Source organism: Thunnus maccoyii, chromosome 4 (assembly GCF_910596095.1).
Source record: "Thunnus maccoyii chromosome 4, fThuMac1.1, whole genome shotgun sequence".
Lineage (NCBI taxonomy): Eukaryota > Metazoa > Chordata > Actinopteri > Scombriformes > Scombridae > Thunnus > Thunnus maccoyii.
The window spans coordinates 32,122,134-32,244,029 of NC_056536.1; the positions used below are offsets into that span (position 1 = coordinate 32,122,134).

The 121,896-nt window shown below is 39.1% G+C and overlaps 2 protein-coding genes and 2 long non-coding RNA genes across 6 annotated transcripts in view; 2 read left to right on the forward strand and 2 right to left on the reverse strand.

Annotated features, from left to right (window-relative positions):
- The window catches only part of sypa (synaptophysin a), a 28,124-nt gene extending 3,538 nt beyond the window's left edge, over positions 1 to 24,586 (reverse strand). The window contains exons 1-6 of the mRNA XM_042410215.1: positions 24,514 to 24,586; positions 6,618 to 6,683; positions 4,168 to 4,292; positions 2,635 to 2,833; positions 2,367 to 2,558; positions 1 to 147 (exon numbers count right to left, since the gene is read on the reverse strand). The exon at positions 1 to 147 is cut by the window's left edge and continues 69 nt beyond it. Coding sequence (XP_042266149.1) covers positions 1 to 147; positions 2,367 to 2,558; positions 2,635 to 2,833; positions 4,168 to 4,292; positions 6,618 to 6,683; positions 24,514 to 24,531 — 747 coding nt within the window. The 5' untranslated portion in view covers positions 24,532 to 24,586. The remainder of the gene's footprint in view (positions 148 to 2,366; positions 2,559 to 2,634; positions 2,834 to 4,167; positions 4,293 to 6,617; positions 6,684 to 24,513) is intronic.
- Positions 24,587 to 57,226: 32,640 nt separating this feature from the next.
- On the reverse strand, positions 57,227 to 117,694 carry cacna1fb (calcium channel, voltage-dependent, L type, alpha 1F subunit). 3 transcript variants are annotated; one of them, XM_042408045.1, is made up of 51 exons: positions 117,353 to 117,694; positions 104,006 to 104,262; positions 102,067 to 102,167; positions 101,549 to 101,654; positions 97,178 to 97,317; positions 92,969 to 93,120; positions 92,732 to 92,884; positions 90,357 to 90,553; positions 90,164 to 90,267; positions 89,644 to 89,795; positions 88,368 to 88,442; positions 87,268 to 87,349; positions 86,846 to 86,872; positions 85,820 to 85,980; positions 85,516 to 85,741; positions 85,218 to 85,425; positions 84,999 to 85,119; positions 83,147 to 83,222; positions 82,902 to 82,956; positions 82,764 to 82,821; positions 81,913 to 82,015; positions 80,631 to 80,760; positions 79,354 to 79,413; positions 79,144 to 79,250; positions 78,877 to 78,964; positions 76,601 to 76,708; positions 75,442 to 75,494; positions 75,208 to 75,354; positions 74,215 to 74,416; positions 73,044 to 73,202; positions 72,832 to 72,942; positions 71,565 to 71,648; positions 71,005 to 71,133; positions 70,830 to 70,895; positions 69,960 to 70,051; positions 69,356 to 69,515; positions 68,224 to 68,351; positions 67,087 to 67,183; positions 66,883 to 66,985; positions 65,051 to 65,152; positions 64,113 to 64,243; positions 63,886 to 64,023; positions 62,366 to 62,426; positions 62,038 to 62,260; positions 60,813 to 60,920; positions 60,518 to 60,624; positions 60,078 to 60,190; positions 59,758 to 59,992; positions 59,029 to 59,091; positions 57,802 to 57,902; positions 57,227 to 57,717 (listed from the first exon to the last, which is right to left on the reverse strand). In XM_042408045.1, exons 1-51 carry the CDS (start codon positions 117,372 to 117,374, stop codon positions 57,454 to 57,456), a joined length of 6,246 nt encoding a protein of 2,081 aa, XP_042263979.1. In that variant the 5' UTR covers positions 117,375 to 117,694; the 3' UTR covers positions 57,227 to 57,453. The 3 variants fall into 3 exon arrangements, with proteins under 3 accessions (XP_042263979.1, XP_042263978.1, XP_042263977.1); XM_042408044.1 differs by having other exon boundaries at positions 59,758 to 59,989; positions 60,518 to 60,654; XM_042408043.1 differs by having other exon boundaries at positions 60,518 to 60,654.
- On the forward strand, positions 65,093 to 69,437 carry LOC121895152. Its single transcript, XR_006095699.1, has 4 exons — positions 65,093 to 65,168; positions 67,094 to 67,246; positions 68,246 to 68,378; positions 69,354 to 69,437. It is a non-coding gene; the product is annotated as an uncharacterized LOC121895152 (long non-coding RNA).
- On the forward strand, positions 87,309 to 90,239 carry LOC121895153. Its single transcript, XR_006095700.1, has 3 exons — positions 87,309 to 87,371; positions 88,426 to 88,748; positions 90,153 to 90,239. It is a non-coding gene; the product is annotated as an uncharacterized LOC121895153 (long non-coding RNA).
- Positions 117,695 to 121,896: the final 4,202 nt, after the last annotated feature.

Consider the following 121,896-nt stretch of genomic DNA (forward strand, 5'->3'; position numbering starts at 1 on the left):
ATACGCCCCCTGCTGGCCGTAAGCATCTGGTGCAGCAGGTTTATCCTGAGGAGGTGGAGCTCGCATGAAGGGGGCAATGATTCCTGTCTCCTTAAAGACGAACCAGAGGTTTCCCGCCCACAGGATCAGGTTAATAAAACCAAACGCCTGGAAGAGGAGAAGATGAAGGAAATTCTTATTTGATTTTCAGTTTGGATAGATACAGATACCAAAACAGTCCTTTTTAAAAATATAAACATCATTTGTATGCAAAATACTTTCTGTCATCCAACAAAAGGAGCCATAGTTGTCAAGTGTTAATCGTTCCTAAACACAAGCAGTCATAGAAGAGCCAGAAATATATTCTAAAACCAGCAACATTAAGATTAAAATCAGGAACCATCTGAACACAGAATAAGTAATGAATCTGACCAGATGCTTTCAATGCTTGTTGCCATGGACACTTTATGGTTGGTACCAAAACAATGTTGTGAAGTTTGATAACCAGCCCTACCCCTCAAAAATCACAAAGAGCTGACTAAACCAGATCTCAGATGTACTAATCCACCGTGATTCTGGTTCAGGTCAGTCTTTTTCATACTCAGGCCAATAAAAGAGATTCTTCCAGATTCTTCCTGAAGCCGTTTGGAGAGAGTTCGGTGTGTTTGGTGGAATTGGAAATCAAAATTATGAATCTGGCCAGACATTTGTTTCCCACTTTTGATACTTGACAATTTTTAGTGCTTTATCCTATGGACTGATGTCTGAGGCTGTGGTACTCTGCTAGAAAACTGTGGTTGGAAGCTGCCACATGTGAATGAATTAAAATATCTCTTGGTCCGGAGTGAGGGTAAGACAAAGCATGAGATCGACAGGTGTATAGGAGATCATTGATACAGATGACTAAAATGAGTTTCCTTTTGAAGTGTCTGGGCTCAGCCTTAAAGACTCAGAGCTCAAACATCTGGAAGGACTTCAGAAGACAATTGCTGCTACTTCACATTAAAAGGCGTCAGATGAGGTGGCTCAGGTGTCTGATCAGGATGCTTTCTGGATGCCTCCTTGTTGAGATCTTCTGGGCATGAGTGGCAGACCCTAAACACACTGGAGAGATAATATATCTTGTCTAATTTGGGAACACTTCGGGATCCTTCAGAAGGAGCTGGAAGAACTGGACTGGGAGACAGATGTTTGGGCTACTTTGCCAAGCTGCTGCTATCATGACCTGGACCTAGATAAGCAGCAGAAAATAAATGGATGGTGCTATGGACACATTTCAGTCGCTTTCTGTGGATGTTTTGATCCATTTTCCATCCTCCTCTATTAGCTCTACTAACTGACCTACGAAATTACCCAGAACTGAGGTGGACTAGGAGATGTTGACCTGAGATATGGTATAGGTCATCTCCATGTGTTTTCCAAGGTGTAGTGCTTTGTATTGGACCTCAGTGCTTTTTTGGTACTGTCTGACATGTGTCTGTAACACCATCCATCCATCCTGCCATTATCAATCACTTATCCAGGTTCAGTTCCTGGTGGTGGAAGGCTAAGCAAGATGGCCCACATGTCCTTCTCCCCATCCTCGGTTCATAGTGTAGTATATCAAAAACTATCAAGTAAAAAGAAAAGAAAGGCTCAAAATGTCGGTCAGACTCGTAATCTTGTCACCTTTGATCAGATAGTTCCTGATTTAAATCCCTGTTAAATGACAAAATGCATTGTTTGTAATTGATGTGAAGTCCCAGCAGGACAATTGTTAGCTTCTTCTAAAACTGTCACAAACCACTGTGACAAATTAAACTGTGGTCACGTTTAAGCCCTGGAATGACTGTTAAGATTGGGCAGTGATCACAATTAACCAATGTTGACTGGTGGTAGGAAACAGGAGGTGAACAGCAGTTTCTGTTGTCAAAGTCTGATGCTTTTTCAAGAGTCATAATACCTACAACCGACTGAGGTTTTCGTCATTGGGTGTTTGCTGAAACAATCGATGCTGTCTCCAGAAAGGCTAGGTCGAGAGCAACTTGACTTGATTTAGATTCTTGATTCGTCTCTCATCAGATTGAAATGTCTTCAGGAATCTAAAGTCCCGGATGACTGAGAATCTTCACAAACATATTGATGCTGTTGTTCTTGTACAGCTGCTTGCGTTTAGTCAACATTTTATATTTAAGAACTCTGGCATCTGTTGTGCAGTATCACTAACTTACTTATACCTTATAACTTGTTTTTAGTATCTGTACCTAAACTCAGATATTGGCACTAGTGTCCAAAAATTTTGAATGACACCCAGACTAGTGTGAGGGTCTTGTCTGCTTGATGACTTCTTCAGAGGTCAGAAATGTTGTCCTGACCTGCAGAGGTGTCAGGCCCAGTGAAGGTCTTACCACAGAGGTGTTGAGTCCAGACATGACTGGATCGTGGACTTCACGGCAGCGGTTCTCCTCAACATCGCAGGCAGAGATCAGAGTGATCACTCCGTCCGGATCGGTCGCCGTCTTCACGTCGGACAAACCTTTAGCCCAGGCCGCCGAACTCACCAGCCACATGAAGGCAAACACCCCGGTCACCCCCAGGTCCTAAACACACACAGTTTATGAGTGATATTTCCCAGAGGTCACCTGTCAGCAGCAGTTTTTAGGTCAAAGAACTTACAATCAGTGGGCCCTTGTTGTTCTCCTTGTACTTTTCAAAGAAGAAGATGTAGATGCTGAGAGCTGCTGTGGAGTAGAGGAAGGCAAAGACGCCGATGGTGACAAAGAACTCGGCCGAGGAAGAGTAGTCGCCAACCAGGAAGAGACGCTCCTTGTTCCCGCTACTACAGGTCGGGGCATCGAAATACACCTGGTGGAGTCTGAGAGAGAGGAAGAAGGGAAGAGTGTGAAGTTTTTTTAGCCACATTAGCAGTTTGAGGCTAAGGATGGTGAATTCTCTCAGTCTGTTGGTTCAACTCAAAAATATGTCAACAACTGCTGGACGGATAAACAGAAATTCCTGTTCTTCTCAGGATGAATTCTAATGACTTCAACAGCCCCAAAAAATTTAAACTTGTCCAGAAAATTATATCATGACAGAGAACCTCCAAAACATAGGTAATGTGAGATTAACGGTGATATAGTCTGCTAACATTCATGTAAACACAGCTTAGTTTAAGAACATCTAAAAGCTTTACAGCTGCTGAGCCTGGCAGTTTGAGATGTCCTGAACTCTACTGAGCATGCTCTATTGGTCCAAAAACATGGAAGCATGAGACACATCTGGATATTTTTTATAGCAGAAAGATGATTTTTTTCTGCGCAACTGGGCCACTTTCATAGGAATGAATAGGGCACCATCTTGTAGTGCCGTATTCAGTTCTTTATAATACATCCATCTTAAATGCATTGTCAACATCCATGTTTAGTAGCTTGCAGTCTTCTTCTTTGCTGACTTTGCTGGAACATTTCAGTGTTTCTTGGCATGTTAGAGAAAAAATCCAAAAACTGAAAACAGATTTGTGTATCAGAACTTTGTTTTTTCTTCTTTCCTCTCCCATTAATCATCTCACGACCCCTCAGATTTATCTGCTGACCCTTTGGAGGGGCCCGACCCCTAGGTTGGGAACCACTGGACTAAACTAGCTAACTGTATATAAAGTAGTGTAAACTAGCTCCACCTCCAGCAGCTACAACAGTTACATGCTGCTCTAACACTGATGCTTCACTATTAATAATCTAATGATGTCATATATAATAATATATCAGTCAGAGGGACCAAACCACTACTTTTACTGCAATACTTTAACTACATCAAGCTCATAATACTTATGTACTTTTACTGTAGTAGGATTTTTTTTGCAGGACTTTTACTTGTACTGCAGTTTTTTACATTGCTGTCTTTGTACTTTTACTTTACTCTTTTAAATCTGGATCACCACACATTAAAACTTCATTTTCTCTCCTTGTTTTGCTTCTGCTGTCTGTTTATTCAGTGAGTCGTAAAGTTTAGGACAAATGCAACATTTAACTTAGTATGAATCATTTTCACCTCAACATGTGCTGAACAGAGTGAGTCCTCATCTGCCTCCATTTGTGTCTGTGTTTGTGTTTGTGTTAGTCTGTATTCTGTATTCTGTTCATCATACAGCAGCTTCAGTCTAAAAGTCAGAATCAGTATCAGGGGAGATGGTTTTTTTCTTGTCGTACTGACCTGAATGGATACTCAAACTCCACCTCAATGCTCAGGTCGCTGTCCGTCCGGTTCTTACACTCCACCGCCACCCGGAACATCCCAGAATAACTGCCGCAGGTGGAGAAGGCAAAGATGGCGAAGAACTTGAGGAGAAGAAATAAAAAAAAAGAATTAAGTAATACTGCAGAGACTCTTAAAAAACATCTTATCATAGTTAAAAATATATATTATGAGTCACAGCAGTGTTGTAAAAGGAAACCAAAGGAGGCATAGTAACAAAAAGAGGCACTAAAAAGACTGTAACGTTGAAAGATATTTTTTTTATTTAATTCAGCAGCTATGGAGGCATTTTGTTTAAAACTTAAGCTGCAAAGCGTTTTGAATTCATTATGCTCTGATTCAGACCTCTGACTGACTTCTTCTCCATAGCAACGGCGGCCGAGGCTCATGGGTATTGTAGTATTCTTAGTCGTCCGCCAAAATCAAGGACAAAACTTTTTTTTATTTCTCAAAGTACAAAGTAGAACAGACTTAAATCAGTATCAGAGGAATCAAACTCACAACCCAGTGCCTCGCTCAGCAACACAGCTCTGTTTGCTCCTGCTTTAATGATGATATCATCATCATCATCATCATCATCATCATCACTGCTGAGCAACCAGCTTAGAGAGGTCACGCCCACACACACACACACACACACACACACAGCAGGGATCGGACAGTGAGTCTGACTGTGACCATCTGCTCACTGTGTGTGTTTATTGAGCCTCTAGAGTGAATCATGTTCAGTCTTTTTCAGCTCAGTGTGCCTTGCTCATGGGCAGAGTCGTGTGTGTGTTTGTGAGGGTAAAAGGTACTTCAGCAGTTTTTATGGGGGTTTGAACCAGCATCTCTGATTTCTGTTGTATAGTAGCACATTAAAATTGCTCTCAGTACATTTTGGGGACATCTGAAGAGCAAGTTATGATGACTTTCCTGAAAGATTAGATTTTTGAGAATGTTTTTAGAACATCATCTGAAAATGTTGTTAACAGAAGGATTTCTGTTTTTCACTGTATCACCTTAAAAATGTTCTTAGAAAGGTTTTGATTTGATTTGATTTATTGATTGGGACAGTGTGCAGTTTTAAACATTAAAGATGCACTGCGCCGGCGTTAGCTTGAAGCTAATATCAAAACATACAACAGCACAACAACAAACAGTACAAAGCAAAAAACAAAAAAACAAAAAACAACAACCCCCCCCAAAAAAACAAAACAAAAAAACAAACACGCAGAACACACCATACAAAGCTAAAATGTCAGTGTATTTTGGGAATTTTCAGAGCGTTTTGGGAAAATTTTCAGAACAATTTCTGAAAATATTAAAAATCCTTTTGTGAAAGATTTTTGGGAATTCTTTAAGAACTTTTAGGAATATTTTTAAAGTATTGTCAACATTAGGATTTCTGTTGTTCTGGTCTTCAGAATGTTCTCAGCGTGTTTTGGAAAAAAACTAACATTTTGGGAACATTTCAGAATGTTCTCAGAAGAGTTTTTCCTACAATTTGGAAAACATTTTGGAAATGTAACAGACGGATTTCTGTTTTATATTTTTATCACCTTAAAAATATTCTCAGAAAGGTTTGAACATTTTGGGAACATTTGAGAACATTTTCAGAGCATTTTGGGAATATTTTAAGAATAATTTATTTATATTTTTGAGAATGCTATCAGGTCTTTTAGGAGCATTGTAAACATGCTTACAGAACATTCTAATAGCGTTGTCAACAGAAGGATTTCTGTTATTTGGGAACGTCTTCAGTATGTTTTGGAAAAATTTAGATTTTAAAAACAGCATCTAAAAATATTCTTGACAACAGAAGGATTTCTGATGTTTGGTAACACCTTAAAAATAGAGTTTTCAGAACATTTTCTACAAGATCAGATTTTTGAGAATGCTTTCAGAACCTTTAGTAACTTTGTAAAATTGCTTACAGAACATTTTCTGGACATCCTGATGACATTTTTAGAACAATCTGGGAAAAGTTTTAAGAACATCATTTTGGAAACATTGTCAATAGTGACAATAGGGACACCATAGGGGGGTTTTGGGATAGACGGTGGAACATTTTTTGAGAATGCTTTCAGAACAATTTGGGAACATAATGTGAGGACACTTAAAACATTTTAGACACATTATCAGAGTGTTTTAAGAATATTTTTTACATTCTCAGAACTTTTTTAAGGCTGATAAAAAATACAAAGTTTACAGTGAAAAACACCAGATCTGTCCGGTCATCAAATCTGACGTCAGACTGACAGAAAAATGTTAAAATCACATTCGTGTTCCAACAGTGAAACAAACATTTAGAAAACAAACAGGTTGAAAAACACATTTTTTTAAAGTCAGTATAAAAACAGTGGAGGAAGTACTACTCGTATGTGCTGCAGTCTGCAGAGTTATTTGTGTTTCTCTGATGAACTCACCCATTCTAAGACCTTAATGAAGCCCAGAGGAAGCTTCAGCACCCTGAACTGACCTTGGGCCACCAACTGTAGAGAGACAGACAGCACACATTACAGTTATTTATAGCAGAACAACAGACACGCTGATAACTCCTGTCTCTGTTACCCGAGTTGACACTGAAGGTGAATATTAGAGTCAGCAGAGAGACGAGAGGACACAAAACAGATCAGCGTCAGTTGAGCATGAACACACAATAAAAGCGTCATCTTATTGCATCACAGTAACACATGAACGCGCACGTGTAGAAATCAAAACCCTCGTTCTCAGACGTCGGTTCCCTGATATAGATCGGAGATACGCTGGTGCTTCCTCCTGGAACAAAAGTACTGAAACTGTCAGAGTTGATTATTGTTGGTGGATTTTAAAGGATGCATCTGGTGATTTTCTATGTTTTTCTTATTGTCAACAATTGAAAAATGGGAAGAATTTTGAGAAATATTGGTTTGGTCTCGTCGTCCCTCTGAATGCTTTCATCCACTCTTACAGCCGTCATAACCCAAAATCAATCAACTTTCCAGCAGTTTGTCAAAAAAAATTCTATACTTTTATGTGTAATACAGAATATTTTGTTAATCAAAAATGATGGTTTTCATACCAATATACTTGTGTTTAATGTAAAGTAACAGTGAGCTCATATTACTGCAATTAATTAAAGTTGAACCAACGTTTTATTTGTATTTATCATTTTAGAAGTATTCATATTGTGTTGTTTTACGGCTACTATGATGATTTAAAATACATATATTACAGACTAGAGCCGCAATGATTAATCGATTAATTGATCAGTTGCCAACTACAGATTTTAGGTAATTAATCACTTTGACTCATTTTTAAAGAAGAAAACGTCCAAATTCTCAGATTCCAGCTTCTCAAATCAACAGAATATCTTTGTGTTTGTGGACAAAACAAGACATTTGAGGACGTCATGTTGGGCTTTGGGAGACAGTGATTGATATCTTTCACCATATTTCGACATTTAAATAGACCAAACAACTAATCCATTAATTGAGAAAATGATCGACCAATTGATCAATAATAAAATCATTGTTAGTTGCAGCCCATCCCTCTCAATAACTGCTGTTTGCTTGAGTCAGACACAAAAGAACCATACAGAGATATATAATAGAGACTCGATGCATTTTTTAATACTAAAAACTAATGAAAATGTCCCAATTCAGTTTTAATGATGTTCATATTCTCACACTGTTAACATAAATGACACCTACATGAGTTATATCATCAGTCACACGAAACAAAATCAAAAGCAGCAGGAAAAAGGAAAATGAGTTGTGAGCTGCATGTTTGTGTATGAGAGACATCATTTTATAAAAGAATATTCCAGCCAAACAGGAAATGAGGATCACTGCAGGAACTTACTCGTCAATAAAAAAGACTTTCAAAAAAGTAACCCCCGATGACTTCAGATGTCTTGTTTTGCTCAACCAACTGTCCAAAACCCCCGACGATATTCAGTTTACAGTGATATTAAACCAGAGGTGGAGCTGGACTCTCAGCTCAGAGAGTCATAAAATAGCTGATGTATCCTATCAAGAAAGAGATCAGTGCAATTAGAGAAAGTCTAAAAAGTCTGCTTTATACTTTTTATCATCTTGTGACCCTACACATTTATCAAGGATATCAAGAAATAAGGTAAAAAGTAGGATAACATGTCATGTCAAAAAGTATCACTGCAGGTGTCAAATACACGACTCACTCTTTGTTTTCTATATGCATGAATGAATTCTCACAAGCAACAAGCAGACAGTCAACAGGTGACTGAACCATTATAAATGCAAGAACTGGGGAAAATCTACTTTATTCAAAGCTTCGGCGGGTTTGACAATCCCAGTACAAGATCCAGTACGTGATATAATTTCCATAAATTATGGAAGTCACCTGTTTCACTCAGCCTGTGTTATAGTGTGGTCCTTTACAGTGAGGTCGGATAGTTTGATGCCTCAGACTTGCGAGTTTCATTCACCACAAACATAAAAAGACACAAATAGTATATTTTGGATTAAACTTTCAGCAAAGTTGGTCATTAACTTTGAATAACTACCCCTGCAGTCCTCACTTCCCGAGCAGAAACATGGACAGCGCCACTCTGCCATTACAACCCACATTGTGGTCGGAGGCGGTATTACACTTGTAGTGAAAAGAACCACCGTAGAGAATGAATTGAAAAGATTAAAGGACCAGTGTTTAAGATTTAGTGGCATCTGGTGGTGAGGTTGCAGATTGCAACCATCTGAATACCCCTCCTCTTCCAAAACAGCAGGAGAACCTACGGTGGCTGTACAACTTGCAAAAAAACCCCCCCAAAAAACAAAAGGCCCTCTCTAGAGCCAGTGTTTGGTTTGTCTGTTCTGGGCTACCGTAACAACATGGTGGCCTCCGTGGAAGAGGATCTGCTGCCTCTGTAGATATAAAGGGCTCATTCTAATGTAATGAGAACACAATGATTCTTATTATCAGGTGATTATACACTAATTAAAACATACTTATGAATATTATATTCCATTTCTGCCATGTCTGTTCTACTAGATGCCACTAAATTCTACACACTGCACCTTTAAGAGAGTTCAACTATTCCTGCTGTGCACATGAATCGGGCACGCTATGTCTACCCTACTGAGCGTGGGCCCCCTCTGCCCCCCATGGTCGCTCCGCTTATGTATAAAACACACTGAAGAAAATGGAGCCAGATATTTTTTTGGCATATTTAGTAATATATATATTGTTGCAGGTCTAAAACTCACTCCTCTGAGAATTTAAAGTTGATCTGATTTGATTTTGTTTTTTGTTAAACAAAAGAGTTTTGTTTAATAAGAGGTAGGTAATGTAGGGGAGACCAGGGACGGTTATAACACCTTGAATTCCTCCAAATCAGAAACAAGTTACAGTGATTACACTCACTCTGCACATGCTCAGTTAGATTGTCTTCTTGCTTACAAAAAAGGAGACACAGTTTAAACTCCCAGAGAAAGTTACCAAGCAAAAGTGTTTGTTTTTTTTGAGGTAAAAATTTTTACTTTTCTATCAGATGTATTTTTTGGATACTGTCCTGAGATCAAATGTCTAGAAATCCAAACGAGTATTATTAGAATCACAGCTAGTTCACATGAGGTGAAAACATGGCTGGTGATACTGGGACGGTTGTAACGCCTTGTAATAGCCAAGTTTCATTTATATTTCAAAAACCTAAAGGCCTACATAAACTAGATAGATAGATAGATAGATAGATAGATAGATAGAAAATTAAATGTAAAATGTCATAAATTTACAATGTGTTGTATGTTAAATGTAATGTTAAATAATCTTTTTCATTTTGAGTATTTGATTGATTAATTATATATATTTTTGACATGTTACAACCGTCCCTGTACACTGGGACGGTTGTAACAGTGGGGTGACTGTATTTAAATCAATTTTGCAGCCTGTACATATTTCATAAAACCACTTAAATATATTGTTTCAGTAGGTGACACATTGAAGTTTATAATATAGCAAATGGACTGTTCCAGTGTAAATGGTTTTTGATTTATCAGGAAAATGACTGTCAACTGTCCCCGGTCTCCCCTATAGATATTACGGCCGTTCCTGTGTTCAAACAAACAGATCAATACTTCCTCTCGGATTTCAGTCTGCTGTCTTCAGACTCGACATGACTGATGTGATATTTAATATTCAAATTTCATATCACTCACTACAGAGAGTCTGTTTCTGTAAATGACACCAGAGTCCATTAAAACCACACAGTTAGTCAATAAACTGATTGGTGACCGTCGACTGATTGCAGCTCTGACTGCAGATATACACACAACCAAATGTACAAAATTAAAAATCACAGAAACACTGCAGTTCTTACAGGATTAATTATTGGAATATTATTATAATATTTAATAATAAAAACACATTAAGGTCACAATTGATTATAAAACATCAGAGGAACGTTAAAACAACGAGGAGCTGCCTGTGCAGGAATATTTTTCAGGATATTGTTGATTTAATATTTTATTAAAATAGAATCTAAACAAACTAAATTAAAAAATAATTTATATATCATATAATAGACACATAACATTTACAAATAAATCTGAATCACAAATTGTCTATTATTGAAATATTTTGATCTGAAACTATTAGATGACTAATTGATTAATCAATTAACAGAAAAATAATGAAATTGAGTAATCTCTGGAGTCTTGAGTTCCACCTTCTCCGGTGTCTCAGATCTTCTGAATATTTAACAAGTTTTGGACTTTTGGTCAAATAAAATATGACATTTGATGACGTCAGTTAGAGTTTTTGTGATTTTAGAAACCAAACGATGAATCAAATAATCTAGAAAATAATCTGCAGAATGATCGATAATGAAAACAATCGTTAGTTGCTGCTGTACAAATATTATAGAAATGTAACAGTGACACATGATTCAGTCTGTCAGTTCAGATCTTTGTTGACATTCAAGAAGAAATTCTAGAGACAATAAGAGACGTTTAAGTGTTGAAACCAACTGAATACTGTAAAAATATCATGAAATCTGAAACTGATTGCTGTGCAGAGAACAGAAGGACAGGTTATTGGAATCAGAGTCAATATAATATATATTTATATATAGTATATTTATATCTATTTATTTATATAATATTTACATATATATCACTTACACATTACTGGGTTAAAGCTAGGGTAGATCATATATTTTAGAAGCTTGTTTTGTCATATTTGTTGAAATTCTCTGTACATTCCAACAGCAATCAATAAATCAAATGCTGTCAATAAAAAGAAAAAAAAAATCCAGTATCTCAGCCTGAATGAATATTTAATATTTTTAACTGTTGTACAGTAGTACGAGAGTGGGATTTCCCAGGCTAATTTGTTTATTCTTAATAAACAATTTGTTATAGTAACACAACAAGTTATGATGACTCTGGAGAGGGTTGAATGCTTTTGCAAACCACCGTAAATTAATGCAACCATTACTTATTATAGTCCTGCAGACTTTAATTCACAGAGAGCGAGAGAGAGCGAGAGAGCTTGAGCATGCATGTGTTGAATTTAACCTACAGACTAGTGTGTTCTTGTATATCCTGTACTTTTTTTGCCCTTTTAATGTGGATATTTCATTCTTGTGGTTGCAGGATATTACATTTACAAGTGAGATCTGGCATGTTTGGTTTTTCTTTTTTTTTTAAATTTTCAAAATAAACTTCATGTTGAGGAACAGGTATAGTTACTGGTGACATCTCACATACATATAAGTTTAGCAAGCAACAGACCAAAATAATAATATGTAAATAGACTATACATGTCTAAAGACAAAAAAGAGAAAAAATAAAAAGAAAAAAAACTGTGTATAAAATGTTTTCATGTGGACTGAGTCAGACTATCAGAGTTCTCCACTCTAGTGTCTTTGCACTATAGTTCTGGTAAAAAGAAAACAGGGCACCTGGTTAGCCTGCTATTGCAAGAGGAGGCTTAATTTGAGTAAAAGACAGAATTTCTACGTAGCTTTTACAAATCCACACTCTGAATACAGAGAAGTCATCGCATCATATGGAGGCGCACTATACTGTACCAATGTCCTCTCCTCAAACTGCTTTGTTGTCTGCTAAAGTAAGGGAATTAATGTGCTGGATTGTAATATATACACTGCATATTAGGCCCTTCTTATATGGGTAGAGGTCTAAGATGTAATGTACTGGATCGACTGGGGGAGTACTGGGGAAGGATGGGAAGTGCTTTTTGGGGAAAACCACGAGACTGTTTCTTTGCCATAAGTGAAGCATTGGGTCTGTTTGTAATGCTGAGAAAAAGTGAATAAGTGTGTTATGGAATTGCTGCTAAAACGCTGGACACAAACACAGAAATAAAAGCAAAGACACTGGTTGATCTGAAGATTAATGGAATTATTATTGATCAATAAGGAGATGGAACTCACACAAAGCGAATCATTCCCCTGTCTCACTATGCAAAGCCAAACTAACCTTCTTATAGTCTTCAGAGACAAAGAAATGATCACCGATTGGTCAAATCAAACTTATGGATTACAGCTAATGGCAAACAGCCACAAGGTATACCTTTACATGCCCATGTATACTAGATAAGAGCCACATCTCCCAAGGACACAGGAAGGCAAGAGCCCTAACCTATATGTGGCCTTTGACCCTTTAACCTGTCCTGTTTACTCCAAGACCCAAGATGTTACCTGATCTGGGTCTAAGCCAGAATGAAAAGAGAGGAGTCGGCCTCCTAAAGCACATTCCTTCTCTCAAGGACATTCACACATTAACAGAGCAAATTATCATCCTTGCACAACTCTGCACATTAAAATGATAAGCCAATCCTCTGGTCTTTCATTACCTTTACAAGTGTTATTGGGGAAAAAGTGCTAGCTAGTTTAAAATTCTTCTGAATTGGTTCCAGATTTTAAGGGTTTGTAATGCACCCGCATTTAGAGGTAATGGAGAGGTCAGAAGCAATATAGTGGAAATTGAGAGGCTGGTCTGTATCTCCATGAGTGACCAAGTCAGGCCTTTTCAGTCGGAAAATGTGTTATAGTTAGATATGTTTGCTGCCCAGTAGTAGTGCATGAAATTGGGTAGACCTAGTCCACCTTCTGGATTTGACCTTTGCAGATATACTTTTCACATATGCGGGTTACATTTACTCCAAATGAACGTAGAGATCCAATTGTCCAGTTGTTTAAAAAATGATTTTGGTAGAAAAATGGGGATCATTTGAAACAAGTGTAAGAATTTTTGTAGCACAGTCATTTTAACAGACTTAATGAGCCCAGCTAAAGAAATTGGGAGTTTCAACCACCGTGCTAAATCTTTCTTGATGCCATCTAGAAATGGGGTTAAGTTATGTTTAAGGAGTGCTGTGAATGTACCTGTTACATGTACCCCCAGATATGTAAAGCAGTTCAGCTCTGCTTTGAATGGAAATTGGTCATATCTGCTCTGCTAACGTAGGCTTTTCATGAAATTTAATTGATGACCTGCAAATTTCCCAAACTGTTTGAGTACTTCTAGTAAGTGAGGTATAGAATTTTCTGGGATTGACATATAAAGGAGTAAATCATCTGCATAGAGTGACACCTCATCTGGCATGTTTAAAAGAAGGTCACTACCATTATGACGTGTCAGAGGGCAACTGGGAGGAAGGAGCCTTTTGAGAAACACCTCTGAAAGTGTTCTTCATTATCAAAGCAACATCAGGCTGCAACACCTAATGTAACTGTAGTCAGTGACCCTCCCTCACCAGAAACCAAGATACACACAGAGTGCACCATACCCGAATGCCCTCCCCGTATTCGACACTAAAGACCAGAGAGAGTGACTTGTGTGTACTGTCACATTATTATAATTATCATTATCATTACTGAAGGAACACAGAAGGTGAAAGAAACTTAAATCTCGGTCTTTGAACCTCGAGTAACAACTTTCTCAAAGCTTGGTCGTGTGCTGGTTCACCACAGCCAGCACACCAACACTTTGTCCTTGCATTGCCCTTGCGTAACACCACTTAAGTCGTGTCTTCAAAAGAGCCTGGCAAAATGGCAGCTCTTTCAAGTTAAGCCAGAGCTTTTTAAAATGGACAGTGCTGATGATGTGCATGACACCCTCACCATGGAGTCTGTGGCAGGGGAGGATGTGGTGGAAACAGGACCTGTAAGTGCCATTCCCTTCTATCTCTGTATCCACCCAAGGGGGAGAAACTGCATGGCATGTTGCAATACATAATTTGCCATAAAACTATACCATCAGACCTCCCCGGCAATGTTTTGTGTGCAGAACCTCTTACCCAAACACCTTTTTCCATATGAGACACACTGCATCAAGTGTGAAGAGCGACCTCCTCTTTCAGAACCCATGGTGATAACCACAAAGATGAGGGTTGTTTCCCTCCTTGAAGTTGTGGAGGATGAGCTTTTAATTCAGGTCAAATTATGCATTTGTTAACTATTAATATGCTATGTCAGTTATTGAACATTGCATTGTTAAATAATTCCCTGAGTATCTCAAAATAATACATAAATGCAATTCCATAATCATTATGAGTTGAGTATAATTATATACGATTATTTTTGCAAGATGTGTGACTCTTCATTATGTTTTCCTCTAATTAATTGCAACCAAAATCACATAGCTGTTGGAAGGGCTTTGGATGCTGTAGCAGGCACAAACAATACAAAATATCCAGACCACCACCCCATCCTGCATGCAGTCCTCCATTTTGAGGCGCTCACATCCTTAGATTGCAATTACTGCTGTGTCATTTGTGGACATCATCCTCCTGTTGTAATAATGGACTTACACAAGAGGGAGGCGTTTAGCATGCCTGGTGAGTACTCCTCTATACTATATATGGCTCTAATAATGTGAGTCATTGTTGTAAAGCAGACCATGACTGCATGTGTCTCCTGTAGTGACTGACATCGAAAAACCTCCTGCTGATTTTAATGGGTGGGAGGACTGTGAAGACTGTAAAGACTACTTATCTTGTATGTGTACACTCTTCGGTAGATGCCATTGTGACGGACGGACAACCGACTCATGCACACAAGATATTATCATCAGAAGGTGGCGGTTTGCATCTGATATTATTTTGACATTAATGGAGTGGTACAGTTTACGGTTGAGGAATGGGAATGGATCTGGTGAGGGTGCTTTGATTCGTATGTGGGTGCAGTCTACAGCGCCAATGATATTTTGGAGTCCAGCTATAGCAAAAAAAAAGCTAATTTCTGTCTGTTCATTAGCACTGCACTGAAACAATATGTACTGGGGCATGAATGATACGATAGCTTTCAGTACTCTTGGAAGTGCACAACTCAAAGAAGGCTGTGAAATGCCTGACCTGTCTCCTTTCTCTCTCTGAAAGGATCCTGTGGCTGATTGTGCTAAGTACTTGCAGGTGTGGAGGCCTGAGATTTGACCGGAGTGTGTTTTGCCTGAGTTGAGGCTGTAGAGTATTGCACAAATCTAAAAGCAGTGCTCTTGGCAATCTGAAATGGCTAGGGAACCATTAATCCGTCTCATCAATTAGATCTGTGCAATCTCTAAAAACGCACTCTCTGTGTAAGGCCTGGGTGGCCAAAGCATTTTAGAGAGGTATGTAAGCCGTTCAAAATGCATGCAGTATCACCCAAGGGTTTTTGTAGTCTTAATTGGGATCAATGGACCAACAGTATTTCTTTAGCCCACAAATTTAATAATCCAATTATTCTAATGACTCTAAAACATATAATCTAAATTTAATTATATGATATTCATGCAGGGCTTTTTTTTATGTTTCTCAAATGTGAGGGACTGTGAAAATAAGATGTTTTTTTCTTATCTTGGTAAGAGTGCTCTTGACCACTTGTAAAACACTTTCTCATCTCGTCATGTAACTGCAGGAAAAGGTCTATTCGCAAGATATTTGGTGAACCTGACATTACGCCTTTCTGCCCTTTTGAGGGAAGATTCACAGAGGCTGCACAAGAAAACCTTTTGTTGGCTGGCAAACCAAAACTGGACGTGAACTTGCCATGGCCGCTGACCAAACTGGAATCATCTGAAGTGAATGGCCACCCATTCACAGGATCTGCTGATCCGCCCTCTACGACACCTTTCATGAGGCCAATACTAAAGATCTGCAGGATGTTCACAGAGCAGTTTTTATCAAATATGAGAAAAAAATAATTACTTCATGAACATACTTTCACCAGGAAGCCATTTCTTCATGATGCGATGCCTCGTCCAGCTAAGTAAGCTAGCTGAGTAAGCTAAGTAAACACAGTAGCAACGAATGGCTAGATATCAACACTAGAGTCGTTTCAGAAAGAAAACTAGCGAATCTGGTGACATGTGAACTAAGCACAGAAAATAATGTGGTCAGTAAGATAAATGAAGAGATTACAGCAGAATATATACTGTATATATAAAAGATGTAGCATAATAACTGAATTACAATTTAGCATTTTTTACTCAGATTTCTACCTCTAAAACATTTGAGAGCTGTAAAATTAGAACATAATCAATACCTTTTAAATGTATTTTATCTTACAGTAGCGTGTATGAATGTTACAGTACATTTGTGATGCATTTGTTTACTTTTTTTGTGTCTTGGTTGAACCTCTATAAACGTTTGTTGACCTGCCAAAGGAATTTGATGTGATAGTAATCACAGCTTTAAGTTACAAGGCAGGCTAACTTGTATTGTTTTGTTAAAACAGATAAAGAAAGTTAAATGTTTACATTAAGATGCAAATCAATATATTCTTTTATCACAAAATATATTCTAAACTAAACCATGTTTGCAGAGTTAAATGTTTGCATTATGTTATTCTATTTTTTACGTTTAATAAACTATATTCTAAGTTTAACTAATGAACCCTCTGGTTTCTTCAGGCTTCACTGATTATCAGGATACTCTTCAAACTGGCAGCATTATCCATATATGTATATGATGTGATTAATATCGATCCAGAAATATTGATTGATCAATAACAATTATTGTGATCATATTTTTGGCCATATTACTCAGCTCTAGGGGATGAAATAACCAGTTTTCACCAGCCAGATGCAGCGGTTCGTGAAAACACAACCAGTAGAGTTTTATTTCCTGTTAAAAGTATGACAGGACTATAAATTTGTTCTTTTTGGAGAGATGTTCCATCTTTACTAACACCTGCTATCAGTTATCTATAACCTCCTACTTCCTGTTTTTATACAACAGTTATATAAACTTGTATGACAGTCTAAATTATGGCTTCACATATTATTTTACTTTTTCATGAAAGTAATAATAATAATGGAAACAATAATAGCATAAAAGTATATGGCTGCATGACTGTGTAAATAAAAAGCTTTTGTATAAAATGCTTTCAACAATGCTCTTAAATAAATTAGTTATAATTATTATGGAGTGAGACTGAAGGATACTTAATAACATCAGTGTTTTATGACTCTTGCTCAGCGGGTGAGTGGACTGCAATAAGCTGCGACTTACAGTTAATATTGATTTGTGTTTCAAGTGTTAGAATAGAAAATGTCTGTGTGCTGCAATAATTAATTCATTTACTGTTAAATCAATATTTCCTTCCAGTCTTTAAACAGGGACTTCTTGTACAGTCCTGTGGTGTCTTCATGCCGATGACGAGTTTCATTACAATCACAAACACTAACATGTAACCACAGTTTACACTCAGTTTGCCTGTTACATCATCATGGAGGCACAGTTTGACTATGCATGCCAAGAAATGTTCATGCTTTCTGGTCAGTTTAAGCATCCATACTTACTTACTCTTAACAGGACGACATGTCTGCTCTGCTGGTGTGCCGTCCTCATAGAAAATTAAAAATGTGAATTAAAATGATTTTCTAATTAAAGAGAAAGCCATCACACATGAGTAGAGAGACCATTTTAAAGTGTGTGGTTGCTCAATATACAATTACAGACACGGAAAGAGGTTTGAACATTTCACAGGCAGGAATGCAGAGCAGCTGTCGAAGGCTCTGCACCACCGGTGTTCCTCGGAAAAGAAAGATGGAGGACGTCCAGTCTGTGAGTCAGACGTTGTTTCAGTTCGTACTTTTTTTTTGTTCTTCTGTGGGTAACAACAGTATTGCTGAATGCATGATTTCCTGACTGGTCTTTTACAGGTTCCAGGAGACGACCACATCTAATCCAAGGTGTGGAGAGCCGCCTCTGAGCCCTAACCTCGACCCCCTGTCCCTTCGTTGTTAAGGATATTAAGGCTGTTCCTGTGCTTGAGTGTCTTGTCTGAGGTCGTAACACGACCAACATCTTTTTTGAAAGCTTTTTTTACTTTAGGGACTAACGTTGTTTTCATGTCTGTCACTGGTTGGTATTTGTTAAAGATGTGTTTGGTTTCTTCTGGTTATCTCCTTTTTTAAGCCCATCATTTATTTACAGGGTATCTATGGGTCTTGAAAAGTCTTGAAAAAGGCCTTAGGAGGTATTTAAAAGTCTTAAATTTCATTCATAAATATCTTAAATGTTAGTTATAAAATGTGTTTTGTGTGATTTTAGCAAAACCTGGCTTGAAAATCCCCAGTTCTATTGTTCCAGACCTCTGACCTTAAATTAATTGTTTAATTGTTTAATCTATCCATCAGTTAATCCATTCTTTGTCTGCTGCTTATCCAGGTCATGTTAATGAGTAATTAGTTTTATTATGGAGAATGATTGTTATATACTACCAGGAAGTAATGACAAAAGTGAAATAAATTCACATAAACTGACATTTATTTCCACATTAGACTTGGTAAATAATTCTAGGCCTTATTATCCCTAACAGTTGATATCTTTCATACTTTGACTATTACATAATTGAACATCATCCTGCTATGACTGAACTCAGAGGCGATGAACCCAAACACACTGCGAGGCTGGTAAACAAAGTCTGGTTCAACGTCCAGCTACATTTTGTGAGGAGAGGAGAGGAGGATCTGAGAAAACCTCAACCATGATCTTTTGTAATAAAACGAGATTCGACGGCTGGGTTAATCATCATCAAAGAGGCTAAAATACTTGTATAATAGCATAATAATGACAAAGTAATACTAATAATAGGTGTTATGAAGAAACTTGGTCAAACTCGCCAATTGATTCCTGTTTTATTTCTACCTTAAGGCACCAAACGTGACACTCACCTTCAACGAGGAAACAAAGAACCACAAAAACCATCATGAAAGGATCATCAAAGCAGAAGAGGGTCAATGTTTGATGTTTGAAGGCCTGATGAGTGAACTGTTTCATCATTTCAAACACATCTAAGATGACCTACATAGAGGCTTTTACCTTCATCCAAACAGAGGAGAAAAGTTAGAGGAGGTGTGACACTCTTTGGAGCCAGTGGGTGTCAGTTACTGGGTTCAATGGTATCTCTAAAGAGTCACAGCCTCAGGAGCGCTACCATCCACAAACTGGCTGAGGACAGACTAGAAGCGAGAGAAATCATGTTCTTTACAAAGCTACCGGGCTCCTTCTCTGCATAGTCGAAAACGGTGGAGCAACGCGCTAAACGCCAGCCGTGGAAACGTCAGGCCTTCGGAGGACAAAGCTTCAAACAGCTCGACGGCATCACCGGCTAAACGGCGGAGATGCAGCATGGACTTTATGGACAGCTGGCTCAGCAACTGCTCTTTAATGGCAGTATGCAATTCAATTTCTACAAATAGCCCCAAATGCATCAGCACCCGTAAACAGCTGGCTGCTGCTGCTCTGCAGAGACGTCATGTGACTGACGCTGCTGTACTGTAGGAAGATATATGACTTCACTTTACTGGACACACACACACATGCTGTATTAATATGTTATTATATGTGTTTTCAGAACATCTTCACTTACTGAAAAAAACATTTTGTTTGTCAGTCTGTGGTGCTGAATCTCTCCTACATATTATTTATGTTTGTGTATTAGATTTCAAACACAGCTTAATTAAAAAAATGTATAAAATGAGCTAAAATTTATAAATAAAACTTCTTGTCACAATCCACACCGGAGCACACTGAAAGCCAACATTTAATAAACGATCTGAAACATTTTTCTTTCGTTCTTTATTTCAAAGGTAACTTAATCAATAACTTGAAAAGCTGATTAGCAAAAAGTTAATTGCTTAATTAACTTTTTGCTTAATTAAATTGTATTCTAAGTGGTATTAAAATGTCTTTACAAGTCTTAAATTTAACTTGGCGAAGCCTGCAGAAACCCTGTGTAGCACTTTATGTTTACAATCAGTGTGCACATAGAAATATATTCCTAAATGGGACTGCAATTATAGTAGTTCTTCAATACATGTGTTTGATTATTTTACTGGATTGAATAACATTCAGGAATTTATGCTGCATGCAAGAATCTTCTGTCATTGTTTCTCACATGAACTGATATAAAATAATATTCAGTCAGCTGGTAATAATATTGTTCTATCATCAGTCAGTGTGAGTGAAACAGACAGAAAAATGCAAATTTGGAAATAAGAAATCCACTAAACTTACACATATTCACTGTTCTGGTTCTAAACAATGACACATTTCATTCTAATGTTTATTCACATAATTATTAACGTTAGAGACATAAATTCAGAACGTTGAGTCAGTAGTGAGATTAAAGTGCTTCAGACAGGAGAGTTATTCTTCATGATGAGACTGGCGTAGTCAGCAAGACGACTACTTGACAGATTCTGCTGCCAGACATAAGAAATGGATGCTGCCTAATAAAATAGAAAAGCCGGCTAAAGACCAGACGACAGCTAACGTTAGCCAAACCACCGCCCATGAGGACGGACGTGAAGTCATTCCTGCTGCTGCAGGTTTAACGGCGCAGTCATTGACGAAAAGTCAGCAGAAAAATGAAAAAAACGCATCCTCCTGAGTAACAACACCGGTTTCCTGAAGAATGAATGATGTTTCAGACAACCTTGAGGAGCAGTTTATTTCAAGAAGCAGCAGGGGATTCATCTATGCAGCTCAGTGAGAGCACAGATGTCTCACATAGAACATCTTTTGCCGGTTTGCTTTCCAGAAGTCCCTGAAGACGTGGCTCTTGCACAACTCAGGCGGCAAAAAGCCAAACCGCTACATGTTACAGCATATAAATAACAGCACTGACACAGATTTTAAACATCTGACTGGACTTATTCAGACTGTCATTGTTAACTTTGGTGGCTCTTTCCCAGCAGAGAGTTCTGACATTTTAAGCGACAAAAGTTGGATTCAGAATCCCTTTGAATTGAATTGAATCCATTACTGGAAACGAACTGCTGAAGACACAGAGCTGTTAGAGCTGAGCAGCGATCGCACGCCAAAGAAGAGAAGACATGAATGCACAGCATTATCTTCATTCTGGATCTGCATCTGATCCGAACATCCTGTCCTAAGCGAGGAGAACGTTTTGCCTTCACGACCTCATACGAGCGCAGAGTTTGAGCTTCTGTTTTCACAAAAATAAAGACAAAACACAGAAGAAGTCGACTGAACTCGATATGCGCGTCCTGCACGGCAGGCCACTCATCACATTAGCAAGATGTAAGTGAAACTAATCTGCACAATTGGATAATTGGAGCAGATCATATTCAGGATAAGTAAATATCCCATAATAGACCTGATGTTGTTAACGAACTGACTGTTTGATAAAAACAGCTGCATTTAAACATGAACCCACATGTTCTGATAATATGAACGTTTCAATAAACTTTCAACAACAAGCCTGTTTTTCATAGTAATGAATGTTCATATTGTTCTGATTATTGAACATTGACTCTAATATGAAAAGCTAACGTTCATTCTGCGTCTGTTTAAATGCATGTATTTGGTCTCATTTATAAATATTTAACATGTTTTTAATAAAGTGCATAAAATGAAGTTGTGATTTATCAAACATACTATTTGAAACGGCTGCTTTACCTGCTCAGGATGATATAAGCTGATGTAAAAATGTTCATTTATGCACAAATTTGCTCTTCTCATGATTTATAGATGAGGCCTGATGTGAACTGGTCTCCAGAAGAAAAGTTTGGGAAACACTGATCTACTCTTTCAAAACTTATGTGTCATGGTTTGTTATTGATTATTAATAACTTGTGTATGTTTTGAATGTCATTTGCACATTGTTTTGCATGAGAAACAATAAATTTGTGACGGTTTTTAGCTAAAGTTTGTGTGACAGATTTGAATGGGGAAAGTTAAGCCAGTGTTGCACTGGTGCCATGTTGACCCAAACTGGGTAAAATTTAAACGCAGAGATTTTTATGTGAAGATTAATCGATTAATTTATAGACAGAACATTAATCAGCAAGTATTTAGATGATTGAATAATCATTTTAGTCATTTTTTAAGCAAAAATGTCAAACATTAGCTGAAAAATATTAAAATTTAATACTTTTCTTTGTCAGATATGACAGTAAACTGAATATCTTTGGGTTTTAGACTGTCGGATTGATAAAAGACATTTCAGGTTGTATTCTGGATCATTTCCTGACATTTTATAGACTAAACAACTAATCGACTGATTGAGAAAATAATAGACAGATTAATCTATAATGAAAATTAGTTGCAGCCATAATTAAGACGTCACCTTTGATTCAGAGAAATTACTGCTGAAATTCATGGAAATATTTGTCTGTAAGCCTGCAATCATTTCAATGATATTATAAGAGTATAACAGGAATATCATTAACTGTCATCATACTGTAAACAAAAGGCTTCACATGTTAACAACACAAAATAATATTTTAGGAATATGAACATAAACATACTGTTTCCATAGAGAACCTGCAGCACATGTTGTCTCAGATTATTATAGAAGCGTTGAAGTGAAATACAGATGGGTCATTATTATAACTGATGTTATAGGAAACATGTACAATAAGCCATATTGACCAGAATATTGTAGAAAAATGATAAAGTAAATGTAAGAAAACATGACGTTAGATTCTTCCTGCAGGATAAACCTTTTATAGAAAATGAAAGCTGAAATACATGAAGATATTAAGGCTTCAGTTATATCATAAGAGTATTATGGGAATATTATTAACTGTCATCATGAAGAGGATCCAAAAAAACCATAAAGTGAACAAGAGTCAGAAGATGACTCAACACAAACAAATCTGCTTGACTTAATATGAGAATATTTCATGATTATTACATAATGGACATATTATTCCCATAAAATCACACGAGAATGTTATGAAAATAGTGTAGGATTGTTAGTAAGAGATGAGTAATTATATCAAATCGACCAGAATATTATAGAAAAATTCATGAATGCAGATGTTCATTGCAGAGGACAGAAGGATTAATGTGTCTGTAAGAGTATTACAGCTGGAAGAACTGTTTGTTATAACGGGAATATGAGGAAAATATTACGATAAATTTCACAGGAATATTTTTAGGAATATTCCAGCAGAAACTCGCTGGTCTCCATCTTACAGCAGCTGCTGAGGATGAGGAGGAGCAGGTGACACCGGGTTATAACCCGGTTAAATAACACGGGAGCAGCTCGGGTGGGAAACATGAAGAGTAAAAAAAAAAAAAAACCAGAGCAGAGCAGAGCTGGTTAGAGCCGCAACAACATCAGCATCCCGAGCAGAGAGGAGATCCTCCTCCTCCGGCTGCCATTTTACAACCACACACACACACACACACACACACGCACGCACGCACGCACGCACACACACACATAGACACACACACACGCAGAGGAATGTCATGAATATCATTTCATTTACACGGAGCAGCTGAAATATTGATGTTTATGACGGTTGGTGTTTTATTTCGTTTCTCCTGCAGGCAGCGCGCAGGGCTGAAAAAACCCACAAACCAAACGCTCCTCCCTGTGAAAACCTGCAGCCAAAAACACAGACGGGTTGTAAAAACAGCGAATATCACCCGGACAGCATGAATATATGAATATATAAAGACAGAGTATCATGAAAAATCAGCGACATGTTACACATTCAGTCTCAGCAGAGACACAAACGGACGCAGCGGGGTTTTTTTTCTTTTTGATTCCTATAAAAATAATTCCTGAATAAAAACGGATCAATCAGCCTGATATCTGACATTTGACGCTTATTTCTCATGATTTTTCAGTTATCAATAATAACGATAATATGTCTGATGTCTCCGTGCCGCCGACCGTCCTGCAGCCGTGATGCGGCCCGACACAGAGATGCTTCTCCGGGAGACAAACACAAACATGAAGCCCCGGCGGGCCGCCCCGCACCACGACACGAACACACCCCGACCACCGAGCACACATACATGAGGACATGATGAGAAAAGAGAATAAATGATATATATATATTTTTTAAAAAGATGAATGTTTAGTGTTTGTACCTGATTTACGAGGTCCATCCTGCAGCCTGTCGAGAGGAGAGAGAGGAGATGGAGGGATGAGGATGAGGATGAGGAGGAGGAGGAGGGAGGAGGGAGGAGAGGGAGCAGGATGGAGGAGGAGGGGGTTGTTTCTGTGTTCGCGTCATTTATTATTTTTTTTTCTCTTCATCTGTATTCAGACGCTTCAGCAGCTCAGAGATGAAAGTGTTAATGATCTAAACAAATAAACATCTGATTCAGACTCTTTTTTAATAACAAACATAAACTGAACGGATTAAATATGGGAAAAAAATATTTTGTCAGATCAAATTTTTAAAAACTGAAATATTATACGAGTGATTGCGTCATCTTGGTAGTAGGACGTGTTGACGCGGTCTTATAGATTCCATTGCTTTTCTTATCAAGACCCGCCCTGAGTAACAGGCGCTGTGATTGGCCAGACGTCCATGCTATGTCCTAACTGTATGGCCAGTGGGTGTCTAGTGCTGAGTAATACAGGAAACGTTCATTCTGAAGAACTATGAGTTAACAGTTTGAGACAAAAGAGGCTTTATTGTAAGCAGCTTGGGGGGAAAAAGGCGCTGAATGTGATGAGTTTCCTATTTATCAGACTACAAAGGAACAACACGCTCTGTTCTCCTGCTGGAGATGAACTGACGGAGAGCAGCTGTCAGTTGTTTTCAGTTTCCTTGGTTGTTTTACACCTGGGACACACTGCCTACCTGTTCCTGAGCAGCGCGTGCGTCTCTGAACTGCCGCGCGCGGTGTCGACACAGACACACATCCCTATCTGTCTACGTAGAGTTTGACTTTTGATAATGTTCTTCAAATAATATAATGTTCCATATCATTTCATTATAAGTTTCATTTATATTTAGACAGAAAAAGGTTCAGAAGTGCTCGACTGTGAGGAATAAATACTATGTGAGGTGAAAGTGTTTCTGATGGGCATACACTCACACATACACTCATACATGATGGGGTTTTTATTGGTTATATCGATTATTCCGCCAGTTAAACCCCTGCTGTCACCGCTCCAAGAGAAGAAAATCCCTCCAGGCGACACCAACTTCCCCAAACGAGCCAAACAAACCTCCAAACTAACTGTCAGCAGGGAAACTGACAACAAATAAAGGAAAAAAATAACAACACTGAATCTCCGTTTGGAAGCAGGTGAAACAACAGGCAGGAGTTCCGGTTTGAACTAATATCACAGAAAGCGAGAAGGAGAAAAGAAGCTCCGTGTGTCACCGACTCTCCGCTCTGAAGTTCCCCGCCAGAGAGGCTTCCTGCCCCGGCGTGCACCGCGTAGGCTGACCCGCAGTTTTTTTTTCTGTGACACATTCTACACAAATAGACGTTGAAACTATAGTGAAAGGTGTAATATTGCTGCCATGATGTCAATATGACTATCAATAGATCATCTTCACTGTCTATTTTTTGCTGAGAACCGCGTGCGTCACGCGTAAAAAATAGGCAAGATACTGACGTGTGATGGTGCAGGTGATGATGATGATGATGATGATCAGTGATGGTGATGCCTATAAGGTTTAAAATATATTCAGTTTTATATTTGTACATATCTTTCACATGATGTTGATGACGTTACAGGTGAGTCAGAAAACCACTAGACTCATATTTCACCAGGATTTCTAAATTACTTCATTTCTTTTCTTAAATCAGAAAAATCATATTGTTATATTTAAAAGCACTGTGACAAATCTATCTGTAAAATTACAAAAAAAACAGACAGTAAATTACAAAAAAGCCAGTAAACTACTGGCAGCTGTAGTTACCAGAAGTTTACTGTTTTTTTTTTTGTTTTGTTTGGTTTTTTTTTACAGTTTCTTACTGTAAATGTTACAGTAAACAAAAGTTTTCTTATTCATATCAATAAAAACAACTATAAATTGCAGACATATACTGTAAATAACAACTCAATCTTAATGGTCCATTGTAACAAATCTATCTGTAAAATTACAGATACAGTAGTACAGTAAACTACTGGCAGCTGTAGTTGTCAGTAGTTTATCAGGTTTGTTTTTGTTTTTTGTTTTTTTTACAGTTTCTTACCGTAAATGTTACAGTAAACACAAAAGTTTTCTTATTCATATCAATAAAAACAACTATAAATTGCAGACATATACTGTAAATAACAACTCAATCTTAATGGTCCATTGTAACAAATCTGTAAAATTACAGATACAGTAGTACAGTAAACTACTGGCAGCTGTAGTTGCCAGTAGTTTATCAGGGTTTTTTTTTTACAGTGTCACTACTGTAATTTACTTTAATAGTTAATTGCTGTAAAAATAAAACAGTATTCTGCTGTAGAATGTGATGAACAGTTTCTTACTGTAAATGTTAGAGTAAACAAAAGTTTTCTTCTTATTCATATTAATAAAAACGACTATAAATTGCAGACATATACTGTAAATAACAGCGTGTCTTCAGGCGTAATTGTTCAGTAATGAGATCAGCTCAGTTTTACATGTAAAATCTTAACATCAAGTGGCAGCTTTATGGAACTGAACATTTATTTAAAAGCTTTCAGATATGTCGAGTAGATTCAAGTATGTGTTTGAAAAGAATAATTCTCAAGGTTCAAGCCCTTCATTATAATATCCTGAACTGCCAGCAGAATTTAGTCATGAATCAAAACAGCAACTGCTTTTAAAACTACTGTTTAAAAATATAAAAGCACAAACAAACAGATTGAAGGATATACAGTTTGTAATGCCTTCAAATGTTCTCTGTTATAAACAGCAGAAGGTTGAGCTCCAAGTTCACTGAGTGAGAAAGAAACAAGAATGAAAATCGAGCGCAGAGTGAGAGAAAGAGAAATGAAAGAACTGAATGGGAGAGAGAAACTTTTTACACAAGAAGGAGACTTAAAATTCCTTTTTGAAGTGACGTCAAGTTCTTCAGAAGAGAGATGAGGATTCACTGTGAGCTTTCTTGTCTTCTTAGGAATTTACTTTCCCCAGCTGGCGTCTGTTCTCCTCTCAGAGTGAATCACAATGAAAACATGTAAACATATCAATCAATCTGATATGTTCCAGGTTTTAGTGCAACTTGGCAGGAAACTACAGCTTAGAAACACACTAAAGCTAAAATAACTTATATCTTTATCAACTTGACTACATATCTGAATAACCTTCAATCGTTACGTGCTTTAGATTGAAGGCTATTATTAATTATGAAATACAAGTGGGATAAACAAGGTGAAGTTATAGACTAGGTCTGATGTGTAGTTCAAGAGAAAACAGTCATCCTAAAACAATCTTTAAACTAGACTTGCAAACAGCAGTAAGAATAATGCTTAAATATCAGTAATTCAAACTTCCAACTGAAGAACACAACCTGAAAAACACTCAGTCAGGTGTTTACTGGGATTATACCAGTTTAATGTTAGTAAAAATGTAAACGTTGTCACTATAACTGGGTAACAAGATGCACAAATGTATTTTCTATTTTCTCAGTAAGATGTTACTGAGCTTCTGGTTTGATTCCAAAAGGAGGATGAATGATGTTTATATGATGTTGATGGTTGGTTGTTGCTTCTGTTCTTCCATCGCTGCAGCAGAGAAAATTAAAATACTGTATTTTACCCTCAAATCTTACAGTAGCTGACTGTTAATGTCTGATCTGTCACATCCTGCCTGGACTTTGTTTGGTTTTTGGACTTTTTGTGTTCTTTTGGGGTTTCCAGCATAGACTGTATAAAAACATGCACGTAGTTACCGTGACGTCACCCGTTGGTTTCTGAAGAGCAGTTTTGAAGCTCAAAGTGAGCCGCTCTGGCCGTCGCCATCTTGGCAGTGCGTGACGCTGCCTAACTCCCAGCCAATCAAAAATGGGCAAAGAGGCGGGCCAAATGGCTGAAACAAGCCACCTAGCGGCTGGTGGACCTGTCACTCAAAGCAGCCATGTCCTTCATTATGCAGAACTTTACGGCTTAATAAAACTTAAACGGGTGAGTTATAAAAAAATTCACCCCCCGTACAGTTGTCATGAAAGAGGAAATTAGCTACAGAGACCGAAACCGTTGTTTGTACCAGACTGTAAACATGTTTATTTCTGCTGTAAAGTTGGGCATTTTAACATGGGGGTCTATGGGGAATGACTCGCTTTTGGAGCCTCAAGTGGTCATTCAAGGAACTGCAATTTTTGGCACTTCTGCATTGGCTTCATTTTACAGCCCCGGAGGTTGCTGCTTGGTTTCCAGTAGCTTAGATTATTGTGTTTTTTGGTTTCCTGGTTTCCCTGTGTTTCCTCCTCCTGTGTTCGTGTGCTCTTCCCCTCACCTGCCCTGCTCCCTTTGTTTCCCTCAGCCAATCACTCCCAGCCTACCCTTCCTTGTGTCTTGTCACCTGTTCCCCATTGCCTGATTAGTTTAGTTTGTATTTAAGGTCTGCTTTTCAGTTGAGTCTTTGTTGGATCGTCTGTTTTTGTCCTGTCAAGCCTGTCCCGTCACCTTTTGTTTGTATGCTCGTGTCAAAATAAAACGTTTTTCTTCAGTCCTGCATTTGGGTCCACTCATCCCTCCTACATCCTGACATGATCTTGGTTTTGGCTCCAAAAAGCATCAAAATTTACAGTATTTAGAAAAAACAGTACCTTACTGTTAGAATTTGACTGTATTTTTACAGCAGTTTATCACAGTGAAGAGTTTTCTGTCATTAAGTTGCTTAAAGTTAATAAAATAATCATTTTAACTCATTTCGCTTCCCTCCCTCCTCTTAAACAATCATCCCTAAAGTCTCCAAACTCTGTTTCAGCACGTGAAACAATGTTTAAATTTACAATAAATGTCATTATTATCATGACCGGAGTGTGTAAATGATTTAATGATGATGATTTATGATGATACATGATTTAAAACTTGAACTTTTTTCTACTTTTACTATTAGATTTCCAACAATAAATGCAATAATCATTTTTAAACCAGTTTCTCTCCCTCTTCCTCCTTCCTTCCTCTTCTGTCTGTCTGTTCTTCTTCTGTGGTTGTTCTGTGGATGTCAGTCTTAGATAACGGTGATGTATGTTTGTGAACTATACCAACATGTTGATCTTCTCTCAGTGATCGGAGGGAAACACGCTGCCTACTTTTTGTTTTTAAGGCTTTACTAGACAAGTTCCCCTCCTACCTCCTCACTTCTCTTTTAAAACCTAAATCCATCTGTCATCAAACACACTCACAGTGATATTTTATATCCCTTGAAACTCCTCAGATCAATACTGAGCTTGGAAAATTAGCTTTTATCTTTTTTTTTTTTGCACCAAATAAATGGAACAAATTACAAGAGGTATTGGATTTAAACAGGAATGTGTCAGCGGATCATTTTAAGTGTCTGCTGGGTGATATTATTGTTGCACAGTGTTTCATAGACATGGTTGCTATTTATTGTTTGTTTTTTTATTTTTCTACACTGTATTGTTTTTATTGGTGCTGTATTTCCTTCTCGGCAGATTTGTTTGTTATTTATTTGTTGTTATTTTTTACTGTTTTTATTGCTGTACATTACTCCTGCCACACTGTAAAATAAAATCGTAAAAAAATGGTAAAAAGTCTGGCAGCAAAAGTTGCCAAACACTTACCGTCAAATAACAGTAAAAAACCTTTAGTTATTCTACAGAGATTTATTTTAAAAATACGGATATTTACTTTGGACATTGTCTACATTTTTACAGTCCAACCATAATAAAATAAAAAGAAAATCTCATTATAAAACATTGCTAGAATGTGAAACAAATGTATAAATCTGCACAAAAAATGAAAAAGATCATGTAATAGTTCCAGCATGACAGTGCGGTTTAGCCACTGATCTATATAATGAGTTAGCTAGTGCACACACCTGGTAAACAGACAGTAGGCCTGGGTCATGCAGTGTAGCACCCAGAAGCAGTTCCTTAAACTCCACTTGGCTTTCCCCTGGCTGAGAACGCCCTCCTGCAGGGGGGTGAGGCTGGGTATGACCATGGGGATGTTGAGGCCCAGAACCTTCCAATAACCATGCAGGCCGTATGTGAAGACTGTGCCTGGGAAAACCATGCCAGCGATGCAAAACAACTCAGGAAGAGGCTGGGGGATGCAAAGTTCAAATTATTATCATGATTAAAATATTTATTTTATCAATAAATTTGTGACACATTGATATACTAACATTAAATTAAAACATACATATTTTGAGGTGTTCTATTATTTTCCAAGTGTATTACAAATGTATTTCTAACCACAACTACGGATTGTTTCAGCTTCTGCCGTCTGGTAAACGGTACCACAGCCTCAGAGCCCGGACCAGCAGACAACCAGGCTTATGAAAAATGAACAATAATTGCCTGTCTGCACAGTATACACACACACACTCACACAAACTTACACAGCATACGACACTCATTTCACTACCACACTGTAAATCTTACTGCATTGTGGTGCATTGTGTGTTCTTCACACCAACACTAACTTAGACGGTAGACAGCAGGTTACTGGTAACGTATTTACTAGCAGTAAATAGGAGCAGCTGGGCGGTCTGATGTTTCTTTAACAAATAATATTAGTAACTTATCAAGCTAACTGGCTAAACTTATTAACACTAGCATACTAGCTGTCACTTAAAGTCTTTCTCAGGTCACAACTTGCCACAGCCTTTTATTTAATGTTTGCAGGACAGAACAGGAGCTGAAACATGTAAATGGTCAACTGACAAATGTAATTTATTTAACGTTACTATGACTGATGTGAGATTCTGATTCAAGGCTAATGTTAATAGCTTCATTAGGACTAGCATAACGCTATGTTATCTGACACCACACAGACTTAACGTTACTTAATGCATACAAAAAGCAAATGCTAACATTAGCACTGCTGACTCCACATACATTTTAAAATTCTGGCACTTATGCAACATCAAGGCTTTAGTTATGTCAAGTTGTAGCTAGCGTTGAATGCTACTATCTCACTTTCCCTCTCTGCTGCCCTTGGTGTTAGCTCAACTCATGACAAGTTCAGTTTATATCTCTCTTTATATGAAACTTCATGTTTAGAAGAAAAACAAAATGATTACCTTACCTTTACTGAAAGCTGAATGTGAGTCATCATCTTCAAATCAACAGTCTTGGGAAATGACTTGCGTTACTTTATCCAGAGAAAGTTTCTCTCTGTAGTCTCTGCGCTTCAGGCAGAGATCAACAAAGTGCGCGTAAATGCAAACAATTGAATGTTGCGCAGTCATTGGATGAATCACGCCGGGAGGACCCGCCCCCAGAACTCAAACAATATCATTGGTCGAGATCATCGCCCCACAGCCTGATTCATCCAATGATTGTACAACATTCATTTGAATCTGCTCACATTTTCTTGACCTGTCTGAAGCACAGAGAGTATAGAGACGTTTTCTATGTTTACATTTATATGTTTTTTCAAGTGTTTTAAGGTCTTACATCCCTTCACCCATATTATCAAAGCTCAAGCCAGACGGATATGTTAGATAGTTGCTTGTAATTACTGTCAAATACTATTTATATACAGTAAATATTATACATTAGTTGGAAAAGTCTGTAGACAGTTGCTTGTAATTACTTTCAAATAATGTTTATATGAAGTAATGATTATTGAAATTATGTTTTTGTATGCCATTTTCACATGATCCTATTTTTTGTACAGTATAAAACCAGTATTTACCAGGAATTTACTGTAAATAGATAAGACAATCACATACAATTAAAGCCTAAAGCTCTCAAGATACCTTTATTGGGTGTTAAAGGAGGATAATTTGAATATAATTTTACGTAATTTTTTTGTGTTTTATATCTGGAAATCTGTGCTTTGATTGGGCGGCCTTAAGCATAAACTGGATAATTCTATGAATTTACAAAAGAATACTGTACAAAACAAGCCTTTATCTAAATTAGGTCATTTAAAAGTATTTCCTCAATGTTTTTCATTTTTTTGTGCAGATTTATACATTTATTTAACATTCTAGCAATATTTTATGGCGCAAGGCCCGAAGGGGCCACAGCTGGGGCACCTGGACAGGGGCCACGATGGGTGCCAGGAGGAGGAGGAGGAGGAGGAGGAGGAGGAGGAAGAGGAGGAGTTACTGAAGAATTATCTTTCTGAAAAAGTGGAATCATCAAACAAAATCCAGACTGGGCGCAGACAGACAGACAGATAATCAGCTCAGAGGGTTGGAACATAATTACAAGCACAATAGACAAGAGGCTGGTATAAATGCTAGGTAGCTAATGAGGAAATACATTACACTAATACAGTTTTATTTCTAAAAGACAACAACAACAACAGTGTCTCTCTGTCCCTCTTTCTCTCAACCCAACAGGTCGAGGCAGATGGCGTCCACCTAGAGTCCAGTTCTGCTTAAGGTTTCTTCCCATTAAAGGGACTTTTTACTTGCTGCTGTCACCAAGTGCAGCTCATGGAGGGATGTTGGGTCTCTGTAAATTAAAGACTACGGTCTAGACCTGCTCTATTTAACATGAATTTGAGAAGACACTGGGCCTTTTTTCTTTTTACTTAGATCCTATAGTTGTTCTTATATTGTTTATTTTGGTAAAACTGGTTCATGTTGAAGATGTTAATCTTTGGCTCTGAAAGTTATAAAAGTAGTGTTATAAAATAAAAGTATACAAACATTCAGTATGTACTTGAGCATTCATTCTGAAACAAAATATAAGCTATTGCATACATTACTACAGCTATACAGAATAGCCAATAAACTATTTTATGAATTATTCATAATGTAACTAACCTTTTCTTTTATTCATTTTGCCAAGGCATTTTTAGAAGGTAATGAGACAGAAAATGTTCCATAAACATATTCACAAGTGAACCACTTTATTGTCCTATTGAAACTATATTTGTGGATAATGAAAACCAGTGTAGTCATTGGATGGATCAGGAAACTTCTGCCTTATTCTCAGCACCACACATGATGATATTACCACCCAGACATGTTTATACATGTTGTTGTGCCTCCAGTTCACCATAGTCCTGCCTGTAGCTGTTGGACGCAGCCTGCAGGACCCATGGATGGAGGCACACTCCATCTAGTCCAGTGTGGACTGTCATGCATTGTGTCTCTTCCTCCAACTCTACACACTCAGTCATGACCTCATTTACACCAAAGTAGAGACACACTGACCAATAACTGCCTTGAGAAGACATGTTATTTGATAAAACAATAGACAGTTTTATAACTTAAAACCGTTGTAACTTTAAACACTCTGTCCCAGTATCTTTTAAAATGTCTTGGAAAAATGTACCTGATTGACGTCCCTACAGCACACACTCTCCAAGCTTCTGGCATGGAGGCTCAGTGACAACAAATGCACCTGTTTATACAGACTCAGGTTTACTACAACACAAGTCAGGTTTGTAGCAGTTGTATTCATTTCAATAATATACCTGGTCTTATAAGTAGTAATGTCTTATAACTGATTTGAATATGGGATTATCATAACGTTAACGTCACCCTATCGTCCACTCCCAGACTGGTGGCATCACAGACTGGTATATCATTTTGAGTTTGAGACCTTCTACTATAATCCACACCTCCATTGTTTTATGGACTATGATTATCTGGACATGCCATACACTATCATCAGTGTTTCACTATTGCTGTTGCTATTTTCTTTCATTTACTTTCTCCTCTTTTATTCGCTCCATTATTGAAACTCTAAATTCAGCATACGTATGAATGAATGCTACCATATAATGTTTTTTGTTTTTTTTCCTTTGGCATGTACCTCCCATTGAATCTACAGGCAGCCAGGGATCTAGCATATTTACAAAGACACTTTTAATTAATGTGCAGTATTCAATGTGCCACCGATATAGTTACTTTATACTTGTTATATTTGCATAATGGATATTTATCCCTCTGCTTTAACACTATTATAACTACTAATAACGTTGCTACTACTGTACTACTATAGTTTTGCAATGATTTCTCTGGCTCTCAGTTTGCATCATATGTGTTCCCCCCTTATTTGACAGCCTTCCTAAAACATGTTCATTACTTGACCACCAGAGGGCAATGTAAGCTCAAATGATCTCTGTTTGGCTGTTACTGCATCCAATCCTGCCCACAAACATCCGGGTCAGTTCAGTTGAGCAAATCAACATTAAACTTGCCTATAACTGGTTGAGATGTGTAGGGGGTAGAATATGAATAACTTGCATACTGTCAGTTCAGTCTTGCATAAATTGTTTGACAAGCAATTGTGGCTACAAGACTCTAAACCAGTTAGAGAACTGATCTTTAACATGTATATTTTGCTTGTTCATTTTCATATTATAAATCTGTGCACTTTGTCTACTTTAGCTATGTTCACAGTGCTCTCAAGGACAGGTGTTCCCTTGAGAATGTTTTTTTCCATGTGGGTGACAGCACTGTCAGGTAGGGCTGGGCGATATGACCAAGATCTCATATCCTGATAACGATCCCTATCCCGACATAACACATTTTAATTCAATGTATAAATAGATGGTCGGCATAAAGCCGCCTCCATATGTGCTTTTACAGCAGGCTGGCGGAGGTCCGACTGCTTAGAGCTGTAAACTCTGTCATGAGGGAGGACAAAGACGTTACTAGGACGAGGGGAGGACATTTCTCCTCTTTGATAACATGAAAAGTTAAGTTAGACTTTTCTGTTGGCTTCCTGACTCATTTAAAAAAAAGATGAGAGAAAAAGAGAGAGCAGCTGTGGACAAGTGAGCTAGAGAGTGAATGAAGAGAGGGAGGGCTGGTAGTGAGAAAGCCGGTGAATCAGATCAATAAAACATTATTTTCTGATTGTTTCACAGCTGTTACTCTAAATCACAAACACACCCACACCGACACACACCTCCGCTCAACCCTGCAGCTGTAGCAGAGACTCTCACACACTGAGCTGAAATTAAAAGAGTGCACATACATTTGATAAATAACATCAATAAATACAGTGTCTATTGCGTTTTGCCGTCATTTATGGTTGCCGTCTCGCTGCTTCTCTCCTCTTCCTCAGCGCGGGCGGGGCTCAGCCCTCCGCATATGTGCAGCTCAGCAGAAGAGACAGACAGCGGTGAAGAGTTGACAACAACTAAACTCATTATGTTACTGTCATTGTAATAAAGGCTTTTTCTCTCTCGTCACACGATGTATATCGTCACATCGCATATCTTTTCTATTATTTTTATTTCTGTTGGCTGGACTGCACTGCGCTTTCCAAATGAATCGGCGCGAGATGATGGAAGCGGAGGACAGCAGCGACGCAGAGCGACTGTGTTTCTGCTCTGAGCTCTGACGCTCTCAGCTCCGGTGTTAAATGTTGTGAAGTAATTGAACTCCTGTTGAAACAGACATGTACCAGCGTCTCTGCGTCTCCTCCTCTACCGTCCAGTGTGATCAACTCTCCGGCTGGCAGCGCTGTCAGCAGCCTGCAGGAGAGACGCTTCACATCAACAACAGCATTAAAACACGAGTCTTGCAGGTAAAACATGCGACTCATGCAGCTGATGATGATCAGTTCTCCAGATCCTCTGTGTTGCAAAGCTGCTGTGTTGATCCAGTTTGACCTGCTGTGTGTCTGTGGTCACCCGCCTTCCTGCTTCACTGCCTTGAGTTGAGATTGTCAACTAGAAGTCTGTTTATTGAATTTAAAAGTAAAACTGTCTTTCATTCAACCAGCCTGTCTGAGGGTTCTGCTTCCTGTTGTCTAAACTGGTTTGTTACAGTACAAACTGGCCAAATGGGGACTATCAGCACGTCTACCATGAAAATGGAGATATGAAACCTCATATTAATTGTATGATTTAAGATTATCAGAGGAGGTTTTCTGAATAAATAGACTGGGTTCCTGAAGCTCCACGCTGTCAGCCAAAGAAACTGAGTCCTTTAAGTGAATTTAGGAAGAGCTTCATAACGACCAAGTGAAGTAGTTTTGATAAAGCTCATTAAAAGCTTCTCATAAATATCACATTATAAAGTGACACTTGATGATTACAGGCCAGAAAATATATGATGCAACATGTGATGTCAAACAGGAAAAGGTGCAAAGATGAGCAGCTCAGATTAAAAAGCTGCAGCGTTCAAAACAATTTGAATCAAATATTAAAGCTCTCTGTGTGTTAAGTGTCTTTACGACCACTAGGAGGCACCAGAGTCAAACACTTTTAAATTTTACACATGCTGGCTGTAAAATGACTCACTGAGGTGGACAGAATGAACTCATCCTGTTCCTCACCTATTATGTTAGGGAATAACCCCTCTAGCTGTCTTACTAGCACCTTGCTAAGAGTTTTTGTGCCTGAGTTCAGGAGACTGATTGGATGCATATTCTCACATCTGGTATTTGGTTTTCCAGGTTTTGGTAGGAGAGTTTTTAGGACCTCTCTTAATGAGGTAGGAAGAATTTCAATAACAAAAAGCACTATAATAATATAATATAATAACAAATGAAATGATGGTGGAATTACTGTGCTGATGAACTGAGTGAAGTGTTTCAAAGATATTTCAGTTCTCTTTAGACTCTGAGGTTGTTCCTGATCTCTGGAAGAATTCTAACATCATTCCAATTCTGAAGACCAGTGCACCTGAAATCCTAAATAACTATAATATTAACATCACTAGAAATGAAAGATGAGCCTGGGAGAGGTGTTGATGATGCAAAGTTATTTATTTTGAACTCTCTACATGAACATTTAGAACAAACAAGCACATATGTAAGATTATTTTGTGTAGATTTTTCATCAATCTTTAATACAATGCAGCCTCACATACTAATAAAAAAAGCTCAAATCTTATTTCCATTTAAATCATCAACTCATCAGATTGATTATCAGTTTTCTCACTAACAGAACTCAGACAGTGGATATAAATGGTCGAATATCTGAATCGGTTTCAATCATATTGTAAAATAAACAAACACTTTCATAGTGCTGGAGTTTCTACCAGCTGATATTTTACTGCAAAATCAGATATTTTGGTGGAAAATACAACAACCAGGTACGTTGTCTCTGAACATTTCACCCATATGTTCAGTATCAACATTTTTGCAATGTAATTACATTAATTAACCACAGAAACTGTAGTCAGTAGGCCATTGTAGAAGATGTGATGAAGCCTTGTTTTGATCAGAAAAATTAAAAGTATGTTTCACACATCTAAACATGAAAACCAGTTAAATTTGACCCTAACACAATAGGAGGGTTAAATGATTTTAACATTAAGCTGCAACATAACAAAATGTGAAAAAAGCAGAGTCTGAATACTTTCTGAATGCACTGTAATATGCAATTGAGTTGAATATGAACATAATTTCTAGGAGATAGAGTTGGCTCAAAGTGTAGAAGAACAATATCAAACAACATCTACATTTATGAAGACAGAATGAACATTTCAGAACACGCAAGTAAGAAGAAACATGATCAGTTGTGTATCATTAGCATAGAGGTGAAAAATAGCATGTTTATAGATAATATCTGCCGATTAAACAAAAAAAACATGTTAACCTGCACAGTACAGAATCCAGATCCAAATCCAAACATCATCATTTGTTTGCTGTGAGTGCAGAGTAGGTTTGGTCCGGATCCCTGCTGTCTGGATCCAGGCTCTGGTAGACGGAGTCTTCATACATGGAGACTGGAGGACAGTTCTCATAGCTGACAGATAACTGAAAATAAAACAGGAACAACATCAAACCTAATATAGCAGTAACCATGGTAACAGCCCAGATATTGTGTTCTTCAATTGTTTGCTGATATTTTAGTGATAACGACTGGACAGGCCAGAGGTCTATTAACAATAATTATGATTTTATTTAATTATAGTTTTGTTCATATTAGTGAAGAAGTTGCAGACATGAGATTGTTTATTCCTAACTGCAAAAATAAAATGTATAAATGCCAACAGTAAGAGTTAACATGAGACATATAGAGTTAAAGGAAGTCACCTCCATGTTTCTGCTGTCTGAGGTTCCTCTGGTGTTCAAACCAGAGTTCCTCCTCTTCTTCAGCTTGTAGAGGAGCAGCAGAACAACAGCCAACAGCACAACAATCACAAGTGGGAATACAACCAGAGACCAGAAGTAACCTGGGGGAGAGACATCAGAGACGGCTGGGAAGGAAGAGAGAGAGAGACATGTAGTAGTTTAAAAGACTGGGATCTTTTGTCTTGAATTAGAAGCTTAAAGGTTCCCTGTGGTGCTTTTGACCACAAGTAGCTTGGTTTTACATCACATGTTAATAATTATCTTACATCATTAGAAACATAGGATGTGTTTAAACATTAGACGTGAAGATAACAAGGAAATTTATTGTAAAATTGAATGTGAAATGTTTTCTTCTAGGTGCTGAACTGTCTTATGTGCTGAAACACATGTTGGACCATCTTGTTATTCTTATTAGACAACGTTGTTATGCTGAATTTGACTGTTTTAAGAGGACGTTTTGTTGCAGAGAGACAGTGATGGACAGATGGACAGACATGAACTGTCCTGTACCTGTAAACTGCTCTGTGGTTTCAGGGAAAGATGATGAAGGTGTGAAGCTACCTGAACTGGAGATCAAACTCTGTGTTGTTGTTGGTGTGGAGGCTGATGGGACTGATGTTGGAAAATGTAGGAGAGTCCAGATTGGTTTTGAAGTGGTTGGAGCTGTGAACAATGAAAACACATTGAAACAATCAGATACTGAATCAATAATGCAGAGAAATGAGATGCTGCTCTAGACAGAAAGATCATATTGACAGCATCCATCACATACACAAGAAATACGCAGCATTAAATATGTTAATGAAGTAAATGATTAAGAATATTTGAAGTGGGTTTGTTCTATTAATCACAAGAAATTATTGTTATTTGTTTTCTGATTACAGAAGAGTAAGAAAATAACATCCACAGGTTGGTTTTCTGACATTAAACATAAAAGCAGAAATGTCTGAAAAGGTTTTTAAAAATCGTACAAACTGATTGTTGTAAATTTGAAAACTAACATTATAAAGGCAACACATTTTACATCAGATTACTTTGTGACTCTACAAATGAGTTTCATCTTTAGAAACATTTTAGAGTATGATGCTTTGAACATTAAGGAACCGTTCTTCTCTATGTTACCTAATATTAATAGAAATATAGAAAAGGTTCCAGGTTGGACAACTACTATGATTCTGCCAACCTCAGCACCCCTCTTGTTGTCACAAATCAACTGCTGACTGTAACCCGAAAAATAAGATATTTGTTTCTGTCATGTCATTTCCATCCACTCTTTAAATTTTGTATTCCAAATTCTTTTTTTAAGATAATTTTTGGACATTTTATGGCTCTATTTGATAGTGATAGTGGAGAGAGACAGGACATGTGGGGAAAGAGAGTAGGAGGATGTGTTTCTGACCACAAGTAGCTTGTTTTTATGTGTGGATCTACTTTGTGCACACGTGGTTGACGTGATACACAATCCTGCCAGTGGTTTCACATCATCCCACTGATCTACAAAATGCAGGAACCTGCCCAGAAACACAGCAATGCACCAACAAAAGCAGGAGAGAAGAAGACGAACCACAAGCAATGCAAGATTTAAAATACTTTAATAATCAGCTTTGCAAATATTTTATGACTGAGGAAACATATTCAACACTTATGTTGGACCTAAAGGATACACTCAGCATGTTTTGGTGAGTAACACTGAATATAAACATAACCTTGTTTACAAGAAAACTACACAGGAAACCTTTATCATAAATGAGATCTTCCTGTTGAAAAAGTCTTTGGTCTGAATGTTTCTTGACTTGTCATGTGCTGACATCACATGTTAATAATTATCTTACATCATTAGAAACGTAGGATGTGTTTAAACATTAGACGTGAAGATAACAAGGAAATTTATTGTAAAATTAAATGTGAAATGTTTTCTTCTAGGTGCTGAACTGTCTTATGTGCTGAAACACATGTTGGACCATCTTGTTATTCTTATTAGACAACGTTGTTATGCTGAATTTGACTGTTTTAAGAGGAGGTTTTGTTGCAGAGAGACAGTGATGGACAGATGGACAGACATGAACTGTCCTGTACCTGTAAACTGCTCTGTGGTTTCAGGGAAAGATGATGAAGGTGTGAAGCTTCCTGAACTGGAGACCAAACTCTGTGTTGTTGTTGGTGTGGAGGCTGATGGGACTGATGTTGGAAAAGGTTGAAGAGTCTGGTTTGGTTTTGAAGTGATTGGAGCTGTGAACAATGAAAACACATTGAAACAATCAGATACTGAATCAATAATGCAGAGAAATGAGATGCTGCTCTAGACAGAAAGATCATATTGACAGCATCCATCACATACACAAGAAATACGCAGCATTAAATATGTTAATGTAGTAAATGATTAAGAATATTTGAAGTGGGTTTGTTCTGTTAATCACAAGAAATTATTGTTATTTGATTTTTGATTACAGAAGAGTAAGAAAATAACATCCACAGGTTGGTTTTCTGACATTAAACATAAAAGCAGAAATGTCTGAAAAGGTTTTTAAAAATCGGACAATAAAGTCAATTAATCAATCAATATGTTTTGTTAAATTACAAGATTAGATTATCGAGATGTTGTAATTAGTAACAGAATATTTTAGAGAACGACAGGAAAACTAATTAACATGACAGCGACATGAAAACTTGTGTGATACAAATCTGACATTTGTTCAAATGAACACAATGAATATCCAGAAGCAGTTTGTGCGGCAGCTTTACAGACACAGTCAGGTAATCAGTCCTCACCTGATAAGAAGCAGAAGAACAGATTATGGTGGATATTCATTCTGAGTTTGATCCTGATGCAGAAAATCATCAAACTGTCAGAGAACTGCCTCTATATGTCTGTCTGATCAATCAGGAAGCTGACGATGCTTTAAGTTAACACTCCTCTCTCTCTCTCTCTTTCTCTCTCTCTCTCTCTCTCTCTCTCTCTCTCTCTCTCTCTCTGCAACATGAGTGATCTAGAGGAAGCATACATGTCTGACAAGTACAGTATTCAGGTGCTAGTCCACTGAGCAGTGTTTTAATCGAGTCACTAAGTCTCGAGTCCTCAGTGTTTGAGGTCGAGTCATCAAGGTTGAGTCTGAGTGGAGTTCCAGGATGGGCTCCGGTGCTCCACTCTGGCACAGTCAAAGAGCTGACATACAGATAAAAAAGTTCTATATTAAACATATTCATGATGCACTGATTGCAATTTTCTTGGCCGATTCTGATTTTCTTTCTTTCTTTCTTTCTTTCTTTTTTTTTGGACTTAAAGGTATTACAAATTGCGAGCTTTGTGTCTTCTTCACTCACGCTAAAGAACTTCCATACCAACGACATGTGTGGTTGTTGCTGTCTGTGCCGCAGCTGCTGCTGTGTGCGTGACGTGAACCATAGTGTGGCTATGTGCGGAATATTTGACGGCAAAAAATCAGATATATATTACTTCTTTATCAATTAACAAGTTCAAGTTCCTCGTCTTCAACTTCCGAGTCCGAATGCAGTCAATGCTCGAGTTCAAGTCCGAGTCGAGTCACGAGTCCTGAAAATCAGAACTAGAATCCAACTCAAGTCCTGGACTCGAGTACTACAACACTGTCACTGAATGATTTCAACACCAATAAAAGGATCTTAAAATTGACTCTAAAACTGACAACCAATGAAGGGACTTTAGGACGGGTGAGATGTGTGCTGTCCTTCAGGTCTTAGTCAGTACACATGCTGCTGCAATCTGAATGATCTGCAGTTTATTTATAACTTTCTTAGGTAGACCAGAAACGAGAGCATTGCAGTAATCAAGCCAGCTAGTGATAAAAGCTTAGATAAGTGTCTCAGTATCTGCCTGGGAGAGAAACAGTTTCACTTGAACAATATGGGGATAAAAGGCAGTTTTAAAAGGCAGTTCAAAACAGTCTCAGCCGGACAGATGAGTCCTAAACCAATCTAAAGCTGAGCCAGAGAGGCCAACACACTTCTGTAGACTGTTAATAAGGATTTCATGATCACCTGTATCAAAAGCAGCGCTTAAGTCTAAAAGAACTAATATTGAAAGTTTCTTGTCATCCATGTTCATTCTCGGGTCATTTAAATCATTAACTAGTGCTGTCTCAGTGCTGTGTGGTGAGGATGAAAGCCAGATTATAGCTTCTCAAATATACAGCTGAAATTTATGTAATCATTTAGCTGTTTAAATACTAATTTCTCAAGAATTTTACTTAAAAAAGAAAGATTTGAAATTGTTAAGCTGAACTTTAGCTGAACTCTCGCTATCTGTTTTGTGCATCAGCAGTTTCATGATGAAGCTGCTTTGACTCTGTAACTGTGATGAAACTCTAAAATGAATTTGACTGATGTCAGGTTTAAATCTTAACTCTTTTATTTTAAGCTAAAGAAAGTAAAGTTAAAAATAAAGTGAATGTTCACAGCCCCAGTTAGTTTTAATTTAATGTTGATTTGGTGTTGAGAAAATGATTCAGATCAGTTGAAGACATGTTCTCTTAAAGTAGTGTTATAGCTTCCTTTCGTTAGTATTTTATACACTGATAACACATATTCAAACCACTGTGGCTTTACTCTGTGTTTTAAGATCATCAGATAAACATGAACAGCACATTCAGCAGCGTTTCACAGGCTGTTTCCGCAAAGAGAACATGGTCAAACTTCACTAGATTCAAATCATTCATTAGTACCGGCTCAAGGGTCTGTATCATGAAGAAAGATCAGATCAAACATGTCAGCAGCACAAATACTGAAGAATTAGCTTGATGAAAAAGTGGAATCATCAAACAAAATCCAGACTGGGAGCAGACAGACAGGCAGATAATCAGCTCAGAAGCACAATAGACAAGAGGCTGGTATAAATGCTAGGTAGCTAATGAGGAAATACATTACACTAATACAGTTTTATTTCTAAAAGACAACAACAACAACAGTGTCTCTCTGTCCCTCTTTCTCTCAACCCAACAGGTCGAGGCGGATGGCGTCCACCTAGAGTCCAGTTCTGCTTAAGGTTTCTTCCCATTAAAGGGACTTTTTACTTGCTGCTGTCACCAAGTGCAGCTCATGGAGGGATGCTGGGTCTCTGTAAATTAAAGACTACGGTCTAGACCTGCTCTATTTAACATGAATTTGAGAAGACACTGGGCCTTTTTTCTTTTTACTTAGATCCTATAGTTGTTCTTATATTGTTTATTTTGGTAAAACTGGTTCATGTTGAAGATGTTAATCTTTGGCCCTGAAAGTTATAAAAGTAGTGTTATAAAATAAAAGTATACAAACATTCAGTATGTACTTGAGCATTCATTCTGAAACAAAATATAAGCTATTGCATACATTACTACAGCTATACAGAATAGCCAATAAACTATTTTATGAATTATTCATAATGTAACTAACCTTTTCTTTTATTCATTTTGCCAAGGCATTTTTAGAAGGTAATGAGACAGAAAATGTTCCATAAACATATTCACAAGTGAACCACTTTATTGTCCTATTGAAACTATATTTGTGGATAATGAAAACCAGTGTAGTCATGGGATGGATCAGGAAACTTCTGCCTTATTCTCAGCACCACACATGATGATATTACCACCCAGACATGTTTATACATGTTGTTGTGCCTCCAGTTCACCATAGTCCTGCCTGTAGCTGTTGGACGCAGCCTGCAGGACCCATGGATGGAGGCACACTCCATCTAGTCCAGTGTGGACTGTCATGCATAGTATCTCTTCCTCCAACTCTGCACACTTGGTCATGACCTCATTTACACCAAAGTAGAGACACACTGACCAATAACTGCCTTGAGAAGACATGTTATCTGATAAAACAATAGACAGTTTTATAACTTAAAACCGTTGTAACTTTAAACACTCTGTCCCAGTATCTTTTAAAATGTCTTGGAAAAATGTACCTGATTGACGTCCCTACAGCACACACTCTCCAAGCTTCTGGCATGGAGGCTCAGTGACAACAAATGCACCTGTTTATACAGACTCAGGTTTACTACAACACAAGTCAGGTTTGTAGCAGTTGTATCCATTTCAGTAATATACCTGGTCTTATTTGACAGCCTTCTGTCAAAATAAGGGGGGGACTGTCAGAGAACTGCCTCTATATGTCTGTCTGATCAATCAGGAAGCTGACGATGCTTTATGTTAACACTCCTCTCTCTCTCTCTCTCTCTCTCTCTCTCTCTCTCTCTCTCTCTCTCTCTCTCTCTCTCTCTCTCTCTCTCTGCAACATGAGTGATCTAGAGGAAGCATACATGTCTGACAAGTACAGTATTCAGGTGCTAGTCCACTGAGCAGTGTTTTAATCGAGTCACTAAGTCTCGAGTCCTCAGTGTTCGAGGTCGAGTCATCAAGGTTGAGTCTGAGTGGAGTTCCAGGATGGGCTCCGGTGCTCCACTCTGGCAGTCAAAGAGCTGACATACAGATAAAAAAGTTCTATATTAAACATATTCATGATGCACTGATTGCAATTTTCTTGGCCGATTCTGATTTTCTTTCTTTCTTTCTTTCTTTTTTTTTGGACTTAAAGGTATTACAAATTGCGAGCTTTGTGTCTTCTTCACTCACGCTAAAGAACTTCCATACCAACGACATGTGTGGTTGTTGCTGTCTGTGCCGCAGCTGCTGCTGTGTGCGTGACGTGAACCATAGTGTGGCTATGTGCGGAATATTTGACGGCAAAAAATCAGATATATATTACTTCTTTATCAATTAACAAGTTCAAGTTCCTCGTCTTCAACTTCCGAGTCCGAATGCAGTCAATGCTCGAGTTCAAGTCCGAGTCGAGTCACGAGTCCTGAAAATCAGAACTCGAATCCAACTCAAGTCTGAGTCCTGGACTCGAGTACTACAACACTGTCACTGAATGATTTCAACACCAATAAAAGGATCTTAAAATTGATTCTAAAACTGACCAATGAAGGGACTTTAGGACGGGTGAGATGTGTGCTGTCCTTCAGGTCTTAGTCAGTACACATGCTGCTGCATTCTGAATGATCTGCAGTTTATTTATAACTTTCTTAGGTAGACCAGAAAGGAGAGCATTGCAGTAATCAAGCCAGCTAGTGATAAGAGCTTAGATAAGTGTCTCAGTATCTGCCTGGGAGAGAAACAGTTTCACTTGAACAATATGGGGATAAAAGGCAGTTTTAAAAGGCAGTTCAAAACAGTCTCAGCCGGACAGATGAGTCCTAAACCAATCTAAAGCTGAGCCAGAGAGGCCAACACACTTCTGTAGACTGTTAATAAGGATTTCATGATCACCTGTATCAAAAGCAGCGCTTAAGTCTAAAAGAACTAATATTGAAAGTTTCTTGTCATCCATGTTCATTCTCGGGTCATTTAAATCATTAACTAGTGCTGTCTCAGTGCTGTGTGGTGAGGATGAAAGCCAGATTATAGCTTCTCAAATATACAGCTGAAATTTATGTAATCATTTAGCTGTTTAAATACTAATTTCTCAAGAATTTTACTTAAAAAAGAAAGATTTGAAATTGTTAAGCTGAACTTTAGCTGAACTCTCGCTATCTGTTTTGTGCATCAGCAGTTTCATGATGAAGCTGCTTTGACTCTGTAACTGTGATGAAACTCTAAAATGAATTTGACTGATGTCAGGTTTAAATCTTAACTCTTTTATTTTAAGCTAAAGAAAGTAAAGTTAAAAATAAAGTGAATGTTCACAGCCCCAGTTAGTTTTAATTTAATGTTGATTTGGTGTTGAGAAAATGATTCAGATCAGTTGAAGACATGTTCTCTTAAAGTAGTGTTATAGCTTCCTTTCGTTAGTATTTTATACACTGATAACACATATTCAAACCACTGTGGCTTTACTCTGTGTTTTAAGATCATCAGATAAACATGAACAGCACATTCAGCAGCGTTTCACAGGCTGTTTCCGCAAAGAGAACATGGTCAAACTTCACTAGATTCAAATCATTCATTAGTACCGGCTCAAGGGTCTGTATCATGAAGAAAGATCAGATCAAACATGTCAGCAGCACAAATACTGAAGAATTAGCTTGATGAAAAAGTGGAATCATCAAACAAAATCCAGACTGGGAGCAGACAGACAGGCAGATAATCAGCTCAGAAGCACAATAGACAAGAGGCTGGTATAAATGCTAGGTAGCTAATGAGGAAATACATTACACTAATACAGTTTTATTTCTAAAAGACAACAACAACAGTGTCTCTCTGTCCCTCTTTCTCTCAACCCAACAGGTCGAGGCGGATGGCGTCCACCTAGAGTCCAGTTCTGCTTAAGGTTTCTTCCCATTAAAGGGACTTTTTACTTGCTGCTGTCACCAAGTGCAGCTCATGGAGGGATGTTGGGTCTCTGTAAATTAAAGACTACGGTCTAGACCTGCTCTATTGAACATGAATTTGATAAGACACTGGGCCTTTTTTCTTTTTACTTAGATCCTATAGTTGTTCTTATATTGTTTATTTTGGTAAAACTGGTTCATGTTGAAGATGTTAATCTTTGGCCCTGAAAGTTATAAAAGTAGTGTTATAAAATAAAAGTTTACAAACATTCAGTATGTACTTGAGCATTCATTCTGAAACAAAATATAAGCTATTGCATACATTACTACAGCTATACAGAATAGCCAATAAACTATTTTATGAATTATTCATAATGTAACTAACCTTTTCTTTTATTCATTTTGCCAAGGCATTTTGAGAAGGTAATGAGACAGAAAATGTTCCATAAACATATTCACAAGTGAACCACTTTATTGTCCTATTGAAACTATATTTGTGGATAATGAAAACCAGTGTAGTCATTGGATGGATCAGGAAACTTCTGCCTTATTCTCAGCACCACACATGATGATATTACCACCCAGACATGTTTATACATGTTGTTGTGCCTCCAGTTCACCATAGTCCTGCCTGTAGCTGTTGGACACAGCCTGCAGGACCCATGGATGGAGGCACACTCCATCTAGTCCAGTGTGGACTGTCATGCATTGTATCTCTTCCTCCAACTCTACACACTCAGTCATGACCTCATTTACACCAAAGTAGAGACACACTGACCAATAACTGCCTTGAGAAGACATGTTATCTGATAAAACAATAGACAGTTTTATAACTTAAACCGTTGTAACTTTAAACACTCTGTCCCAGTATCTTTTAAAATGTCTTGGAAAAATGTACCTGATTGACGTCCCTACAGCACACACTCTCCAAGCTTCTGGCATGGAGGCTCAGTGACAACAAATGCACCTGTTTATACAGACTCAGGTTTACTACAACACAAGTCAGGTTTGTAGCAGTTGTATCCATTTCAGTAATATACCTGGTCTTATTTGACAGCCTTCTGTCAAAATAAGGGGGGAACTGTCAGAGAACTGCCTCTATATGTCTGTCTGATCAATCAGGAAGCTGACGATGCTTTATGTTAACACTCCTCTCTCTCTCTCTCTTTCTCTCTCTCTCTCTCTCTCTCTCTCTCTCTCTCTCTCTCTCTCTCTCTCTCTCTCTTTCTCTCTCTCTCTCTCTCTCTCTCTCTCTCTCTCTCTCTCTCTCTCTCTCTCTCTCTCTCTCTCTCTCTGCAACATGAGTGATCTAGAGGAAGCATACATGTCTGACAAGTACAGTATTCAGGTGCTAGTCCACTGAGCAGTGTTTTAATCGAGTCACTAAGTCTCGAGTCCTCAGTGTTCGAGGTCGAGTCATCAAGGTTGAGTCTGAGTGGAGTTCCAGGATGGGCTCCGGTGCTCCACTCTGGCAGTCAAAGAGCTGACATACAGATAAAAAAGTTCTATATTAAACATATTCATGATGCACTGATTGCAATTTTCTTGGCCGATTCTGATTTTCTTTCTTTCTTTCTTTCTTTTTTTTTGGACTTAAAGGTATTACAAATTGCGAGCTTTGTGTCTTCTTCACTCACGCTAAAGAACTTCCATACCAACAACATGTGTGGTTGTTGCTGTCTGTGCCGCAGCTGCTGCTGTGTGCGTGACGTGGACCATAGTGTGGCTATGTGCGGAATATTTGACAGCGAAAAATCGGATATATATTACTTCTTTATCAATTAACAAGTTCAAGTCCTCGTCTTCAACTTCCGAGTCCGAATGCAGTCAATGCTCGAGTTCAAGTCCGAGTCGAGTCACGAGTCCTGAAAATCAAAACTAGAATCCAACTCAAGTCTGAGTCCTGGACTTGAGTACTACAACACTGTCACTGAATAATTTCAACACCAATAAAAGGATCTTAAAATTGATTCTAAAACTGACCAATGAAGGGACTTTAGGATGGGTGAGATGTGTGCTGTCCTTCAGGTCTTAGTCAGTACACATGCTGCTGCATTCTGAATGATCTGCAGTTTATTTATAACTTTTTTAGGTAGACCAGAAAGGAGAGCATTGCAGTAATCAAGCCAGCTAGTGATAAAAGCTTAGATAAGTGTCTCAGTATCTGCCTGGGAGAGAAACAGTTTCACTTGAACAATATGGGGATAAAAGGCAGTTTTAAAAGGCAGTTCAAAACAGTCTCAGCTGGACAGATGAGTCCTAAACCAATCTAAAGCTGAGCCAGAGAGGCCAACACACTTCTGTAGACTGTTAATAAGGATTTCATGATCAACTGTATCAAAAGCGGTGCAAAGTGCTGTGTGGTGAGGATGAAAGCCAGATTATAACTTCTCAAATATACAGCTGAAATTTATGTAATCATTTAGCTGTTTAAATACTATTTTCTCAAGAATTTTACTTAAAAAAGAAAGATTTGAAATTGGCCTGAACTCATTTAGCACTGAAGGATCCAGGTTACTATCAGTTTTCAGTGGCAGGGGGAAACTACCAGTCACCAGGGAGCGATTTACAATCACCAGCACTTCATCCTCCAGACCAGAGGTTGTCAACGTGGGAGGTGGGCCTCATTCTGTATTACATAGTTTATATCAAATCTGATTTAGATTCATGATCAAAACTGCTGTGAAGGCTCTTATATAATGATATATAATAATTAATAATATAATATTTCATAATAATAAAATAATAAATTATCATTTCAACTCTGGCTGAAGATAAGGACACTTTACTTTAATCAGCTCCATTTAGGATCTATGAGCACCATATAAACATTTAGTAAATATTTCATACTTTCTAATATCAAACACATTAAATGCATTCTTCCTCTCATTCTCGCTATCTGTTTTGTACATCAGCAGTTTCATGATGAAGCTGCTTTGACTCTGTAACTGTGATGAAACTCTAAAATGAATTTGACTGATGTCAGGTTTAAATCTTAACTCTTTTATTTTAAGCTAAAGAAAGTAAAGTTAAAAATAAAGTGAATGTTCAGTTTCAGTCAGTTTTAATTTAATGTTGATTTGGTGTTGAGAGAATGATTCAGATCAGTTGAAGACATGTTGTCTTAAAGTAGTGTTTTAGCTTCCTTTCATTAGTATTTTACACACTGATAACACATATTCAAACCACTGTGGCTTCACTCTGTGTTTTAAGATCATCAGATAAACATCAACAGCACATTCAGCAGCGTTTCACAGGCTGTTTCCGCAAAGAGAACATGGTCAAACTTCACTAGATTCAAATCATTCATTAGTACCGGCTCAAGGGTCTGTATCATGAAGAGAGATCAGATCAAACATGTCAGCAGCACAAATACTGAAGAATTAGCTTGATGAAAAAGTGGAATCATCAAACAATATCCAGACTGGGAGCAGACAGACAGGCAGACAATCAGCTCAGAAGCACAATAGACAAGAGGCTGGTCTAAATGCTAGGTAGCTAATGAGGAAATACATTACACTAATACAGTTTTATTTCTAAAAGACAACAACAACAGTGTCTCTCTCTGTCCCTCTTTCTCTCAACCCAACAGGTCGAGGCAGATGGCGTCCACCTAGAGTCCAGTTCAGCTTAAGGTTTCTTCCCATTAAAGGGACTTTTTACTTGCTGCTGTCACCAAGTGCAGCTCATGGAGGGATGTTGGGTCTCTGTAAATTAAAGACTACGGTCTAGACCTGCTCTATTGAACATGAATTTGAGAAGACACTGGGCCTTTTTTCTTTTTACTTAGATCCTATAGTTGTTCTTATATTGTTTATTTTGGTAAAACTGGTTCATGTTGAAGATGTTAATCTTTGGCCCTGAAAGTTATAAAAGTAGTGTTATAAAATAAAAGTTTACAAACATTCAGTATGTACTTGAGCATTCATTCTGAAACAAAATATAAGCTATTGCATACATTACTACAGATATACATAATAGCCAATAAACTATTTTATGAATTATTCATTATGTAACTAACCTTTTCTTTTATTCATTTTGCCAAGGCATTTTTAGAAGGTAATGAGACAGAAAATGTTCCATAAACATATTCACAAGTGAACCACTTTATTGTCCTATTGAAACTATATTTGTGGATAATGAAAACCAGTGTAGTCATTGGATGGATCAGGAAACTTCTGCCTTATTCTCAGCACCACACATGATGATATTACCACCCAGACATGTTTATACATGTTGTTGTGCCTCCAGTTCACCATAGTCCTGCCTGTAGCTGTTGGACGCAGCCTGCAGGACCCATGGATGGAGGCACACTCCATCTAGTCCAGTGTGGACTGTCATGCATAGTATCTCTTCCTCCAACTCTGCACACTTGGTCATGACCTCATTTACACCAAAGTAGAGACACACTGACCAATAACTGCCTTGAGAAGACATGTTATCTGATAAAACAATAGACAGTTTTATAACTTAAAACCGTTGTAACTTTAAACACTCTGTCCCAGTATCTTTTAAAATGTCTTGGAAAAATGTACCTGATTGACGTCCCTACAGCACACACTCTCCAAGCTTCTGGCATGGAGGCTCAGTGACAACAAATGCACCTGTTTATACAGACTCAGGTTTACTCTCAGCTCTGCTGTTAAATGTTGTGAAGTCATTCAACTCCTGTTGAAACAGACATGTACCAGCGTCTCTGCGTCTCCTCCTCTACCGTCCAGTGTGATCAACTCTCCGGCTGGCAGCGCTGTCAGCAGCCTGCAGGAGAGACGCTCCGTGGTGCTTTTGGATGTTATAACTGAACTAATACCAGGATACAAGCTTTTTATTTCTCTGATGTTTTCACATCACAAACGATGAACAACAGCATTAAAACACGAGTCTTGCAGGTAAAACATGCGACTCATGTAGCCGATGATGATCAGTTCTCCAGATCTTCTGTGTTGCAAAGCTGCTGTGCTGATCCAGTTTGACCTGCTGTGTGTCTGTGGTCGCCCGCCTTCCTGCTTCACTGCCTTGAGTTGAGATTGTCAACTAGAAGTCCGTTTATTGAATTTAAAAGTAAAACTGTTTTTCACTCAACCAGCCTGTCTGAGTGTCTGCATGAGGGTTCTGCTTCCTGTTGTCTAAACTGGTTTGTTACAGTACAAACTGGTTATAGCTTAGCTAGCATTAGAGCTAACAAGCTTCTCCACTGGCTCTTATTACCATCTTACAGGTTAAGTAACGTTGGTGTAGTCAGCACAGCTAGACAAGGATGCATTCGGCTGTCTTCTTCGGTCACATTACCCTCACCTGGTATGTCATAACAGAACCTCAAGAGTATCACGCATCTCTTTCCTTGACTTAAAGCCACCTCTAGACTGTGCGACAACAACGATTGTATAAGTTTATTGCATTGCATCACATTGTGCGAGATACCTATGATAAAATCTTGGTCACAATCTGTGTCAGACTGTAGATATCAATATGAGGCTGTCAGATTGTGAGATGAATGTGTGGTGAATTGTAGCACTAGGATCTAGGACGCCGTTTGGACTGACATCAAAAGATTTCACCACATTTCTCTCACAATTGTCAACCTTCGTCTCAGACAGTCTTGTGTGGGCCTGTATAGACTGTCTTTGATTGACATCTCCCCTAAAGCACATTTCCAATCCACTGGAGATAGAAATATGAACGTATATTCAGACTATACAATATATATCTAAAAAAACACAGCAGTAGAGTGGACAAAAGAGTCATTAAGTTTCATTCAGTGTATTCTGCTCATTCGTCATTCACCACAGTTGGATCACTCATTCAGTATACAGCAGGTTTAAATGTTTAGTGTGTTCATAATGGAAAAGTGACAAAATTGACTTTTGATTTATTTTTGTGTGATTTATTGATGGATAATATTCTCCCACAACGCAATGCACAAAACAAATTGAGGGAGCTACAAAAAATATCCCTCTGGAGAAGAGTGTCAGATGGATATATTGGATAGTTGCTTGTAATTGCTGTCAAATACTATTTATATACAGTAAATCTCATACATTAATTGGAAAAGTCTGTAGATCTATTGGATAGTTGCTTGTAATTACTTTCAGATAATGTTTATATAAGGTAATGATTATTAAAATTATGTTTTTGTAAGCCATTTTCGCATGATCCTATTTTTTTGTACAGTATCAAACCAATATTTTTACCAGGAATTTACTGTAAATAGATGAGATAATCACATACAATTAAAGCCTAAAGCTCTCAAGATGCCATTAATGGGTGTTAGAGGAGGATGATTTGAATATAATTTCACATCATTTTTTTGTGTTTTACATCCAGAAATGTGTGCTTTGATGGGGCAGTCTTAAGGATAAATTGGATAATTCTATGAATTTACAAAAGAATACTGTATAAAACAAGCCATTATTTAAATAGGTCACTTTAAGGTATTTCTGCAATGTTTTTCATTTTTTTGTGCACATTTATACATTTATTTTGCATTCCGGCAATATTTTCTATATTTTTTGTTTTTATTTTACAACAGTTGGACTGTAAAAATGCAAATAATGTCTACAGTAAATATCTGTATTTAAAAAGAAAAATCTTTGTAGAATAACTAAAGGTTTTTTTTACCAACATTTGATGGTAAGTGTTTTTTTTTTACTTTTTTTTTTAAAAACTTTTTTTAACGTAAAAAGACAGAAAGTTGCCTTAATTTTACATTCAGTAATAGGATGTACATTATTTGTATTTTTACATAGAATTCAATGTAACGTAACATTCAAGACCATTAAGTAATTGAAAAATCCTGTTAAAAAACTATAATATTCCATTATATTAATTTACAGATTACAGCCTTTATTTTATGGTGAGTATTTTTAATAAAAAATTTACACTTAATGTAGAAAAAACAAAAAAACTGTAAAATAATACAGTAAATTTCTGTGAAATAACTTCTTTTTTACAGCGCAGACATGTCTGATAGTTATTTGCTTTATGTGATATTTTATTGTTATTACTGTGGTTGTTATCATATATCATATATACTGTATCTCCTTCTAGCCTGTATGAATGTGAACTCAGGACACTGCTGTAAAAGAGCTTAATGCTCAATTTTCCCTGAATAAACAATGGTTATAAATCAAACCTCAGACAGCAGAAACATGGAGGTGACTTTCTTTAAGTCTTTCTGTCCGTGTTTAGTCTTTTTTATTGGTTTCGCTGAAGGATACGACTCAACTGTAAATCAGATGAAAATGATCACATGGTAGTTTAAAGTTGCATTAATGTATTTTTGGCTGAATTCCCAATTAAAGTTCAGATATGTTAAAGTGAGATCAGGAGCAGCTGCTACAGCGCCCTCTGCTGCCACAGCTGGTAACTACAGGACGCTGGGCATTTAAAGGACGAGTTCACAGTTTTTCAAGTTTTTCCTAAAACAACAGTCAGGAGTCCAAATGAACATTGAAACATGTTTTTCGCTTCTTCAGTGACACATCTGTATTCCACCTGTTTCACATAAGATGAACAATCGTCTTTTATTATGTCATATAATCATCTTTTTCCTTTTGTAAAACAACTATGTACATAGTGACACATGCTACAGATAATGATAATGATGCTGTTGATGATGATGATGATGATGCTGTCGATGATGATGATGATGATGAAGTAGCCATGTGAAACAAATGTTTTCTAACATGTCAGTTTAATTTCTATTGGTACATGCAAAATATTTGATCTGTTCGTGTATATTTGATAAAAGTCAGTGAATAAGAAGTTTTTATGTTGATGTAACATGTTTAAATATAAACAAGCTACCTGCAGGGAATAATGTGCCATCTTCTATTGATCTTCTATTGATCTTCTATTGATCTTCTATTGATCTTCTGTTGATCCTCTATTGATCTTCTATTGATCTTCTATTCTGATCATGTTGAACTTCTGAGTTACATTTTTCCAGACACATAATGAATTAAACAAGATACAGAAAGTTGTGCTTTTCAATCATTGATTATAAGTGTTTTGCTTTTTTAGTGCTTGACATACAGAATAGAATAGAACAGAACAGAATAGAATAGAACAGAATGAAATAGAATAGAACAGAATGAAATAGAATAGAATAGAATAGAATAGAATAGAACAATGAGTTACTGATTTCTACTAAACATGTGACATCTGTTCAGATAGTTTCTGTTTGTTATCCACAGTAACATTCACACTTTCTGGACACACAGCTGTTTAATTTTAAAATGTGATTTTTAAACACTTTAAGTACCAAAAATTAAATCTCATTAGAGTTCAGGTGGCAGCAGAAATATTACAGAAACATTTCTAAAAAAACTGGGCAAATAAAACCAAACTAATCTGCATGGCTCCATGTTCTAAGAGGTTTTGGTTGGATTGATCCTCTAACAAACAGATGCTCTGTTCATTTTGCACTTAACTATTATTATTCATGATTTGCAGAAAATGAAAGGCTATCCTTTATTTCAGCACTGATTCACCATTTAAAGAGCACATAGTGAATAGCAGAGAAGTGATACGATGCTGCCACATGAGGGCACAAGTGTCAAATCTACACTGTGTCTGATCTAAACTGCTGCAGCTTCTCAGATAGAAAATCAAGACTCATATTCCAGAGAGTGTCTGAACTCAGAGGCGGCAAACTCTAATTCATATATTAATGACTCCTGTCTGCGTTTAGATTCAGCAGGATGACGATATATTTAAAACATCCAACTGTTGAAGGATTAATGTTTGTCCTGCGGAGCTCGTTAAACATCATTACTGATAACTCAGCAGCTGAGTCGACTCCTGTGTAAATACACTTATCTCATGTGCACAAATCAACCAAAGCGTGGGGATGAATTGTAGTTCGATTTAGTAAAATGTGGCCTCGATGTATTTTGGCCACTCTGGAGCTCCTTAAAAACGCTTTATTAATGCAGCCGTTTACATACTGTTTACTGTCTACATACCTATTTACTCACATACATATCTATGTACAGTTCATACATACAAATAAAACAAAACAAACTACTTCACAGTGCTGCTAGAGGTCAGAAACTCCATAATGTTGCTACTTAAACACTATTCAGGACATTCAGATAAAGACATTGTGGGATTGTACAGTAATTAAATAAGTAATTATTACAACATCTAAATAAGCTGCAGACATGTTTATGTTTGTGAGACATGAAGAATATCAGCAAAACAACTTAAACTATATTAGAAACGTGTCTGAAACGTTTCCTGTGGATATAAAAAAGGCAACGTGAGGCGTTAGTGTCCAGTTTTTTTTTTTTTTAAACTGAAACTTATACTTGTGAGGAGGCAAAGAAAACAGAACTGAGATGTGAAATAACATCGAGGCAAAACAGCAGCTTGTTTTCAGTCTTTATTTGAGGTAAATGAGGGTTCAGACAGAGCTGTTTCTCACTTCTGAACGTCTGAGGAGGATTTTGAGGGAATCCAGGTGGGGAATTAAAAAGCCCTTAACTGCTGGGAAACTGTCCGAACAGTTGGAAAGAAAAAAAACAAAACAAAAAAAAGATGACGGAAACACAAAAAAATTCAGACGAGACATAAACACACCGGACTGTCGGCGGTCGAGAATCAAACAAACAAACAAACTTTTTTCTCCCGTTTCTCTCTTTTTTTAGAATGAATAAAAAATATCAAACATTTAAAAAAAACAAAACAAAACAGAAGAGCTGAACACAGTGAACGAACAAACAGTTTCTCCTTTCAAATAAAAAACAAAACAAAAAAAAAGTCTTTTCAGTTCATCGTCTGATTGGATCTCAGCCAACACAGAATAATAAAAATACACGTTAATAAAATCTTCCAAACGGCTCCAGAAAGCTGCAGAGCAGGAAGTTCAACACAGCGTCAAAAAAAACATCCTGATATATAAAACTCAAACTCTCAGTCGTGACCTTTGACCTTTAAAAACACATTAAATCCAAAGACAGGAGCTCAACTTCCTGTATTTCTGAAGAACGTTCACCGCTGACTTTCATCTTATTATTCTAATATCAGAAAGACAGTAATGCGTGATTCTATTAGCTAATACCTCGTTCTTTTATTTAATACTTAAATCTTCTTCTATCCTTCCTTCCTTTTGTCTTTCTTCTTTGTCTCTTTCCTTCCCTCTTCTTCACCTTCTTCCTTAAATTTGTATCCGTTGTCTCTCAGCCCTCTTCCCTTCCTTTCCTCTTCGTCTCCTTCCTTTCTTCCTCCATTTTTTTCCTCTTTATCCTGTTTCAACCACCATCCCGCTCTTCTTCCCTTTACTCTTCCTTCCTTTCCTTCTTCCTAACCTCTTTCCTTAAATGTTTATCCTTTCTCTCTTCTTCCCTCTTTTTGTCTTCTTCTTCTTTCCTTTTTATCGTTTCTTTCTCTGTTCTTTCCTTATTATTGTTTCTTCTTCTTCCCTCTTAAACTCCTCCTCTCTCATTTAAATTCTGTCCATAAAATGACAACATTTACATCAACAGTGACCTTTAACCTTTACTCTCTCTGTTTCCTCCTATTGGTCAAAAATCTTAAACTTTGAGTAACTCCAACGCTTCTCTGTCTTGTCAGCTGATTGGTCAAATGTCCTGTCAATCACTGATGCCCCGCCTCTCTCAGGTCCTCTCTCTCTCTCTTATCATTGATTGGTCCAGAGCGTCAGCCCGTCAGAACGATGTCACGCAGGTCATCTCGTCCGCCAGCTCGTCCTCGTCGCGGCCCGTCCTGATCGGCTCCTCGTCGCTGTAGAGCGCGGCGGGGTCGGCGCCGGCGTTGCCGAGGAAAGTGTGGCTCCCGGAGCCGAGCAGGTCGTTGGCGGCCGACTCCATCTCATCCACCGTCATGTGACACGCGTCGGCGATCTCCCGCTTCGCAAACGCCACAAACTTCGGATCCCGTGCGTAAAGGCCGAGACCCTCAGAGATCAGAACCTGCAGAGAGAAGAACCGACAGTCAGCGGCTTCAGTTTAACACACCTACTGATCAATATCTGATCGATCAATATCGATGCTCACCGCCTCCACCAGACTGTCAGCTGATCCTCGTTTCTCTGTGAACTGAGCGCCGAGCTGAGAGGGAACTCTGAGGGTGGTGTATGCTCTGTACGGAGGAGGAGCTACAAGAAAACAAAACACAGTCACATGACCGCTTCAAACAGGAACACAGCTGCAACCATCAATCAATTAGTAATCAATTAGTAATCAATTAGTGAATTGAAAGAAAATTAATCGGCAGCTACCGTATTGGCCTGAATATAAGACCATATTTAATTTTGGAAATTATGTTTGAAAGAGTGTGTAGTCACATGTTCACAACATCAGATATTATTTTTGAGTGTTCTGGTGTAAAATGACTACAGGGAATGTTGCATTATGGGTTGTTTGTAGCATTAATGTTGCTAGGCTAGCGAGTTTCTCCCAGTTTGTTTATCAGTCAGCAGTAAAAGTGTTTGTTAGCTCAGTTTGAGCTGCAGGAGTTTCTGAAGGTTCTTGTGACGTGTTTTTCCACTGCGAAGGAAATAAATTCATGACGGGTGAAAACGACGCTTTTACTGCAGAAACAGACTAAAACGGCGTTTTTCTCCCCTGAAAACGAAGCTTTTCCAAAACGTCCTCCAGAGTGTGTAAACGTGAAACGCCGGCTTGGTGTTGTTGTTTGTTCGGGGGAGAACGGAGCTTTGTAGACACGCTGTCATATCAGTGACAGAACAGATGGTGGCAGTAGCGCGGCGCTTCATTGGCAGAAGAAGAAGAAACACAACAATGGCGGATGACTTCATGCGGGTGTTGTTCTATTTTCTACCTTGACAGCTTGTTCAGAGTTAATCATAGTTATCTACCGCCTTTCTCTGCTCAAACTGTTGGAATCCACTGCAAATGTCAGGAAACCGATGCAGAAACGGAAACAGCATCCTGGTTCTTCTTCGCTGGTTTTCTGTGGCTAACTTGCTTGTCTGCCCTCTACACATGCCCAGTAGGAGGAGCATTTGGCATTTTTATGTAGACGGAGGTATTTGCAGAAACAAGCATTTGTCACTATTTTCTGACATTGACATGATAATGATTAGTTGCAGCTGTAGTCACGTTCATGTCACATGCAGGATGAATATGAAAGGAAATTTTAAAAACATTCATATTTATAATCTGTGCTCATCAGACCCTCGATCAGACAGGATTAAAATCACAGGAGGACGTCGGTAATAAAATATACAGTTTAACCTTTGTGTTGTTCATTCTTCCTACCTGATGTCCCTGCAGGGCCACCGTACCAGGCCGGTCTGGGCGCTGCACCGGTCACACTGACACCTGATGGACAAAATACAGCAACATGTTTTCACTCAGAGGCCACCAGTTTAATCAGATATGATCCAATACAACAGAACTGGTTTTATATATTTATATTTTCTACCTTAACGCAGCTTTATAATGTTATTAACTGTCAGAGAGACATTCAGTCAACTACATGTTTATTACTGAGTTTGTAGTTAAAGGACACGTTCACAGTTTTTCAAGTGTATCTTACAACAACAGTCAGGTGTCCGTATGAACAGTGAAAGAGGTTTTCCTCGCTGTAATCATTCCTCCTGTTCATACTGGATATTAAAAGATCCATCAAATGTGTTTTCAATGTAAGTGATGGAGGATAAAATCCACAGTGTGTCCACACAGTCATTTAAAAGTCTGTGTGAAGCTTCTATTTAGCTTCATCAGTCTGAGTTAGTCATATCAAGTGGATATCTGACACATTTACAGTCTTTTTAGCATCAAATTCCCTCTTTGTGTTTCCTCGGACAGTGTTTCCCTGTTGAGCTGCAGGTGGAAGTATAGTAACAAAAAGAGGAACTTTGGCACTAAAAAGACTGTAACGTTGAAAGATATCTACTTGATTTGACTCATTTGGACGCTTAAATACATTTTTGTGACTACGATTAGCAGTGAAGGTAATAATGTACGAATGCTAACAGTCCTCACCTCGTCCTGCTACTCCCTTCTTGCCCTCTCCTCCTGCTCCTCCTCCTACTCCACCTCCTCCTCCTCCTCCTCCTCCCCCTCTTCCCCATGAAGGGCTGCCTTCCTCCTCCACCAGGATGAGAGGAGCATAAAGTAGGCGACCGCGGCGAGGACAAGGATTCGCCCAGGACGCCGAGGAGGCCGCAGATGAGCGACCGGATGAGAGACGAGACTCATAACTGCCATACGTCTGCTGCTGCAGAGAGAAGACGAGTGTGTGTTAATGTCTGTGTGTGTGTGTGTGTTTTTGTATAACTGTGTGTGTGTGTGTGTGTGTGTACCTGTGTGCGTGTGCGGCGTGGAGGGGAGGTGGGGTGGTACGTTCCGGGGATCGGCAGGTCGTCGCTGCTGCCCTGACGTCTCAGACACTGGATGTTAAATGAAGGCTTCCGACCTGACACACGACAACGAAACAAACGCTCAGCTGTCACTGATGATGTCACACTGACAGTGATGATGTCACACTGATAATGATAATAGCAATCTTTATTTATATAGCACTTTTAAAAAATATATAATTTATTTGGATATTTATTTGCCCACTTTTTAAATTAATTTAGAGAAGTATATTTTCATCATTTATTATTATTTATTTTTTTTACACTTTTTAAAATATATTTCATCACTTACTTATTCATTTTATTGTCAATTATTTAATGAATAAATCTATTTAATTGTCTATGTTATTAATATAATCATGATCTGTCTGAAGTCATCTCACCTGTGGGCGTGGCAGGAAGCAGGCGTCTCCGGGTCGTCCTTCTGCCCTCGTTGTAGCCGTTACCATAGTTACTGTTGGTGTAGGAGGCGTGGCCATTGTAGTGGTCTCTGTACAGAGGAAGCTCGTCAGGATAATGCCTGGAAACACACACACACACACACGTTTTAACACACAGAATAAGACACACATTTACCTGTCTGTCTGTGTGTGTGTGTATGTGTACCCGTCTGTGTGTGCGTACCTGTCTGTGTGTGTGTACCTGTCTGTGTGTGTGTACCCGTCTGTGTGTGCGTACCTGTCTCTGGAGGTGATGCTGTCATTGTCTTCTTCTCTGCTGTAGTAACCCTGCTCTCCGTACGCCTCCATGTCTTCGTTCCTCCAGTACCTTTCCCTCGAGTCTCTCCTGCAGAAGAAGAAGACAGCGTGATGGGCTGAGACACGTCAGTCAAAGCACACGGCTCCCCGGCAACACGTTTCAACCTGAATATCTTCTTAATTGACTTTATGTGACCCGCAAATTTGAAAGCCCTACCTTCAATGTTTGTGGTATGACAGCCTACCTTCTATATTTGTGATACAAATAACTACCTTCCATATTTGTACAGTGGCCAGCCTTCTGTGTTCATAGTATGGTGGCCTACCTTCAGTGTTTGTAGTGTCACAGCCTACCTTCAGTGTTTGTAGTACCACAGCCTACCTTTCGATGTTTGTAGTACCACAGCCTACCTTTCGATGTTTGTAGTACCACAGCCTACCTTTCATAATTGTAGTACCACAGCCTACCTTTCAGTGTTTGTAGTACCACAGCCTACCTTCAGTGTTTGTAGTGCCACAGCCTACCTTTCATAATTGTAGTACCACAGCCTACCTTTCAGTGTTTGTAGTACCACAGCCTACCTTTCAGTGTTTGTAGTACCACAGCCTACCTTTCAGTGTTTGTAGTACCACAGCCTACCTTTCGATGTTTGTAGTACCACAGCCTACCTTTCAGTGTTTGCAGTACCACAGCCTACCTTCAGTGTTTGTAGTACCACAGCCTATTTTTCAGTGTTTGCAGTACCACAGCCTACCTTTCGATGTTTGTAGTACCACAGCCTACCTTTCATAATTGTAGTACCACAGCCTACCTTTCATAATTGTAGTACCACAGCCTACCTTTCAGTGTTTGTAGTACCACAGCCTACCTTCAGTGTTTGTAGTACCACAGCCTACCTTTCATAATTGTAGTACCACAGCCTACCTTCAGTGTTTGTAGAATAGTGGCCAACCTTCTTTGTTTGTAGTTGGAGGCCTACTTTCTGTGATTGTAGTACAACAAGCTACCTTCAGTGTTAGTAGTATGATGGCCTATTTTCCATATTTGTAGTACAACAGCCTACCTTCAGTGTTTGTAATGGGATGACCTACCTTTCAGTGTTTGTAGTACAACAGCTTACCTTACATATTTTTTGTATGGCCGTCTACCTTCCATATTAGTAGTATGATGGTCTACCTTCCATGTTAGTGGTAAGATGACCTACCTTCCATGTTTGTAGTAGGACGGCCTCTTGTGGACGTGGTCCAGCACGCTGTTCTTCACTGAGGCCCGTCGGTGATGGTGATGATTGACAGATGACCTCATGTTTTCTCCGCGGCGGATGTGTTCGTCGTGCTCGCTGCCGTTTGGCATCTTGGTGAGCGAACCAACCCGGTGGATCAGACCACCATTAGACACACCACCATCACCTACAACGCCACCAGGCCCTGCAGACAGAGGAGGGATGTCAAGTTACACACTATGCACGGATGCAAAAGAGATTTCCAGTTTTCATTTAAATACAGGTCACATTTAAAAATATTGATATTTACCTGTGGGAGAGGTCAGTGTGGAGCCTCGTCGATCTTTTTCTGGTCCAAAACCATTTTCACCCTGCAGACACACAGAGAGCATCAGCTGAAGTTTAATCAGAGAGACGAAAAAACCTTAAAGGACGACTTCACCAATGTCTACCATGTTACCTCACTGATAGGGAAAAGCAGACACCAAAATATCATACTACTAAACACAGGCCGAATATCATGTTGTGGAATCAGACACAACAGAATATGGAGTAGAAAGAACCACCGGAGCTACACTACAGTCACAGCTGACACACAAACTTCAGCTGCTGAGTTTCTTTGTGATTCCACTGATGACAAATCAGAGAATTTTGATCCTCAAGTGGACAGAAAAACTGAATGAAACAAAAAAAAAACCCCAACTAGCTTTATAATATAACGTCAGAGCAGAGGTGTGTTGCTACTATTTCCAGATAGCATACGGAGGTGGGCCACTTCAGGCAATGACTGCTGGTCTTCTTCTGGCCTTCACAAAATGGATGTGAGCCTGAAATGGCCACAATTTAAAATAGAAAATATGACCCAAATATCCCAAATGAAATCTGGGCCTTTTTTGGTAAAGATGTGGTGCTCTCAGGTATGTGTATTCTAGATGTGGGCCAGTTCTGGTTTATCTGGTTTGTTCTTGGTTGACATACAGCTCGCTTGTGGCCCAGATCTGGGAAACAGATCAGTATGTGGGGCGGATGAAAAGTGCTGAAAGTGTCGAGTGTGGGTCTGTGGATCTGGGCCACATTAATTTTGCTATCTGGGTTACAACTTATAAGGCTGAGTATCGTGATGTGGAATCAGACACAACTGAATGTGGAGGAGAGAGCGACCACCGGGGCTACAGCCTGCCTGGTGAGGATCGGCAGACAGAATGGAGACAGAACTGAAGGTTCTGTGGTGCTTTGGTAAACCTGACTTTGTTTCCTCGCAGATTATTATATTATTATATATATTATAGAACAGCACAACAGCGACTGTGTGTTACCTGTAACTTTTGCGGCTGCATTCAGCTTGAGCATTTAGTTCCCAGTTTCTTGTCGTCCATAATGATAAACAAAACAGCGTTTGGTTGCAGTTTTTCACAACTTTGACCAGGATTATTTCCCAAACCAAGCTGAAATGAAGAGGGTGTTTTTGGCTGTCCACTGGCAGCATTCTGGCTTGTGTACAACTCTCAGTAAGTTTGCAATGATACACATGACTAACTCCAGCACGCTGTTTGTTTAATGCACACCAGTATAATATATCCAGACTCAATGAGGAAAAATGTTGGTAACCCACCTGCTTTCTGTAAACACACCATCAGTAGCGGACTGTACGGGACAGTTTGCAATGCATTCTGGTTGTTTTAGGATTCCCCCTTAAGAGCGATACGGGGAATCTACAGCCTTCGTCTCAGTATTCTCTAATCATAGGGCACCAATTTAAAAAATACTACATAAGTGACCTAGTTTTAACCTGTGTGTGACCTGTGTGTGTGTGTAAGATAAAATAATGACCTTATATCCACCGTTCTCCTCCATCTCTTCATCCTCCATCATCACCTCCTCCTCCTCTTCCTCCTCCAGGTCCTCATTCAGAGCCAGACGCATCTCTGGACCCAGATCCTGCAGAGTCTTCAGACCGGCTTTACACAGCTACACACACACACACACAAACATACATGTAAATACACACATTATGAACTACACACTGTTTAATATACAGTACACGTGGACAGACAGACCTGTATGGCAGACGGGTTGGTGGTGTCGGCTTCTCCCTCTAGATCTCCCTTCTCCTTCCTCTTTCTGAACTTCCTGAAGTAATCCTGGATCAGGAAGGTGGCGTAAAACTTCCCAACTGTCACTTCTTCCTCTGCAGGAGGAAACAGGAGAGAGAGGTCAGTCAGCAGTAGCCTACTTGTGGTAGCAGTTATCAATACACAGTAAAATGTGCCAAAAGTGTAGTAGTGACCATTCCTGGAAGCCCAGTATTCATGTTAAAAGATGACTCGGCCTTATATGTACACTGTATCTGCTCAGGCTGACCTACACTGGCTTGATAGGCAGCTTCATCTGACTGTAGCCACTAATTAGATTAATTGATTAGTCGATTGCAGAAAACTTGCCAAGTATTTTGTTAATCTATTAATCGTTTTGCCAAATATTCTCTGGTTTCAACTTCTCAAATGAAAGGATTTGCTGCTTTTCTAATCGTTTTGAGTCATTTTTTAAGAACAAAATGTCCAAATTCTCTGATTCTAGCTTCTTAAATGTGAATATTTTCTGGTTTCTTTAGTTGTCTGTGACAGTAAACTGAATATCTTTGAGTTGTGGACAATACAAGACATTAGTGGACGTCACCTTCGTCTTTTGGAAACAGTGATCGACATTTTTTCAACACCTGAGCCGCCAAAGCAACACACAGTATGTTAAGCCAACTAGCATGTTAAGCTAACTTGCATGCTAACAACATGCTATGCTAACTAGCGTGCCACCTGAGCTACCAAATAGCCAGAAAGTCAACTTCAGCTGTCTCACCTTAGCAAGCAATAAAACATTCACTACCATTAACCAACAACATGCCAGCTAACAGCTAACATCTTGTTAAGCTAACATGTTAGGCTATTTAGCATCACTCCAGTAGTATTATTGGTATCAGTAGTATTTGTAGTACTTGTACCTTCATGTGGTGGTATGACCTCGTCTAGCAGTTTTGGTTTCATTCTCTTCCAGATCTTCTTGATGATCCCCCTCAGCTCCTCGTTCTCCTGATCCGGGTTACCTAGCAACAGCACATAGTGAGTGTAGCTCAAATTTTAACTGAATTTCCAGCTAAAATGATGGAAAACCAGGTGGAAAACGTGATGGAGATATGACATTTCTGTTTGTTTTCATGTTTTAAAGGTGCAGTGTGTAGAATTTAGTGGCATCTAGCAGAACGGACTTGGCAGAAAGGGAATATAATATTCCGGACTAAAAATGGCGCCCATTCAGTCCTATAGGAACTGCTCGGCTGGTGCGTTCGCCAAAAAAAGTTTCTAGCTTCCGGGTTTGCTTCCGCGTTGTGTGGCCCACTGAATGCTTGGTTTGTGCTGCCTACTTTATGTTTGCTTTTGATTTTGTGTGGTTGCTTGTTTGTTTATTTTTGTAGATCACATGACTTTTGTATCTGTTTATAATGTGTAATGAGATGAGATTACTCCCATTAGCCTCTAGGGGTTTTCTAAATCTCACCTGCACAATTTGTTTCTTCTCTTTTGTTGTGTTGTTTTATGCTGTTTTGCTTTTACTGTGCAAATAAATAAAAAAAAATAAAAAAAGAATATGTGCTGTAGTGTTTCTCCCGCTGGCCCTGCCCGCGAGTTCCTGCTCGGCCCATAGACTTTACGTTGTGGTGACATCACGGACCTTTCAATCGCTTTTCTCGGCTCGATGAAAGTTTTACCAATATAAAACCTCCAAATGGATAATAAGTTCATAATAAAAAGAGTCATAATTGACGTTGTTTGCAGTTCGAGGTGTCTTGTCAACAGTTTTACAGATATCTCTTTTACAATGGTGGTCTATGGGGAAAATGCTTTATGGCTGAGCGGCGGTGCCCTATCCAGCTCTTGTTGCACTGCCATGTTTCTAAAGGAAGCCCAGGATGGACGAACAAAACTCTGGCTCTAGAGAGGACCTTTCACATTTTTCGCGAGTTTCGTAGCCACTGTAGGTTCTCCTACACGCTTGGACGGGGAGGGTGACAGGTATTTAGCTTGTTGCAATCTGCAACCTCACCACTAGATGCCACTAAATCCTACAGACTGCTCCTTTAATGTGATGAACATTACAGTCTCCTTACAGAGCCGCCAAAGGGTTACAACAAGACTTTTTTTCTTATGTGTTCCCTTGCAATAATTTTGCATTCCCATGTTTCCTCAGTGTAACCCCTCTGGGATCCAGCTCTTTCATAATCAAGCGGACATTCCCTTTTCTTACTCGTAGGCTGTACTCTCTACAGTTAGAATACATCCATCTGTTTCCTTGCAGTTGTCCTGAGTACAGTAACCGGTCACGATTTAAACCGACAGCATCCTGCGGATCACTGTACTGCTTTCTCCTGGAGAGACCTCTTGAGAATTCATCACTTTCACTAATTACATAACCATGCCTATTGAGCAGTCGTACTATATCAGCATACTTAATGTCCAGTAAAATTCACTGAGCTGACCCTTACTGGGGGGGTTGTACTGGGAGCAGCTGAGCGGAAACAGACATATGGCCGATCTGATGTTTTTGTCTATTCAGTGACAGTCACATGCTTCATTTACATCATCATCTATTCACTAAGTCCATTTACATTTGCTTTTTATCCACACACCAACTTTTACACCTCAGATAAGAACAAACACTTTTTAACATATTTTAACCTTTTTTTTTTTTAAATTAAATTTCCACTCAGGTGTTTTTTAAAAACACAAATTGAAAATCCAAGTAAAAATGTAGATGGAAACAAATGTAGTCAGATACCTTCAGTCTTGATCTTCAGCGCCGTGCGAACCAGAGCAAAGAGCGTCGCGTTATACGTCACCATCCCGTCAGCGTTCAGAGGCATGTTCATCGCTACCAGACGCTGAGGAGGAGGAGGAGGAGGAGGAGGAGACTGTAAGACTGTAGCAACAAATCCCCCAGTATACTGAACTTTTTATTACTGAGATGTGATATTTTCTTTACCTTACAGGCTACTCTGTGAGGACAGAGCTTCCCAAAACCCAGAGGAGGCTGAATCCTCCTGAGCAGAGCGACAACGTCCAGGTGTTTAATACGACCCCTGAGAGAGAAGAGAACACAATACGATAAAATACGACACAATACAGATATTCTACTATCTTCTGTAAGTCTGTGATGATGTATATTCATGTTTTTTCTTTGCTGATATACGTCAGTTTTACTTTGTTAGAATTACTTCTATTTATATTCTGCTTTTTTTGCACACACAGTTTTTATCAATGTCAATGAAAGCACATAGTTCACCCACACTACACACAATCTCTAAAATAATTAAATTACTGGACTGTTTGTGTTTATGTTTATTGTTTCATGTTCATATTTATTGCTTTTCTGTTGACATCTGGACCGAATTGAATTCCTTGTACTTGCTACGCGGCGAATAAATCTGATTCTAAGTGATGGTTACGTTTTGGCCTCATGTTGGATGAGAACAAAATGTCAGAAATCTTTTTCTGAAACAATTATTCATCATACATCCGTATAATCCTGCTGCTTGGCAGCGTCCTGGAGCCGAGTCAGTGGGTTCTTGAGATGTAAACTGTCTTGTCACCATCTTTTATTCACTCGTTCATGCATCTTAAGCAGAACAGATCGCTATCAAATATTAGAAAAGGACTGGAGGCTGTTGGCCGAGAAAACCGAGACAGATTGTGATCAGATTTATGATCTGTAAATGAAAGAGTTTTAAATATCTGGATTTTATCTGAACTGGAGAGACAACTGAAATTACGAGTAGAAATGGTTGCCAGCTCTGGAATAAATGTCACGTCTGTCCTCCGTCCAGCAGGAAGAGATGAAACCATCGACCTTCATACTGTCAGAATTCATTTAAATAAAAACATTTATGACAATGTTACGTCAGAAAATAATGAACTCACTCCAGCCAGTAAACAGTTGCTCCTGATTTCAGTTTTTGCGTTAAAGAGTGCTAATAATTGTGTTTGTCTGTGTGTGTGTGTGTGTGTGTGTATTTGTGTGTGTGTGTGTGTGTGTGTGTGTGTGTGTGTGTGTGTGTATTTGTGTGTATGTGTGTGTGTGTGTGTGTGTGTGTGTGTATTTGTGTGTGTGTGTGTGTCATACTTGGCTTCTGGATCGTATTCAGACCAGATCCTCTTGAACTCGTCCAGGTGATGCGGCCCAAGAATCGACCAATCACGTGTCAGATAGTCAAAGTTGTCCATGATGACGGCGACGAACAAGTTGATGATCTGAAGGAGACAAAAGGTCCAAAAAAAGTGAGGACATTTAGTCAAAGATACGTAGTTTTGTTTTAAAGGAGTCCTGCTCAGATCTTTTAATTCACTCCTGTAACACATAACAAAAATTATTAATGTTTTTAAGAGGATGAAAATTGACTCAGCAGAACCAGAAATATCTTCCCTTGTCTTTTTTTATTCCACACATTCTTCTTCCTTGTCAAAACCTGCGCCTACATTACCCACAATGCAACTGGAGCTCTGACAGTTAAGTGGGAGATTCAGTCAGGTATTAAACTTCCGCAATCAGAGATTTTATTTATCAAACTTCACCAGAATTGTAAAACAGGGAATTAAGATGCTGTTTTGAGCACAAAAGCTAACAATAAACGTATCAAGGACGAAATCCAGAGGAATAATTTGTATATTTTTACTCTGACAAAACTGAGACAACTGCAACTTCCCGACACCGTCTACCGTCACCACCCGAGCAAACTTCTGATGAAAAAATCTCATATTCATCTTCAACTTTACCCAGCATTTCTTCTGTTTTACTATAAGATGCAAGAAGTCTCTGAAAATATTGCACGTGTGTTTAATTAAGTTATTATAAAATAAAAGTTAAGTATTGACCCTAATTCACAGATGAAACTGTAACTCATCGTTTTTAAGACTGAACCTTTACTCAAAGTCTTTTGGTCTCATTTTAATCACTTTTTAAACAAAAAAATCAAATACTAAACTCAAATTTAAAATGAATTTATTTTATTTGGTATTTCTGCTGATTCAATGTCTGTCAAGAAAATGTGTCTTTATTAGCAAAAATCAGTATATTATGAAAACTAGAGCCTAATTTGATGAATATGATCATTTATTTTTAATTTATTCATTGTTGCTTTTGTTTTTTATTTCTGTATTGATGTATTATTTGTATACTACCTCGAGCATGAAATGTGTGTATATATATACAGTATATATATTCATATATGTGTGTGTGTGTGTGTGTTTGTTCAGACCAGGAAAGCACACAGCATGAAGAAGCTGATGAAATAAACGATGGCGAAGTTGCTGCCGCAGGTGAACTCTTCTCCTGGTTCGTAGTCTGACTCGGGATCACAGCGTTTCCCCGGCAGACTGGCCAACATGATCTCCTGCCACGCCTCACCTGTAGCACACCTGCAGCGACACACACACACACACACACACACACACACACACACACACACACAAAGAGCACAGTTAAAAAAAAACAAAAAACAGAACACAACCAAACAGATATCCTGCACAAGAACATTTCATATCTGTTTCACTGAGTTCTGGAGATTCAGTCGCAGATATTTTACGTTATTTAGCTTTCCTAAAATTAACCTGACACTAAGTTCTGTTCCCTTCCTGACTTTCATGTTATAATTTTATGATCATTACATTAATTTACAACAGCTGATATGTGTTTAAGATTGAGTTTAGTTGCCTAATAGGACGAAAAGACAAAGAATGAAAAATGAAAAAAAATTAAGCAGCAGAGGACCCAGAGCGGAGCCCTGTGGGACACCAGGAGTGATAAAGTGATGTTAGTGCATGGAGGGAGGAAGAGGAGGCGCAACAGGAAGAAGATCTGACCTGAAGAGGAGGAGAACGGCCTGAGGAAAAGTCTGGAAGTTGTTGTTCCTGTTGATCTGAGTGTGAGACTGCATCGCTACCTTCCCGAACGTCTGACAGAGAGAAAAACAGAAAGAAAGAGAGAGTGGAAGTTCAACCTGTGTTTTTAATTACATCTTTAAAATGTATTTCCGCAGTTTTTTTGTATCTGTCTGTATTTCTAAAGTCTTCGGCAGATAAAACATTTCTTTAGTTTTATTTCTTTGACTCTTTATGGGTTTTTTTTTTGCTTGTTTTTAATTTAATTTATAGTCTTACGACAGAGTCACTGTATGTCACCCAGACTGCTGTATATTGTTTTCTTCAGGACAAGTTAGGCTATTCAGAAATGTACTATATACACTGTAGGAGACTTAAAACAAAAAACCAATTTAAATCTTGTAATTTTTTTTGTCTTATGTGCAGAAGTTTTCAATACAGCACAAATCACCATGTTTGGGAGATTAGAGGAGATTGTCTGGGTTTCAGGGATATAAAAACCATGTTGATGGCACATTTTAAGCCGTAGTAAAGGTTTCATTAATTTGATGACTCTAATTGATTTGCTGGTTGTAATTGTTCTGTATGAGTGAGCAGAAGGTCAAACAAACCCCGGGCCTCGTCATTGACCGAAGGGAAACACCTGAATCTCCTTCCTGTTATTGAAATAACACGACAGAGTGATGCATCTTTCTCTAAAAAACATCTTTCTGTGAGTTGGCTGCACTGTGCTGAAGTAACCAAAAAAAATCAGCACCTCAGAGCAGATTTACAGCAACATCAACACAAAGGGGGCAGCTATCAGAACAAACAGATTGTTAACTTCCTGCAGGATCACCTGTTCAAACTCACCTGCATGCCGATGACGGCGTAGATGAAGAAGATCATGGCGATGAGCAGAGCGACGTAAGGCAGAGCCTGCAGGAGAGACAGAGAGAGAGAGAGAGGAGGAGGAGAAGGAGGTTAGACTCTGCCGCTGTGCTCCGAAGCAATGCAGCAGCCGCCTGGTTAGCCCCGCCCCTCTGACCTGCAGCGATTTGATGAACGTCCACAGCAGCGTACGAATCCCCTCCCCTTTGCTCAGCAGCTTGACCAATCGCATCACTCGAAACAGACGGAAGAAGGTGATGGACACTCGAGAGCTGTCCTCTCCGCTCTGAGACAAACGTTTACAGTGACGTCAGCAGCAGTGCTCACAAATACAAATATTACAATTTAATTAATGAAGAAAAATGTAGAAAATGAAAATTACAAAGAATTTTGTGGGTGCAGCAGGTAAAAAAATATTTTAAAAATTATGCAAAAACATGAAAAGTTAAATTAAGAGGATATTTCTGATCAAAATTATATTATATTAATCTAAAAACACTGAAATCAATTTATAATAATATACAGTATATAATATAATACACTGCAGTATAACATTTTGAAATATGGTACATCCACTACTGATAATAATACTAATAATAGAAATAATAATCCAGTATATAAGGTGCAGTCGTATTGTTTTAAAAGACCAGCAGCTGAATAAAACATAATAATACTAAAGAAGACAACATGAACAGTATTTATAGTGTTTTTACTCACACTGAACTCAGTGACCACGATGTCGACCACGCTGCCGACCACGATCAGAGCATCGAACGAGTTCCAGGCGTCTATGAAATAATGCTGGAAAAAAAAAAAACGAGACATAAAGGTGTTAAACACTCATTCAGACTGTCCACTGGGTTTCCTCACAGGTCAAATATCAGTATCTGAACAGACAGAGGAGAGTGTCAGTGCTCTAAAATATAAAAAACATGTTGATAAGATATTCTGAGCCTCAGTAATATCAAAAAAAAGATCATATTAATGGATTATGTTATTTCTTTTGTTATTCTGTCTGGAATCATCTTGTTCTATATTTTTGGAACTACAGATTTATATCTGTGATCGGCACATCTGAGATATTTATAGCTCCAAAATGTACAGACTCAAACCAACAATGTGTTAGTCCTCTAGTCTCTCAGTACTTTCCTTCTTCCCTACTCTATCTGTGTCTCTCAGCTCCAAGCTCATTGGTTCCTACTGATGATCTTTAAAAATACTTTTAAACTAGACCTGCAAGCAGATATACACAACTCAGAACCAAAGACTCCCTGACTGGGTCCAATGTGATGCTGGGAGGGTTTGTTGCTTTGGGACGTTCTTATATAAACAAGCTCCATTCCTGCTGCTTTAAATAATTACTGCATATAAAGTTTAGTTGGGAGATGATTTTAAAATTCTTTCCTCCTTCCCAACTCTGTCTGTGGCTCTGAGCTACAAGCCCATTGATTCCTTCTGAAGATCTTTAAATATAACTCACAAATATACAGTGAAGTTTCATATTTAAACTATTTAAACAACTCAGAACCGAATGCTGGAAGTATTTGTCATTTTGGGACTTCATTTTATATAATTAAGCTCCAAGCTCATTGGTTCCTACTGAAGATCATAAAAAAAAACTCCTCATAAATATATAGTTTCATGTTTTAAAGAGTCTCAGAAAAACAGGAGGAAATATTGCATTTGTTCAGGACTATTTTCAGTGGCGGATGAATCCACATTTGATGCTCTAGTGAGTATTTCTGGCTGCAGGACAGCGTGTGTTGGATTGAGTCAAACGAAACTACAGCGTGTGTTCATGGTGATGAAGAAACATGTCATCAAAGCGCAACTGTGTGGCTCACTGATGTGTTTTTCATCGTTTTTGGACACAGTGAGGAAGAAGATAAATCACAATACTTGTTGGTAGATCAGAACATGAACACACAGACTGAATATCACCAGTTATTTGTATTTTTTTTGTAGGTGTGTTTGGTGTTCTCACTCTGAGTCGGAGAGCGAGCAGCTTCAGCACCATCTCCACAGTGAAGAGTCCAGTGAACACCATGTTGAGGATGTCCATGACGTAGCTGAAGTCTTTCGACTGCTCGTAGTGCTGCAGGACAGGAAACACACACACACGTCACACACAGGGATTCATGTCAGTCAGTACGAGTCAGAGTTTGAGTGACAGGTTGGAGAGAGAGAGAGATTAACCTGAATAGCCAGCGTGACGGTGTTGAGCAGGATGAGGACGAACATGACGTATTCGAAGCCGGTCGAGTTGATGATGGACCAGAATTTATACTGAACCGGATTCTTTGGGATGTAAAGTTTCAGCGGCTGAGCTTTCAGAGCATATTCTACACACTGACGCTGCAGAGGAGACAGAAAGACAAAATATTCACAACTAGAGTCTGAGAGGTAATGTTTCCATGGTGAGATTTTGTTTTGTTTTTGCTGAAAGAAGCAAAGTTTTTTATTGTTTGTCTATTTTGATTCTTTTATTCTATAAACACATTTATCTCTGTGCACTCATCATGATACAGTATATCGTTAAATACAGATTCACATGATTCAATATCATGTGAATCTCCTTTCTGATTGAAAGCTGGGAAATGCATCACCGTCCACTGGAGATGTAATAATTTGACAGTTCTTTCACAAAGGTGGATTGAAATTTGATACTTGTCTAGTTAAAGGAAAACTAAAAATGTACATTTCTAGAAACACTCCTGTAAGTTGGGTATTTAAGTCACTGTGCACCTTGTGAAATTTGCCACAAAAAATGTTTTTTTATGCTTTACACCTGCATTTGCCACCTTATAGGTCAGTAATATATGGAAGTCACTTTATGCCAGCAAAATGAAAAAACTTTTTAAAAACTTTGTCATGATGATTAAAAAAATATTCATTTTGATTTATTAAGTCAAAATTATGAGATAAAAGTCAAAATTGTGAGACAAATGTAAATATTATGAGACAAAAAGTAAAAATAATAAGATAAAAGTTAAAATTATGAGATATAAAAGTCAAAATTATGAGTTGAATCCAAATTGTGACTCTTCATCCCATATTTTTTTATAATCTTGTTATGGGCTTCCATAGTAAGAAGATTCATCCAGTTAGTTCATATTTTCATTATTCATTCTGCAATGATTTTAAGAGCTACTCAGTGACTGAGTTTGATCAGGACGAGGAAACACAGGAACTAGTTCATGTTCTGTGTGCTTTTGTTTGGATGACTCAGTGACTGTTGATGTAATTCATTAACAAGTTTAAAAGCATTGAGGATGTATTAGTTCTACATGTGATATTAAACATCCATAATAAAGATAAAAGTAACCAAAACTGTATGTACCACAGACAGGTGGACAGGTGAGTTTACCTGGTTCTTGTCCAGCTCGCAGTTCTTGTACTCTTGCTCTCCCTGTTCTCTGAAGGTGATGATGACAAAACCCACAAAGATGTTCATCATGAAGAAGGCGATGATGATGATGTAGACGATGAAGAAGATGGAGATCTCCACTCGGTAGTTGTAGATGGGACCAGAGTTCTCCCCGTTAGCGTCGATGGCCTTATACAGCAGACTGGAGAGGGAGGGGTTAAATATGCAGTTATCAACCTGCTCTGTTTGTTTGTTTGTTTGTTTGTTTCTTGTCAGCGGTGCAACTCGTCAATCACAGTCTGAGTGTCTCACTTCTCTATGAGCGAGGTAGACAGTTGTAGAGATTTTCTTATCTTACTGTGTATCTGAGCAGAAAAAAATGAAGTACGGAGTTCCTCAGGGCTCAATCCTCGGGCCTCTGTTATTTAAAGAGGCCATATTTAGCACATTTCCAGATCTATATATTCATTTTCTGGGGCTCTACTGGAATATCTTTGCATGATTTCCAGTTAAAAACTCCTTATTTATCTTCGACTGGTCCTTTATGCAGCCCCTCAGTTCAGCCTCTGTCTGAAACAGGCTGTTTTAGCTACTGTCTCTTTAAGGCCCCGCCTCCTGATGAGCTCCACTCTGTTCTGATTGGTCAGCTTCAGGAAGTTACGTCATGATTGACTTCCAGCCATTCCGGAGGCTACATCGACAAGCCATGAAGCAAACTATAGTAGTAAGATTTCACTACTTTTTCTTGTTCTACACTCTAAATATCAACTTCTCAAATACATCTGTACATATTCAAGACGAAATCTGATCTAAAAATACATGAGTGGACAACCTTAGCAACCAAAGCTACGGAAACCAAATAGCCAAATCACCAAATAGTGATTTTTCCCTCTAAACTTGTCACATGCATAAATCAAGCTGCATCTACATCTGAATACTTCTTCCACCACTAAACACACACACACACACATATACACACTCTCAGATACTCACGCCGGCCAGCCTTCGAACGTGGACACGGTGAAGAGCGCCATCATCCCCATCAACACGTTATCAAAGTTGAAGTCGCTGTTCTGCCAGAGTCTCTCTCTCACCATTGGTTGGTTCACGTCTCCGTCTTTATACACCACAAAGGTCCCTCTGAACACACACACACAGGATGTCATGTGTCAGTATTTAAAGGAAATGTCTGGTGATTTTCTATATTTTTCTTAAGTAAAAACTTACTTGCACTGTTCAGGAGTGTGTTTGGCTTCGTCAGTGCAGCGATAAAATTTACCCTGAAACACAAAAAAAACACGTCCGACAGTGAAACATACATCTCTTTAAAACAGTTAAAATATTCTATAAATACAGATAAGTCTGTTAAATCAATATATTGTAATAAGTTGGACTAAATATTAGGAACAGTTTTCAATATAATGCACCACCAGCACCCACTACAACCTCAATAATAAACATAAAGTAGTAAAATCACCTTTCTGACAATGTCAACAAAACTAAAAATGTATAAACTTCATAAAAGTAGAATTTATGACAGAGCTGTTGTACTGGACTGCTCAGGTGTTCCTAATAAAGTGCTCGGTGAGTGTAAACTGTAGTGGTTTTATCAGATTCATTGGTCTTATTGTGTGTTTTGGTTTTTGTTTACTTGTTTGTAAGTATGTAAGTATCTTATCTTATCTTAAAGCAATGCATGAAGGAAATGGAGGCACTGCTCACAGCTGGAAAATGTACCATTAGTAGTTTTATATACGGTATTAAAAAAATCTATGGAGGGAATCTGGAATTAAATAAATAGTTAAATAAATACTTATTATAAAATCATTTTGTTTCTCTTTGTGATGATCTAATCATCTAATCGTTGAATTCCAAAGTCACAATTTAATTGGTGCACAAACTGCATCATTTCTTGTTACTACAAATCACAAATCTCCAGTATGTAATAGGAGTGTGCCCGAATACAAATACATTATTCGGCAAAGCACAAATAGTGGGGTTTTTTTTTACGAATATTTGTTTCATATAAATATTTTTTAAAAAGTTAGTTAGAGGTCTGTCTGCAAAGTCAGTACAGTCGTCTGTCATCTGGGAGACTCCAGTTCGAGACCCAGTGTGGGGACCTACTTCGCAAGGTAGTTTATTCATAAAAACTTATTGTAACACTTTAATTTACTAAAATTAAAAGCATAATAAAAGCAAAAACAGGATTTGTAAACCTCTTTCCACTTTTATTCAAATACAAATGATTTTGCTGCCTCAACAAATACAAATACTGGACTCTCTGCACATCACTAGTATGTAATAAATACTGTATACAGTTAGTATGTAGTGTATGTAATTAGTATGTAGTATGTAGGTGGGACGCAGTATGTTACCGTCTCACCTTGAACAGCTGGACTCCGATGCAGGCGAACATGAACTGCAGCAGAGTTGTGACGATCATGATGTTTCCGATGGTCCTGATGGCCACAAACACACACTGGACCACATGCTGCACACACACACACACACACACACACACACACACACACACCCACAGAAACACAGAGACTAAATCCAGTGTTTACAGGAGTGTGAGTGACGTATCAACACATTCCTTCAGTCTTGAACATGTTCAACACTGAGTCCTCATCTTGTAAAACTCTTCACACTGTCAGCTTTACCAACACGCCGCTGAGCTCAGCAGGTCGTCCTTTAATCTGGTGAAACACTTTTTCCTTCAGAGATACAGAATCGGTCTTCACCAAATAACAGAACTGGATGTCGGACTCATATTTATAACCAACCCCGTCTCCTAGAAATTACCTTCATATACGACTAAATTACACTAAACAAATATGTTTGGTAGAAACATAACGCTGGTTGAGTCACGTTTTCTCTCAACATGATGAGAAAATGTTGTTAATTAACATATTTGGCAAGTTACAAAAATGTTGATACTAGACATATCGTAATGTTTTTTTTCCCCACCAGAATACATGGGATTGTAGCACAATATCCATCAGTAAAAACTACATCAATATTAAACATTTTACGTTTGTATTCAGACTCTGGCAGCACTTTGTTAAGGTCAGAGAAAGGTCATGGTCTCTGTTTAATACAGAGAAAAGTCTGCAGCGACTTGAAGCTCAAGATTAATTATTAACATTTAAACAAAACAACAATCTTTCAGAAACCTGAACCAGACCTAGACCTAAAAACACGCAGGACTCAGGATGTGAATCTGGATCTCTGCTGTCAGAGTCCTGCATCCACCCCGACCTCCTCCCTCCGACTTCAGAGCCAAATATATGGAGATAAATTGGTTTCATAATGATTTGTGTGAACAGATCGACAATCTGTGTGTAAATGTAAACTTTGCAAATACACAAACAAATTCCACAAATAAAAAAAATATCTGTGAATACATTAAACGTACAATATGTCATTTCAGCCGCTAGGCGTCTCAATCAAAACAATAACAAAAGACGGAGTGTGATGACGGTGTGAAGTAGCAAGGGATCATGGGAGTCGTTGTCTTCCTCATTAAATAACCAGCTTCACCGGGATAGGATTACTCCAGTGTTCATCATTCAGGATGTTTTTACCCGCAGAGGTCTCCTCCTCTCCAAAAACAAACGTACACGCAGATTAAAATCGTTAAAAATACTAATTAAAGCTGTTTCACCTAAAAAAATCAATATTTCTCCAACAATGTTCGGTGACCACCGGACTTCCTGGAGGGGCTGTTAGCCGAGCTGCTGCTAACGTTTGTCCAGTTTATTTCTCTGATAATTTAAGATCCAGACGTCCAATGACTAAAATCCTTCTTCCAGCTAAAAGATATAGTTAAAAACGACCTAAATTTATCATGAAAATTTGGCTTAAAACTGAATAAAAGTCAATTTATAACAGTTTGTGTGGAACAACCACAACGCCGATGTATTATCTTGTATATGTGTAAGTTACTCTTTGGTAGACGCCATTGTAGCGGACAAACACAGCGCCGCCGTATGCATCTTGTGCGTGTTTACTCTTTGGTAGAGGAGGTATGACGCCATCGACAGGCGACCAAATGAAACGGTCCGTTACTTTGATTAAATTACAAATTTCTCTGGGTTTGAAAATTGTTGGAAACATTTGGGATAAACAAAATATATAACATAGTTGTTTTTATACATTTTAATGTGGAATAATTACATATTATACCTTTAAATTAATTCACAAATAAATGAAAAGCATTTGTGAACTCAGTTTTTATTTGTGAATCGTAAAAACATTAGTGGATCTCAGTTCTACGCGTGTGGATTTGCTTTTTACACACACGGAGTTTTGAAACTAATTTTCCTCCAGTCCAAACGAAAATCCACACGTATCACTCGGCCATTTTCGGATAGCACGTGATCGCCTGCTGACGACGTCATTTCCGCATTTCAAATTAAGAGCATGCAGTCTTTCTATGAGCTGTTTCTTAATAAGTAGCGTGCGTTCATTGTTTTGTGTTAATGTCATACAGTGAGTACTAGTGTGTGTTTATTTGTTCTATGTATATTATCTAGCTCACATGTACGAGTATTATTTCGACCTTCTCTCTTTGTCTAACGCGGGTCTGGTCTGATCCAGGTCCTGGTCCAGCTCTGAGCTCTGCTACATGTGAGGGACACATCAACGTGTTGTTACCTTGAGTCCTTTGGCTCTGTTGATGGCTCTCAGAGGTCTGAGCACCCTAAGGACTCGGAGGATCTTCACTACAGAGATCGCGCTGGAGCTGCAGAGAGAGACAAAGACACACACAGTGTTTAAATGAAGAGCTGAAGCTGTGATCTTCTCCCAGCAGAGGGCAGCACAAACACACATCTGTTTCACATTCCTAAAAACGTTTCTTCATATTCGTCCACTTATCGATCTGATCATAAAAAGGAAAATCAATGGGATCTCGATACTGACTGCAGGAAGAAGGAGACCAGTGAGACGCTGACGACCAGCAGATCCAACAAGTTAAACCAGTTTCTGCAGAAGGAGCCCTGATGGAGGAACGCTCCGTGGACGGTCATCTGATACAGAGAGACACGAAGGTAGCATCAAATACAAAGAAGAAGAAAAAACAACTCATTCTAACTAACTTATTTCATCCGAACTGGAGGTGATTTTTTTTACCTTCAACAGGATCTCCACGGTGAAGATGGAGGTGAAGGCGTAATCTGCATAACCCAGAATCTGCTCCCAGACAAAGACAATCAGTTAAACAGATACACTCAGTCCCAGAATTATGACTACAACTACATTTTCATGGGCAGTTTAACTTCAGCATGACACAAGTTTTCATCCTCTGAGGGGCAGGAATGACATCATGGAAACCAGTACAGTAAATATTGAAAGACGCGTCTCTGGAAGGATGAGCATCACCTCCTTTTGTCTCTAGTTCAGTATTTATATTGCAAATATTTGTTTTACATGTAAGTCTCAAGTCTCTGCTATTAGGATGTAAGTCAAGTCCCAAGTGTGGACACACTGTGGATTTTATCCTCCATCACTTACATTGAAAGCACGTTTGAAGGATCTTTAAATATCCAGTATGAACAGGAGGAATGATTACAGCGAGGAAAACCTCTTTCACTGTTCATATGGACACCTGACTGTTGGTTTACCACACACTGGAAAAAATGTGGACCCGTCCTTTAAGTTGTAGATGAAAATTGAGAAAAATCATCTTTGTAAATCTTTGTTTTTAGTGAAAACGCAGATTTTTATCCAGAACAGAGGTGGATAATATAGAGTTAACATCTGTGTGTGTGTGTGTGTGTGTGTGTGTGTGTACATACAGTATATATGTGTGTGTTGATTGTATGTTGGAAGTCATTTCTTCCTCCAGCTGCTGCTAATTGCTACGTCTTGCATGAAGACAGCTGCTGCACTGTGTGTGTGTGTGTGTGTGTGTGTGTGTGTGTGTGTGTGTGTGTGTGTGTGTGTGTGTGTGTATAGTCAGTTTTCAGAATCAGACAGTAAACTGGTGATTTTCTCTCCCTCCATGTGTTTCCCTCTTTAACCCGGTTAGTCACTGACCCACTTATGCCGTGTAATCTGCTGAAGCCCCGCCCCCCCCAGCTCAAACCACAGAGGTGTGTCGACGACATCATCAGCGACAGAGCGATCAGGAGACCTCGCTGAGCGCCCGCTCGGCTCCGATTGGCTCTGAGTTTGAAACCTCTGACATCACGGTTTGGACCTCCTGTTTCCATCATTAGCTGTAGCTACGATGCTAGTTGCTTTGTCAAGTGACTTTAAATCTAACTGCAGTGATGTCATCTGATTACATCACTAGCGTGTTAGCAGACTGCAGCTACACGTTGCTCCGACAGCATCCAACATCTGTACATGTTTCATACACAACACCACACGTATCCGCTTGCTGGTTTGAATGTTTCCGGACTCACGTTGTTCCTGAAGGAGTGGGCTCTGATCGGATCCTCAGCGGCCAATGAGCAGCTGCTGAGGATGATGAAGACGAGAATGAGGTTGGTGAAGATGTGGTGGTGGATCAGAGTGTGACAGCCAACACGGATACTGGAGACAGAGAGAGAGAACAACCGTTAGAGGTGTTTAGGTGTAAACATGGTTTCTAGTAACAAACACCTGAAACTGTCAACAAAAGCATTTTCCATCAGCTAGAAGATCCTTTACTGCAGTAAAAGTACCAATACATAAATATAAAAATACTTCATTACAAGTAAAAGTCCTGCATGAAAAATCCTACTACAGTAAAAGTACATAAGTATTATGAGCTTGATGTAGTTAAAGTATTGCAGTAAAAGTACATAAGTATTATGAGCTTAATGTAGTTAAAGTATTGCAGTAAAAGTACATAAGTATTATGAGCTTGATGTAGTTAAAGTATTGCAGTAAAAGTAGTGGTTTGGTCCCTCTGACTGATATATTATTATATATGACATCATTAGATTATTAATAGTGAAGCATCAGTGTTAGAGCAGCATGTTACTGTTGTAGCTGCTGGAGGTGGAGCTAGTTTACACTACTTTATATACAGTTAGCTAGTTTAGTCCACTGGTTCCCAACCTAGGGGTCGGGCCCCTCCAAAGGGTCAGCAGATAAATCTGAGGGGTCGTGAGATGATTAATGGGAGAGGAAAGAAGAAAAAACAAAGTTCTGATACACAAATCTGTTTTCAGTTTTTGGACTTTTTCTCTAATCTTTGATTTTTGCTGAAATATTGGATCATTTGAACATTTATTGAAATGAAAGCATGTGAGAAGTTTAGAGGGAAAAATCACTATTTGGTGGAGCTGTTAACAACTCATAGACATGTGAAATGTGACCCCGACTACACACTGCTTTTTGTAAGACGTCAAAAGCCAAAAAGGTTGGAAACCACTGGTTTCATCTTTAACAATGTGTTGTATTTTAAAAGCTTGTTATATTATCCATTGTGTCAAATCTACATCTGAAAAGTAACTAAAGCTGTTAAATAAATGTAGTGGAGTAGAAAGTACAATATTTCCCTCTGAAATGTAGAAAGTAGCATCACATGGAAATACTCAAGTAAAGTACAAATACCTCAAAACTGTACTTAAGTACAGTACAGTCATATAGTAATTTTACTTAAGTACAGATGTCAGTCATCTGTGAACTTTCCACCACTGCTCTGTATCCCGACAACGTCCAGCTTTCTTAACACATCCGGGGTGTGGACAGACTCACGGGTTTGTCTTGCTGAGGCAGAAGAACGCACTGCCTTCTGGGATGGGAAGAATCTTCTCTTTAGGAGGAGCGAGATCGGCCATCTTTAACTCGTCTCCTCCGTCTGAGAGCAGCAGAGGAGACGTTATGACACTCAAAACACACAATCATCTTCTTTTCTGACAGGAGAAAAAACTGAAATACAGTTTAGTTGTGAGTCACTTCAGAACTAAAGTGTGTTCTTATGATTGAAGCCACTTCAGCACCAAACACACTGAGCCTCAAGCAACAGGCAGCAACGAGTGATTATAATGAAATTTGTGAGATTCACCAATTTTTCTCATATGTAGAATATCCTTTCTGGAATACCACATCCTGGTTTGAATGTCTGATTGTGTCAACAGGATCTACGCAGTCACTTATCTGTGCTGTCTAGGAAGGCCCTCTCTGACCTTGGTAACCATGGCGATACTGATTTACCCTTTATCAGAGAGGCTCCTGTTTCCCCAAAACATCCCAGACAGCTGCGTATCCAAGGAGAGGCAGCGTCTCTCTCTGAGAGACTTGATGTTGTTTACTCTGTGACCTCAAGGCCCAGGTTTGACCCAACGTAACCCCTAAAGATGGAAAATTCCATAACAGGCTCAGTGTGTGCTTTGTTCTCTCTCCATGTTGAAGATATATATTAATAATACAGATGTCATTATTTTGTCTGACTGTGTGTGTGTTTATTTGGATTTTAGTCTTTTCATGGCTTTGATTTGGACTCTTTTTGGATGATATTTTCTCCAGAGCTCCAGGAACAGAACAGGAGATTTGACCCTGATGTTGTTGGTCGTGTTGGAAATGTTTCAGGACTTTGAGGAACTGACCTTCGTCTCCCTCAGCGATCTCCTCTTCCTCATACTCGGTGTCTTCGTCGATGTTGACCTGCAGAAACAAACGACGGTTAAACTGACAGACTCGCATTTTAAATGATAAAGACTAAAGATCAAAGTCTCCTTTTTCACCTTCACTTCTTCCTCTCTGGTTGCCTCCCCCTCCTCCGCTCCCTCCTCCTTCTTACTGCAGGAACAACAGAAAAGATTGAAAAGTAAACAAACCGCTCTCTCCTTCTTCTTCTTTCACTCCATCATCTCTCATTTTCTTAAGTTTTATTTCTTCTCCCGTCCTTCCTTCCACCATTCACTCCTCCTTCTTCTTGTTTAATTAAAATGTTTTCCCACCTCCACCTCTTCATCCCTCCATCACTCACTCTTTCTTGTTGTCGTCTCCGTCTCCTCCAGCCAAGTTGTCCACAGCGATGGCCAAGAAGACATTTAGCAGGATATCTAAGAACACGCTAAGAACACGTAACATTCGACTCTGTACAAGACGTTTTCTCACATATTAATGAGTTTTCCTGCAGCACCTGAATGCACCTCTATTAATGACCTAATCACTGCACAAAAAAACATTTAACTCAAACCTGCAACAACTGATGTTTTTGTCAACTACTTTTCAGCAGTAACATCTTTTAAGTTGATATGTTGAACTTGTTAGCAAACAGTTGCTTATTTCCACATCCAGCAGTTACAACATGATCGTCACATTAATAATGTCAATAATTAATTGTGGGGTTCCTCAGGGTTCTATTCTTGATTCTTTGTAGTTTCAGTCTGATTGAAATGATTTTTTTTGTCCACTTGATTTTAGCAGAATAGTTTCTAAACATGACTTCTGTCATATCATCAGCTTATAGAGTAATTGTGGCTAACATGTTAGCAAACAGTTGCTTATTTCCACATCCAGCAGTTACGGAGCAACATTATCATTCATGTGGAGTCGTGTTTCTGTCCACCTGGTGAATGTAAGTCCAATATTCACTCTCTTTTAGCTCTGTTTTTGTTCTCCACCAACTCCTGAGGGAAATATCTGGCTCTTCAGCTGCTAAAGGCTCAACCCAGTTGCCAAACAAAACGTTGGCATCGAATGTTCCTGCAAACCGCAGAAACATTGAATATCTACGTTTCTACATGTGTAATACGTATCATATCAACATTTCTACAAACGTCGCATATTAACATTTCTACCCGTTGAATAATGAGGTTTTATGGTGTGACAACGCTGTGGTTAAGGTCTGGTTAGGTTTAGGGACAAAGGCAAATTGGTTAGGGTTAGGGAGAGATCATGGTTTGGGTTAAAATTAAAATTAAAATGAAAATAAAAACAGCCAATGTCTCACTAAAAACACCCACTTTTGTCAAATGAAAGTGAGCATTGGTTTGGAGGTGGTCTCGAACCGTGCTGACTTCAAACTTGCTGCCAAGAAACTTACTAACCATCCACCAGCCCCCCCTCCTCCTCCTCCTCGTAATAGGAAAGATCAGCTCATATAGATCTCATGTGAACTACGTCACTTTAGAAATGTTAATGTGCTACGTATTACATGTGTTGAAACGTACATATTCAATGTTTCTGTGGTTTGCAGAAACATAAACTGCCAACGTTTTATTCAGGTGACCAGCTAGTCTACAGCTAACTGTGTCTGTTTGCCGTTTGGTGCTGAGCAGGTAGTGTACAGTTTAGAGCTTTTTCTCTGAAAACAGCTGCCTGCTGCGGCCCAAAACGACGCCATGAGAGCTCTGAGAGTGAACCAGAACAGTAAAGTTGCAGCCGGACAGATAAACAATGAGCTGAAACTCAATATAAAGCTCCGTAAAGCCAAGAGGAGCTGCAGAGTCTCTGATAATTCTCTGTAGGTTCATCACTACGAGCCACGACCAACATATTACACATATAGATCAGACTGTATTTTCTCAATTAATCACTTAGTTCTTTGATCCATAAAATGTCAGAAAATGGTGAAAGACACCAAAGATGACGTCCCCAAATGTCTTTTTTTGTCTACAACTCAAAGATATTCGATTTACTGTCACAGAGGACTAAAGAAACCAGAAAATATTCACATTTAAGAAGCTGAAATCAGAGAATTTGGACTTTTTTTTCTTTAAAAAATGACTCAAAACTATTGATCGATTATCAAAATAGCTGGCGATAAATGGTTGCAGCTCTATAATTGATGGTTTAATGAAGTTCGATGAATGAATCCTGCAGGTGAAGGATACAGTTGCCGCAGATGAAAAGGATGACGAAGTAAACGCAGACGATCATCCCTGGAAACACGGGGCCGCCGTACGCCATGATGCCGTCATACATCACCACGTTCCAGTCCTCACCTGTCAGGATCTAGACACACACAGTCAACAAGGTGTTCGTTAGCGACACGGCCGCCGCACGCCGTGACATCACCGGTTACCGATCAGCTGTGTGGTCATGTGGTTTACCTGGAAGCAGGTGAGCAGCGCCTGCGGGAAAGCGTCGAAGGTGCTGCGTTTGGTCTGCGTCTCGTCGAAGTTGAACTTTCCGCCGAACAGCTGCATGCCGAGCAGAGCGAAGATGATGAGGAAGAGGAAGAGGAGCAGCAGCAGGGAGGCGATGGACTTCATGGAGTTCAGCAGGGACGCCACCAGGTTGGACAGCGCCGTCCAATGGCTGAGCAGACAGACAGTGACATCAGAAGAGGTGTTGATGACTCAGTTATGACCTCAGTGACCTGCTCGGGTGTGCGCGCGTGTGTCTCACCGTGTGACCTTGAAGATGCGCAGCAGACGGACGCAGCGCAGCACCGAGATCCCCAGAGGAGGCATGATCTCCAGCTCCACCAGGATGGTCTCCATGATGCCGCCACACACCACGAAGCAGTCGAAACGGTTAAAGAACGCCACGAAGTAATGAGCCAGACCCAGACTGTACATCTTCAGCAACATCTCCACGGTGAACAGAGACAGCAGCACCTTGTTGGCTATGTCTGCACACAGAGAGGGTTATGGTTTTAGTTTTAGTTCAACGTGTGAGGAAGGAGGACAGTGACGGCGTGTATTTGTACCTTGGACTTGCGTCAGCCAGTTAGGTTGGTTGTAGTGCTCGGAGGCGCTGAGGGAGGTGTTGAGGAAGACGAGCAGCAGAACGAGCCAATAGAACGTCACCGATTTGACGGCGGTGCGACAGTTCCTGCGACACACTCGGTTCCACCGCCGCAACGTCCGACTGCAGAGAGACAGAAACTCCAATTCAAACTCACAGAGCTTTATTGTACAGCAGCGTAGTTTCATTATAACGGGACGCCAGACAGCTGATATATTGCGCTAATAGTGAAGTCAAAGCTACAGCATTGAAAATCTGAAACAGATCTTTTTATCTCCTGTCTCTTTAAGGCCCGATGAGCCCACTCTGCTCTGATTGGTCAGTTTCAGGAAGTTGTGTCACAGCTGACTTCCTGTCACTCAGGAGGCTACATCAACAAACCATGAAATAAACTACAGTAGCAGGATTTCACTACTTTTTCTTGTTCTTTACTCGAAATAGAAACTTCTCAAATACATCCGAACATGTTCAGGACAAAATCCAATCTGAAATATGATAAGTGGACAAACAACACGTGGAAGAACCTTAGCAACAGCCTTAGCAACCAAAGCTACAGACAGACGGCTGTTTATAGGCATGCACGACGAGCTGACGTCAGCTCGACAGCAAGGTAGAAAGAAACATGGCAAACGAAGCGTTCAGAGCAGGTTGAAGCCCTGACCTTTGACTTGCAGGCAGCATTTCTACATATGTTCACCTCCAGTTTTGAAACTTTTACCATGTTTAACATCTGACATTAGAACAGGATATAAATAACAGAAAATCACAAAAATCAGAATATGTTCCCTTAAACGTCTTCCGTTCTGTTCCCAAACATCTTCTGTATTAGTCAATGTTGGAGGATCGATGTGTTGAATTGCGTCATACAGTCTTGAAATGTGATTTAGTTTCTGTCGTGTTATATTTCTAGTTGACTCTGATAAGTGAAGCGTCTGTTGGGTAAAAAGTGACACTGCTGTCTTAAATGTCTGACAGACATTGAACTCACCAGCAGCTGATCTTCATCATTCGAGCGCTGAAACAAAAACACACTGAAGTTAGAGGAAAGACTGTTCACATATAAAGATCATTTTAATGATAATCTGAGATAAAGTGGAGTTTTAAACAAAGAAATAAAACGTTTAGATGATTGTGAGTTTGACGTTAAAGAATCGAAACTCAAGATGCACTTACTACCTTTTTCCCTAGCTTTTTCTTTTGACCAAATCTCATGGTTTTCATCAGCGGGTTCACTGACAAAACTGATCACAAACTGATGAAAACTGTGAGACATGATTGAAAGCTCCATAGAACAACTTGACTTCTGGGTTTTGTTAAGACTGGCAGCTGGTGAAACTGTGGTCACATGACCTGAAGGCTTGACTGTGATTGGTGGATTCAAATAAAGCATTGAACGTGTGTGTGTGTTACCAGCAGGCCTGGCAGCAGTTGGTGTGTTCCTCGTCGATGTTCTCGGTGTTCTCAGACGCCGTTTCACTCGCAGGAAGACTCGCTGAGAGACACACAGACAGACGGTTATTATTTTATCGTCTTTCTTTATTTTCACATATTGCAATAAGATGAATTTCCATCTTTGTTTTTGTGAGTAAATTACTTATTTATTCTTTTTTTTAAAATATTTAACTTACTCTGTTAATGTGAGTAAAATGTTTCCGATCTAAACTTCACACACACACACACACACACACACACACACACATACACACACACACACACACACACACACACAGGTTTACTTAAGTCACTTTTGGGGTATTTACATAGACTTACATTCATTTCCTGCAGACTTAACCTAACTCTAACCATAACCACTGACCCAAAAATCTGCATTTTACCAATTCGGGGCACAGCTTTTGTCCCCAATTACACAAGCCATCCTAAATCAACTGGTCTTAAGTCTGGTGTGTGTCCCTGAAAGTGACTTAAGTCATACCTCACACACACACACACACTGATGAGAAACAGGGTCGGATAAACTGGAGGACAGACAGAGACCCAGATATTTTACAGGGACAGTCTTTCTACATTTAGACTGTGTGTGTGTGTGTGTGTGTGTGTGTGTGTGTGTGTGTGTGTGTGTGTGTGTGTGTGTGTGTGAGAGAGAATAAGGCTGATTTTCTATATTTTTCTTATTGTCAACAAACCTCATGTTTGGATCCAAACCAACAATGAACTGATCTACTAACAAGTATATTGTGTGTATCTGTAGACCTCTGTTGTTAAGACTAATAACAGAGATCCTGTTTTCAGTCTCTGGAGAGTATTTCCGTGTCAGGAGGAGGCCGCTGCACATGTGCGTAGTCATGGTTCTCTCTGACACAGACATTGTAAATTTCTCAAAGAAGTTTACTACAAAGTTAAGACTTTGTGATGCGTAACTAGCAGAGCGGTGTCAACAGAACCTCACGCATCAAGTTTGTTACATGTGTTGAATCTGAGAGAAATTTAGGAGAAGAAAATGTTCCTATATGAGGCTCGATGTGAGTGTGAAACGTGTGTGTTTGTTTCACCGTGTGTTTCGTTGGAGTGACTGAACCATCCAAACTTCCCTCTCTTCTTATCTGACAGATCACCCAGAGACGGACCTGAGGGAGACACACATGCAGTAGAAGGAAAACACAGCGAGAGAACAGTTATCATTTCAATCAGAAGCACAGAATCACATTTACATTTATTCGACACTTTTGCCCACAGCGATGTAAGAATGAGGAACAATCCAGGTTAGAACTAGACCTCTTTAAGTTCAACAACAGGTTTCATCCAAATGTTCTTCAGATTTTAAAAGAATTTCCAGAAAATCATCAAAAGTCAAATGTTCCGTCTCAGGCATATTTCCTGCCCAAGCTGATCAACGGCCCCCCAGACAGCACCTAGAGTGAGACGTGTGAGAGGTATGCATCGGATTGAATAGGAAGGGATGAAGGGATGAAGGGATGAAGGGATGAAGGGATGAGGGGAGGAAGGGATGAAGGGATGAGGGGATGAGGGGATGAAGGGATGAGGGGAGGAAGGGATGAAGGGATGAGGGGATGAAGGGATGGAGGGATGAGGTAGGAGGATGCAGGGATGAAGGGAAAGGGAGGGTGGGTTGAGAAATCTGAGACAGACAGGGTAGGATGGGTTGACCCAGTATAAGTAGGCTTGGCAGATGATTAGAGGTGTGGTTGAGGCGTGGTTCTGCTCCCAAACTGAAGTTAATAAGTTAACTACATTTCATGCTTGTGTGTTCAGATTTGACTGAGTTATGACTCCAAGAAGGATGTTTGACTCTTCTATTTTTGCCTCACCTTCAACTCTCCAGTTCCCCCCCACAGGGAGGCTGTTAACTTTCTCTTTTTGCTTTGTCCTGCTGAACGTCCACCTCTGTTATAGACCAGATTCTGTCATTTCTCTTTGTCGTTTAAAAGCCTTTTCATCTTAGCATTCTCCTAGTTGTGATCTACTTGTGCCCTAACATTGTATACACACACAATGTCTGTTTGTTATTTGTTATGTTAGTAATGATTTTACAGTGAGTGCATGGTGCTTCATCATTTCTCTGATTACTTTCTGCCTCATTGATTTCATCAATTGACAAATTAGCTTTAACTGGCTTCATTAATTGATATGAATTAACTTGATATTTTTTAATTAGCTGTGCATAAATGACTCATTTAGCTCTCATTTAAAATATCAAACTGAAGCAACATATCAGCATAAACTCACACATAAACCAGTCAAACCTTCAGTAACACAAACACACACACACACACACACACACACACACACACACAGTCTCAGTCTTACGTGGGTTTCCGTCCTCGTCTAGTTCGTCCATGTCCTCAGCCTGAGTGATCCAGTCCATGTATCCACACAGATCTTCCTCCATCTGCTGCTTCTCCCGCAGCTTCTGGAAATCTCCCCGAGCCTTCGCCTTCTCCCTCTCCTTACTGAACTCTCTGCAGCGGTCAAACAACGTTCAACAAACATTTAAACAATATAAAAATATTCAAACAATGTTCCAAAAACGTTCAAACAACAGTCAAACGTTAAAGAAATCATTCGCACAACGCTGAAACAGGCATCACGCTATGTTCAAAAAATGTTTCAAAAATATTAAGCAACTTTTAAACAACGCTCAAACAATGTTCAATGTTTAATCAACATTCAAACAACATTCAAACAACACATAAATCAAATCTGAATCTCAAACCAACACCTTAAGTGTCAACAGACCAGTGGAACAAGCACTGCGAACATACATACTACATATACTACTAATCTGTAGATAGAATAATGTCTGTTCTGTTTTTAAGGAGAGACGAACCCGCTGAGGACTCCCAGAACCAGATTGAGAACGAAGAACGAGCCGAAAATCACCAAACTGACGAAATAAACCCAAGGTAGCTCGAATCCTATAGCGTCATTCATCTGCACAGACAGAACCACAGAGTGAGAAACAGATCTGAGTCTCTGTTGCGTTCAAGGCTCTGATAATAATAAGCAGTTGAGTGTGTTACCCAGTAGAGAACGTCGGTCCAGCCCTCCATGGTGATGCACTGGAACACCGTCAGCATGGCGAAGAAGAAGTTGTCGAAGTTGGTGATTCCTCCGTTGGGACCTTCCCAACGCCCGCGGCACTCTGAGCCGTTAACGGTACATTGACGGCCGTGACCAGCGAACGCACATGGCACCGGGTCATCCTCCACATAGTTATCTGCAGAGAATATCAGAAATATGAAACCATATACATAAACTTATGAGACCATGACAGGGTAGACAGGATCAGTGAAGCAGGATCGTGGTTATCAAGGACAGTTTAGCAACTTAAAGGAAAATTCTGGTTTATTTCAACCTGATGTATTTCCCATAAATGTAGGCATTGTGGCTCTATGTGTCATGCTAATTTTGTTCTCTCTAGCTCCATTATAGAGGTTTGGGGGATTCACAAAAAGACGGTTATTGCACAAAATGACGATCATTGGGTATGATTTTTACATGAACTGCTTCAAAAGTTTATATATGAGTCTGATCCGGGGCAGCTTGCCGGCTAACCTGATCACCCACATATTCATCTGCACATGCCAGTTTGTATGAGGCTGAGTTTCACTGCGGTTATCCCGTGGACTGTTGTGAGTCATTTCACTTTGATGGCCAAGCGTATTCATTTGAGCTGAAGTAAACAGAGAGGAGATAAAACAACTGAAAGAAGAAAAACAAAGAATGGAGGCAGGAAGGCAACAGCACTGTCTTGAAAGACAGTAAAGTTACCTCCTTTTCTGACGAGTGAAGAGAAAAACTTATTCTGCAGAGTGGGACCATGATGGATGAGAGTGATCCCAGATGTGTAACGACTACAAATGGATTTACAGCGTTTATCGACATTGTCGTCCTGGAGACTGTTTCACCTCGACAGAATCAACTGGATGAAAAGAGCGAAGCCGGCTGGACCAAACATTCAGGATATGATCAAGAGAATGAGTTGGCCCTCTACAAGTGCTTCATGGCAGCTCTCGGAGTTGTTGATGAGTCTCTCCGGGGAGTTTCTTAGTCTCTGTTGATAGTTGGTGTGTTGGTTGAGTGGCTTGAGAAATTGTAGGCTCACAGTATGTCATGAGGTGGGGGCCTTGCAATGCTAGTTCGAAGTTCATGGATAACAGACGGGGTCCTATTTGGTTAAGATGCAGACGATCAGGTTTAAAGAGTCCATTCTGGTTTAGAAAAGTTGAAAATGTGTCCACAAGGGGGGATATCCCTGCTCCTACAGTAGCCTTTAATCCACATATGGAGTTGTCTTAGATGGTTGAAATTATTAGCTGCTTACCTCAATCAAGCAGAGTATCCACAAGACAGATGAAATCCTCCTTCAGGTTCTCTGATTGCTGATGACGCTCATTGGTGCCCACAAGCACAACAACAGCAGAAGCAGAGTAGTGTTCTTTCAGCAACTGTGCAGCAGAGCTGTTTATATCCTTAACATGGACCATGGATGATCCAATCACAAGCACCACCAGTGTGCCAGCTGCTCCACTGGACTTTCTTTGGGACCCACTGGCCGGTTGATGTGGTTGGTGTTCAGCGGCTGTAGCAACAGCAGGAATTGCTGGAATAGCAAATATGCGCCACAGCATCAGCAGAAAACCCAACAGAGAGAAGGAAGAAGGGATCTTTGGTCTGCAGGCAGTAGGCAAAGTAGCTCCTGTATGAATCTGGCCCAAGCCGGGGTCATTGTGAGTGGCAGCCACAGGGACATAACAGGGGCCTTATTAGGTAGCGCAGCAAAACATTTGGAAAGGTCGAGCGGTGGTGGTGACCAAAACTGGTGTTTTCCCTTTTTGTTGGCCTGGCTTCATGGCTGTGATCTTTCCAGCCTGTGCACTTGCCGACGTCGATACAGCCGGACAACAGACAGTCCTTCTTTCTGGGCTGTTGATCAGTTTGATGGTGATCATCGAAATTAATTTTTACAAACTACATAAACAAACTATAGTAGCAGGATTTCACTTCTTTTTCTCCTTCTTTACTCCAAATGTCAACTTTTCAAATCCATCCATACGTGTTGGAGTTGAACCAGATCCAGAATATGAGAGCGGACAACGTGAACAACCTCAGCAAGAAAGATTACAGAACGGATGCGTGTTTATGGACATGTGATGAGCTGATGTCATCTTGTCAGCAAAGTAGAAAAAAACGCTACAAAGAAGCGTTCAGAGCAGGTTGAAGCCCCGGCTTTTGACTTGCAGGGAGCATTTTTACATCCATTCACCTCAAGTTTTAGAACTTTGAACATGTTTAACATCAAACATAAGAACAGGATATAATTGACAGAAAATCACTAACAGCATAATATGAACCCTTTAAAAGTATGTGTGTGTGTGTGTGTGTGTGTGTATACCTGTTCCTATGTAGTAGCAGGTCCTGTGCATGCGTCCTATGAAGAGCTCCAGACCGATGATGGCGTAGATGATGATGACAAAGAGAACCAGCAGAGCAATGTGGAGCAGAGGAACCATCGCCTTCATGATGGAGTTCAACACGATCTGCAGACCTGAGCAGACAGACAGACGGAAGTTAAGATGTTAACAGCCGTACAGGATTCTCAGGCACTCACTCTACAGTCCAGTAAACTCACTGGGAACTCCAGAGACCAGTCGGAGGGGTCTCAGGACTCTGAAGGCTCTCAGAGCTTTGACGTCCAGACCTCCAGGTTTCCCCGGCATGTGATGAGTGGTCGCCTGTTCTCCAGACTTATGAGTCATCGTCTCCAAGACGACACTGAACAACCTGCACAAACAAAAATAACAACAGAAGAAGAAGAGGAGGGAGTTACAGTTTGAAGGTTTCGGCGGAGAGAAAAGCTGAACAATGATCTTGAAAACAGAGTAAACACGTGACGTAAGAAAGATGACAAAGAGTGATGTACAGCAGGATATCATCTGCAAAACAGTAGAAATAAATATTGTGTTTGTGAGTGTTTTGTCCTAAAGGAGCCTGTAGATCGAGAAGAGGAGTGGGCCCAGTTTGAGCCCTGAGGGACACCACAGGTAAAGGGTTCATGAGATTAAACACTGTAGAGAATAATCAGTCCCAGTCTGTGCCAGAGACAGATCAATAAGAAAAGGCAGTTTGATGATTGATTAATCGTTTTAGCCATTTTTAAGCAGAAATTCCAAAAATGAACAGTTTCCAACTTCTCAAATATGATGATTTCATGCTTTTCTTCGTCATACATGATATGAAACTGAATGTCTTTGGGTTTTGGACTGTTGGTCTGACAAAACAAAACATCTGAAGATGTCAGCTTTGACTCTTGGAAATAGTGATATTCATCAATTATTTCTCACCATTTTTTTGACTTTTTATAAACCAAACGATTAATCAATTAATCAAGAAAATAATTGCTAGATGTATTGATAATCATTAGTTGCAGCCCTAATTATTTTATTTGTTTATTTATTTATCTTACTTTTCAAACTAAGAGCACAAAGTGATTTCCAGTGCAGAGAGACAGCAAAAGACAATCACACAAATAAAAAACAAAAGCATAGAAGACTTAGTCTTAAATAAAATCGTCCATCAGGTAAAACAATTAAAACTATTAAAAATAAAGATTAAATCTGGCAGTTACACAACAGAGCTGTTTTGTATAAACAGATAAGTCAGAAATGTCAGAAATGGTGAAAAATGTTGATCACTGTTTCCCAAAGCCCAAGATGCAACCTAAAATGTCTTGTTTCTCTCAACCAACACCCACAACTCAAAGATATTCAATTTACTGTCATAGAAGACCAAAGAAACCAGAAAATAGTCACATTTAAGAGGCTGGAACAAGAGAATTTTTGTATTTTTTTTTCCTAAAAAATGATTCAAAACAATTAATCCATTATCAAAATAGTTGGTAACAAATTTGCTGTTGATCGACTAATTGATTAATCGACTAACTGCTGCAGCTCTAAAGGCGAGTCTATAAAAATGTGTTTTAAGAAAGATTTCAAATCTGAGACGGTGTCAGCAGACTGAAGCTGAGGAGCGGGAACAGCTAAAGATCTATAACCTTTAACCTTTAACCTGGTCTCAGGAGCAGCGAACAGACCTGACGCAGCACATCTAAGACGCCTTTTTGGACAGTAAGGAGTTAAAGGTTCGCTGTTGTACTTGGGCGCAATGTGAAGCTTTTGTAAGTACACAGAAGGAACGAAACATGAGAGTGACATGTAAACTGCGATCAGACTAACATAAAGAGAGCAGAGACACAAATATCTCATAACTCAAATCACTTCTCTGCTTAAGATGTGGCGAACGTGAAGGAGATTTGTACGAGAGCCTGACCAATAAATCAGCCAAAAAATGTTTCTCTATTCTATGGATCCTACCTGGACATTTATTTGTTGCAGTTGTTAAAAAAACCAAACTAATTTACGGTACCTTTACCCAAGATGTTTATTTATGTTATGGGTTGTGTAAAAAAATGTATATTGGCTGATATATCACTGTCAGATTTTTTAAAACTCTCAAATATCTGTATCTGTGTTGGTTGAGCTATAATTATTACGTTCCACTTAGCCTCTGATAAAATATATGCAAAACTATTAATCAAAAAATTCTTTCTTCCCGGGCAGTGTGACCCCCACGCAGACAAATAACACCTCCAACACAAAGTCAAAACCTAAATCCCTGGAAGGATCCCTCAGTGTCGCTGTAAGGCAGCCTCTCAGTGTATCAGCTCTGACTGTAAAGTGGAACAGAGCGTCCTCAGGTCCTCATGACAACAGGCTTCATCATCGCCCCGAGGACATCCAGTCACGCCGCCGTCCTGCAGCGAGGACACAAAACAATTTGGAGGACGAAGCTCAGGACCTGCAGGACTCACGTTGACCTCAGCAGGTGTCTCTCTGATCGCTTTCCTAAAAACTGAAACTAGTTGAGACAAAAAAACTCTCACATAGCTGCAGCCGGGTTCATAAAGAGAGAAATTTACTCAAAAAATATTTACAATGTTCTACTTTGTGCTACATTATAAATCAAGAGGTTGTGATATGTAGCACAGCAACCTAGCGAAGCTCTATAAACAGAACCACGTTCCTGCACATGCTCAGTGGCGTCTGCCTTACACAGAAATACTCTCCTGAGTCTGAAAACCTCATCGCTGTAATTAGTCTTTTGAGCCGTTTCTAAACAGACTAACGTGACCAAACTCTTCATAATGAAGGAACATGTCACCCAGTGCAGCGGTGTGGTTCACTGATGTGTTTTTAATAGATTTTGGAACAACAACGGAGGTCTACAGCACAGAGGAATAAGATCAGTGGTAGAAAGAAGTACATTTACTCAAGTACTGTACTAATGTACAATTTTGAGGTAATTTCCATGTGATGCCACTTTATACTTCCACTCCACTACATTTCAGAGGAAAATACTGTACTTTCTACTCCACTGGAGAAAGATTGGTTTGCAAAATTAATTGCATAATTTTTGTAACAAACATCCAAGCATAACAAAGCCCAACTCAAACCCAATATCAGGAAAGTTTACAAAAACTTAAATGACAATATTTTGAATTTGGATTGAAACTAATCTCTAATACTTTTTAGATGCTTACTATTATGTACATAAGACCTTAAATTACATAGTTTGAAGGCTATTGTGCATTCGGGTTTCCAGTGGCTTTAAGTAAAGGATCTGAATACTTCTTCCATCACTGCCAAACACTCCCTATCCTCAGCTACAGTCCTGTCAGTCGGTCTAGTTGTAGTTCTGTATAAAGCTTTGTTGTTGTACATGACTGACTTTGTACAGAAAGAGGAACATGAACACTTCTAATAGCCAGAAACCAGAGGAGAACCAGCTGATCTTCCTTCAGAAGCTGAGCTGCAGCCACCTCACCCCTGAGAAAAAAAGGGTTAATTTAATGACTCCGGCTGAGGACGCATTTTCTGTCGTGACTGCTGAAGTTCTGAAGTGGTGGATGTGTATTTGTGTATTTAGAGTTTAGTTACAGAGATCAAACTGGGCTGTCACAAACACTTAACGAGAAAACACAAAAATCAGAGAAATTGTGGCATCGCTGCAGGCTTCGCTCCACCGGCCACATACAGGAGGCTGCTGCGCTTTCTGCAGTCAGCTCGCATTTACTGCAACACGTCTGTAAACACACATTCAACACACACACACACACACACACACTCAGAGAGCAGCAGAGGACAAGAACAGAGAACCAGAGAACCAGAAGACTTATAGAACTAATGTCAAGAGAACCAACGTTTAAAGAAAGAACAACATTAAAGAGAGAAGCACTGCCCAAAGAAGAGAACAACCAATATCATAGAGATCTACAACCAGAACCAATGTCTTAACAGGGAACCAACATCTTCTGATAGAACTAATATCAAGAGAACCAACATCTAACGGAGAACCTACATGTACAGAGAGACTCAGCATCTAGAGAACCGACATTTACAAGAGAACCAGCATCCATCTGAAGACAGAACTGACATCTTGGTAGAGAACATTTACAAATACTTAAATATTTACACAATCGTCTGAAAAACTGATCTTAGGAGAGAACCATCATCTAATGAAAGAACCAATGTCTACAAACAGAACCCACATCCTCTGACAGAACTTACTGTATATCTAAAGAGAACCAACATCTAAAAAGAGAACGTATATGTAGAGACAATCAGCATCTAGAGAACCAACATGTACAAAGTGAACAATCATGCAGAACACTGACATATGAAGAGAGAACCAGCATCCAAAGAAAGTCAGAACCGACATCTTAAGAATGAATCACCACCTAAATAGAGAACCGAGACGTTCGTGGGTTCTTGTGCTTTCTTACCCGACAATGACAATGACGAAGTCAAGCAAGTTCCAGCCGTTGCGGATGTAGGAGCTGGGGTGCATCACCAGGCCGTAAGCCAGGATCTTCAGGAAGGTTTCCACGGTGAAGATGATGAGGAACACGTACTCCACTTGTTCCTGGAACAGACAGAACACAGAACAGCATCACACACTGAATGTGTAGATGTCAACGACCTGTCAGTGATAACTTCAGAATAAAAACTATTTATCAAACTTGTTTTGACTTGAAAGAGCTGCAGAGGTCTGTTAAGTTGGTTAAAGGATCATTCTGGTGATTTTCTATATTTTTCTTCTTGTCAACAAATCTCATGTTTGCAATGAACTGATCTACTAACAAGTATTGTGTGTGTGTCAAAGCCTGATATATCTTATTCCTCTGTGTCATAGACTTCCGTTCAGATGGCAGACAGGTTGCTCTGGTTCTGGTTCTAAGCGACTGGTCGTCCTCTGGCTCGTCCCTGCGTCTGTGTGCGCTGCAGACTGGTGTCGGCACATCCACACACACACTCTGAGCTGTTCCTTAAAACCCTGATGAAGGCCACAAGCCGAAACATGTCGGTCAACTCATAAAGTTGCTCCTCATACTACAAGTGTTGCTGGAGTTCTCATCTTTCTATTCCTTAAAGTAGCAAAGCTACTTGTATAACACATTTTAGTTTAGAAGCGTAGGCCCAGCAGGGGTCAACTTGCAACACACTGGTGGAAACCCTGCAAGAGTTCGTCTATGTTATTAACACAACACTGTACAGCTGGGTTGTCAAGATTAGCTGTACATAGCTGTGTGCTATTTACAGTAGAGCACTATATATCCGGTATTATGGAATAATTAATTTAAGAAAAATCAGTCACACAATAAGCCTTTTAGCTTTTTGGCTCTGCCTGCACATCTCTTGTGACCTGTTATACATGACTTTTTATATTTTATCTTATTTTGATATTGTGCAAACAAACAAACAAACAAACTAACTAACTAGTCATCCTGTAAAACTCAGCTGGTTATAACCATCACATTACTTTACTTTAATGCTCTCTGAATGAATGAAGCTTTGGATGCTGGTGGACAGATTTTACACAACAAAACAGTGTGTGTGTGTGTGTGTGTGTGTGTGTGTGTGTGTGTGTGTAGCAGAGATGATGACAGATTGGTAATCCCCTCAAATGCTCACAAATTCTCCACAACCACGTTTACCAGGTCTCACACACACACACACACACACACACACACACACACACACACACACACACACACACACACACACACACTAGCTTTGCATCTCTCTTCAGTCTCAGCATCCTGCACTGAGTTTTGTGTTTTACATGTTAAATATACTGTATTTGTACAACAGCATGTACATAATGTATTTATAACATTCTTTTACTGTTATATCTTTGTTTATCTCCATCAGTAGACTGACATACAAATTATTCATGCACAAAGATGTAGATTTGGTTTAAGGAGTGGGAGGAATGAAGTCAGAGATTATGAAGCACTAAACCTAAAACCATCTATACTTTAATAAAGACCTGATACTTTATGATTATGTCATGATGTTATAACAAAATGTTTGACAAAAAAAAATCAACCTACAATTTCAAATGTCAACAACGAACCTTTAAACTCGATAAATAAAGTTTTATTTCCATCTTTACTACAAATGTCTGTTACTGCATTATCTTTGACTGATGATCAGTTTGATCCTTTTCTCAGGAGAATTATCTGTTAATAAAAACAGACAAATGATTTTTTTTTTTACTTGAACATGTAGAGGAGGTGGAAGTGTGTAATAAACCTTAGCGTCCAAATGAGTCAAATCAAGTAGATACCTTTCAACGTTACAGTCTTTTCAGTGCCAAAGTCTCATTTTACATTAGTAAAAGTTCTGTATTAAATATGTAACTGAAGTAAAAACACTGAAGAATTATCAAGAATATGTACTTTAAGTACAAAAAGTAAAACTGCTCTGTTATTGTATACAGTATTTTATTGTATTCATCTGCAGTAGTTTTGTATCCCATCACATGACAACAAGAGCAACACACACACACACATAGCCGTCACTTGAATATAAAGTGACTTCATGGACAGTGTGTACAGTTCAACTGTAACTGACGGTAGAGAGACACCGACGTACAGAGTAGAGAGAGAGCTGAAGCATCAGAGCAGAAACTCTCAGCTGATCACATCTGATCAAAGAGCTGTCAATCATTTACTGCATCACTACATATCAATGACCTCTGACCTTTACAGCAGCAGAGGAGGAGGTGAGAGTCTCATTAGATCCTCGAGGAAAACAATCCAATAAAGTTACTGAATGTTCAGAGAGACAGACATGATGACAGACAGGAGACACAACTGACAGAAAACAACAAGACAACAGAGATCAGTTTCATCTCTGTGTGTTCTGTGAGAGGTCCAGGACAGGGTTAGCCTAGCTTAGCACAACGAAGCAGGGAGAAACATCTAGCCTAGCTTAGCACAAAGACTGGAAGCAGTGGGGAACTGCTAGCCTAGCTTAGCACAAAGACTGAAAGCAGGGGGAAACTGCTAGCCTAGCTTAGAACAGAGACTGAAAGCAGGGGGAAACTGCTAGCCTAGCTTAGCACAAAGACTGAAAGCAGGGGGAAATTGCTAGCCTAGCTTAGCACAAAGACTGTAAGCAGTGGGAAACTGCTAGCCTAGCTTAGAACAAAGACTGGAAGCGGGGGGAAACTGCTAGCCTAGCTTAGCACAAAGAAGCAGGGGGAAACGTCTACCTAGCTTAGAACAAAGACTGAAAGCAGGGGGAAGTTGCTAGCCTAGCTTAGAACAAAGACTGTAAGCAGGGGGAAATTGCTAGCCTAGCTTAGAACAAAGACTGGAAGCAGGGGGAAACTGCTAGCCTAGCTTAGCACAAAGACAGACCACTTCTTCATACATACATTATAATTATGCTTTTTGTTATGTTTGTTATGGAAGAATTATGTAGTGTGTTTATTCTCTGTCTTTTTATACCTTAAAAGTGTTTTGTTGTTTTACACCAATGAAAATAGGCTAACCTAAGGCTGAGACGTTAATGCCAGCTGAGTCCATCAACCTCCAACACACAATCTTTATTATCCTAACTCCTCTTCTCATTTTACTCCTCTCCTGATATTTAAACATTTAATGTATTCATCCTTTCATCCAGTCATCACATGTCAATGTTACAGTACAGTAACATGTAACACATATGTACAGTTCGCTCCAGTACAGAGCTCACAGACAAGAAAACAACCAGTAATTCTGTGCTGGAATAAATCTGGTTTTTCTGTGTCATTTATTTAGAGACAATTTGATTAAATACTATTATTTAGTATTTAGTATTGTTCTTATTTAGGAGCATGCACCATGTGAGAGCAAAATAATATTAAAAATAATATAATAAAGCTCTTAAAACTGAATTTTGACCCACAAAGCACGGTAATACATCTGCAATATTGTACAGAATCCATTTATTCAGTGGTAATTTATTCTGCAAAAACTTAAATAATTATAATTTCATTCAAGTCATAAATGAAGGTAATGGTACTTGTGTGAAATCTTTAAATCTTTAGTAATAATGAACATGTGAAATGAACAACAATCTAATATATTTATAATGTATAAATATGTAAATATGGATGAAATAGTTGTGCTGTGAGACATTCTGCTGATGATGAGGTACGTCAGAGACATCATATAATGAGGAAAATCAGATCAATGTTCAAATACAAATAACCAGCGGTGGAAGAAGTACTCATATCTCAAAAGTACCAATACAGCAATGTAAAAATACTCCATTACAAGTAAAAGTCCTGCATGAAAAGCTGTCAAATAAATGTAGTGGAGTGGAGTACTTAAGTAAAGTACAAGTATCTCAAAATTGTACTTAAGTACAGTACTTAGTTATTTCCTGCCAAATATCTGCAAATAACAGAGTAAAATGACTTTATTCTTAATGATTCAGTAACATATTATTGATCCTGATCAATGATATTTAGTCTGATCAGACACTTCAGTCATCTGAGCACACCTCTGCAGCTCTCTGACGTTTAACTGACTTTTACAATCAGAACCAGTTTTATCAACAGTATTCTCAAACTTGTTAGTAAAAGTGAAGAATTTGTACTTTTATTTTTCACTCAAGTCAGCTGTTTTACTTTTAGTAGTTTGATAAATACAGACTGAGGTCACAATGCAAACCTGCAGTAGTTAATGTTGATGTTCCTTTAAAATTGTGCAATTTATCACACAATAACACAATAAACACATTAATCTACCCTGTATAGTGAGCTGTGTGTTGTGTATTTGTGTAGTAGTATAATAGTGTAGTCGTGGATTTGGACTCACCAGGTCATGATTGGTGGAGTTGGAGTCGTCCTCAGGAAACGGTTTGGAAACTCCCAGAGCGACACAGTTGGCAAAGATGGCTAACAGGATGAAGATATCAAAAGGTCTGAGAGACGTTAAGGAAGCTCAGCAGGGACCAAAATACTCAAACTATGGATGTCTGCTGCACTTTCTTTGAGTCTTCATCTCTGTAATTTATGGCCACATTCAAGAAGTATTTTATTCATCTAGAAGTCCTCGTAAATGATGCCAAAAGCTCCAGCTCAGAGCTTCCTTGTTTGTTCAGAAAGCTGTCGATTGTTGAACAAATTCAACACAATTTCAACAAAGTAGCAGGAAGTGATGTAAACCTTTAACTTCATGTTTCCGGATTGTGGCTGTTTTTTTATTCTGGAGTTCCTCCTAACCTGAAGATATTAGATCTCTTTACTGAATGGTCGTTACATTTTACATTAGCAGAGCTAACGGCTAACAGCTAACCATTAGTCAATAAGCTGATTGGTCAGATTAAAGGATACTTCCACTCGACGATAGAGAGCGCGGCTCTTCTGATTGGATTGTTAAGTTTCAGACAGAATAACGCTCTGGGAGCTCGCTGCACCTGATTACTGCCTTGGACCTGAGGAGGAAATGACATCATCATCATCATCATCATCATCATCATCAGAGGTGTGCTGATAAGAGAATTTTTACTATAGACACTAAGACCAGGTGTAACCAATGTCTCACCTGTTTCTTAGCGTGCTGTCTCACCTGTTTCTTAACGTGCTGTCTCACCTGTTTCTTAACGTGCTGTCTCACCTGTTTCTTAGCGTGCTGTCTCACCTGTTTCTTAACGTGCTGTCTCACCTGTTTCTTAACGTGCTGTCTCACCTGTTTCTTAGCGTACTGTCTCACCTGTTTCTTAGCGTGCTGTCTCACCTGTTTCTTAGCACGCTGTCTCACCTGTTTCTTAAAGTGCTGTCTTACCTGTTTCTTAATGTGCTGTCTCACCTGTTTCTTAACGTGCTGTCTCACCTGTTTCTTAACGTGCTGTTTCACCTGTTTCTTAACGTGCTGTCTTACCTGTTTCTTAATGTGCTGTCTCACCTGTTTCTTAGCGTGCTGTCTCACCTGTTTCTTAACGTGCTGTCTCACCTGTTTCTTAAAGTGCTGTCTTACCTGTTTCTTAGCGTGCTGTCTCACCTGTTTCTTAAAGTGCTGTCTTACCTGTTTCTTAACGTGCTGTCTCACCTGTTTCTTAACGTGCTGTCTCACCTGTTTCTTAGCATGCTGTCTCACCTGTTTCTTAAAGTGCTGTCTCACCTGTTTCTTAACATGCTGTCTCACCTGTTTCTTAACGTGCTGTCTTACCTGTTTCTTAACGTGCTGTCTCACCTGTTTCTTAACATGCTGTCTCACCTGTTTCTTAACGTGCTGTCTCACCTGTTTCTTAACGTGCTGTCTCACCTGTTTCTTAACGTGCTGTCTTACCTGTTTCTTAACATGCTGTCTCACCTGTTTCTTAACGTGCTGTCTCACCTGTTTCTTAACGTGCTGTCTCACCTGTTTCTTAACGTGCTGTCTCACCTGTTTCTTAGCGTGCTGTCTCACCTGTTTTTTAGCGTCCTGTCTCACCTGTTTCTTAATGTGCTGTCTCACCTGTTTCTTAATGGGCTGTCTCACCTGTTTCTTAACGTGCTGTCTCACCTGTTTCTTAACGTGCTGTCTCACCTGTTTCTTAACGTGCTGTCTCACCTGTTTCTTAGCGTGCTGTCTCACCTGTTTCTTAGCGTCCTGTCTCACCTGTTTCTTAATGTGCTGTCTCACCTGTTTCTTAACGTGCTGTCTCACCTGTTTCTTAACGTGCTGTCTCACCTGTTTCTTAACGTGCTGTCTCACCTGTTTCTTAACATGCTGTCTCACCTGTTTCTTAACGTGCTGTCTCACCTGTTTCTTAACGTGCTGTCTCACCTGTTTCTTAACGTGCTGTCTCACCTGTTTCTTAGCGTGCTGTCTCACCTGTTTTTTAGCGTCCTGTCTCACCTGTTTCTTAATGTGCTGTCTCACCTGTTTCTTAACGTGCTGTCTCACCTGTTTCTTAACGTGCTGTCTCACCTGTTTCTTAATGGGCTGTCTCACCTGTTTCTTAACGTGCTGTCTCACCTGTTTCTTAATGTGCTGTCTCACCTGTTTCTTAATGTGCTGTCTCACCTGTTTCTTAACGTGCTGTCTCACCTGTTTCTTAACGTGCTGTCTCACCTGTTTCTTAATGTGCTGTCTCACCTGTTTCTTAACGTGCTGTCTCACCTGTTTCTTAATGTGCTGTCTCACCTGTTTCTTAACGTGCTGTCTCACCTGTTTCTTAACGTGCTGTCTCACCTGTTTCTTAATGGGCTGTCTCACCTGTTTCTTAGCGTGCTGTCTCACCTGTTTCTTAACGTGCTGTCTCACCTGTTTCTTAGCGTGCTGTCTCACCTGTTTCTTAGCATGTTGTCCTCTCCTCCTCTGTGTTCCAGTTGAACTGGTGGTCGAGTGCAGCGTGTCAGTTCTCGTCATCCTCACTCCTCCCCTGTCCTCTCCATCCAGCTCCTCATCCCACTCTGCGTCCCTCTCCTCTCCTCCTCCTTCTTCTCCTCCTCCTCCATCCCCCTCTCCTCCCTCCTCCTCTTCCTCACCCTCCCCTCCTCCCTCCTCTCCGTCCACAGCATTGGTATAGCCATTACGACCAGTACCTGGAGACACACAGACAGAGAAGATGCAGTCACTGAAATTATCAAAATCCGTTTCCTAGTTTTCAACTCACAACAGCATCATGTTTCCAGTCTCCAGAGAGTAGTTCTGTGTAAGGCAGACAACACTGAGCATGTGCGGGAAATGCAGTTCTGTTCTGTTGCGCGACATATCACAACCTGTTAACTTTGTACTGAAGTTCTTTGAGGAATTTATAATGTAGTACAAAGAAGAAACCGTGTTCCCTGCACATGCTCAGTGGCGTCTACCTTACACAGAACTACTCTCCCGAGACTGAAAATGTGATCACTGTTATTAGTCTTTGGAGCCGTTTCTAAACAAACTAACATGACCAAACTCTTCATAATGAAGGTACATGTCACCCAGTGCAGCGGTGTGACTCACTGATGTGTTTTTAATAGTTTTTGGAACAACAACGGAGGTCTACGGCACAGAGGAATAAGATATATCAGGCTTTGATACACACACAATACTAGTTAGTAGATCAGTTCATTGTTGGTTTGGATCCAAACATGAGATTTGTTGACAATAAGAAAAATATAGGAAATCGCCAGACTTCTTACAAGAAACACTTGCTTGTAAATTTTATTAAGTTTAAGCAGAAAACAGCACATAAAACAATGCATGACATCCAAAAGGAAATAGTTTCATGTTGCTGTTGAGAAAACCCTGAACAACCCTGAGTGGGACGAATGATAACATGTGGCAGTGGAGAGACCAACGGGAGGGTTTATCATGAGTTTATCTGTTTCTCAGTGTCACTTCAGACTCCTGACGATCCTCCTTCACTTCTGCATTTGACCTCCTCATGTTTTCATCAAGGTCAAAGAAGAGGAAGATGAAGAAAGAGGAGGAGGATGGAGAAAATAGAGGAGGAAAACTGAACAGAGAGGAGGAGAGCGAGAGATGTGACAGTTCCAGAGGAGGTGAAAACAGAAATATTGTAGTGAACAGCTGTGACCTAGATCTGTGTGTGTGTGTGTGTGCATGTGTGTGTGTGTGTGTGTTTGTGTGTATGTGTGTGTGTGTGTGTGTGATCTGGGCCGTGATTCATGTGTTAGTACCTGAGGACCCTGAGCACACACACAGAGATAAACCCAGTGATGGACAGCACAGCGAGATTACATGATCTGCTGCCTCTCTCTCTCTCTCTCTCTCTCTCTCTCTCTCTCTCTCTCTCTCTCTCTTCTCCCCGACCTTCCCTCAGTGATTTCCTAGATTTCCTGTCTTTCCCAGAATGCTTTGCTGTTGTGTCCAGCTGTGAGACAGAGGCGGACTGAAGCCAAGTTTCATCCAAATGTAGCTTCAATCTTAACATGATTCTATTCACTGCTGTTGTGTGAATATCAGGCGATAAACACCGGGTGGCGCTGATTCTCCAGTCGGTGACATTAAACCATATCAGAAGGAGAGGACACGATGAGATTAGGAGAGTCAAAACTCAAACAGCAGATCCCAACATCTTGAGGCTGAGGTACCTAAAAGTGCCAACGACGGCTGCGAGATGCTCCAACTGACTCCCACTCAAAAAGCCTCAGTTGGAGGTTTGACATCACCTGTTGGTTTCATTGGAGCCCAGAGTTGCAGCTTATGGTCGGCGCCATCTTTTCCGTTTGGCGCCAGGACCTTCCAAATAACGAGTGCGGGGTGTTGCCTTTTGCACTCTGGAAACACGCCTCGCTACCTCGGACTGAGGCTAATGCTAGCTTACTGGGAACACAGAGCGCTGCACACTTGGGCTAACGTTAGCTACTTTAGATAAATTGTGCTAACAGGGCAGGTATCATAATCAAGTAACATTAAACTTGAGACAATAGTCTGACTCAGTGTGAGTCCCAGAGCACATCACACAGCAGACATCAACACAGCAGACATCAAAGCTACTATAAGTCTTCAAATCTTATTAACAGAGCAATAATTTCCATAATGACCACCAGCACATTTATTAGAGAGCCTGAATTTAGAGATTGAGACCATAATGACTCACTGAGAACAATGATTGACTCAGTGTTTGTGGAGAGAAGTTGAGGCTTTTTGAATGGGAGGCAGTTGGAGCATCTAGCGGCCGTCGGTGGCACTTTAAGGTAAAGTAAAGTTCTTGAACTCTGAAAGTGTTAAGGGCAGGGACGTCGGATCCTAAACTCTGACTGTGAGAGAACCAAAAGATCCTGCACACTGTTGATCACTTTCTCACTTTATTAACAACGTTTCACTGTTCTTAACATTAATGCACATCGTGAATATGGAGAACATTGATTTAACTTAGTTTTAAAAGTCTATGGGCCCTTTCTTTCCTGGAGGTGCAATGACCAGTGCAAGCAGTCAGTTCTGATTTTTTGGTGTTTTCATGACCTTGAAACGTGCTTTGTCTTTGTTTGTTGTATTTTAGTGACCAGTGCAGAGCAGACGGTGCAAAGGTGGGAGGTTCATTGAAATGAAGCAGCACAAAGCAAGTTGTATTTTAGTTGAACTTTGGTCGTAGACAAAAATAGACGTCTCAGAACCACATCTGTAGAGTAAACTAAATACTTTCTGTAAACGTGCTACAATAACGGATTATTGCTTGAAATATAAATATCAATTAAACGCTCTCCGAACAAAACTATCACAGAGGAAAATATTTTTTTAGCAAAAGTCATGTTTTATTCTTGAAATACATCGTGGTGCAAACGCTGTTGGGTAACATTAATTACTAAACTATGTGACCATTTATGATGTCAGATACATTAGAATTATGGCTGAAATAGCGTCGGTCTGATGCAATCATATAAACGGCGTCATGAAATATATTTTTATTTTGTTTTTAATTCTATAACTGATGAAAAAAACCTTCTCTATCTTTCTTTGGCTGCAGATTTGTGGTGAAGTGTTTTCATGCCGTAGCGCTCTGAGGAAAAGCCTCCCGTTTGTTGAGCTGTGAACTGTGATTGGCACATCTGTTTCACAGCTATGAGACCTGCGATGTGACTGGCTGAGAGAGTATTTAATAATCACCGCACCTGCAGATCTATACTCACCTTCACTCAGCCCTTTTTGCATGTTGTGCTGCTGAAAATACAAGAATAAAAACAGCAGGTGCGCATGGAGACGTCCAAACACCCTCCACTTTGCACTTGTACTTGTGCGGTTAAATAGGGCACTAAATGGTAAATAAATGGTAAATAGCTCCATTTATATAACCCTGTATACATGACATCTGTCGCTTTGTTTATCTGGTCCCTGTTCAATGAGCACAAACCAAATTTCACCGCGATCCATCCAACAGTTGTTGAGATATTTCAGCCTGGAACAAAGAGGTGGACCCACAGACCAACGCTGTCATGCCTGGAGCCGTGCTGTTCGCGTGACTAAAGACTAAAGCTTCCTGAACATGCGCTGTGATGGATGATCTCTCAAAAAACTTAAAAAAAAATTAAAAATAAAAATGGTTGATTTTTTATAAACATTTAAATATATAAACACACAAACACATACAACATATAAACGTCTGTCTGCAATAAATATACACATTTTAAAAGCAGCAGCGTGGTCCTTTAAAGTGTTTGCTCCTCTGAACTCAGAGCTTCCAGTGTCCCAGCAGGTTTGTCATCCGTCCAATGAGCAGCGGAGGTTTGGACGGAGCAGGTCACATGACTGAAGGTCACGTTGTTTTGGTTCCTGTGGAGGAGCTGGTGGAGCCGCAGGAGCACAAGAATCCCTCTAATTATCCCCGAATTATCCCGATTCAACTGAGATCATCCTGACAACAGCACACATGCGTACACACACACACACACACACACACACACACACACACTCTGTATGTGTGTGTGTGTGTGTTGCAGAGCATCCCATCACTCGCACACAACCCTGCATCCGCCTTGTTAACTTTCTACTTTTCACTGCTTCCTCGCTCTGTGTATGTATGTGTGTCTCTGTGTGTGTGTTTCCCCCTCTCTCTTTCTCTGTGTGTGTGTGTGTGTGTGTTTCCCCCTCTCTCTTTCTGTGTGTGTGTGTGTGTGTGTGTGTGTGTGTGTGTGTGTGTGTGTCTGTCATGCTGCCCTCCAGCCTGGTCCAGCTGGGTAGGTCATCAGTTCATTTAGTGAATGTTGGGGCAGTTTTCTTCTTCTTCACTGCTCAGTTTACAGACTCACAGTACAGCAGCAGCAGCAGCATCAGTGGGACTCTCAGTACAATCTGATCAATAGTAGATTTTACGCCACGTTAACGCCGCATCGGAACGTTTGGGAAGGACGGGAAAGATTCCCATGTTAAGGACTTGGTCGTTTGAGGGTTTAAAACACTGTACATTGATAAAATTACATTATAACCATTAAATTTGGGTTTAATTACATTGACTTTGGCTGACATGAGGCGTCCATGTTTATTTGTTCTTCAGCCACTTCTGTATTATTTACTTTATTTTATTGACTTATTTTATTGTATTTGTGTTGTAAAATGTATTTTATTATTATTATTGTTTCCTCTCTTATTGCTTGTCTTTGTTTTTTACCTATTTTATCTAGTTTTTATTTCATTATGTTTTATTATTATTATCATCTTTTAAAAAATGTATTATTTTATTACATGTTCATGGTTGTTTTTTAATTTCTCATGTGCATTCATCTCAATTTGTTTTACTGTTTAAGCATCAGAGTCTCCCAGTCTTAATTACGATTCGGAGGTTGACCTGAATGTTATTTACAAGTCAGAAACTCGTAATTACGTTAACTCTTTTTTTTTTTTTTTTATACTTTATTTTATTGTCATCATGGCATTTCATACATTTTACTTATGTTATGTAGCCCATATAATGATGACAATACATTTTTTTAATGACATATATAAATAATGTGTGTGGGTGTGTCACCCAGTGATACATCATACAATAAATTATACAATAAATTAAAATAATAAATTAATAAATAATGACAATTTTACAGTACTGACTCTGATTATACAATGTTTTAGTAATTTTGAATTAATAGAAAAATGTCTTTGATCTCATTTCATATTTGAGAATTGTAATTACGTTAACTCCGATATGAACGCGGCGTTACAGTCACACTCATAGTGTCGTACTGGTTCAAATATTTAAGACTGATTGGCTTTAAAAATTGTTAAATTCTATTTTCATAATAAGACTTTTTAATTATCTATGATAATGTAATTTAGAAACAAAAGTGTCTTTTCTTTAGGTTTTATTAGTATTTAACTCTTCCTGCTACACACAATTAAAACTTGTGACATCATTCTAATGTAAAGTTAAAACAATACTCTGCATAATCAGCCGCACAACGCAGAAGCTCAGAAACTTTTTTAGCTTACGCTGCAGACGAGCAATTCTGTGAAGTAAATAGACGCCATCTTTTAGTCTGATATCCAGTTCCTATAATGAGACAAACAACACAACAGGTCGTATGTCAGTCGATCAAAAACAACGTATAGTAACGTTTGAGTGACAGATGCCATCTAGTGGTCGTAGTAACTGTGAGGTGGAGCAGTGGTGCAGCTCAGATGATGTATATATATGTGTGGACAGATTTCCTCATGCAGAGGAGGAGGATGGAGGCTTTAACCGAACAGTGGACTTTGTCTGTTCATTTCCTGTTTCCAACGACGAGTCCAGACAGATTTTTAAAAACCGTAACTATGATCGTCCCCTAACTTTAACTCCATGGTTATTATGAAGATGAAGGCGGCCTAATGTAGTAACTTTAATCCACACTACATGTGAATTAGAAAATGCTCCTATGTGTCATTCTGGAGTGATTGAATGAGTTATGATAAATCAGTTTTTGGTCATACTTTGAATTAGATAATTTTAATATAGTGGTTAATAACTCTGACTGTCTGCTTCAGTCACATGACACTGGACTGGAGCTGCTGAGACATAAAAGTCAGAAACAAAATGCAGGAGAGACCTGAAGGACAAACAGAAATAACAGACTGTTGCTTCCTGCTCTTCAGTCTGGTGTTGTGTTGCTGAGCAGAAAGCTCAGCTAAACTCACTCTGTAACATTTAAACTGCGTCACTCTGTGTGATCAAACACAGCTGCACATTTTAAACCTGCTTTTCTCAGACATTCAATATCAGACTCACTTTCCTGCCGCAGCAGATATTTGAATTTCCATGTCTTCCTCTCATAAAATACATATTACACGGGACCAAACACACAATTTTGAGCAGTGCCGAATCTTTTCCATTTTACCAGCTCAACATCTCAGTGTAGTCCTTCAGTAAATACGGAGAAACACAGTTTGGCTGTTTTACACCTGAAAAGGAGCCACAGATCACCAGAACACCAGTTATTAGACCGATCCGCTGGAATGAGCAGAGAAACGCCTCAGCAACAAACCATAAATGCACTTTTTGCTTCTTCCAGCTTTGATTAAAATCTCTTTACTTTATACTGAGAGATTTAAACTGATGAATAGAACTGACCAAAGACATGAACTTACACTCTACTGGATTAATAAAGATTTAAACATGATGTAAATCCATATTAATCCAACAGAATGATACAACTGAAGAGTTATTTCTTATTATTGTCTTATTTATTGAAATATATTGTGACTGTTTTATAATAATTTATATCAAATTAAGTGAATATCACTCAACTGTGATATAATTTTTTGCTTCTTTATTTTGTTCAACTCAACCTGCAGAGAGATGATTCATCCCACTCGGTGTTCAGTAAGATTAGTTATCATCATGTCCTGATGCAGAACACCTGTTTAAAACACCTGGTGATGCGTTCACTGACACTCCAACATCTGAGATTTGAGAGTAAGCAGCTGAACCTTTTAAAGGCAAAAAAACACCAAAACATTATTCTTTTCACTTGATTATGGTTTGTTAGAGAGGATCAATAAATGAATCTGATCGATCTGAACAGAATATTGTCAGTGTCTCAGTTTAAGGTCACTTTGGGGTTTTAACAGAGTTGGAATAAGCCTCATTTAATGGCTGGAACAAAAGGAGGGATTAACTCTGCTGCCACGGTAACCAATGATGTCAGGTCTCGTGCTTTAATGCTCATTTCCATGACAACGCTATCAGAGGGTCCGCGGGGGCCATCTTAATTCTGAGAGCAGGAAGTCTGATCCTCTTGTCAGGATCAGGAGGATTAATTGAGTCACACTTTATATGATGGAGGTTGTGACCTCAGATGGCCCGTTAAAGGTCAAACATCACTGTTACCTGTTTCCTGTTCAGCTGAGGTCGAACTGAGACCCAAAACATCAGAGAGTCTTTGAACATTCAGGACACTCATTTCCTGATAAAAGATCCATCTGAGAAGTTTCTACATGTTTCCCAAAAACAGAACAATAGAGCGAGTTCACATTAAGAGCTTAACATCAGCTGCTGTCTGAGGTGAAGAAGACGATGATGAATACACAAGTAACTCTGCCTATTCAACTGTCCGTAAGCCATGCTGCATATTAAAAACACATTACAAAATGTCAACATGTTTTTAAATGTATTGTTAATGGTTTTATATTATTAGAATGAAGAAAAAAGATCTTTGGAAAAATATGAGAAATGCTCCTTTTTTGCGTATTGGTGTCTGAGGTAGATTGACAGCAGCTGGGGAGGCGTGTCTGTGTCTGAGGTTGATACACAGCGGCTGGGGAGGTGTGTCTGTGTCTGGGATTGATTGACAGCGGCTGGGGAGGTGTGTCGGTGTCTGGGGTTGATTGACAGCGGCTGGGGAGGCGTGTCGGTGTCTGGGGTTGATTGACAGCGGCTGGGGAGGCGTGTCAGTGTCTGAGGTTGATTGACAGCTGGTAGGCTACCAGTGTTACACCGTATTAACGGAGACAAAGTGAACAAACTGCTGTAGCTACAAGTCATGGACAAACAGTGTGTCGCTAACAGGGATTTTGAAGAGCAACGAACAAACCAGCATCTAAAGTGACATTTACAGGTATGTTTACATGCTGTTTAATGTGCCGCAGCTGAGCAGCTAATTGGCTAGCTAGCCTGCTAACTGACATTAGCGGTACATTTTTTCCTGGTGAATGTTTGTTTGGTGGCTCGTTCAACAAACTAAGCTGCGGGACGACGTGTGTTCATGTTTGTAAGTTAGATAAGAAGGAGACTTTAGCAGGAAAGCTAATGTGGGTTGTTGTTCAGAGTCTGTGACTCTTGTGTTGTGTAGCAGGATGCTATCAGGCTCAGTGTGACCGTCTGCTCTGCCTGTGATAGAATGACACTTCATCACTTTATGCAATATTTGATTTGCTGTATGGAGATAAGGCCTGGAAACTTCTGGTTTCTGATTTTCTCTCAAAGGAGAAGACAGCAGGTGACTTAGAGAGCAGATATAATAATGTAGACAGAAACATGACATTTAATTTCATTTTGAAATTTAGATGTTATTCTGAAGATCATGTTCAACTGAAAATAAATTCATGAATTTGAACATCATCTATTGCGAAAGTCATTCTGTCAACAGGCCTGCTGTATGTAAGTGTGTGGAAAACAACACACACATGTACCATAAATAAAAAGAAAGTTAATAATATCCCATCAGGGAATTTCAGCCAGAAGATATGAAGATGTGAGGAGAGAGCAAGGAGATGACGACCACAAACACTGACTGATTTAAACACTATCACTCATAAGGGCAATTCATTTCAGATCAACATATAGTTCATATAAATAACTGAGTTTAAAAGAATGTAACAGCCATTTATAATGACTACTGTTGGTGTTTAGTAGCCTGATAGCAGAGGGAATGAAGGACTTAAAGTAGCAGTTTGTTCTCCTAAAGAGCACATTATAACAGGGGCCTGAGGGCATTACAATGAATTCACTGGACAGAACATGGTCAGATTGGCTGATAATTCTTTGTGCTTTCTGGGCCACCTGTGTCTCCCAGAGGGAGCACAAGTCTCTTTGCTGGGCTCCAATTATCTTGGAGCAGACTTTCACAATACAATGTAGGCTATTCTTATCCTTCACAGACAACCCATTAAACCAGCAAATAAAGGAGAAAGTTAGAAGACTTTCAATGTGTTTACATTGAACTTGAGTTGAGAGTCGAACACTGTTCCTAGATACTTATGTTTTGACAATTTGAATATCCTCGTCATGTATAATGCTAGCTTTAGGTTTGTCACTATTCTGCCTGAAATCAATGAATTAGTTAGTTACTTAGTTTTTGATACGTTACGGTCGAGGAAGTTATCATCACACCGTTTAACAAAGGTAGAAAGGGCACAACCATGATCTGACTCTGAGCAGACAATAGGGCGGTGTCATCAGAGAATTTCACTAGATAGCTGGCCTCTTGAGAAGTCCTGCAGCTGTCTGTATACATAATAAAAACCAGTGGGGACAGAGCACAATGTTGGGGTGAGCCCTTGTTTTGAGACCTTGGTGTTGGACATACATCTATTCACTAAAACCTGCTGGATTCTGTCCTTTCGACATCAAAAGCTTATCAGGTAATTCAAAAAAGGAGCAAGTCGCTCAATCAAAACACGATGCTGCATCTTATTAAAAGTGGAAAGAAATCAGCGAATGAAAGTCTCACATGAGATTATTTTCACTATCGAGAATGAAGAGTTTTGCTCCACACCTTTACCAGCTTGGTAAGCAAACTGCAAGGGGTCTGATTTGCCATCAACGAGGGAGAAATCCATATCTTTCAAAATCTTGACAAGGGATGTAAGTGCAACAGGTCTAACCTCATTGAGTTCCTTGAGATTTTTTTATTTTGGGATGATATTATAGTGGATGTTTTCCAGGTTGTAGGTATCTGGCCAAGTTCGGCACACATCTGGAAGAGTTAAGTGAAGACCCAACTAAGCTGGTCAGCACAATAGCGTAAAGTCTGCTCATAGATGTCATCAGGACCATCAGCCTTCCTTATGTTTACCCTTTGAAACAGGGCTGTGACACATTCCTGAGATATCACAATATCATTCTGAGGTACAAGAGACCCTCTAAGCATGGAAACATTTTCAGAGAACTCAGACCTTTCGATGAGAATCATCCACCCAATTTACACTGATGGATTGTTTAGTCTCATTTGCACATTGATTAATGAAGGCCATTGTTTTAATCCCTTGCCAGGCTCCTCTAAGATCACCACTGCTAAATTGCATTTCTATCTTTTCCCTATACTTCATTTCAGCCTTCCTTATTTCATTACGCACTTCTCTGGAGACCTTTTTCTCCAGAGGATCACCAGTATAATAGGTCTGTTGATTTAAACTCTTTTGTTACCCAAGGCTTGTTACTTGGATAAGTAGCAACCTTTTTAGTTGGGATGACTGAGTCGACACAGAATGTATGTTGAGACAGTGTCAGATAGTTCATTAATGTCATCACAAGCATCATAAAAACATTGCCAATCTGTACAGTCAAAGCACACTTGAAGAGAGGAAACACTGTCCTCCGACAAACTCTTCACTGTTCTCTCCACACGTTCGAGGCGCTTAAAGGTTCGTATGTAGGCATAAGATACACACTACTGTGATAGGACGCACCAAAGGAGGGCATGGGCGAAGATTTGTAAGCACCTCCCACTGAACCATAACAAAGGTCGATCGTAGAGTTCTTCTGTGTAGTGGCGGAAGTAACATACTGTTCATACATCCTCAAAGTCTTGTTTAACTGACAGTGATTAAAAGGGTAAATTTAGGGGCATCCGGACAGATTGAGTCTAGCCTATGCTTTACGTTAGTAATAAGCTTTGCTGCAGATGCATTAGCTCACGGATGTACACAATCGTGAAAAAACAGCTGTTGGAATTCGCGGGGCTAATAGTATGAGCGGAGTGAGACTGTCAACAATCTGACATCTGGGATACATATCCTCTCCTGGAGGAAGCACATGGCCCCTCCACGTCACTTGTTGGTAATCGTTGGTGACCGGTCTGGTCCAAATGGGCTACCAAATCTGCTTATTGACAGGTCTTCATCCGGTCTGATTCGCTGAACCATCTTTCGGTAAAAGCAAGACGACAGGTTTCCTTCACTTCACGTTTGAATCATGGCCCACGCTTCCAGCTCATCTAACTTGTTGCGGATCGACTTCATGTTAGAGAGAAGGACTGTTGGTCATGCAGGAAGCTTGTGGTGGTCTCTGAGATCCATACTCCTAAGTCTACGGTGTATTCCACCCCTTCTCCCTCAATTAGTGTTTTTATCTGATCTGCAAAGCTCTGTTGGAATGCTCGCTGGCACAATGCTATTCGTTGAAGACTGTAGGGATAGGAGAAGGTCACGACTGAGGGTGATTCTCCTGCGGATAACGTCATGTCTGATCTCCTGGCAGGTGTAAAAACAAGTGCGAATAACTCCGCAAACTTCCACATAGTCCATGTATCTCTGACGTATAACTTCACACACACAAGATTTTCGCAAGCAGGATGGACTTTAAAGACAATTAAAACAATTAAACAGGACAGGAAGGCTACTCAAGACGCACCGTGAAGCGCCCTGGAACTGAACGTTAGCATGCTAACATGCTAAACTAACATGGTAAACATGGTAAACATTATACCTGCTAAACATCACCTTAATAGCATTGTTGTTGTCGATCAATCAGTGAATCAAGAAAATAATCAGCACATTAATCCGTGTTCAACATTAAGACTAGAAATAAGTTTTTTTTAAATAAAATGACAACATGACATGTTATAGATACTGCAGAGATAGACAACAGGGTTACAACTAATGATTTTTTCATGATCAATTAGTCTGACGATTATTTTGTCAATTAATCGATTAATTGTGTGGTCTTTAATACCGTCTACAGATGTTTGTTTTTGTCTGATCAACAGTCGAAAACTCAGTTTAATATCATGTATGATGAAGAGAAGCATCAAATAATGTAATTTGAAGAGTTGGAAACAGTTTTTAAAAAATCGATTATTGATTAATTTTCTGTCAATCGACCAATTGTTGCAGCTCAACTTTGCAACAGTCTCTTTCAGTTTATTTTAAAACCGTCATCAGGAGCAGACAGAGGTGGAAACAACAACTAACAAACACCAGGTGTGTCGATCAGTTGCATCAAGGCCTAAACTGAACATCAACACCCAAAACCTTCAACATCATGTCAACAACTTCAGCTCCTGCTCAGAGGTTTATATCTGTCCCCATATTTACCTTATATTTTATTTATTTACAGTGTAAATAATTATTCATGTAGCTGATATGATGTATATTTATTTGCACCTCCTGACAGTGCTGTGTGTGTTTGTATGTTGTTCTAAGTATAATATATAACTGTGTTTGCAGCCACAACTAATAATTATTTTCAGAAAATGGTGAAAAATGTAGATCAGTGTTTCCCAAAGCCCACAGTGACGTCTTCTTTTATCCAAACCAACATCCCACAACCCAAAAATATTCAGTTTACTGACATAAAGAAGCAAACAAACCAGAAAATATTCACATTTGAGAAGCTGGAATCTTTGAAAAAGAAAATTTGGACATTTTCTTCTTAAAAAATGACTCAAAATCATTCATCAATTCTCAAAATTGGTGATTAATTTAATAGTTGGCAACTACTCGATCAATAATCTAATCTAGCTGTGTGTGTATGAGGAGTTTCAGCATTTAACAGCCGACTGTTACTGTGACTAAACTGTATGTTTAGCTACTAACAATTATTCTTATTATTTATTAATCTTAGAATTATTTAATCAATTAACTAATTAATCATTTAGGCCATATAATGACAGAAAACTGTGAAAAATGTCAGTTTCAGAGTCGAAAAGGCCCCCCCACTCCCTCCCAAATAAATATTCAGTTTACGATGATATAAAACAGGAAATCTTTTGCACTTGAGAAGTTTTTCGTTGATCGATCATCAAAATAGGTGTCAGATAATATTACGTCAATCGATTAATTAAATAATGGACTAATTTCTTCAGTTTTAGAACATGTGAAGCTGTGAATCAGACACAGTTTTTGCTTCATAAATAAATAAAAAAACAGATTTCAGCAGCGACATTCTTCATTTTCAATAAATGACTGTAAATATATTTCAGATGATCAATAATCTAATCAAATCTAAACTTTTACTGTAAAAATCACGATATTCATCTTTACTCAGTGTCTTCTTACTTTTGCGGCTCTCCTCGTACATCTCCGCTGCTTTTTCTCTCTCAGCTGCAAACACCGATAATCATGTTTCATCGATCGATCCGCAGTTTGATCAGTTTCCGCTGGATTTGATCCTCATCCTTCTTCTTCTGCTTCATGCACGCAAACAACTTCTCCGCATTTTAACCCGCGATCACTGTGCGATAAATTCAAATTAATCCACTTTTTTTTCTTCTTCTGCTGCAGCTGCCGATCGATTATCGATTCATCAATATAATCGTTTACATCAACAACAACAACAAAAAAAAAAGTGGGAAGAAAGAGAATAAATCCAGAGAGGAGACAAATTCAGCTTCTTTTTCAGCTTCGGTTCACTAATCTGACTCTCTCTCCATCTATCTCTCCATCTCTCTCTCTCTCTTTCTCCCAGTTGGGGATTAAACTGAAAAAAAAAGCTCCGCGAGTTAAAGGGGAGGGCAGCTGGAAGCCAGTTAAAGGCGCAGAGAATAAAAATCTGACTACATGTTTGATTATTATGGACAGATTAAAAAACAGGAAAAAAAAAACTATAATGATGAAAACAGAACGAAATAAAGATTTAGAGTAATTTATTACCTACAGAGATAATAAAAACAGGCTCAAACATATTATTTTCTCTGATTTGTGAAATTATTATTCTGTTTTCTCATCATCACGAGGTCATAAAGAGATCTAATCCTGATATTTTGGTTACAAACCTGATGACTGCATGCTTTAACACAATATCATCCTCAACAAACATAATAAATCATAAAAAAATAACACACAAATACATATAGTAGCAGTAATACCAGTGAAAAGTCTGCACACATTTTCTCATTCAAGAGAATATATATATATATATGCCAATATAATGACATATATACATATATACCGCTGTGTACTACAAATGTTTTAGGCACTTTAGATGTTTAGATTCTTCTCCATAATGCAGCAGCAGCATCAGGGAGGCGTTTAATCATCTGCAGCAGGACAACGAGCCCAAACATCCAGCTGGAGTCATAAAGAACTATCTTCAGCTATGAGAAGAACAAGGAGTCCTGCGACAGATGGTCTCTGATCTCAACATCATGGAGTCAGTCTGGGATTAATATGAAGAGACAGAAGCAGCTGAAGAAGAACTGCGGCAACTTCTACAAGACGCAGGAACAAACCGACCTGCCGAGTACCTGAAACACTGAAGAGAACTGCTGCTGGTTTAAAGACAAAGCTGCTCACAGAAAAAAACTATTCATGGTGTTATTTTTTAAAGAATATTCGCTTTACTTTTACTGCCTAAAACCTTTGCACAGTGCTGTAAATACACACATAGATATATGTAATATATCATCAAGTACAATACTTATAATATCAGGTCACAGGATATTTTAACACCAGCTGTACCTCTTGTTCACACTGACTGAAAAAAGTGGGTTCAAATACTCTGCTGCGTACAAATGTGAAGCTCCTCTCTAATTTAACTTATAGATTTTAAACGGCTGTACTTATGTTCACTTTTCTTAATGTGAAAATAATGTCTAACGTGTGTCTATGAATTATCTGTCTATGCTTTAATTCTACATTTATTCTTGTATGCAGATCTCAATGAGACGACCTGTTTACATAAAGGATTGAATAAAACTCTGAACTAAACCAGCTGATTGTAACGTTAGTGAACCGACGGTAGAAACACACAACATGTGATCAGATACCTTTGCTGTTACCTGAAGTCACAGACGAGCAGAACGTTTCCATCTGAAGGACTTTACAGATACTTGAAAGTAAATTGAAGCTTTAAGAGTCTGATGATGAAACATCGACCTTCAGAGAGGATTTCTGCTTTATTATCATGTGAATGAATATTTCTACACACACACACACACACACACACACACACACACACACACACACACACACACACACACACACACTCAGGTTGGTGTGTTACAGTTTAATCTGCTGCTCTGATGAGTCTCAATGTTCATTTTCACCACAAAGTCAAGAAGGAAACTGACTCCTCTCACCTCTGAGCTTTTATATTCTCTTCTCCTCTAAACAACTTTATCCTATTTTTCTTTCTTTCTTTACCTCCTTTTATCATCATATCATCTTATCTCATCATCTCTTTTCTTCCTGTACATTTTCTTTTAGTCCAATGCTTTCCATCCCTCCTTCATCCTTCTCTTTCTCCTCCTCCTCCTCCTCCCTTCTTCCTTATCTCTTTCACCTCCTCATATTCTATTTCTTTCCTCCTCCTTGTGTCTTTTTCTATATCTCATTCTACAGTTATCTTTCCCTCTTTTTTATCCTTCTCTTTGTCTTTTTTTTGCTCATCCTCCTTTTTTCTGATTCTGCTCCACCTCCTTCTATCTTCCTCTCATCCTCAGTTTCTTACTTTCCTCGACTTTAGTTCCCTTCTCCTCTCCTCTATTGTCTGCATCATGTTACCTTGTGCTCTGACTCTGTATGTTTGTCTTTTAACTTCCTGTCTGCACAGGAAGTGTGGTCATGTGGTGTTGTGTACATCTGCTGCTGTGCATCTGCTTACATTTGATCAAATATTTATCCAGTTTTATAAAATAATGCACAGCGTGAAGAACTGACGGAGACTTCCTCCTACAGCAGTCTGATTTTATTCTGCAGCAACATTGAGCAATAAGAAGATAATTTTCCCCACACAGCACAGAGATCAGCTGCTCATGTTACTGTTGTAACAGTCATGTGACCGCCAGAATGTGTTTGTGTTTTATTATGTGTTAATAACAATATGACATCAGAGCAGAAGCTGTCTGAGTGGCCGTTCAACCAAAACACAGAGAGCACAGTGGAGACTCAGTAAGTTAGTTACTATTACACACAGTCAGTTTCACATGATGTGGTCTTATTATTGTGGAACAAGATGATTATTCTGACTTATATAATCAATGAGTGCGTTTACATGTGCACTAGTATCCTGGTTTCTTCTGGAGTATGGATACTAGTGTGCATGTAAATGAACTCAATTAATTATATGTTATATTACACAGTTGTGTAAACGGATGTTTTAATTTATGTATGAATCAGAAAACAGACCAATAAATGAATGAAACCACCTTTAAGATTTTATTTATATAGCACCTTTTTAAAACAATGTTACAAAGTGCTGTAGAGGATACAGAAACAAAAATAAAAAACATACATATTATGTACAGAAAAAGGAGGCAGGGGGACTCGGAAGTCTGGTTGCAGCATTTTGTGCGAGTTGCAGGCAGGAAAGGGCTGCTTGGCTGAGACAGGACAAAAGAGCATTGCAGTGGTCAAGTTGTGAAAAAAAATGTAAACTTTTATGTAAACAGTGTCACGGCTCTTGTCAATCAGATGTAATTGTCTTTTTAATAAAGACAATTATTAAGTATGATGTCAGGTAATAATTCTAGCACTGATTTGATTTTAGCGTTGTTTCCGAGTTGGAAAAAGCAGGTTTGCCCAAGCTTGTTTATCGTTGGGTCAAAGTTCAGATTTTGGTCAAAGATTACGTCCAGGTTTAAGGTTTAACATCAGAGGCTAGAGGGCCAATACAGGTTTTTGAATTAAGCTGAAGGAAACTGAGTGACATCCATCCTGTAATAGCAGCCAGGCAGTCATGGAGGGTATCAGTATTACTCACATGGTTTGGTTAAACTGAAAAATACAGCTGCGTGTCATCAGCGTAGCAGTGGTGAGAGATGCAATTGAACTGGCTAACCAGGTTGCCTAGAGGTAACATGTAAAGTGAGAACGGGATGGGACCAAGGATTGAACCCTGCGGGACTCCACAGAGTAGAGGGGCAGTTGAAGACACAAGAGATACCCACCCATTTATTTAGACATTCGACCAAGATGGAGTGATCAATAATATCAAAAGCAACTGTTAAGTCAAGCAGGACCAGGATAGAATATTTATCATTATCCGCCTGCATGAGGATGTCATTTGTCACTCTTAGTAGTGCAGTTTCTGTACAATGTTGGTGGTGAAAGCCGGATTGGAATTTATTGAAGATATTGTGTCCTTCAATGAACTCAAGGAGCTGCTGTGCAATGATTTTTTTGAGAATTTTGGAGATGAATGGTAGTTTCAAAATAGGTCTGTAGTTATTTGGTTGGGTTGGATCAAGCACAGGTTTTTTTTTTAAAAATAGGTTGGGCGCTCGCCATCTTAAAACCATCAGGAACACAGCCAGAGGTGAGAGAGAGATTAATAATGGAGAGTAGGCAAGGACCCAGAGTAGGCAGGACCTCTTTAAGGAATTTGGGAGGGATTACATCTAAGGGGCAAGAGGGCAGGCGCATATGGGATACAGTGTCAATGAGATTGTGCAACGAGATAAGGGAGGAATCAGACAAGAGAGCAGGACAGTAGACTGATGGATCAGAGAACACAGTAGCATTATTAAATTAGACTGAATGTTATTGATTTTGTCAATAAAAGAAGACAAAAAAGTTTCACAGTCTACCGGGGAGGATGTAGATACAGTAGGATGGGCAGGGTTTACAAGCTGGTCAGTGGTTTTAAACAGGAACCTATGATT

Bases quoted from the DNA above. Each gene is read 5' to 3' on its own strand.
- cacna1fb (XM_042408043.1), bottom strand. From the start codon at position 117,374: ATGTACGAGGAGAGCCGCAAAA. The intron at 79,414-80,630 runs GTGAGTCCGGAA...GTCTGGGAGCAG, and splicing joins CCCACTCCTTCAGGAACAAC to ATTCTGGGTTATGCAGATTA. The intron at 72,943-73,043 runs GTTAATCTCTCT...CCTGTCCTGCAG, and splicing joins CCGTCACGCTGGCTATTCAG to CACTACGAGCAGTCGAAAGA.